The following is a 144,179-nucleotide window of genomic DNA, read 5'->3' as shown; positions in this document are numbered from 1 at the left end:
GTATGTTTAGATAGATACTTATATCATTTTCTTACTTTTATTATTGCATCTTATATAGTGCGATGGTTTTGGTATCCGCCCCCGTCGGCCCTCGTCCTGTCTATGATTCGGATGTGGTATATATTATCTTTATAACTATTGGTTCATTTATTGTTTATGAAAATTATGCCGACCAATGTGACATAGATTTTATTTATCTAGGAGGTATGTGAACCGGAAATTCCAACCGACCCTATTGTTGAGAGGTTAAATTTAGTTGAAGAAGAAAATAATTTCTTGAAGGAAAAAATAAAAAAATGAGGAGGAGAAGATGATATTGGAGTTGCATGTTGTGGATGTCGTCGATGATCACAAGATCAAGATGGATACAATGCGCTTGAAGATTAGAAAGATTAGAAAATATGCCGTTCATACCGAGGCTTGGTATCATTATGCCGTTGGATCAATTGTTACCTTGGTTGCGATTATAATCGCATTTGTTTTCGCATTGAAATGTTTTACATAGTTTCAATGTACGGTTTAATTAATTAGATGCTCTGGAGAGCTATATGTTGTTAGATGAGAACTATGTATGTACTTTGGTTTTAATGTGATGATGAACTTATATTAATTTGGTCACTTAATTATCTATTCATGATGTTCTGTAATGGTTTTTGAAACACTTAATTATATATAACGCACGCAGATGAACCGGCAATGGATGTACGGTGACAGACACACCTCCGAGTACATTAAGGGCATGCATGAATTTCTCGAAGCGGCTGAGGCAAACAAGCAGAATGGTTTTATGTGTTGTCCATGCCCTAATTGTGGGAATACGAAGTCTTACTCTGACCGGAAAATCCTTCACACCCACCTGCTTTACAAGGGTTTCATGCCACACTATAATGTTTGGACAAGGCACGGAGAAATAGGGGTTATGATGGAATACGGCGAAGAAGAAGAGTACGATGACAACTATGTGCCCCCTGAATACGGTGATGCTGCAACGGGGGGAGCTGGTGAAGATCAAGAGGAACCAGACGATATGCCCAATGATGCTGCAACGGGTGAAGCTGCTGAAGATCAAGAGGAACCAGACGATGTGCCCGATGATGATGATCTCTGCCGGTTCATTGTCGATGCAAGGACGCAATGCGAAAGTCAAAAGGAAAAGCTGAAGTTCGATCGCATGTTAGAGGATCACAAAAAAGGGGTTGTACCCCAATTGCGAAGATGGCAACACAAAGCTCGGTACCGTACTGGAATTGCTGCAGTGGAAGGCAGAGAATGATGTGCCTAACAAAGGATTTGAGAAGCTACTGAAAATATTGAAGAAGAAGCTTCCAAAGGATAACGAATTTCCCGACAGTACATACGCAGCAAAGAAGGTCGTATGCCCTCTAGGATTGGAGGTGCAGAAGATACATGCATGCCCTATTGACTGCATCCTCTACCGCGGTGCATACAAGGATCTGAACGCATGCCCGGTATGCGGTGCATTGCGGTATAAGATCAGACGAGATGACCCTGGTGATGTTGACGATGAGCCCCCCAGGAAGAGGGTTCCTGCGAAGGTGATGTGGTATGCTCCTATAATACCACGGTTGAAACGTCTGTTCAGAAACGGAGAGCATGCCAAGTTGATGCGATGGCACAGTGAGGACCGTAAGAAAGACAGGAAGTTGAGAGCACCCGCTGACGGGTCACAGTGGAGAAAAATCGAGAGAAAGTACTGGGATGAGTTTGCAAAGGACCCAAGGAACGTATGGTTTGCTTTAAGCGCGGATGGTATTAATCCTTTCGGGGAGCAGAGCAGCAATCACAGCACCTGGCCCGTGACTCTATGTATGTATAACCTTCCTCCTTGGATGTGCATGAAGCGGAAGTTCATTATGATGCCAGTTCTTATCCAAGGCCCTAAGCAACCCGGCAACGACATTGATGTGTACCTAAGGCCATTAGTTGAAGAACTTTTACAGCTGTGGAATGGAAACTGTGTACGTACGTGGGATGAGCACAATAAAGAGGAATTTAACCTAAAGGCGTTTCTGTTCGTGACCATAAACGATTGGCCCGCTCTCAGTAACCTTTCAAGACAGACAAACAAGGGATACCATGCATGCACGCACTGTTTGGATGACACCGAAAGTATATACCTGGACAGATGCAGGAAGAATGTGTACGTGGCCATCGTCGATTTCTCCCGACCAACCATCAATGTTAAAAGAAAGGCAAGCATTTCAAAGGCGAGGCAGATCACCGGAAGAAGCCCGCCATGCGTACCGGTGATCACGTACTTGCTATGGTCAATGATTTACACGTAATCTTTGGAAAGGGTCCCGGCGGACTAGCTGTTCCGAATGACGCTGAGGGACACGCACCCATGTGGAAGAAGAAATCTATATTCTTCGACCTACCCTACTGGAAAGAGCTAGAGGTCCGCTCTTCAATCGATGTGATGCACGTGACGAAGAACCTTTGCGTGAACCTGTTAGGCTTCTTGGGCGTGTATGGGAAGACAAAAGATACACCTGAGGCACGGGAGGACCTGCAACGTTTGCATGAAAAATACGGCATGCCTTCGAAGCAGTATGAAGGTCCTGCCAGCTACGCTCTTATGAAAGAAGAGAAAGAAATTTTCTTTGAATGCCTACTTAGTATGAAGGTCCCGACTGGCTTCTCGTCGAATATAAAGGGAATAATAAATATGCTAGAGAAAAAGTTCCAGAACCTAAAGTCTCATGACTGCCACGTGATTATGACGCAACTGCTTCCGGTTGCATTGAGGGGGCTTCTACCGGAAAACGTCTGATTAGCCATTGTGAAGCTATGTGCATTCCTCAATGCAATCTCTCAGAAGGTGATCGATCCAGAAATCATACCAAGGCTAAGGAGTGATGTGGCGCAATGTCTTGTCAGTTTTGAGCTGGTGTTCCCACCATCCTTCTTCAATATCATGATGCACGTCCTAGTTCATCTAGTCGACGAGATTGTCATTCTGGGGCCCGTATTTCTACACAATATGTTCCCCTTTGAGAGGTTCATGGGAGTCCTAAAGAAATATGTCTGTAACCGCCCTAGGCCAGAAGGAAGCATCTCCATGGGCCATCAAACAGAGGATGTCATCGGGTTTTGTGTTGACTTCATTCCTGGCCTTACGAAGATAGGTCTCCCTAAATCGCGGTATGAGGGGAGACTAACTGGAAAAGGCACGCTAGGAGAGGACTCAATAATATGTAGGGACGGGCATTCTTGGTCTAATGCACACTACACAGTTTTACAGAACTCTACCTTGGTGACCCCATATGTCGATGAACACAAGAATAGTCTGCGCTCCAAACAGCCGGAGCAGTGCGACGACTGGATTACATGTGAACACATCAGGACTTTCAGCAGTTGGTTGGAAACACGTCTCAGAGGTGACAACATTGTTTGTGATGAGCTGTACTTGTTGTCCACGGGACCATCTTTGACTGTATTGATTTACAAAGGATACGAGATAAATGGGAATACATTTTACACGATTGAACAAGATCAAAAGAGCACCAACCAAAACAGCGGTGTCCGCTTTGATGCAACAACCGAGAAGGGAAAGGACACATATTATGGTTACATAGTGGACATATGGGAACTTGACTACGGACATGATTTTAAGGTCCCTTTGTTTAAGTGCAAATGGGTCAATCTGTTAGGCGGCGGGGTACAGGTAGACTCACAGTACGGAATGACAACAGTGGATCTGAAAAATCTTGGGTACACTGACGAACCGTTCGTCCTAGCCAATGATGTGGCACAGGTTATCTATGTGAAGGACATGTCTACCAGACCGAGAAAAAGAAAAGATAAGGAAGCGAATACATCATACGATGAGCCAAAGCGCCACATAGTTCTTTCAGGAAAAATGGACATCGTGGGAGTGGAGGGCAAGACAGACATGTCTGAAGATTATGAAAAGTTTCATGAAATTCCTCCCTTCAAAGTCAAGGCTGATCCAAGCATCCTGATAAACGATGAAGATTATCCATGGTTACGGCGCAATAAGCAAATGACACAAGCGAAAAAGTGAAGACTTTCTCCTGCAACTATTATGATGATACCATGCCAACTTTGTAACAGACAAGTATGATACCATTCTCCGTTTTGTACATGCACATGCTATGCCAACTTTTTCAGAGTTCATTTCAAATGCTTTAATGTCTTATGGTTTGGCCCTCGTAATACCATTAATCCCGGTTCACTCCTTGTCAACAATGTTCTCACCAAGAACACTCTCAAGAGGGCAACAAACTTGTGATTCACACAAATTTCAAAGAATTCAAATTTTAACTATTCTAATTTGAAAACTAATGGCACTAACAGAAAGTTTATAATTTTTCTAAAACTAAAAGCAAAAAGAATTAAAAAATAAAGCAACAAACAAAAGAAAATAAATAATGCAGAAAACAAAACAAAAAAACTGAAATAAAAATAAAAATAGCAACAATAAGTATTTTTTTGTAAGTAGAAACAAAATAAAATAAATAAAGCAACAAAGAAAACAAAAAAAGTATTTTCAAATTTGAAAACTAATGGCAATAACAAAAAGTTTATAATTTTTCTAAAACTAAAAGCATAAGGAATTAAAAAATAAAGCAAAAAAACAAAAGAAAAGAAAATAAATAAAGCAACAAAAAAACAAAAAAAGTGCCACCTACTGGGCCCCCACAGCCTGAATACGACTATAAACCCATCCATGGGCCAGGATTCAGGCCCGCAGGAGGCCCAGTAGGCCCACAGGCATAGCAGTGACAATTAGGCCCGTAAGCCTGCAATGGAGAGAAGCTCGAGAGGGGTGCGGCAGTGGGGCTTATAAACCACTACGCACCCCTCTCAACTAGCGAGGTGGGACTAAACTTTCGACGCGGGCGCAGCAGCACAAGGCCTTTGGTCCCGGTTGGTGGCACCAACCGGGACTAAAGGTGGGCATTGGTCCCGATTGGTGCCACGAACCGGTACCAATGACCCCCTTTAGTCCCGGTTGGTGCCACCAACCGGGACCAAAGGCCGCCGCTTCCCGCCCTTTGGGCTGCTGAAAAGTGGCCTTTGGTCCCGGTTGGTGGCACCAACCGGGACTAATGCCCACCTTTAGTCCCGGTTGCTGCGATGAACCGGGACTAAAGGCTCTGCTATATAAGTCCACACTTAGGAAATTTTCACTCTCATCTTGCAGTTGCCGCCCCTGACGACGCCGACGCCGCCAGGCTGCCCCGACGCCGCCCGTCCCCGTCGTCGCCGTCGCCCGCGCCCCTGCCCCGGCCCGCCCCCGTCGCCGTCGCCCGCGTCCCTGCCCCGGCGCGCGCCGCCCCGGCCCGCCCTCGCCGTCGCCCGCGTCGGCCCCTTCCCCGACGCGCGCCGCCCCGGCCCGCCGTCGCCGTTGCCCGCGCCCCCTACCCCGAGCGCGCGCCCACTGCCCCGTCGCCATCCTCGCCGCCGACCCCGCGGCCCTCCTGGTCCGGCCGGCGCCCTCCCTAGCTAGCATTTTTTTCATATATATGCTTTCTTTTCATATATATGCTTGTTATATATATATATATATGTTCTCTGTGTATATATATGTTCATGTATATATGCAAAAGATAGTTTTTTAGAAAAAAATAGGATTTTTTTCTGTTCAGAGATTTTTTTGGTGATATTAATTATTGTAAATATGCAAATGTTTGTATATTCATATGAACAATGAATTAGGCAATACTACTTCATGTATTTTTAAGAAGGAAGAAGAAGAAAAAGAATGAGAGGAAAAAGGAAATAAGAAGAGGAAGAAAGGAGAAGAAGAGGGGAGAGGAAGAAGAGGAGAAATAAATAAGAAGAAGAAAAAAGAAGAAAAAGAAGAGGAGAAGAAGAAAGGAATATTTTCTCTTCTTCTCCTCTATTCCTTTCTTCTTCTCCTCTTTTTTTTCTTCTTTTTTTTCTTCGATCTTCTCCTCTTTTTATTTCTTCTTCGTTTTCTTATGTTTTATCGGGTCTGTCATCGTCGATATACCTCTCCCGATAACTTGAACACGCGGGGGGGGGGGGGGGGTCGATATACCCCCTCCCCGATAACATCATTTTCCCGTGTATGTATCTCATCGTTGTCGATATTACCCCCTCCCGGTAACTTCAACACGAGGGGGGTCGATATATATACCCCCTCCCCGATAATATTATTTTCCCATGTACGTATATCATCATTGTCGATATAAATATACCCCTCCCGATAACTTCAACACGTGGGGGGGGTCGATATACCCCCTCCCCGATAATATTATTTTCCCATGTACGTATATCGTCGTTGTCGATATAAATGTACCCCCTCCCCGATAACATTATTTCCCCGTGTATGTATCTCATCATTGTCGATATTACCCCCTCCCGGATAACTTCGACAGTGAAAACTCTCGAGGAGTACACCCAAACTAATATATCCACGTGTTGTCATGCTTGTGTAATAATTGCCATGTTGTAATATATATTTGCAGAAACAATGGAGCACGGACGAGACGAGGAAGCAGAAGAGAGGTTGCGGGACATAATCTTAGACGGAGGTGATGTCATGCCGTGTTTTCTTAATGGCAATGATGGTCTGGAAGAACAGCAAGGTGAAGAAGCAGGTCCGGAAGAACAGCAAGGTGAAGAAGCAGGTCCGGAAGAACAGGGTGACGGCTCCGGTGACCGAACAGAGTCCGGCCAGGTAAATATATTAGTTAAGCCTGTGCTGAGACTAGCTAATTGATGCATTCATTGTTTTGGTACGTACACATATTAATTAACTCTCGTCTTTCTTATTTTTTCTAGCCCTCCGGATCGAGCACAACTTCGGTAAAGAGACGAGGCCCGAAGAAGAAGTTGCGCGAGGATGAAAGGTTTGAGATCACAGCAATCGCGTGCTACGGCCTACCGATTGAACCCATCCGGACGAAGGATGCATTTACTGCTCAGTGCGGGGTTCTTGTTAGGGACAAGATCCCAATCAGCATCCACCAATGGTTTAAGCCGGCTACAGAAGACCCTGAGGTGTCTTATATCAATGATATGCAGAAAGATGATCTTTGGAAGGAGCTGAAGGCAAATTTCACCCTACCGCCAGAGGAGGATCCGGAGAAGCCGGTTATAGAGCAATTAATTAAGTCTGCTGCTCTTAAGAACATGGCAGAGCTATTTAGGAGGTGGAAGAATGAGCTGAAAAGGTTTGTCGACAAAGAAGAGACACCAGAATTCAAGGGCAAATATGAGAAGATCAGAGATTTATGGCCCGCATTTGTGGCCCACAAGACATCGGATAAGAGTAAGAAGATGTCGGAGACAAACAAGAAAAATGTTGCGAAGAAGATGCTTCACCATCGCACGGGGTCAGGTGGCTACCTCAAAGGCCGGCCTAAGTGGGCAAAGGCTGAGACTGATCTGCTTGATAAAGGGATCGAACCAGAGACAATGAACTGGCCAGACCGTTGCCGGACTTGGTTCTTCGGGACTGGCGGATCCTTGGACCCTGTAACAGGGAAGTGCATTTGGACGGACGAGCAACTTGACATACCCTTGAAGAAGCTTCAGTACTATATCGATGCAGCGCAGAAAGGGACATTCCTTCCAGACAGAGAGAACGACGAGCTCACAAAGGCCCTCAGAAATCCTGAGCACCCTGGACGGACACGAGGCACGCCAGGCTCCATTCCATGGAAGGCTGGGTTTCCGGATGCAGGCGGTTACAAAAGCCACGGGAGGAGGAAGAAAGTGCAGCAGGCCGAACTGCAGGCGCTGCACGCAAGGGTAGCCGCGATAGAGGAACGAGAAGCAAATCACAGCAAACGACTTGCCGAAGCTTCCCCTGAAGCTACCCCGCCATCTCAGCGGAGAAGCAGCGTGGCTTCCACCGAGCTGCTTCAGCCGGAGCATGTCTTGACGGCTCCTGCCAGCTATCCCGTGGATGCTATCACGGAGTCTCAAAATTGCCACCTTATGACGCAATGGATTAATATGAAGGTCAAGGCGGCTGTTGGCTCTGTTTTTCCTAATGAACCCGGCGCAACTTTTCACTACCGGCCGATTCCAGAAGGATATGCTAAGTTGATGGTGGATGAAATAACGGAGGGATTTGAGGACCTCCCGCTTGACCACCCTACCGGAGAAGGGGAGACTCGGCTGGGTTCTTCTCTGAAGACTCCATGCCTATGGCGGAAGGAGCTCATCAACCTTCCGAACTGGATGCCTCCGCCTCCTCCTCCTCCTCTGGCGAGTCAAGGCACTCCGCCCCCTCCACCGCCTCCTCCTCCGGCGAGTGACGATCAGGGCCCTCGGCCGGCTCCTTCTCCAGCGCGTGGCGGCACTCCGCCTCCTTCTCCGCCTGCGCCGGCGCGCCCGAGCAGCCAGCCTCCTCCTTCTCCGCCTCGTCAGCAAGGGCGGAAGAGACCCGCCGCCGCTCCGGCAGCTGCTCTCCTCTGCCTCGTAAGCAAGTAAAGAAGACAGTCGCTCCGTCAGCTCGGCCGGCGTCTAGCAGTACAGCCAGAGGCGGGAGGACATACAGTTTCGGTCCTTCTCTGAAGACTCCAGAGAAGTTACCATACGAGAGGACCCAGGAGGAGAACGTGAAGATCGCGCGAACCGAAGTGGATGACTGGTTTCAAGGGTTGAAAGCAAAGAGACATCCACCTCTGGAGGAGAAGGTAGATCCGGTGAAAGCGAAGCGCACTCTGGCTGCCCTGGCAAAACCACCCAAGTCTCCGCCGAAAGGCAACTATGAGCGCATTATTGGAAAGACATGGGCCGAAGCGGAGCGGTCGGGAAGTACAGTCAGTTATCAAAGGATGAAAGAACGACGAGCAGCTGGGAAACAAATTGCCCAGCTCGGCAAACAAGGGAATCAATCGTGCCCCCCGCTCAAGGTGCCTAGCGACATCGTTGATCCGAGGATGGTGCCCGGTTATAGCAATCTTGGAGATTACCTGCCCGACGATGTACATTATGATTTCATGGACGTGTAGATACACAGATACGAGTACGGGAAGCCTCTCGTCAAAGATGAAAGATCTCTATCAACGATGATGCGAAGATTGCATGATTGGTACTTGAAAATCTGCAGAGAGTCTGGGGGGGAGTACTTTGTATGTGAGAGTTAAAAAGGAGCATGACCTCGTTGGAATTGATCTGTTGCCTATTCCATTTGAGGAGTTCTATCAGTTTTTTAATCAATTGGCCCTCGATAAAGCAACGGTCACCTGCTACTGTCTGTAAGTACTACTACTTCTGTCATTAAGTCTCTCTATATAGCTCAGCTCTTTTATTGCATGTATTTATAATTATCCTCACTATATTAATTATGCAGATTGAAGATCGCCGAATTGAAGAAAAAAGACAAGTCGGTGATATTGGGTTCATTAACACATATCTCATAGATGCAACTGAGGTTGAATTTCATGCCGCAGATACCGAGGCCAACTTGCTACGATCATTCAAAATAAATGAAAACAAAGATATAATACTCTTTCCTTACAACTTCAAGTGAGTGTTACTGTCTTGTGCATATTCGGTTTCCCTTATATATTAGTCCAGGTTATAGTAATGTAATTGATGAGTTATGCATGCGTGCGCAGGTACCACTATATTCTCCTAGAGATTAGGCTTGAGCAGGGAGTAGTAACTGTCTTGGACTCTAAACGAAAAGATCCCCAGGAGTATGCGGACATGACTCAAATACTCCATAAGTAAGTTAAATCGATCATTATCCACCATATCAGCAACTTCATTTCTGATATCAAATAATTGTTTTCTTTGTCTGGCAGGGTTTGGAGAAAATTCACCAAAAAAGCTCCGGGACTGCCGAAGGAGCTGCAATTTAGACACCCGAAAATAAGTACTATAGTAGCATGTTCCGCTCATCTCCTAGCTATTGATTCAATCGCTAGTTTCATCAATACCATTTGGCATTCTTGATTATCTGTTTGATTGACCTCTATTTCTTGTAAAGTGGTTGTGGCAGGTCCAAGGGAATGATTTCTGTGGATACTACGTTTGCGAGTCCATCCGCCACACGACCTATGAGCGGGGCTACTCTGCCGAACAATATGAAGTGCGTAAATAACAATATTCACAATTTTATTTTATTATCATCATTTGTGTTGAGTTTCATTCATATATATATATATGTATTGACCCCCTTCTTCAAATTAGATGTTCCGGATGCGGGATGAAGTCCTAGAACCAGATCGCATGCGAGCAATTCAAGAGGAATTGGCGGCATTCTTTCTTGACCACGTGATCGCTGAAGACGGAGAATACTATGTGGACCATGCGTCCGTAATTTAGGAGATTATATTTGTAAGAGATAATTATTGTATATATGTAGCCGGTAGTGTCGGATAGATATACGAGAACTTGTAGTTCGACCAATCTCTCGGAGAAGGAGAGGTGGTCGATATCACTTCTCTATGTATGCATATATGTTCATGACGATCTTCTGTTTCCTTCGTTTGCTTACTAGCTAGCTAGCGTGTCTAGTCCTCTCTATACGTATGTATAGTACGTAGCGTCGACCAAGCACGGACATAAGAGAGGACACTTCTCTCTATTAATTAGCTATCTAACACAATATATACCTAAATTAACCCCCCAAAACCCCCAACCCCCCTTCAAAAAAAACAAAAACCCCAGCCACAGAAATGCTGACGCGTGGATGCCTATTGGTCCCGGTTGGTGCCACCAACCGGGACCAAAGGCCCTCCTGCCTGGGCTCAGCGCGCAGGCCACGTGGAGGCCCATCTGTCCCGATTCTGGTTAGAACCGGGACTAAAGGGTCAGGGCATTAGTAACGACCCTTTAGTCCCGGTTCTGGAACCGGGACAAAAGGCCCTTATGAACCGGGACAATAGGCCCGTTTTCTACTAGTGCTGCCATGGGAGAGGAGAACGTGGGTGTGCGACAGTAAAGGCTACGGCGAGAAGATGAGGTGGAGCGAGGATAGTAAAGGCTACGACGAGGATGCGGGATAGGCATCGTCCACGTCGACGCGGGAATAATTGCTTTAACTAAAAAAATAAACTAGTTCTATTAATTTTCTTGCTAAAAATAAACTACTTCTATAGTAAAATAAACCAGTTTTATTAAATCAACTAGTTCAACTACTAAGCACTTACTATAAATAGAATAATGTAGTACTTACTAAAAATAAACAAGTTTACCTAGTTCTAACTAATTCCATTAAACACTTTCTAAGTAGTACTAATTACTAAAAGTTATCGGGGAGAGGGGTATATCGACAACGACATACCCGATAACAAAAATAAGAAGAGGAAGAAGAAGAAAAAAAGAGGAGAAGAAGAAAGGAATAGAGGAGGAGATCGAAGAAAAAAAAGAAAAAAAGAGGACTCCTCTATTCCTTCTTCTTCTCCTCTTTTTTTTCCTTCTTTTTCATCTTCTTATTTATTTCTCCTGTTATTCCTCTCCTCTTCTTCTTATTTTTCTTCTTCTTCTCCTTCTTCCTCTTCTTATTTTCCTTTTTTCTCTCCTTCTTTTTTTTCTAAATATGAACATATACATAAATGACTTTGATCATACATAATTTTCAGATTCCTACACAATATGAACATATACGTAAATTGACAAAGAAAATTCTATGAACAAAAAAAATCATAAAAATTCTATGAACAAAATTACAACAGAAAAAAATCATAAAAATTCTATGAACAAAATTACAACAGAAAAAAATCATAAAAAATCTATGAACAAAATAAAAATTCTATAAACAAAATTACAACAAAAAAATTCATAAAAATTCTATGAAAAAATTGACATATTCTTTGCATATATATGAACACACAAACTTTTGCATATGCAACAATAATATCACCAAAAAATGTATGAACAGAAAAAAATTCTAACTTTTGCATCTAAACTATACATCTAAATTAACTACAACAACTCAATTAACTATACATCTAAACTACGCATCTAAATTAACTACAACAACTCAATTAACTATACATCCTAAATTACGCATCTAAATTAACTACACATCTAAATTAGGAAATTACGCAACGGGCCGGGGCGGCGATCGACGAGGAGGCCGGCAGGACACGGGGGCGACGGAGAGGGGCGCGGCGACGGCGACGGTGAGAGGCGCGGAGACGGCGACGGTGAGGGGGCGCGGCGCGATGGGCGATGAGGAGGCAAGGGGTGGCGACGGCGACGGTGAGGGGCACGGCGTCGGCGGCGAGTAGGCAGGGGGGCACGGGGCGGCGACGGCGTCTGGGCCGCGCGGGACGGCGTCGGAGGCAGGGCGACGGCGAGGCGCAGATCGAGGGGCAGCCTGGCGGCGTCGTCGGGCGGGGAAGACGAACTAAATGAAAAATTTCACAAGTGCTACTTATATAGACGAACATTGGTTCCGGTTCGTGACAGAAACCGGGACGAATGCGACCTTTAGTCCCGGTTGGTGCCACCAACCGAGACCAAAGGCCACTTTTCGGCAGCCCAAATGGCGGGAAGCGGCGGCCTTTGGTCCCGGTTGGTGCCACCAGCCAGGACTAAAGGGGGGCATTGGTCCCGGTTGGTGCCACGAACCGGGACCAATTCCCCCTTTAGTCTCGGTTGGTGCCACCAACCGGGACCAGTGGCCTTGCGCTGGCGCGGTGGTGAGAGTTTAGTCCCACCTCGCTAGTTGAGAGTGGCCAGCACCTGTTTATAAGATCCGCTGCCTCTTTCCTCTCGAATTCCTCTGAAATGCAGGCTTATGGGCCTAATTGGACACTGCAATGCATGTGGGCCTACTGGGCCTGCTGCGGGCCTGAATCCTGGCCCATGGTTGGGTTTCTAGTCGTATTCAAGCCGTGCTGGCCCAGTAGGTGGCTTTTTTTTTCTTTTTTTCTATTTATTTTTTCGTTTCTACTTAGAACTAAATACTTACAGTTTTTTAGTGATTTCTTTTTTCTTTTAGGTCACAAAAATTATAAACTTTCTGTTAGTGCTATTAGCTTTAAAATTTGAATAGTTTAAATTTGAATTTTTTAAAATTTGTGTGAATCACTAGTTTACTAAATTTGTGTGAAATTTTTTCTTTCTTTTTCTTTCGTGCGAGGACGGGTGGATCGTGGGAGGGGATATTTTTTCACGTACGAGGAGGAGGGTCGGTTAGCGAACGGGGTGGGGGCAAGCGAAGGTTGAACCATCACGACGTTCGATTCTTCTTTAATAATAGAGAAATACAGGAAAAGAACCACCATATATGTGAAGGAGCGAGCTTTTGTGAAATAGAACATCGCTGAGGCAAGTTGGCTAATGCGTTTCAATTAGGATAGGATAGGAGTGACACTTAGTACTTAGAAGCTCTCTTGCTCCTCTTAAGAACTTAAAAGGTCCTTTCTTTTCTTTTCTCGATAATACATGTTGGGAGACCAGCTCATGAACATAAAGCATTCCAGCGAGGATGCACATACTTAATATGGGTTGTACGTGTTAGGAGACCAGCTCATGAACAGAAAGCATTCCAGCGAGGATGCACATACTTAATATGGTTTGGCTCATAACATAGTTGAAATTCGTTGTCTCAATAGTGCTTCACATTAATTTTGGTAGAAACATATTTCACATTAATTTTGGTAGAAACATATTTCACATTAATTTTAATTAAGAGGAGCAGGGGCATTTCCTCAATGAGATGGCAGATGCAAGCAATTGTGATCAGCAGAAAAGGCTAAATCGTTAGGGTGCCGACGACATAGATCAATGGAATAAATGCTCACAAATGAAATGACAGTGAAGGGGATATGAATCTTGACTCTGGGTTGAACAAAGTAAATGGGATAAGCTTACCTTGCCACAGAGACGACTGACGCCCAACTTCAAGAAAAAAGGCGAGTACGCCAAGCAAAATCTGCAAGGGAAATCTTAATTGACATGGTACCACCTGGACATACCAAGACATCATCCGGATGTCTAAAATGCACCTCGCCTGCTGGAATCACCCTCGCCTCAATGAAAGAAATATAGCCCAGTTTGACCCTGAATATGAAGCAAAAAGCATAATGAGACATGCCGAACCTGCAATGAATGAATGAATTGTCTGAACCTACACTGGATAGCTCATGTCTTGACTGTCGCTCACGCTCTTGTCCAGCTTGCTACACCGTGCGCAGTGCTCACTAGCGCTCGCCATCTCCCAGCCGGCGAGCTTTCTTACTAATGCATCAATAACATGTATGAATTTTTCTCCAATTCCACAGATACGAAGAAGGCATTGCAGTGATACAATTTTCCAAACTCATGGCATGATTCGAGACAATATAGAAATGCGGGAAAAATACAGTAGTGAAAAGGGAAGCCGTCTCCATCGCTGGTATAGACTAATGGCCTCTTGAGTGAGTGAACAAATATAAAAAATCCGCAACTGAGGTTGCTTAAATGTAAACATTTTCCCATGTACTCCTAGGCAGATTTGTAATGGGCAATGACACGTAGTGTCTGCAATGTCCAGGAGGAAAATTCCTCTCGACATCTCCTGCCTTGCCATGGCCGGTTGCACCTCGGGGTCGGCAGCTGCCCTCTAACGGAGAAAGGGAGAGATGTAGAAGGAGAGAGAGAGAGAGAGAGAGATGTAGAGAGGGGAGAGAGCCTGACTGAACCTGGGACCACAACGACCTCGTCCGGGTTGAGCTCGTCCTCCCGCGGCTTCCTCACGACGGCAGCTCTCGGCGCCGCTCACCTGCGAGCGCAGCGGCGACGACGGGGACGGCGGATCTGCGAGCGCTATGGCCATGGTCGTCACCTGACCCGCTCGCTCTCCCTCTCCTCTTCCCTTCCCGTCGCCTGACCCGCTCGCTCTCCCTCTTCTCTTCTCTTCCCTTCCCTTCTGAAAACGGGAGGGGGAGGTTGCGGGCGGAGGCTGGCCGGAGGAGACGGGCGCGAGTGGCGGCGGTTGGCCGGGTGGAGGAGACAATGGCGGCGAGGCAGGGAGGCGGGCGCGGTCTAGCTAGTGTTTGGAGAGAGAGAAAGGAGAGGGGTGCGGCGCAAGTGCGGGATGGGCAGTAGGCTAGGTTACCTCCACCGGAGCGGCTGTCCTTTATACGTCTGTATGCAAAATGATGAAAATGCCCTCGGCGGGGCACGGAAATAACAGGCGGTGGCAGCAGCACTGTTCATGGAGAATTAGAGGCGACGTGGCTACCTTCATCCTGCCTATGACTTCTTGAGGGTTTACTAGCAAAAGAGCCCGTGCGTTGCAACGGGAGAGAAAACATAACACACGCTCTTAACTCAACAACCATCACTCAAGACCACAATAGGTCCATCTCCTTTATTTTTGCGAGGCATTATATTTGTGTTGCCGCTTATCCTCCTTCTCACCCTCGCCGGTGATGGCCTTGGTGTTCACACAAAACAACAAAAAACGTGTTTGAATATGGTTAATCCTAAGGCGTCTCTCTCCCTCTCTCCTCCCTTCCTCTCTCTCTCTCACTCGCTATAGTGGGGTGTTTATTTGCAATCGGATCGCCGCCGGTACGAAAGAAAAACGGATCTTGCGCTATAAATTATAAGTTTGCTTCCAAAACAATTTTTTTAAAAATATTTAACAGGTAAAATTAACATCATATTTAGATTCCACACATTTTTTTAATAAAAATTCATATATAATATGTTAAAATCATAGTTACGGTTTAAAAGATACAGATAATTTAGAAAATCATTTGTTTGACTTAAATATATTCCAAAATAATATTTAAAAATACTTAACAGGTAAAAATAATCTCATATTCATATTCTACATATTTTTTAATCAAATTTCATATATAACATGTTCAAATCGGAGTTACGGTTTAAAAGATATGAATGATTTTAAAAAGCATTTGTTTGACTTAAATATGATCCGCGGATGAATTACCTAAAACATCAGGGGCGGTTCGAAAAATGTAAAATAATGGTTCGGGTGTGACTTAAGTCTGGATGACGGGTTGATTTCAAGAAAACACGGGGACTTTTGTGTAAAATATGAAAAAACGATCCGTTTTAACTTAAAACAGGATTGCAGGTTCAATTCTCCGAAATAGAGGGACTTTTCTGAAAAATGCCATGACGGACGACCAAAAACCCAATTTACTTTATTATTACTAGAAAAGGGCACGTGCGTTGCAACGGGAGAAAAAAATATCATAATCTCAAATGTAATTATGTAACACTTTTTTAATTCAATTTTTGCAAACCTAAGAAATAAAGTTACATTGAGTATTTCTTTTTGGACTATGGAATTTGGGCGTATCATAGCAATGTTTGTCATGACCCATTTCAGCTCTCCGATGAAAGAGTCTTTCAATCATTTTTATTTTTGTTGTTAAGAAAAACATGAATATATATTTAATTTAAGAAGGTGTTTTATCTAATTTTTTAGAATATTTTTAAAATGGAATCATTTTTGTGGTGACTAACATTTTTTGGAATATTATGTTTCATTTGTAATAGCTTTTGTGAGAGCATCAAACTATGATGCATCCTAAACATAATTTTAAAAATGATTAACTTGCAAGATAATAGCATATTTAAAATCTACATATTTTTCTGAGAAATTTTCATATATAACATGTTAGATTTGAAGTTAGGATTTGACAGATACCAGTATTTTTAAAATATTTGAATTTGAAAAAAAGAAATTAAACAAAGAGAAAAAAGCAGTTCAGGTCGAGCAGCGGTTACGTGGTGCAACCAAAAGAAAAGAAAGAAAAAATAAGGTGGAGAAGAGATCTAACCCGTGGTGCAGCCAAAAGAAAAAAGAAAAAATAAGGGGGAGAAGGGATCGAACCCGTGGTGCAGCCAAAAGAAAAGAAAGAAAAAAAAATAAGGGGGAGCAAGGATCAAACCCGGGTCTACAGGACGCAAGACACAAGCTCCATCCAGCGGGCTAGGAAAGTATGCTTGCGATATGTGAGAGTGTTGCGCAATATGAACCAAACACAAGGTGGATGCAGCCGTGAAACGTTTTTTCTCACTTACCGGTGGCATAGCGGGTAATTAGTGCGAACTTCAGGGGCAATTTTCCTGACGGACGACCAGAAGCACTATTTGCTTTATTATTATTATTATTATTATTATCATTATCATTATTATTATTATTATTACTAGCAAAAGAGCCCTTGCTTTGTAAGGGGAGAAAAAAACAACACACACTCTTAACGAACAAGCATCACTCAAGACCACAATAGGTCCATCTCCTTTAGTTTAGCGACAGATCATATTTGTGTTGCCGCTTATCCTTCTTCTCACCCTCGCCGGCGGTGGCCTTAGTGTTCACACTAACGAAAACGTGTTTGAATGTGGTTAATCCTAAGACGTCTCTTTGTCCCTCTCTCCTCCCTCTCCCTCTCTCTCTCTCGCTTTCTCTCACACTCGCGATGAGAAATATGTTGTTTTTCCCTGCGACGTATTCAAAGGTATGCATGTGTAGTTCTCGATGTTTTCTTTTCCCTATATGATTATAGTGGGTGTTTATTTGCAATCCGGATCACCGCCTGTACCAAAGAAAAATGGATCGTGCGCTATAGTTATAAGTTTGCTTCCAAAATAATATCTAAAAAATATTTAACAGGTAAAGTGAACATCATATTCAGATTTCACACATTTTTCTAATCAAATTTCATATATAACATGTTAAAATCGGAGTTACGGTTTAAAAGATACGTATAATTCAGAAAACCATTTGTTTGACTTAAATATCTTCTAAAATAATATTTATAAATATTTAACAGGCTAAAATAATCTTATATTCATATTCTACATATTTATCTAATCAAATTTCATATATGACATGTTTAAATCGGGGTTACGCTTTAAAAGACATGGATGGTTTAGAAAAACATTTGTTTGACTTAAATATGATCCGAGGATGGAATACCTAAAAAGTTAGAGGGGGTTTCAAAAAACTATAAAATAACGGTTCGGTGTGACTTAAATCCGGACTGCGGGTTGATTTCATGAAAACGCAGGGACTTTTTTGCAAAAGGGTGCGACGGACGGGCATAAACACTCCGTGCTTTATTATTAGGTAGAGATTATTAAGTAAAGATATGTTCAATGCTCGGCTGTGAGTTCCCATTTTTTTAGCTGTGTAATATTTGGAGAGAGAGAGGAGGCGCAGATAACGTGCAGGTGGGTACTGGGAGGTTATCCCTTCATGGGAGGTGGGAGGTTGAACCCAAACACTACACATACGCTGTCGTTGTTGCTAGACATGTGTTGCTGTATGTGGGTTTTTGTCGTAGTGGCTAGCACATTTCGTCGAGACGCTGTCATCTGCACCGCGCGTCTGCAACTCGAGGCAATGGATCCACCGATCAAGGCGTACCTCGATAAGCTCACAACCACTAGCAACGTGTTCTTAACGACCTCCGCACAACACAACTGCGGGTTGCAAACTGGCGATATCGAGGAACTGGTCAAGTGGCGACGAATTTAGCATTCCGTGGCTAGTCGCAAGCTGCTGTGATCGAGGATCTGCTGAGATGGCATGCCGTGGCTCCGTAGCATCGCGGCCATTGTGCAACCAATCATGTATGAACTCAACTTTGACCGTAAGCCTCCTCGTTCTCCATGGATTTTTCTGTGATGATTTGTCCTATTCTAAACATGGATGTATGGGATGGCTGGCAGCAATGGGGATCTGGTTTTTTTGTTTTTTTTTTTTGCAAAACACATAAGATGATTGTCTGGTTAAATATGCTATTGTGACATACTTGTTGAGAAGGTAAGCTTATCTTCTCCATGTAGCTTCGGAAAGAGTTTTGTTTATTTTCTTTTTGCCGCACTTTCTCAAATACACCCTCCGTCTTAAAATTCTTGTCTTATATTTGTTAGAAACAGATGTATCAAGTCACGTTTTAGTATTAGATACATCCGTATCTAGACAAATGTAAGACAAGAATTTTGGGACGGAGGGAGTACAAGAGAAGGCTCTTGAGATTCTCTCTGCAACTCTTTGCCTAGTTGTTGCCCAGCCACCTGGCCACCTCCTGTCAAGCTTTCATGACATGCTGCATTTATTTGAAGTTTTCTTGACGCCCTGCTTCCTCATCCCTTCATCGGCAATTCTCTACTTCATGCACTTACCTTCACTATTTTCATATTAAACACATGATCAAATTGGCATGGCTAGATTCATCATGATGTCTGCTTTCATCATTTACTAACATACTATCTTTAAAAGTGGTGGCCAAAATATTATTTTGATGTTGTACAGAGTAAAAAAAAAGGAATATATTGTAGAATGCAGGAAGTGTAACTACTAATAAGATAATGTTCTATCCCTTAACTGAGGCTTCTAGTGCATGGATTTATTTTAATTTGACCTATTAGCATGTAGCCCACTCATACATTTCTAAAAAGGTACAATTATAAGCTGAAAACCAGATGTTTCTCCTTTTCTACACCATGAACCTCTCGTACGCCCATGATAACAAAGCATATTTGATAAGCTTGGTTGTTCAGAATTGGCCTCCAATGGAGTTATTTCGACCACCTAGCTTTTAGCCTCCACTAAGATCAAATATAGCCAAAATTTTGATGGTGACAACAGAATTTCTCGGCCTGACACTATTTGACTATTCTCCAAATCACCTATTTCTTCTCTAAGTTCGTATGCTGAGAGGGTCCGGAATTGAAGCTTTTCGTACAGTACTAGTGAAATAGACGTTAACTATTTTATTAGTCGTACAAATATTGTGAGATGTAACTTTAATGGCTTTGTCACGAACGAGCTGTACAAATTGGTTTGACTGATGATGTTGTTTGGTGGACAGGTATCTAGAATTACATTCCGGTGGCTGGGATGCAGAAATGGCATTATCCGGTACGACAAGTTATGCGGCTAGGGGTGGAGCAAAAGAAGCAATGCGACACCTGATAAAGTTATGTATCTAGGGTAGGGTCATGGACCTGTCCTAACTGCCCTACCCAAGGACATCTCTAGAAGAAATCACCTTTCAATCGACTTGAAGGTGTTCCACTCGACGGACTCGAAGACACTCGACCAAGAAGCCAACCACTCGACCAAGATCCAACCACTCGACGGCTAGGAGATCTAAAGCCACTCCGCACGCTAACGGTTCGGTCATTAATTAGCTTTTATGATCATCATAGCACTTTCTTGGTGGCGTTACCAGTAACGCCCGACCTTAATGTACCTTAAACTCTGCATGACTGAGGGCGGGAGGGGCCTGGCGAACTCTATATAAGCAACCCCCCTCTTTAGTGTAAAGGGTTCGCACCCCTGTAATTCATACACACATAATCCAGTCGACCGCCTCCGGGCTCCGAGACGTAGGGCTATTACTTCCTCCGAGAAGGGCCTGAACTCGTAAACCTCGTGTGCTTACAACTACTCCATAGCTAGGATCTTGCCTCTCCATTCCTACCCCCCTACACTACTGTCAGACCTAGAACCACGACAGTTGGCACCCACCGTGGGGCTGGTGTCTTAGCGACTTGTTGGAGAAGTTGTGATTTTTCTGATCCCCTTCATCATGGTTTCGGGCGGAGTTTTGGTGGAGGGACGCGAGATCCGTCTCGGTGCGCTCACGTTCATCGCCGGCGACTCCGCTTGGCTTCAGGAGGCTCCGCTCGACGTCGACGCGCTTCCTGTCCGCGGGGCAACGCACTTTCGCGCGTGCGTCCACGGCGTCCTCTTGCGGCAACCGTCGACCCATTATAGGTCGGCCCCTGTATCGTCCTCCCTCCCTGTTTCCCGCCGGCGCAAGCGCTCCGGACGGTCGAGGCTGCAGCGGTGGGTGAGGCACGCGGTGGCTCGCCAGTCGGCCAACCCCCAAGTCGCGGCGATCGAGCCCGACGAATCTCTCTACGGCCTGTTCGACCTGTCGACTGGCTCCGCAGAGACCGCATCCGAGTGCGACGGCAGTGATCCAGCGGCGGAGGTTCTGATGGTCGATGGACCGCGCAGTCCTCCCGGCTTTCCCCGCACAGACGGAGGCGATGGCAGAGGCGACCCGTCGCATGCCCATGAGGAGTATCTCCCTGAGCCCCTCACTTCGCTGCAGAGAGAAGAACTTCGCCGCCGGAACATGGATGCGCAGCACACTCCTATCGTTGGAGAAACCCCTGAGGTCCGGGCCTTAGAAGACGCGCGCTTGGCCAACTTGGCTGAGCGCACTCGACTGGAGAACCTCCAGCGAGTACTCGACGAGCGTGCGCGACAGCGGGTTCCAGAATCCAGTTGACGTCAGCTCTTTCCGCCCCCGCAGGTATATCGAACCCCGATTCAGAATTTAGCAGCTGCGGCCCGTATAGCAGAGTTGATTCAGTCTTCCCAGTCAGAGGCTGGCAGAGGTTTGTTGCAGATCAGAGCATTGCTTCGGGCAGCAGGAGACCAGAATTCAGTTGTTTCACAGTCGCGGAACAGGATCCACAGCAGATCCGTGGCTGCAGATACAGTCCAGTCGGCTCACACCCAAGATCGCCCCCGAGGCGTGAGGGGCGTGGAGACCGGCGTGATCAGTACAGGAACCATAAGCAGTATGATCACCGATTCGATCGTGATGATCGACGTCGAGTGCCCACCCCTCCCCCGAGGAGTGGATCGTATGTGCCTCGACAGCAGGATGACAGGCGCCCTCACAGTGTTGGGCGAAGGATTCTAGTCGACCCCAGGGAACCAGGCTTTGATGCAAGATCCATTCTCGTTCAAGGTTTGGTCGACAGGAACAGAGCTCACCGAGAAGGTCATGACAGAGATGCACCCACCAGCAGCAGAGTGCATGTTTCAGGGCCAGAATGCTTTAGCAGAGCCATCAGGGCCGCAGTGATTCCTCCCAACTTCAGGTTGGCGACTGGAGTTACTAAGTTCGCCGGTGAGTCCAAGCCTGATACTTGGCTTGAAGACTACCGAGTGGCTGTTCAGATTGGCGGCGGCAATGATGAAGTGGCCATGAAGCACCTGCCTCTCATGTTGGAAGGCTCGGCCAGAGCGTGGCTGAATCAGTTAGCCCAGAGCGTGGCCAATGCGGGACACTGCTCGGATCCTAGCCCAGAATGCAGCAAGAGGATTTTCTGGGATGCTTGGAAGCATCGACTGCATGAATTGGAAATGAAAGAACTGCCCATTTGGTTGGCAGGGGATGTACAAAGGCGCCAAAGACGGTTGCAGTGTGGTGCTTGAGGCGGTAGCCACACAGGACCTCTGGATTTGGCACTCCTTTGATATGCCAGGAACTCACAATGACATCAACGTGCTGCAGTGCTCTTCTGTTTTTGCCAAGCTCGTTGAGGTCCATTCTCCTCCGGTGAACATCGAGATCAATGGGCACTGGACCATGTTCTTTGATGGCTCTAAGATGCTGAATGGTTCCGGTGCTGGGGTAGTGTTAGTCTCCCCCCGAGGAGATAAGCTCAGATATGTTCTCCAAATCCACTTTGATTCCTCCAATAATGAAGCAGAATATGAAGCACTACTGTATGGGTTGCGGATGGCCATTTCACTCGGCGTCCGTCGCCTCATGGTCTATGGCGACTCAGATTTGGTGGTTAATCAAGTGATGAAGGAGTGGGACGTCAGAAGTCCGGCCATGACAGGTTACTGCAATGCAGTGAGAAAGCTAGAGAAGAAATTCGAGGGGTTAGAGCTTTATCATATACCCCGACTGAAAAATCAAGCAGCTGATGATTTGGCAAAAATAGGTTCCAAGAGAGAAGCCATTCCCAGCAATGTGTTCTTGGAACACATCCACACTCCATCAGTTCAAGAGGATCCTTTTACTGAAGAAGCCCCGCAGCCCAAAAGTGCCACGGATCCGACTGAAGTTGATGTTCCAGCAGTGGTCGACCTGATCATGGAAGTTGTGGTCATCACTCCCGACTGGACGGTGCCGTACATCGCGTACATCCTAAGGAAAGAGCTCCCAGAAGACGAGGAAGAGGCTCGACAAATCGTCCGTCGATCCAAGGCCTTTACCGTCATAAAGGGACAGTTGTACAGAGAAAGCGCGACTGGAGTCAGTCAGAAGTGTATAACGCCAGAAGAAGGTCAGATAATTCTTGATGATATCCACTCGGGGATCTATGGTCATCATGCGTCCTCTCGGACCATTGTGGCTAAAGCATACCGAGCGGGATTTTACTGGCCAAGAGCAAATGAAATGGCGAAAGAGATAGTCGACAAGTGTGAAGGATGCCGGTTTTACTCCAATATGTCGCACAAACCCGCATCAGCCCTGAAGACCATTCCACTCGTCTGGCCCTTCACTGTTTGGGGACTGGATATGGTTGGACCACTAAGAACGGGCAGGAGCGATTTCACTCATGTGCTAGTAGCAGTCGACAAGTTCACCAAATGGATTGAAGCTAAGCCTATCAAGAATCTTGATGCTTGCACTGCTATCAGTTTCATCAGAGAGTTGATATTCAGATATGGAGTTCCGCACAGCGTCATCACTGATAATGGGTCAAACTTCGATTCTGACAAGTTCAGAGCTTTTTGCGCCTCTCAAGGCACACGAGTCGACTACGCTTTAGTCGCTCACCCCCAGTCGAATGGACAAGCAGAAAGAGCAAACGGCTTAATTCTCAAAGGACTGAAACCCCGACTGATGCGCGACCTCAAGCACGCGGCGGGTGCATGGGTCGACGAGCTTCCATCAGTCCTTTGGGGATTGAGGACCACCCCTAATCGGTCGACTGGACGAACTCCATTCTTTCTGGTCTATGGAGCTGAAGCAGTTTTGCTGAGTGACTTGCTTCACAATGCACCTCGAGTCGAGCTTTACTCTGAAGATGAAGCAGAACAAGCCCGGCAGGACGCAGTCGACCTTCTGGAAGAGGAAAGAGAGATGGCCATGATCCGATCGACTATCTATCAACAAGATTTACATCGATTCCATACCAGAAATGTCAAGAGTCGAGCCTTTCAAGAAGGAGACTTGGTCCTCCGAGTGGATCAACAGAAACCACACAAGCTCGCTCCTACTTGGGAAGGTCCCTTCATCGTCACCAGAGTTCTCCACAACGGAGCATACCATCTTTACAATGTCGATCGCCAGATTGACAAGCCACGAGCTTGGAATGCGGAGCTGCTCCGCCCCTTTTATACTTGAATTCTCACTCGGATGAGATGTAATAAGAAATACTTTTGTAGTTTATTTATCAAAGACAAGAGCGTTATAATTTTCCCAGTGATTGTTATTGCTTTTGTTTGCGTGAGAAATCCTACCGAGTGGTGAGCCAGCCTCCCACTCGGGGGCTTAGCTGCAGTCCAGTACTCGCCTAAGTGTTTGAAAATCCTACCGAGTGGTGAGCCAGCCTCCCACTCGGAGGCTTAGCTGCAGTCCAGTACTCGCCTAAGTGTCTGAAAATCCTACCGAGTGGTGACCCAGCCTCCCACTCGGAGGCTTAGCTGCAGTCCAGTACTCACCTAAGTGTTTGAAAATCCTACCGAGTGGTGACCCAGCCTCCCACTCAGGGGCTTAGCTGCAGTCCGGTACTCGCCTAAGCGTTTGAAAATCCTACCGACTGGAGAGCAATCCTCCCACTTGGGGGCTTAGCCGCAGTCCAGTACTCGCCTAAGTGTTTGAAAATCCTATCGAGTGGTGACCCAGCCTCCAACTCGGAGGCTTAGCTACAGTCCAGTACACGCCTAAGTGTTTGAAAATCCTACCGAGTGGTGAGCCAGCCTCCCACTCGGAGGCTTAGCTGCAGTCCAGTACTCGCCTAAGTGTTTGAAAATCCTACCGAGTGGTGACCCAGCCTCCCACTCGGGGGCTTAGCTGCAGTCCGGTACTCGCCTAAGCGTTTGAAAATCCTACCGAGTGGAGAGCAATCCTCCCACTCAGGGGCTTAGCTGCAGTCCAGTACTCGCCTAAGTTTGAAAAAAATCCTACCGAGTGGAGAGCAATCCTCCCACTCGGGGGCTTAGCTGCAATCCAGTACTCGCCTAAGTTTGAAAAAAAATCCTACCGAGTGGAGAGCAACCCTCCCACTCAGGGGCTTAGCTGCAGTCCAGTACTCGCCTAAATTTGAAAAAAATCCTACCGAGTGGAGAGCAATCCTCCCACTCGGGGGCTTAGCTGCAGTCCAGTACTCGCCTAAGTTTGAAAAAAATCCTACCGAGTGGAGAGCAATCCTCCCACTCAGGGGCTTAGCTGCAGTCCAGTACTCGCCTAAGTTTGAAACACATCCCGATCCGCAAGGACGACGAGGTGCAGGTCGACTGCTTCCTTCTCCTTCGGAACTACACCGCAAGTACGACGTGCGCTCGGTCCCGATCCACAAGGACGATGAGGTGCAGGTCGTCTGCTTCCTTCTCCTTCAGAACTACGCCGCAAGTACGACGTGCGCTCGGTCCCGATCCGTAAGGACGACGAGGTGCAGGTCGACTGCTTCCTTCTCCTTCGGAACTACACCGCAAGTACGACGTGTGCTCGGTCCCGATCCGTAAGGACGACGAGGTGCAGGTCGACTGCTTCCTCTCCTTCGGAACTGCGTCACAAGTACAAAGTATATTCCAAATGGAGAACAAAATTCACTCGAAGGCAAATGCAAGTATATTCGGAAATAAACCAAGTTCAGATAAATCCTAAAGGTTCCAGACCGCAGATCAAAGTACTCGGGCATTCAGCCCGAAAGAGTTTAACGGTTACAAAAACCACTCGGCATTCCAAGGCAAATTTAAGGTGAGGCATAAAAGTTCGTTCACTCCGCAGGAGGAGGACTGGAAGGCTCGACGAACTCGTCCAAGTCGACGCCGTTGGCGATTCGAGTGGCTGCAGCAATGAAAGTCTCCATGAAAGATCGGAAGTCATGCTTATTGGTGTTGGCGACCTTGATTGCTGCCAGCTTATCTTCTCGCGCCTCCTTGCAGTGGACACGAACCAAAGACAGAGCCACATCAGCACCACACCGGGCAGAAGATTTCTTCCACTCCTGCACTCGACCGGGAATCTCGTTGAGTCGAGCCATCAGAGACTCGAGGTCATTCTGGAGCGTCGCCCCTGGCCAAAGCGTTGTGTTGATCCGTGATATGGCAACTTTCAGTCGAGCCAAATAGTCCACGGCACCGTCGATCCAGGATTCCAGTCGGAGCAGGTTCATAGTAGCTTCGTCTTTCATAGGAGAGTTGATGGGGTCCAAGCTTGGTTCAATTCGCCCGTTCTCCTCCTCGAAGTCTCGACAGAATTCTATGTTCACGACCCGAGAACAAGTCAGTATTGGTGTGCCAAGTCAACAACGATAAACCAGTCGGAACAAAGTACGTACCTTCAATCTTGATGAACAACTTCTTGGCAAGGCTCCTCAGATAGCCTTCCAGATCATCCCTCCTGCGGGCAATGCCTTCGATCTTTTCATTCAGGCTGACCTTGTCCTTCTTCAAGCGGATTACCTCCTTGTTGGATTCATCCAGAGCAGATTTTATCTTGGCGTTCTCTTCTTCCAGTTGGCCGACTGAAGCCAGTTTCTGTTCAGCCAGAGCAGTCTTGTCCTCAGCCTTCTTCTGAGCAGCAGCCAGATCTTGATCCTTCTTCGCCAGAGCTTGGTTCAGTTTTTCTGAAAAGAAATGATGCTTGATTCAGAAAGAGCAGAAAGGAACCCAAGTCTAAGACAAAACCAGTCGACAAAATCGTCATACCATTAGCGTCGTCCTTGGCCTTCTACAGCTCCGTCTTGGCCAACTCCAAGTCAAGGTTGAGCTGGATCTGCTATTTTTCCAAGTCAGCAAAGCGAGCTCCAAGATCACAAGATTTCTGCAATCAGGGAAGAGGAATTATTTTACAGGGAAAACGGCAAAGACAATAAGTACTAAGACTATGGTAGACTGCCCGCAGTCCACCATAGTCTCGGGGGCTACACCCAGTGGGTGCACTTAGCGTGCCCCCACTGGTTCAGTTAACACTCGACGAGAACCTTTTGACGCGAGTGTGTAAAAAACAGGTTGCTCAGACCATAGTCGACTACCAGCAGTCGACCACGGTCTCGGGGACTACACCCAGTGGGTGCACTTAGCGTGCCCCCACTGGCTCAATTAACACTCGACATGGCCAGACCAGACCGAGTAAAGGAGTTCAAAATTCAAGACTACAGTCGACTGCCAGCAGTCCACCATAGTCTCGGGGACTACACCCAGTGGGTGCACTCAGCGTGCCCCCACTAGTCCAAAAATTCAATCAACACACCCAGCGGGTGTACAGATGCAAAGATCTTTAGAAAGAGAGTCTTCAGATAGCAAATCCTAACAGAACAAGCGGTGACCAACTAACCTGAACATTGCTTTGGAGGGTCGAGCTGGCGTCATAGGCGGTCTGACTGGCGTCCCGCACCGTCTTCATCTTCTCCATCATAATGCCTGCCTGGCGTATGGCTTCCTTGGCAGCATTCACTTCGTCCTCTGGGACATGATGGATGGCAAAAACTGAAGGTGGGTCGGCAGGAGCTTGAGTAGTCGACGAAGAAGGCAGGGCACTCGACAATGGTACGGCAAAGGTAACAGAAGCCCAATTGGCATCACCAGCATCCTGAACGACTGGTTCCGCTATCGGTGTCGATTGTGGCACCTTGTCTGCAGGAGCTTTCCTATTTTTCCTCGTCAAAGGTCTCTCAGGCTCTTCATCGTCATCATCGGGGAGGTCAATGATGTTAGGAGCTGTTCAAAGATCAATCACCAAAATTACATCACCCAATGGTATATGTTACAGTCGAGTCGACCAAATGAAGATAGAATGACAGAAATCATACCCAGGTTGGAAGTGACTGCATCCTCCATGGCCTCATCCTCATCCCTGTAAGCTGAAGTCCCAGAAGTAGCAGCGCTGCCAGTTCCAAATTTCATCTGGTTAAATCAAGAAAAAATAAACAACACAAAGCGTCGAGTGAATACAAAGGGAGACACTCACGCAGAAGCGACGGGGATGTCAATCTTAATTTTCGGCAACGCCTTCTGAGGCTTCTGCTCTACAACTTTGGGATGCTTTGACGCTTTTTCAGTCGGGGCTGGTGAAGATGTTCGAGGACGCTTTGAAGACTGACCAGACTGAACAATTGCCTTTTCACGGGCGCTCGGCCATTCCTGGTCAAGCTTGGATCGCCTCTCCCTGCGAGGAGGTGACTCAACTTCTTCTTCGTCACTTGAGTCGTCACTTTCCTCGTCCCCTTCTCCGTCAGAATGCCATTCGCCACTGTCGCCACCGCTCGCCTCTCCTTCCGGATCTTGCTCTTGCTCTCTGTTGGGCATTGAGTACATTTCGATAAGGGCCTGAAAGAAAGCAGGAAGAATAAAGTCAGTTGACGCAGCATAGACCGCTGCGCGAGTGAATTCAGATTATAGTCAAAAACTCAGAATCGAACCTTGTCTGGTTCATGGGACTGGTCGAATGGAGGAACTCTCCTGGCTCCCCTGGGGTTGTCCTTGTTTCCGGTGATGCCCGACAGCCACCCCTCTAGTGTGTCGTCCTCGACCTCCTCCGGGTGAATCCGAGTGGTGTCGTCAAGACCCGAATACATCCACATCGGATGGTCTCGAGCTTGAAGTGGCTGGATGCGTCGCCGAAGGAAAACCTCCAAGAGATCAATACCAGTGACCCCTTCACGAATAAGCTGGACCACTCGTTCGACCAGCACCTTAACCTGCGCCTTCTCCTCCGGGATCACCTTCAAAGAGGAGGGTTTCCTCACTCGGTCCATGGTAAAAGGAGGGAGACCAGTCGACTGCCCTGGCGTCGGCTCGTCTTTGCAGTAAAACCAGGTCGACTGCCATCCGCGGACCTAGTCGGGAAGAATCATGGCCGGAAAGGAACTTTTCCCTCTCATCTGAACACCAAGACCCCCACACATCTGAATCACTTGTGTTCTCTCATCGCTCGGATTGGCCTTTTTCACCCTCTGAGAGCGACAGGTGAAAATGTGCTTGAAAAGGCCCCAGTGAGGCCGACAACCCAAGAAATTTTCGCACAGAGACACGAAAGCAGCGAGATACACGATTGTGTTGGGAGTGAAGTTGTGGACTTGTGCCCCAAAGAAATTTAGAAATCCCCGAAAGAAAGGGTGGGGAGGCAAAGAAAACCCACGGTCGACGTTAGTGGCAAGGAGAACGCGCTCACCCTCCCGAGGTTGCGGCTCGGATTCCTTCCCCGGAAGCCGCGCCGATCTATGGGGGATCAATCCTCCATCGGCCAAGTCGTCGAGGTCTTCTTGGCGGATCCTCGAGCGGATCCAGTCGCCCTGAATCCAGCCCTTCGGCAGGCCGGCCCGCGAGGAAGATCCGCCCCGACTCACTAGTAGAAAACGGGCCTATTGTCTCGGTTCGTAAGGGCCTTTTGTCCCGGTTCCAAAACCGGGACTAAAGGGTCGTTACTAATGCCCTGACCCTTTAGTCCCGGTTCTAACCAGAACCGGGACAGATGGGTCTCCACGTGGCCTGCGTGGTGAGCCTAGGCAGGAGGGCCTTTGGTCCCGGTTGGTGGCACCAACCGGGACCAATAGGCCTCCACGCGTCAGCATTTCTGTGGCTGGGGTTTTTGTTTTTTTAAGGGGCTTGTTTAGGGGTTTTGGGGTTAATTTAGTTTGTTATTAGCTAGCTAATAAAGAGAAGTGTCCTCTCTTATATCTCCATCCTTGGTTTATACCAACGCTATGCTATGCCTAAACATGGCTTAGATTGAAGTGAAGGCAACATATGTGGTGCATGTCGAAATTAATACTAATTAATCCTAACTTGATCAAGTTTGGATTAGTACTACTTTCGAGATGCACCACATGCATGTTGCCTTCACTTCAATCTAATACATGTTCATTTCACCCACTGATATATATATAATAACTCTTCATGCTCACATCATGCATCATCATAATAATAAGTCCTACTAATCATCATGATAGAACTTCTACTCGTTATTATAATAACAAGTCATATGATCATCATCCTCATAGTCATCGAACCCAACCCTACTTAATTGTTCTTAGCACATGATCATCAGTATTAGGTAGGACCTAAATACCCTCTTTAAGGTAAAATAGCATAAAACAGTATAGACCCTGACTCTCCATTATGGAGAATGGAGATCATCCTGTCTCCAATTCTTGCGCCCCGCTTCCTTTTGCGTCCAAGAACCTCTTTACGAGTGTCCATACATTTTTTCCATTCTCTGATTTGCATGTATCCACTTCTTTTAGAAATCCGGTATGGACAGTTGAGATTCGTAGGATGACCTGGATATATGTTCAAAACATCAAGGCGACCATGCTCATACATCAAATGAGGCACACAATCCTCTGGGATTATCTGTTGAAAAACATAGTAATAACTTCATAGTTAGCAATGAAGTACTAGTTTTATATAGAAGTATGCAAAACATGCACGTATGTCGTAATAGTAAAAAATCTTACCAGGGTATCTCCATAGTAGTTACCGTAGTTCAACACGTGCACTAGTGGCACGTATTGACCATAATGTTGAGGAGTTCGATTGTAGATATTGTAATTCTCAAGATCATTACAAAATCCAACCAGATGAGTTTTCTCCTTGTAAGTTAATTCAGAGCCATCGGTGTAGTAAGTTCTATCTACCATCTTCTGCACATTCTTTGATACTTCAAAATAAGCTGTCAATGGAAATAAGTTGTCAACGATTTTGAAATGAACAATATAAATTAGTTAATAATTAACTATGTTTGAGAAACTCACATAGCGGTAGAACTGGAGGCGTATCAACAAGGACCCAAATGTCCATATTGTCTTGCTCGATTTCAGGATCACCAAGATCCATGGAGACAAGCATACCCTCATCAAAACCATACAATTTGCAAAATGCTTCCCAATTTTTGCAACCAAAATGGGTTACGCTCTCAGCATTATACAACTTTACTTCAAAATCCACATCATGATGGGTCCTTAGGTGAATTTTCTTCGTTTCAAAATTTTCATGGTCTTCAAAATCCATCCTCTCCAAGACATAGCGTCTTGCATGGCATGGGATAAACTATACTCGAATTGTAAAAGATGAAAATTACACGTTGAAATAGTTGAAGTCATGCTTAATTATGAAAAAAACACTTGTCATCGTTGCGTACCGTTTCAACTTCGAAGGTCTCCTCGAGCTTAATGCTGAAGCGCCGATCATCATCCAGGTGAGGCCTGTCGCACTGACCTCGATCGTCGTGGCACCAGTCGCACTCCCCCGGGAGACTTCCGTCGTCCGATGATAACATTTCCTATACGTTCATAATTCAAAGATTAAACATGTACAATTAAATATATATATATATATATATGTACTACAAAAACTAAATTAGATCATTATTATTCAACTAATCATATGCATATGCCTTGCATAGTGCTCTCCAATTTGAGCATTCAATAAGAAAAATCAAATCGCAAAATAAAGTAGTATTCAAATTAGGATGCATTCAATTATAAGAAAAACTACATCATCTCCATGTGTCCGCACATCGAATATTATCACTAATACACGTCGAATACTATGATACATATCGCCAGTACAGTTAGAACCGTAGCGCCCGACGGGTATCGGCGCGGGCGGTGGACACCTAAAGGGAAGGAACCATCACATGATCGTAGCCCCAGTGAGATCCTTGGAGAACCTGCCAGGTATTCTTGAACCTGCCCTCCAACGCAACCATGTAGCGACGGACGTGCTCGTCCTCCTCGCTGACACGGTGACGTACCACCTTCGCGGTGTCCGGAAGCCTCGGCACCGTCACTCGCCCACGCGACCGCCACCAAACAAGGATCGGGTCAACGACGGGCTGCCTCCTCACCAAGCTACGCCCCCCCAGAAGGTAGCGCCTCCCAGTACCACCCCGGCGGAGCCCAGTCCCGGACATGGCCCATCTGGTCCAGCAGGTCTCGTCCTCCGCCGACTCGACGACGAGGATGCGGGATAGGCATCGTCCACGTTGACGCGGGAATAATTGCTTTAACTAAAAAAATAAACTAGTTCTATTAATTTTCTTGCTAAAAATAAACTACTTCTATAGTAAAATAAACCAGTTTTATTAAATCAACTAGTTCAACTACTAAGCACTTACTATAAATAGAATAATGTAGTACTTACTAAAAATAAACAAGTTTACCTAGTTCTAACTAATTCCATTAAACACTTTCTAAGTAGTACTAATTACTAAAAGTTATCGGGGAGAGGGGTATATCGACAACAACATACCCGATAACAAAAATAAGAAGAGGAAGAAGAAGAAAAAAAGAGGAGAAGAAGAAAGGAATAGAGGAGGAGATCGAAGAAAAAAAGAAAAAAAGAGGAGAAGAAGAAGGAATAATAGAGGAGAAGAAGAAGAATTCTTCTTCTTCTCCTCTATTCCTTCTTCTTCTCCTCTTTTTTTCCTCTTTTTCATCTTCTTATTTATTTCTCCTGTTATTCCTCTCCTCTTCTTCTTATTTTTCTTCTTCTTCTCCTTCTTCCTCTTCTTATTTTCCTTTTTTCTCTCCTTCTTTTTCTTCTAAATATGAACATATACATAAATGACTTTGATCATACATAATTTTCAGATTCCTACACAATATGAACATATACGTAAATTGACAAAGAAAATTCTATGAACAAAAAAAAATCATAAAAATTCTATGAACAAAATTACAACAGAAAAAAATCATAAAAATTCTATGAACAAAATTACAACAGAAAAAAATCATAAAAAATCTATGAACAAAATAAAAATTCTATAAACAAAATTACAACAAAAAAATTCATAAAAATTCTATGAAAAAATTGACATATTCTTTGCATATATAAGAACACACAAACTTTTGCATATGCAACAATAATATCACCAAAAAATGTATGAACAGAAAAAAATTCTAACTTTTGCATCTAAACTATACATCTAAATTAACTACAACAACTCAATTAACTATACATCTAAACTACGCATCTAAATTAACTACAACAACTCAATTAACTATACATCCTAAATTACGCATCTAAATTAACTACACATCTAAATTAGGAAATTACGCAACGGGCCGGGGCGGCGATCGACGAGGAGGCCGGCAGGACACGGGGGCGACGGAGAGGGGCGCGGCGACGGCGACGGTGAGAGGCGCGGAGACGGCGACGGTGAGGGGGCGCGGCGCGACGGGCGATGAGGAGGCAGGGGGCGGCGACGGCGACGGTGAGGGGCATGGCGTCGGCGGCGAGTAGGCAGGGGGGCACGGGGCGGCGACGGCGTCTGGGCCGCGCGGGACGGCGTCGGAGGCAGGGCGACGGCGAGGCGCAGATCGAGGGGCATCCTGGCGGCGTCGTCGGGCGGGGAAGACGAACTAAATGAAAAATTTCACAAGTGCTACTTATATAGACGAACATTGGTTCCGGTTCGTGACAGAAACCGGGACGAATGCGACCTTTAGTCCCGGTTGGTGCCACCAACCGAGACCAAAGGCCACTTTTCGGCAGCCCAAATGGCGGGAAGCGGCGGCCTTTGGTCCCGGTTGGTGCCACCAGCCGGGACTAAAGGGGGGCATTGGTCCCGGTTGGTGCCACGAACCGGGACCAATTCCCCCTTTAGTCTCGGTTGGTGCCACCAACCGGGACCAGTGGCCTTGCGCTGGCGCGGTGGTGGGAGTTTAGTCCTACCTCGCTAGTTGAGAGTGGCCAGCACCTGTTTATAAGCTCCGCTGCCTCTTTCCTCTCGAACTCCTCTGAAATGCAGGCTTATGGGCCTAATTGGACACTGCAATGCCTGTGGGCCTACTGGGCCTGCTGCGGGCCTGAATCCTGGCCCATGGTTGGTTTCTAGTCGTATTCAAGTCGTGCTGGCCCAGTAGGTGGCATTTTTTTTTCTTTTTTTCTATTTATTTTTTCGTTTCTACTTAGAACTAAATACTTATAGTTTTTTAGTGATTTCTTTTTTCTTTTAGGTCACAAAAATTATAAACTTTCTGTTAGTGCCATTAGCTTTAAAATTTGAATAGTTTAAATTTGAATTTTTTAAAATTTGTGTGAATCACTAGTTTATGAATCACTAGTTTACTAAATTTGTGTGAAAACACTTTGTGTATTATATTTACTATGTACAATCTTTCTGCAGAGAGATACCAAAAATTATAAACTTTTTGTTAGTGCCATTAGTTTTCAAATTAGAATAGTTAAAATTTGAATTATTTGAAATTTGTGTGAATCTCAAGTTTGTGGTTAACTTTACTAGTGCCATTAGTTTTCAAATTAGAATAGTTAAAATTTGAATTCTTTGAAATTTGTGTGAATCTCAAGTTTGTGATAAACTTTACTAGTTCCATTAGTTTTCATTTCTACTTAGAACTAAATACTTATAGTTTTTTAGTGATTTCTTTTTTCTTTTAGGTCACAAAAATTATAAACTTTCTGTTAGTGCCATTAGTTTTAAAATTTGAATAGTTTAAATTTGAATTTTTTAAAATTTGTGTGAATCACTAGTTTACTAAATTTGTGTGAAAACACTTTGTGTATTATATTTACTATGTACAATCTTTCTGCACAGAGATACCAAAAATTATAAACTTTCTGTTACTGCCATTAGTTTTTAAATTAGAATAGTTAAAATTTGAATTCTTTAAAATTTGTGTGAATCTTAAGTTTGTGATTAACTTTACTAGTGCCATTAGTTTTCAAATTAGAATAGTTAAAATTTGAATTCTTTGAAATTTGTGAGAATCTCAAGTTTGTGATTAACTTTACTAGTGCCATTAGTTTTTCATTTCTACTTAGAACTAAATACTTATAGTTTTTTAGTGATTTCTTTTTTCTTTTAGGTCAGAAAAATTATAAACTTTCTGTTAGGGCCATTAGCTTTAAAATTTGAATAGTTTAAATTTGAATTTTTTAAAATTTGTGTGAATCACTAGTTTACTAAATTTGTGTGAAAACACATTGTGTATTATATTTACTATGTACAATCTTTCTGCACAGAGATACCAAAAATTATAAACTTTCTGTTAGTGCCATTAGTTTTCAAATTAGAATAGTTAAAATTTGAATTCTTTGAAATTTGTGTGAATCTCAAGTTTGTGATTAACTTTACTAGTGCCATTAGTTTTCAAATTAGAATAGTTAAAATTTGAATTCTTTGAAATTTGTGTGAATCTCAAGTTTGTGATTAACTTTACTAGTGCCATTAGTTTTCAAATTATAATAGTTAAAATTTGAATTCTTTGAAATTTGTGTGAATCTCAAGTTTGTGATTAAAATTACTAAAAAAATGAACATAGATGCGCCTATAGAGAAAATTCAACCTAAATTCATAATCAATTTCCATGAATTTCAGAGAAATTCATTATGAATTTAGGTCAAATTTCCTGTATAGGGGCATCTATTTTCATTTTGAGAAGAGCTCAACAATGCATAGAGGGACGGGCTTATAAACCAGTGTGGGCGCCCTTCGGTTGGCGAGGTGGGACTAAACTGTGAATCGCAACGAGGACCGACCATTTAGTCCCGGTTCATGGCATGAACCGGGACTAAAGGGGGGCCTTTGGTCCCGGTTCAGGCCACCAACCGGGGCCAATGGTGGTGGGCCAGGAGCCAGGCCCATTGGTCCCGGTTCGTCCCGCCAACCGGGACCAAAAGGTCCAGACGAACCGGGACCAATGGCCCGCGTGGCCCGGCCGGCCCCCTGGGCTCACGAACCGGGTCCAATGCCCCCATTGGTCCCGGTTCTGGACTGAACCGGGACTAATGGGCTGACCCGGCCTGGACCATTGCCCCCTTTTCTACTAGTGACTGGTCGTCTTCCCCTTCGCCTTCGCCGTCGCCTTCTTCGCCCGCTCCAGAGCCACCGTCTTCTCCTTCCCCATCGTCGCCGGCGAGACACGTACGGAGCGGCGGCACAGGGGCGAGAGCGAGCGCGGCAGAGAAGCCTAAGGAGGAGAAGAAGAAATGAGAACGCACTGTTCAAGAAACCCTGGTCCGGTGCCTTATATGAGGTTACTTCCGAGTGGCTGACTGGTAGGCCCGGACGATCCTGTCAAATCCCGCAACAGTCGCGCGCGCGATACGTGGCGAAAAAGGTGGTGCAGAGATCGAGGCGGCTCCGCCCTATCCCATCCGATTACTGCGGCCTCCCCCGTCCCGCGCGCTTCCCAAAATTCGAATTCCGCGAAATCCGCGGGCAGCAGAACAACTTGTCAGACGGAAGATCTCCTACACACCGTCACTCGGAGCTTTTCAAGTAAAGAAACTCACTCGACAAAAAACTAAGAATGGATCAAGGCGACTGAAAAAGAAGTTGGTGTCATCACTCAGGTTCATTGATCCGAAACGAGATATACTCCTGGCATGGAAAATGAGTCGGAGAAGTTCTCCACTCCTTCCCCACTCAAACCTCGATCCATTCGGGGGCTAATGATGAAGCTATGTACCTAGGGTAGGGTCATGGACCTGTCCTAACTGCCCTACCCAAGGACATCTCTAGAAGAAATCACCTTTCAATCGACTTGAAGGTGTTCCACTCGATGGACTCGAAGACACTCGACCAAGAAGCCAACCACTCGACCAAGATCCAACCACTCGACGGCTAGGAGATCTAAAGCCACTCCGCACGCGAACGGTCGGTCATTAATTAGCTTTTATGGTCATCATAGCACTTTATTGGTGGTGTTACCTGTAACGCCCGACCTTAATGTACCTTAAACCCTGCATGACTGAGGGCGGGAGGGGCCTGGCGAACTCTATATAAGCCACCCCCTCTTCAGTGTAAAGGGTTCGCACCCCTGTAATTCATACACACATAATCCAGTCGACCGCCTCCGGGCTCCGAGACGTAGGGCTATTACTTCCTCCGAGAAGGGCCTGAACTCGTAAACCTCGTGTGCTTACAACTACTCCATAGCTAGGATATTGCCTCTCCATTCCTACCCCCCTACACTACTGTCAGACCTAGAACCACGACAACACCCTTGACGCCTACTACCGCGAGCACGACCTCGGCGGTAGACCTAATGGCAGCTCTCCATTCTCTACTTCATGCACTTACCTTCACTATTTTCATATTAAACACATGATCAAATTGGCATGGTTAGATTCATCATGATGTCTGCTTTCATCATTTACTAACATACTATCATTAAAAGTGGTGGCCAAAATATTACTTTGATGTTGTACAGAGTAAAAAAAAAAGGAATATATTGTAGAATGCAGGAAGTGTAACTACTAATAAGATAATGTTCCATCCCTTAACTGAGGCTTCTAGTGCATGGATTTATTTTAATTTGACCTATTAGCAAGTAGCCCACTCATACATTTCTAAAAAGGTACAATTATAAGCTGAAAACCAGATGTTTCTCCTTTTCTACACCATGAACCTCTCGTACGCCCATGATAACAAAGCATATTTGATAAGCTTGGTTGTTCAGAATTGGCCTCCAATGGAGTTATTTCAACCACCTAGCTTTTAGCCTCCACTAAGATCAAATATAGCCAAAATTTTGATGGTGACAACAGAATTTCTCGGCCTGACACTATTTGACTATTCTCCAAATCACCTATTTCTTCTCTAAGTTCGTATGCTGAGAGGGTCCGGAATTGAAGCTTTTCGTACAGTACTAGTGAAATAGACGTTAACTATTTTATTAGTCGTACAAAAATTGTGAGATGTAACTTTAATGGCTTTGTCATGAATGAGCTGTACAAATTGGTTTGACTGATGATGTTGTTTGCTGAACAGGTATCTAGAATTACATTCCGGTGGCTGGGATGCAGAAATGGCATTTTCTTGCCCCAGGTTCTTCCATTTTGTATGGTGTGCATGTGGGGTCTTGTGTAGACACTGTTCAATTGGCATGAAAGCATAGTGACTTTTTTTTTGGAAGAAGGACCTGATTGCATTAACCAAGTATCTTACAGATAAGCCCAGAAAAAAGGAAAATTACATTGAAGTCCATCCGAGCCCTGTCGTCGTCTCCACCGAGCAAGCCGCTACGCCGGCGAAACCCGCCGCTTCTCCTCCATACGCTTGGACTGGGAGGAACCCCCTTGCGACCAGGAAGTCGATGCTCCTCGGTGCCTGAGCACCTCCACCTTGCACAGCAAACGACGACGGCAGCTTGGTCAACTGCAACCACGCCTTCGAAACCTTCAAAAAGCCGGGACCGCCATCACTCGGCCACCGGCACGGGGGCACCGCGCACCGCAGCTCTGCCGAGCCGCAGCCGCGCAAGGGGCAACAGGGCCGCCACGGCGCTCCACCGGAGCAACCAGAGCGGCGGAGAGGGAAGCTGCCCACCAAAAGCTCTCCGACGACGACGCCATCTCCTTCGCGCCGCCATCTCCCTACGCTAAATACATGACGTGATCCGCTGATTCCCCATCCTCCCGCCGCCGGAGCGGCATAGTGACTTGTTCATATTATTAATGATTTCTGTACAGCCTGCAAGGAAATCAAGGGCAATGGCTCAAGTATGAGACACAAATATTCTTCGCAAACCATCGTCAAACTGAGCATAAAGCAGTTGCAAATCTGAAAACTGCCACGTCTTCGCAAGTTTAATTGATTTGATTTGGTATGAAGGCGAATGTAGCTTTCAGCAGCAGCCATCAGTCTATGTTATCCCAATCTCTTTTTTCCTATGGATGAGACGAGCGAATAAATGGAGAATCACTAGCTTGCAACCGGCAAAAGCTCTCCAAATTTTTGTGAGCTGCTGCCCATCTCACCGGGCAAAAATTTGGGAGCCACGTCAGCGATCCGCGCCATCTCTCCCCGGATCGAGATCTCCACCGTCCACTCCGTCCGGATCCAACGGAAGGCCGCACCTCCTCCCTCGTTAAATCCCCTCCCCCCCTTCCGACTCCAGCAGCCACCACCGCCGCCGCTCGCTCCCTCCCCACCATTCCCAATCCCATCTGCTCCGCTCCTCTCGCTCGCAGCTCCTACCAACCATGTCCGGCCGCGGCAAGGGCGGGAAGGGGCTGGGCAAGGGCGGCGCCAAGCGCCACCGGAAGGTGCTGCGGGACAACATCCAGGGCATCACCAAGCCGGCCATCCGGCGGCTGGCGCGCAGGGGCGGCGTGAAGCGCATCTCAGGGCTCATCTACGAGGAGACCCGCGGCGTGCTCAAGATCTTCCTCGAGAACGTCATCCGCGACGCCGTCACCTACACGGAGCACGCCCGCCGCAAGACCGTCACCGCCATGGACGTCGTCTACGCGCTCAAGCGACAGGGCCGCACCCTCTACGGCTTCGGCGGCTAGGCCTCCTGCTCCGTCCAGTCTCTGCCCCCGCTGTTCCATCTGTCCGAGTGCGTGTGTTGTCGTCTTGTCGATCCATCGTTTGGTATGGTCTGTGTAGTTAGTGCAAGGCGATGTGTACGAATGCAATGGAACCAGCGTTGGTATTATCTTGACTGCATCTCTCGATATGTTACTCTGCTGCGTGTTTATTCGATGCTCGTGTGATTCAGTGGCGCTGTATTCGCTTATTCAGTTTTTAGCTGAATGAGCCCCAAAATTTGGGTATGCAGAAACGTTGTCTGAATTTAGATGGGGTTTCTTCAGCAGCCATGCTGATCTGCGTTCTGAAACTCTGGAATTGGTCTGAGTGTTGTTGTTTCATCGGTTGGTTTCGTCTGCGTGGTTAGTGGATGGCGATGATTATGAATGCAATGGAATCAGTGTTCTCGCGATATTATCTTGGTTGCTGCATCTCTCGACATGATTCCATCTCCTTGCCGCTACCAACTTGTTACCTGAATTCAGTACTTGGCTGTGGCTTTGTTCGCTGAATTCACCGACATGGAATTTCGTTCAATACGATATTCTGCTGAATGCAGCGCGTGGAGATCAAAATGACTTGGGGATTTCAGCTCCCCTTCATTGCATTTCTTTTCTATTTGGTTATGCGCAAATGTTAACTGGACTTTGTTTGTTCTTCACACAGAATTGTTGGTTCTTGTGGCTGCATCTGTCGACATGAAAGTAATTTCAGTCTAAAAAAAACAGTGCAACTACGCAGCGCGCGGTAAAAACGGGCAGCGGCGTGCTGATCTATGTGCTATGCTCTGCAGGAAGCAGGAATGTTCTCTAAATCAAGTGTATTCTTCTTTTCTCATCAGTCGTACTGACATGTGTCTGGAAGCTCTGAAGGAAGAATGACTGCAATTAACGAAAAAACATCTCAATTTTAGTTAGACGCATTCAGTCAAATTGTTACTCCCTTCGTCCGAAAAAGCTTGTTCCTCGAATGAATGTATCTAGCACCAAGTTAGTGCTAGATATATCCATTTGAGGTACAAGTTTGAGACAAACTTTTCTGGACGGAGGGAGTATGCAGTAGCTAACTTCTGCTAATCTGAAGAAAAAAAAATCTCACAATCTGACTGTACTTTGTGGAGCACACTTGAAACAATTTTAGAGGATGCTTTTTTACAAAGTATTTAGCAGATGAACTATTTTTTAAGACAATCTTGGAAAGCTTTATTCAAATTGTCACGATGTTTATAGGCATGAACAAAAGATCATCGGGCTGGCCTACCCAAGTTGGCGGCCCACCCCCTTTTATCCTTCGCTTGGCACGTTTACTATTTTTCCTTCTCGTTTGCAAACTGTACGTGCGTGCCAGGTTTCCCGAGCGAATGGTGCATTCCGATTTTAGGAAGCTTCCAGATTCTTGCAGTTTGGTTTTCTTTTGTTCTTTTTCCTTCCGTTATTCTTTTCATTATTCTTTATGTTTTTTTTCATTTCTTGCCTAGATTTTCAAATCGACCATTTTTTTCCAAATTTAAAAACTTTTTACAAATTCATGATTTTCTTTCAAATCAGGGAACCTTTAAATATTTTTGAATTTTTTTAAATGCATGAACTTTTTACAAATTTGTGGAACCTTTTTCAAATTCATGAACTTTGTTGGATCCACAATTTTAAAAAAAATCGTAAACTCTTTTCAAATTCGTACATTTTCCAAATCCATGAATATTTTTCAAATCCGCCAACCTTTTTTCAAATTTGTGAACCTATTCAAATTCACAAAGTTTTGCAAATTCATGATCTTTTACAGATCCCATGTACTTTTTCTAAATCAAATCCACAAATTTTATGAAAACTTGCAATCAATTTCATTTTCACCAACTTATGTAAATGTGCAAGCATTATTGAATTTGTGAAATTTTTTCTAAATTTATCAAACTTTTTTTAAGATTTCTGAATTTGTATAAATTCATGATCAAATCCGTCTCTGCTGGTTTTTTAATTTCTGAACCAACAGATAGATGTTTTATTTTTCACATTTCACAGCAGCGAGCTCGAAAAAAAACAAGAACGACAAAAAAACACCAGGCAACGTATCCGAGCGAGATAGCGACTGGACCTTGGCCCGCGAACGGCAACTTGGTGCTGAAAGCGCCACAAATGGAGTCGTGTGCGTGCAAGCCGAGCAAGCAGCCGGCCCAATATTTTTGGGGCTCATGCATCCATCAATTACGGCGCACGCAGCCACGGGCCGCCGCTCACCACCGGTGCAAGCCTAACCTAAAGGCGCAACCGCACCCGTATGCATCCACCCCAACGCCGCCGCCATGTTGAGGAACGCCGCGCACGTCCTCCGCCGTTTGCCTGTGTGGAGGGGTGCCCTCGCCGCGGCCCGGCCGTGCGCAGCCGGCAAAGCGCCGTGGCCGGCGCCCGATATAGGCCGGAGGTATCTCAACACAGTGGCGGATCCAGGACCCAGGCCGGGGGGGCCTGGGCCTGGGGCGTGGGAAAAAATTACTTCGTTAATTATACCATGTTTGGTACTGTAGCTACACTATAGCGATACTGTAGCAGCATGGGCCTGGGGCTTGGCCTACTCCTTGCTCCGCCCCTGTCTCAACACGCACAAGGTACACGGCCTCTTCATGAACTACATCGACCACGAGCAGCCGCACCTCTTCGCCCGGCCCTCCCCCAACTCCACGATCGATGCCATGTTCGACTTCCTGCCCAGCGACAACCACATGCGCTTTTGGTGGTCGGTCATCGACCACAGCAACGGCCTCCTCCTCAGCGACATGGAAACCGACGAGCTCTTCGTGTGCAACCCCGCGACGCAGCGGTGGACATTCATTCCTTGGCCCTGACGGCCGGTGGGCGGTATATATCTTGCCTTCGATCCAGCCTTGTCGCCCCACTACGAGGTGTTCGTGATCCCTGCCGTACCCGAGCCCGAGAAGCCAGCAAAGAGAGCCGACGAAAAAGGCAGCAATGAGAAGCCATCGTCTCTTGGCCCGCCATATGTGGACGAGGATGATGACACGCGCCGCTTGATGGAATCGGAATGGCCACCGACTCCATGGACGTTGAATGTGTTCTCATCGGAGACTTCAGAGTGGCAGGAGATGACTTTTGTCCGCCAAGGTCAGCCGGCGGGAATAGTTCGAGGAGAGTGGTTTTTCTAAGGTGAGGAGCACTGCACCCAATATCTTGGCCATGCATTTGCCTCGAGATGTGTCCCTGGCACAGGACGTGCCAGAGAGATTAGAGGCCTATGCATATTATTAAGCAAGCGAGGCTATGCTATTCTATAGCTGGCCAAATGGGCCGGTTTTTTCGGGCCAGCCCGTGAGCATGCCGGCATTGTGTGCCTCCCCCCTTCCCCTAGTCCTATTAGGACTAGGAGAGGTGGCCGGCCCCCTCTCTCTCTTTCCCCCCTCAAGGAGTCCTATTCCAACTAGGATTGGGGGGGGGGAATCCTACTCCCAGAGGGAGTAGGACTCTCCTGGCGCACCTCCTGTGGCCGGCCAGCCTCCCCCCTCTAGTCCTTTATATACTGAGGCAGAGGCACCCTAGAACACACAAGTTGATCCACGTGATCTATTCCTTAGCCGTGTGCGGTGCCCCAGCCACCATATTCCTCGATAATACTGTAGCGGAGTTTAGGCGAAGCCCTGCTACTGTAGTGCATCTAGATCATCACCACGCCGTCGTGCTGACAGAACTATTCCCCAACACTTTGCTGGATCGGAGTCCGGGGATCGTCATCGAGCTGAACGTGTGCTCGAACTCGGAGGTACCGTAGTTTCGGTGCTTGATCAGTTGGATCGTGAAGACGTACGACTACTTCCTCTATGTTGTGTCAACGCTTCCGCAGTCGGTCTGCGTGGGTACGTAGACAACACTCTCCCCTCTCGTTGCTATGCATCACCATGATCTTGCGTGTGCGTATGAATTTTTTTGAAATTACTACGAAACCCAATAGTGGTATCAGAGCCTAGGTTATTTATATTGATGTTATATGCACGAGTAGAACACAAGTGAGTTGTGGGCGATATAAGTCATACTGCCTACCAGCATGTCATACTTTGGTTCGGCGGCATTGTTGGACGAGACGACTCGGACCAACATTACGCGTACGCTTAAGCGAGACCGGTTCCCCCGACGTGCTTTGCACATAGGTGGCTTGTGGGCGACTGTCTCTCCAACTTTAGTTGAACCAAGTATGGCTACGCCCTGTCCTTGCGAAGGTTAAAACGGAGTCTATTTGACAAACTACCATTGTGGTTTTGATGCGTAGGTGAGATTGGTTCTTGCTTAAGCCCGTATCAGCCACGTAAAACTTGCAACAACAAAGTAGAGGACGTCTAACTTGTTTTTGCAGGGCATGTTGTGATGTGATATGGTCAAGACTTGATGCTGAATTTTATTGTATGAGATGATCATGTTTTGTAACCGAGTTATCCGCAACTGGCAGGAGCCTTATGGTTGTCGTTTTATTGTATGCAATGCAATCGCGATGTAATGCTTTACTTTATTACTAAGCGGTAGTGATAGTCGTGGAAGCATAAGATTGGCGAGACGACAACAATGCTACGATGGAGATCAAGGTGTCGCGCCGGTGACGATGGTGATCACAACGGTGCTTCGAAGATGGAGATCACAAGCACAAGATGATGATGTCCATATCATATCACTTATATTGATTGCATGTGATGTTTATCTTTTATGCATCTTATCTTGCTTTGATTGACGGTAGCATTATAAGATGATCTCTCACTAAATTATCAAGAAGTGTTCTCCCTGAGTATGCACCGTTGCCAAAGTTCGTCGTGCCCAGACACCACGTGATGATCGGGTGTGATAAGCTCTACGTCCATCTACAACGGGTGCAAGCCAGTTTTTGCACACGCAGAATACTCAGGTTAAACTTGACGAGCCTAGCATATGTAGATATGGCCTCGGAACACGAAGACCGAAAGGTCGAGCGTGAATCATATAGTAGATATGATCAACATAACGATGTTCACCATTGAAAACTACTCCATCTCACGTGATGATCGGTTATGGTTTAGTTGATTTGGATCACGTGATCACTTAGAAGATTAGAGGGATGTCTATCTAAGTGGGAGTTCTTAAGTAATATGATTAATTGAACTTAAATTTATCATGAACTTAGTCCTGGTAGTATTTTGCAAATCATGTTGTAGATCAATAGCCCGCGTTGTTGCTTCCCTGTGTTTATTTTGATATGTTCCTAGAGAAAATTGTGTTGAAAGATGTTAGTAGCAAAGATGCGGATTGGATCCGTGATCTGAGGTTTATCCTCATTGCTGCACAGAAGAATTATGTCCTTGATGCACCGCTAGGTGACGGACCTATTGCAGGAGCAGATGCAGACGTTATGAACGTTTGGCTAGCTCAATATGATGACTACTTGATAGTTTAGTGCACCATGCTTAATGGCTTAGAATCGGGCCTTCAAAGACGTTTTGAACGTCATGGAGCATATGAGATGTTCCAGGAGTTGAAGTTAATATTTCAAGCAAATACCCGAGTTGAGAGATATGAAGTCCCCAACAAGTTCTATAGCTAAAAGATGGAGGAGAATCGCTCAACTAGTGAGCATGTGCCCAGATTGTCGGAGTACTACAATCGCTTGAATCAAGTGGGAGTTAATCTTCCAGATAAGATAGTGATTGACAGAATTCTCTAGTCACCATCACCAAATTAGTAGAACTTCGTGATGAACTATGATATGCAAGGGATAACGGAAACGATTCTCAAGCTCTTCGTAATGCGGAAATTGACGAAGGTAGAAATCGAGAAAAACATCAAGTGTTGATGGTAGACAAGACCACTAGTTTCAAGAAAAGGGCAGAGGGAAGAAGGGGAACTTCAAGAAGAACAGCAAGCAAGTTGCTGCTCAAGTGAAGAAGCCCAAGTCTGGTCCTAAGCCTGAGACTAAGTGTTTCTACTGCAAAGGGACTGGTCACTGAAAGCGGAACTACCCCAAGTGATTGGCAGATAAGAAGGATGACAAAGTGAACATAAGTATATTTGATATACATGTTATTATGTGTACTTTACTAGTGTTTATAGCAACCCCTCAGTATTTGATACTAGTTCAGTTGCTAAGATTAGTAACTCGAAACGGGAGTTGCAGAATAAACAGAGACTAGTTAAGGGTGAAGTGACGATGTGTGTTGGAAGTGGTTCCAAGATTGATATGATCATCATCGCACACTCCCTATACTTTCGGGATTAGTGTTGAACCTGAATAAGTGTTATTTGGTGTTTGCGTTAAGCATGAATATGATTTGATCATGTTTATTGTAATACGGTTATTCATTTAAGTAAGAGAATAAATTGTTGTTCTGTTTACATGAATAAAACCATATATGGTTACACACCCAATGAAAATAGTTCGTTGGATCTCGATCATAGTGATACACATAATCATAATATTGAAACCAAAAGATGCAAAGTTAATAATGATAAGTGCAACTTATTTGTAGCACTGCCGTTTAGGTCATATTGGTGTAAAGCGCATGAAGAAACTCCATACTGATGGGATTTTGGAATCACTTGATTATGAATCACTTGATGCTTGCAAACCATGCCTTTTGGGCAAGATGACTAAAACGTCGTTCTCCGGAACAATGAAGCAAGCAACAGATTTGTTGGAGATCATACATACTGATGTATGTGGTCCGATGAATATTAAGGCTTGCAGCAGGTATCATTATTTTCTGACCTTCACAGATGATTTGAGCAGATATGGGGATATCTACTTGATGAAACATAAGTTTGAAACATTTGAACAGTTCAAAGAATTTCAGAGTGAAGTGGAAAATCATCGTGACAAGAAAATAAAAGTTTTTACGATATGATCGCAGAGGTAAAATATTTGAGTTACGAGTTTGGTCTTCGATTAAAACAATGTGGAATAGTTTCACAAACTCATGCCACATGGAACACCACAGCATAATGGTGTGTCCGAACGTCATAACCGTACTTTATTGGATATAGTGCGATCTATGATGTCTCTTACCGATCTACCACTATCGTTTTGGAGTTATACATTAGAGACAGCTGCATTCACGTTAAATAGGGCACCATCTAAATCCGTTGAGACGACACCATATGAACTATGGTTTGGTAAGAAACCTAAGCTATCGTTTCTTAAAGTTTGGGACTGCGATGCTGATGTGAAAAAAGTTTCAACATGATAAGCTCGAACCCAAATCGGAGAAATATGTCTTCATAGGATACCCAAAGGAGACTGTTGGGTACACCTTCTATCACAAATCCGAAGGCAAGACTTTTGTTGCTAAATTCGGAGTTTTTCTAGAGAAGGAGTTTCTCTCGAAAGAAGTGAGTGGGAGGAAAGTAGAACTTGATAAGGTAATTGTACCTTCTCCCTTATTGTAAAGTAGTTCATCACAGAAATCTGTTCCTGTGGCTACTGCACCAATTAGTGAGGAAGCTAATGATGATGATCATGTAACTTCAGATCAAGTTACTACCAAATCTCGTAGGTAAACCAGAGTGAGATCCGCACCAGAGTGGTACGGTAATCCTGTTCTGGAAGTCATGTTACTAGACCATGACGAACTTGTGAACTATGAGGAAGCGATGATGAGCCCAGATTCCGTGAAATGGTTTGAGGCCATGAAATCTGAGATATGATCCATGTATGAGAACAAAGTATGGACTTTGGTTGACTTGCCCGATGATCGGCAAGCCATAGAAAATAAATAGATATTCAAGAGGAAGACGGACGCTGATAGTAGTGTTACTATCTACAAAGCTAGAATTGTCGCAAAAGGTTTTAGACAAAGTTCAAGGTGTTGACTACGATGAGATTTTCTCACTCGTATCTATGCTTAAGTTTGTCCGAATCATGTTAGCAATTGTCGCGTTTTATGAAATCTGGCAAATGGATAAACAAAACTGCATTCCTTAATGGATTTACTAAAGAAGAGTTGTATATGATGCAACCAGAAGGTTTTGTCAATCCTAATGGTGCTAAAAAATATGCAAACTCCAGCGATCCATCTATGGACTGGTGCAAGCATCTCGGAGTTGGAATATACGCTTTGATAAGTTGATCAAAGCATATAGTTTTATACAGACTTGCGGTGAAGACTGTATTTACAAGAAAGTGAGTGGGAGCACTACAACATTTCTGATAAGTATCTGGAAAGCATAAAGGAATATTTGAAAGGAGTTTTTCAAAGAAAGACCTGGTAAAGCTGCTTACATATTGAGCATCAAGATCTATAGCGATAGATCAAGACGCTTGATAAGTTTTTTCAATGAGTACATACCTTGACAAGATTTTGAAGTAGTTCAAAATGGAACAGTCAAAAAAAGAGTTCTTGCCTGTGTTGCAAGGTGTGAAATTGAGTAAGACTCAAAGCCCGACCACGGCAGAAGATAGAAATAGAATGAAAGTCATTCCCTATGCCTCAGCCATAGGTTCTATAAAGTATGCCATGCTGTGTACCAGATCTATTGTATGCCCTACCACTTAGTTTGGCAAGGGAGTACGATAGTGATCTAGGAGTAGATCACTGGACAGCGGTCAAAATTATCCTTAGTGGAATAAGGATATGTTTCTCGATTATGGAAGTGAAAAAAGGTTCGTCGTAAAGGGTTACGCCGATGCAAGTTTTGACACTAATCTAGATGACTCTAAGTCTCAATCTGGATACATATTGAAAGTGGGAGCAATTAACTAGAGTAGCTCCGTGCAGAGCATTGTAGACATAGAATTTTGCAAAATACATACGGATCTGAATTTGGCAGGCCCGTTGACTAAGATTCTCTCACAAGCAAAACATGATCACACCTTAGTACTCTTTGTGTGTTAATCACATAGCGATGTGAACTAGATTACCGAATCTAGTAAACCCTTTGTGTGTTGGTCACATGATGATGTGAACTATGGGTGTTAATCACATGATGATGTGAACTATCGATGTTAATCACATGGTGATGTGATCTAGATTATTGACTCTAGTGCAAGTGGGAGACTGAAGGAAATATGCCCTAGAGGCAATAATAAAGTTATTATTTATTTCCTTATTTCATGATGAATGTTTATTATTCATGCTAGAATTGTATTAACCAGAAACATAATACATGTGTGAATACATAGACAACCAGAGTGTCACTAGTATGCCTCTACTTGACTAGCTCGTTAATCAAAGATGGTTATGTTTCCTAACCATAGACAAAGGAGTTATTATTTGATTAACGGGATCACATCATTAGTTGAATGATCTGATTGACATGACCCATTCCATTAGCTTAGCACCCGATCGTTTAGTATGTTGCTATTGCTTTCTTCATGACTTATACATGTTCCTATAACTATGAGATTATGCAACTCCCGTTTACCGGAGGAACACTTTGGGTACTACCAAACGTCACAACGTAACTGGGTGATTATAAAGGAGTACTACAGGTGTCTCCAAAGGTACATGTTGGGTTGGCGTATTTCGAGATTAGGTTTTGTCACTCCGATTGTCGGAGAGGTATCTCTGGGCCCTCTCGGTAATGCACATCACATAAGCCTTGCAAGCATTGCAACTAATGAGTTAGTTGCGAGATGATTATTACAGAACGAGTAAAGAGACTTGCCGGTAACGAGATTGAACTAGGTATTGGATACCGACGATCGAATCTCGGGCAAGTAACATACCGATGACAAAGGGAACAACGTATGTTGTTATGCGGTCTGATCGATAAAGATCTTCGTAGAATATGTAGGAGCCAATATGGGCATCCAGGTCCCGCTATTGGTTATTGACCGGAAACGTGTCTTGGTCATGTCTACATTGTTCTCGAACCCGTAGGGTCCGCACGCTTAAGGTTACGATGACAGTTATATTATGAGTTTATGCATTTTGATGTACCGAAGGTTGTTCGGAGTCCCGGATGTGATCACGGACATGACGAGGAGTCTCGAAATGGTCGAGACGTAAAGATTGATATATTGGAAGCCTATGTTTGGATATCGGAAGTGTTCCAGGTGAAATCGGGATTTTACCGGAGTACCGGGAGGTTACCGGAACCCCCTCGGGAGCTATATGGGCCTTAGTGGGCTTTAGTGGAAAGGAGAAAGGGACAGCCCAAGGTGGCTGTGCGCCTCCCCCCTTCCCCTAGTCCTATTAGGACTAGGAGAGGTGGCCGGCCCCCTCTCTCTCTTTCCCCCCTTAAGGAGTCCTATTCCAACTAGGATTGGGGGGGGGGGGAATCCTACTCCCAGAGGGAGTAGGACTCTCCTGGCGCGCCTCCTGTGGCCGGCCAGCCTCCCCCCCTCTAGTCCTTTATATACCGAGGCAGAGGCACCCTAGAACACACAAGTTGATCCACGTGATCTATTCCTTAGCCGTTTGCGGTGCCCCAGCCACCATATTCCTCGATAATACTATAGCGGAGTTTAGGCGAAGCCCTGCTGCTGTAGTGCATCTAGATCGTCACCACGCCGTCGTGCTGACGGAACTCTTCCCCGACACTTTGCTGGATCGGAGTCCGGGGATCGTCATCGAGCTGAACGTGTGCTCGAACTCGGAGGTACCGTAGTTTCGGTGCTTGATCGGTTGGATCGTGAAGACGTACGACTACTTCCTCTACGTTATGTCAACGCTTCCGCAGTCGGTCTGCGTGGGTACGTAGACAACACTCTCCCCTCTCGTTGCTATGCATCACCATGATCTTGCGTGTGCATAGGAAATTTTTTGAAATTACTACGAAACCCAACAGGCACGGACCGCCTTGGGCCAGGCACGGCACGGGCTAAACGGGCCGGGCCAGGCACGCGGCATGCCCTGGGCCTGGAGGCTGGGCACGCGGGCCGGCACGGCACGGCCCGATTAAGTTTTTTTTATTTTTTTATACATCTATATATGGCCCAACATGTAAAAATAGGCTAAAAAACGCTCAGTGCGTCAAATAATAGGCTGAAAATATGCGGCCCACCGTGCTAAACGGGCCAACGTGCCGGCCCGTTTACTAACTGGGCCGTGCCTGGGCCTGGGGGCGCAGCACGCGGGCCGGCACGGCACGGCCCGTATAGTAATCATGCCCTGGCGGGCCGTGCCGGGCCAGGCACGATTACAATGGGCCGTGCCGTGCCGGGCCGGGCCGGCCCGTTTGGCCAGGTATGTGCTATTCAATGAATGGGCCTTTCATAGGTTTATACTGTAGTACTGTTCACCCATCAGCGAGATTCGTCTGACATTGATGTCCAGTCTGTGTCGGCCCGTGAACCAGCCTGCTGCTCGCTCCATCTTCTCTTTCCTCCGCCGCACTCAACCACGTCCCTGTTGCTCGCCCCACTCATCTCCTTCCTTCATCTGCCCTATTGCCCGCCCCACTCATCTCCTTCCTTCATCTGGCCTGTTGCCTGCTGCATCTTCTCCGCCCCTGATCCAATGCTCGAATCCATGGCAGACAAGCCCACCTGGGTCACCAGTCTCCAGATGAGTCATGGCGAACCTGTACCCTTCATCGAGCCCTCTCCCTCTTTCCTTCCCATGATTAAATCTGCAGCACAGCAGCACACCACTGTTGCCATTGCTGCAACGAACCATCGCGAGCCTGCGGTATCTCGCATCCAGTCCGTAGTGGAGCCACAGATTGAAGGGAGATTAGGGGATCTCGATTTGTTCGAGCTAGATAGTTGGCATGGTGGTCAAGACGGCGGTACTGTTGCAGAAACTAGGTATGCATCTTTGTGGATCCATGATTTTTCCTTCTTCAATCAGCAGATCTACGGATTCATCACTAGCACCATCTCACTCGCGCAACGAAAATCTTTTCTTTCCCACACACCAGGATATCCTCTCCAATCTCTGTGGTAGCAGACGCCACTGTCCGTGCCAACGAGGATGCGCTAATCCAGAAGACAGAGCCCATCGTACAGCAACCCACGGCGCGCGTCGGCTGCTGGAAACGGAGGTATGGATGCGATCTCTTATTCGGCATCTTTGATTTCTATCATTCAGATTTATCTCATCTATCTAGGCCGTGTGATTTTCAGGTGTCATTTGTTTTCTAGTTAAAATCGCCTTGCTGAATACTAGTCTGATATCTATCTGCCATCGGAATGTCATGTAATCAGACGCGACACGTTTTGGTGTTATTTTTGTTCTGTCGAGTCAATCCTAGGCAAATTATGAGCTGAGTTTGCAGTTTTGCACGTGGTTCTTCGTTAGTATGCCCACTTAATTATAATTCTGGTAATGGTCAATTTGTATGGTATAGAAATTAAGCTGTTCATGTCATTTCGCTTGCAGCAGCATTGCTGTAGTATATTTTGTCAAACTGAAAAGAGTTCGATAGCTGGATTTTTATACTATCATGTATTTCTGTAGTTATATTATTTTCGTAGTAGCATTCTCATTCACCACAGAAGTCAAAATCACATGCCATGTCTGAGCTGACAGTATGTTTTATGGATGATCAATACAGGAACAAAGGTGTTACAGGCCTGATGCAAGAGTATGCCCGAGCAAGACAAGTTACCTGCAAGATTGTATTGCAAGAGCGACTGACAATCACAGTAAAGACTTATTTGCCCCCATTGAGGGCATATCGTTCGACACCTGCAATGAAGCATATGAGATGTACAATTTGTTTTCATGGGAGAATGGGTTTGGGATTCGGCACTACAAAACAAGGACAAATGGAACAGGGTACAAGGCTATGCACGAGATAGTCTGCCAGTGTCAGGTATAATCAAGCCAATCAAAACATACCCTTAGATATTTTTATATAAAGTTGTGAATGTCATGACCTGAAATTTCACTGAATGATAAGTTGGTTGTTCGGATGGGTGCAGGGCAAGAGTGAGAAAGAGAACTCTGAATCTTGTAGAACAGGATGCAAGGCAGTGGTGCGCCTCCTTCGTACAAAGGACCATGGGTGGTATGTCTCCCTGTTTGTTAATGAGCACAACCACCCGTTGTCGGCTGGATATGAGGAGACGCGGTATTGGAATTCTCACAGTGTCATAGATCCTTTGTTGAAGGGCTTCATTCGGAACCTAAGGGAGAACAATGTCAGCCTGAGCAAGGTTTACAATATTCTTTGTGTGGCACATGGCGATGGTGCATCTGTACCGTTCCGCAAGGAGAATTTGAAGTACTTGTGCTCCCGTATTGCGCAAGAATCCATAAATGAAGACATATACAAAACAGTTGATCTGCTGCAACAAATGAAGACTGCTGACCCAAACCTGGAGGTGTGTGTAAATGTCGACAAGGAAGGATCTGTTCAGACTATTTTATGGTGCACCGGGAAAAACCGTGAAGATTATGCACACTTTGGCGATGTGGTCACATTTGATACAACTTGCAGGACAAATCTTTATAACATGCCATTCGGCATATTTGTTGGTGTGAATAACCACTTTCAGTCCACTATCTTTGGAGGAGTTCTGATGTGACATGAGAACATTAAGGGGTTTGAGTGGACATTTAGAACCTTTGTTGAGACAATGAATGGCAAGCATCCACAGACAATTCTGACAGGTTATTTCCAAAATTCATTATTATGTTTCCAATAAATCATGTTGTCATATGTTGTTATAACCCTGTAGCTTATATGCCCTATGTGCAGACCAATGCAAGGCGATGGAAGGAGCCATAAAGAGTACATTGCCTAACACCCAGCATAGGTGGTGTAAGTGGCATGTATTGAGGTGTGCAAAGGAGAAGCTTGGGCCTGTTTACAGCAAGAACAGTGACTTCAAAAGGGAGTTCCATGCAATAATAAATGAAATTATATGCGTTAAGGAGTTTGAGTGCAAGTGGTCTGAACTTTTACAAAAATTCAATTTGGCGGATAACCCGTACCTAGAAAATTTATATAGCAAGCGACATATGTGGGCAAAACCATATTTCTCTGGTGTCTTTTGTGCTGGAATGACAAGTACCCAACGTAGCGAGAGCGCGAATCACATGTTGAAGCGGTACATACCCAGATCATCGCCCATGCATCTATTCGTCAAGCAATACAACAAGCTTCTTCAATCGCGTTCAGCTGATGAGAGTAGGCAGCAACACACCACAAAGATGGTAATATACCAATTCCATTCTCTTATAGAATTGAAATACGCATCATTAGTTATGAACAATTAGCATTATTATCAATCATGCTTGCAGTAGTAGAAAAGGGGGCCATGGTCCAGGCCGGGACGGCCCATTAGTCCCGGTTCAGTCTAGAACCGGGACCAATGGGCCTGGCTCCTGGCCCACCACCATTGGTCTCGGTTGGTGGCCTGAACTGGGACCAAAGGGCCCCCTTTAGTCCCGGCTTATGCCACGAACCGGGACTAAATGGTCGGTCCTCGTTGCGATTCACAGTTTAGTCCCACCTCGCCAACCGAAGGGCGCCCACACTGGTTTATAAGCCCGTCCCTCTATGCATTGTTGAGCTCCTCTCAAAATGAAAATAGATGCCCCTATACAGGAAATTTGACCTAAATTCATAATCAATTTATCTGAAATTCATGGAAATTGATTATGAATTTAGGTTGAATTTTCTCTATAGGCGCATCTATGTTCATTTTTTTAGTAATTTTAATCACAAACTTGAGATTCACACAAATTTGAAAGAATTCAAATTTTAACTATTTTAATTTGAAAACTAGAATCACTAACAGAAAGTTTATAATTTTTGGTATCTCTGTACAGAAAGATTGTACATAGTAAATATAATACACAAAGTGTTTTCACACAAATTTAGTAAACTAGTGATTCACATAAATTTTAAAAAATTCAAATTTAAACTATTCAAATTTTAAAGCTAATGGCACTAATCGAGAAGTTTTTATTTTTTGTGACCTAAAAGAAAAAAGAAATCACTAAAAAACTATAAGTATTTAGTTCTAAATAGAAATGAAAAAAATAAATAGCAAAAAAGAAAAAAATGCCTATAATGTTTGTTATGACTAACAAAATTACCAAATTGAGTAAAGTTATTCATAAACTAGTGATTCACACAAATTTTAAAAAATTCAAATTTAAACTATTCAAATTTTAAAACTAATGGCACTCACAGAAAGTTTATAATTTTTATGACCTAAAATAAAAAAGAAATCACTACAAAACAAAAAAACAAAAAAGTGCCACCTACTATTAAATAGCAGGAAAAAGATTGACTCAAAAATCAATTTTAACTATTCTACAAAGTGTTTTCACACAAATTTAGTAACTAGTGATTCACACAAATTTAAAAAAATTCAAATTTAAACTATTCAAATTTTAAAGCTAATGGCACTAACAGAAAGTTTATAATTTTTGTGACCTAAAAGAAAAAAGAAATCACTAAAAAACTATAAGTATTTAGTTCTAAGTAGAAATGAAAAAATAAATAGAAAAAAAGAAAAAAATGCCACCCACTGGGCCAGCACGGCCTGAATACGACTAGAAACCCTACCACGGGCCAGGATTCAGGCCCGCAGCAGGCCCAGTAGGCCCACAGGCATTGCAATGTCCAATTAGGCCCATAAGCCTGCATTTCAGAGGAGTTCGAGAGGGAAGAGGCAGCGGAGCTTATAAACAGGTGCTGGTCACTCTCAACTAGCGAGGTGGGACTAAACTCCCACCACCGCGCCAGCGCAAGGCCATTGGTCCCGGTTGGTGGCCCCAACCGGGACTAAAGGTGGGCATTGGTCCCGGTTCCTGACAGAAACCGGGACGAATGCCCCCTTTAGTCCCGATTGGTTCCACCAACCGGGACTAAAGGCCGCCGCTTCCCGCCCTTTGGGCTGCCGAAAAGTGGCCTTTGGTCCCGGTTGGTGCCACCAACCGGGACTAAAGGAGGCATTCGTTTCGGTTTCTGTCACGAACCGGGACCGATGCTTCGTCTATATAAGTAGCACTTGTGAAATTTTTCATTCAGTTCGTTCTTCCCCGCCCGACGACGCCGCCAGGCTGCGCCTCGCCGTTGCCCCTGCCTCCGACGCCGTCCCGCGCGGCCGTAGACGCCTTCGCCGCCCCGTGCGCCCTTGCCTCCTCGCCGCCGATGCCGTGCCCCTCACTGTCGCTGTCGCCGCCCCCTGCCTCCTCATCGCCCGTCGCGCCGCGCCCCCTCACCGTAACCGGCCGTCTCCGCGCCTCTCACCGTCGCCGTCGCCGCGCCCCTCACCGTCGCTGGCCTCCTCGTCGATCGCCGCCCCGGCCCGTTGCGTAATTTCCTAATTTAGATGTGTAGTTAATTTAGATGCGTAATTTAGGATGTAGAGTTAATTGAGTTGTTGTAGTTAATTTAGATGCGTAGTTTAGATGTATAGTTAATTGAATTGTTGTAGTTAATTTAGATGTATAGTTTAGATGCAAAAGTTAGAATTTTTTACTGTTCATACATTTTTTGGTGATATTATTGTTGCATATGCAAAAGTTTGTGTGTTTATATATATGCAAAGAATATGTCAATTTTTTCATAGAATTTTTATGAATTTTTTTTGTTGTAATTTTCTTCATAGAATTTTTATTTTGTTCATAGATTTTTTATGATTTTTTTCTGTTGTAATTTTGTTCATAGATTTTTTATGATTTTTTTCTGTTGTAATTTTGTTCATAGAATTTTTATGATTTTTTTTGTTCATAGAATTATCTTTGTCAATTTACGTATATGTTCATATTTAGAAGAAAAAGAAGGAGAGAAAAAAGGAAAATAAGAAGAGGAAGAAGGAGAAGAAGAAGAAGAATAAGAAGAAGAGGAGAGGAATAACAGGAGAAATAAATAAGAAGATGAAAAAGAAGAAAAAAGAGGAGAAGAAGAAGGAATAGAGGAGTTTTTTTCTTCTTCTTCCTCTTCTTATTTTTGTTATCGGGTATGTCGTTGTCGATATACCCCCCCTCCCCGATAACTTTTAATAATTAGTACTACTTAGAAAGTGTTTAATGAAATTAGTTAGAACTAGGTAAACTTGTTTATTTTTAGTAAGTACTACATTATTCTATTTATAGTAAGTGCTTAGTAGTTGAACTAGTTGACTTATTAAAACTGGTTTATTTTACTATAGAAGTAGTTTATTTTTAGCAAGAAAATTAATAGAACTAGTTTATTTTTTTAATTAAAGCAATTATTCCCGCATCGACGTGGACGATGCCTATCCCGCATCCTCGTCGTCGAGTCGGCAGAGGACGACACCTGCTTGACAGATGGGCCATGTCCGGGACTGGGCTCCGCCGGGGTGGTACTGGGAGGCGCTACCTTCCGGGGGGGCGTAGCTTGGTGAGGAGCCAGCCCATCGTTGACCCGATCCTTGTTTGGTGGGGGTCGCGTGGGCCAGTGACGGTGCCGAGGCTTCCGGACACCGCGGAGGTGGTACGTCACCGTGTCAGCGAGGAGGACGAGCACGTCCGTCGCTACATGGTTGCGTTGGAGGGCAGGTTCGAGAATACCTGGCAGGTTCTTCAGGGATCTCACTAGAGCTATGATTCTGTGATGGTTCCTTCCCTTTGGGTGTCCACCGCCCGCGCCGATACCCGTCGGGCGCTACGGTTCTAGCTGTATTGGCGATATGTATGATATATAGTATTCGACGTGTATTAGTGATAATATTCGATGTACGGACACATGGAGATGATGTAGTTTTTCTTATAATTTAAGGCATCCTAATTTGAATACTACTTTATTTTGCGATTTGATTTTTCTTATTGAATGCTCAAACTGGAGAGCACTATGCAAGGCATATGCATATGATTAGTTGAATAATAATGATCTAATTTAGTCTTTGAATTATGAACGTATAGGAAATGTCATCATCGGAGGACGAAAGTCTCCCGGGGGAGTGCGACTGGTGCCATGACGATCGAGGTGAGTGCGACAGGCCTCACCTGGACGATGGTCGGCGCTTCAGCATTAAACTCAAGGAGACCTTCGAAGTTGAAACGGTACGCAACGACGACAAGTGTGGTTTTTTCATAATTAAGCATGACTTCAACTATTTCAACGTGTAATTTTCATCTTTTACAATTCGAGTATAGTTTATCACATGCCATGCAAGACGCTATGTCTTGGAGAGGATGGATTTTGAAGACCATGAAAATTTTGAAACGAAGAAAATTCACCTAAGGACCCATCATGATGTGGATTTTGAAGTAAAGTTGTATAATGCTGAGAGCGTAACCCATTTTGGTTGCAAAAATTGGGAAGCATTTTGCAAATTGTATGGTTTTGATGAGGGTATGCTTGTCTCCATGGATCTTGGTGATCCTGAAATCGAGCAAGACAATATGGACATTTGGGTCCTTGTTGATACTCCTCCAGTTCTACCGCTATGTGAGTTTCTCAAACATAGTTAATTATTAATAGAACTTATATTGTTCATTTCAAAATAGTTGACAGCTTATTTCCATTGACAGCTTATTTTGAAGTATCAAAGAATGTGCAGAAGATGGTAGATAGAACTTACTACACCGATGGCTCTGAGTTAACTTACAAGGAGAAAACTCATCTGGTTGGATTTTGTAATGATATTGAGAATTACAATATCTACAATCGAACTCCTCAACATTATGGTCAATACGTGCCACTAGTGCACGTGTTGAACTACGGTAACTACCATGGAGATACCCTGGTAAGTTTTTTACTATTATGACATCCGTGCATCTTTTTGCATACTTCTAAAACTAGTACATCATTGCTAACTACGAAGTTATTACTATGTTTTTCAACAGAGAATCCCAGAGGATTGTGTGCCTCATTTGATGTATCAGAATGGCGGCAGCCTTCGTGTTTTGAACATATATCCAGGTCATCCTACGAATCTCAATTGTCCATACCGGATTTCTAAAACAAGTGGAGACATGACAATCAAAGGATGGAAAAAATGTATGGACAGTCGTAAGGAGCTTCTTGGAAGCAAAAGGAAGCGAGGCGCAAGAATTGGAGACAGGATGATCTCCATTCTTCATAATGGAGAGTCAGGGTCTATATTGTTTTATACTATTTTACCTTAAGTGTGTTTAGGTCCGATCCTACCTGATATTGATGATCATGTGCTAAGAACAATTATGTAGGGTTGGGTTCGATGACTATGAGGATGATGATCGTATGACTTATTATTAATAACGAGTAGAAGTTGTATGATGATGCTTGATTAATTAGCTAGTAGGACTTGTTATTATATATGATGATGTATGATGCGAGCATGCATGAGTTATTATATATATATCTGCGGGTGAAATGAACATAGCAGTAGCGTAGGTAAACCAAGGACTACATATAAGAGAGGACACTTCTCTCTATTAGCTAGCTAATAACAACCTAAAAATAACCCCCTAAACCCCTAAAACAGCCATTTTTTTAAAAAAAAAGAAAAACCTCCTGCTGACGCGTGGAAGCCTTTTGGTCCCGGTTTATGTCATCAACCGGGACCAAAGGCCCCCCTGCCTGGGCTGCCGGCAGCGGCCACGTGGAGGCCCATCTGTCCCGGTTCTGGTTTGAACCGGGACTAAAGGGTGAGGGTATTAGTAATGACCCTTTAGTCCCGGTTCAGAAACCGGAACTAAAGGCCCTTATGAACCGGGACAAAAGGTCGGTTTTCCACTAGTGTTGATGTTCATGGCGGGTGTGATGGTGTACTGTGAATATAGGACACATGACTATTTTTTGACCATGCCACCAATTAATTTGTACTTCCTTATTTCCTGGTCCTAGGTGTCATGCTATATATGATGATTTCTTACAGATTTGAATATGTCACAGAAACGCCGCAAGTTAAACGGAGGATTTCCTATAGAAGCAGAAGCAGCCAAGATATACACGAGCGGAGTGTTTAGAAAATTTGAAGAGGAACTCTATGAAAATGCATAAGTGGCAAAATGCATAAGTGACACTGAGTTTGTGGTAACCCGTGCACGATCGGATTATCATGCTGACTATGAGATGAGGTCATACAAGGTCACATTCAGGGAAGGCCGCGAATTCATAGACTGTGAATCACTAGTAGAAAAATGGGGTTTTGTCCTGGTTGGTAAGTCCCTTTAGTCCCGGTTTTCGAACCAGGACTAAAGGGTCCACGTGGAGCTCCACCTTTAGTCCCGGTTGGTAACACCACCCCTCATCACTGCTCAATTTATCCTCTAACCACCCTCATCATTCGAAATCATCTAACTTTCCGAACGATCACCCATCCTCCCACTCCCCCAGCCTGAGCAAGCTTAACTTTCGGGTTCTATTCTCCCTCGTTTCCAAGTCTGCACTTGTTGTTTTACTGACAATAGTAAGATGTCAATCCTATTAACCTTCAGGAATTTTGCTTGAGCATGAAGTGACACATTTCACTGTTTGAGTTTGAAACTATTGTTTTAAAGAACAATAATTATTTAGTAACACTAATATTTCTTGAATAATTAGTTTGACCACAGTTTGACAGAAGTTTGACCACAGTTTGACCATATTTGACCAAAATTCGAAATAACTGAAATAATTATTTAGTAACACTAATATTCTAGAATAATTAGTTTGACCATTGTTTGACCACAGTTTGACCACTGTTTGACCAGATTTGACCACAATTTTTCCAAAAAAAATTGAAACTATTTTTTTTCTGTTACTAGTGGCGCACCTGTGGTCAAATTTCGACTTTGACCACAGTTTGACCAGATTTGACCACAATTTTTCTGTTGCTAGGTGCGCCACTAGTAAGTTTGAAATTGTTTCGATTTTTTCCACTCCAGATCTTAAAAGCCCCGTATCTTTTTTTCTGTTAGGTTTTTGAGGATTTTGAAAATGTTTAACGGGGTTCCCCCCCGTTAAATTCGGATGTAACTTTTCGAGTAGATGCTTTTTCATATAAAAAACTTTTTAATCCGAGTTCATATGCAAAAGTTATGCCCATTTTTACAAATTCGAGAGAGATTTTTTTAATAAAGTCGAAATTCATATTTGTAAATTTTCCAAACAACTAGACCACATATCACATGGGAAACTTATTTTATTTTAGTTTTTTGACATTTCCATCATTTTCTTTTGTTTTTTCTAAAACTGAAAAGGCGGTCCGGGGGGGAGTTTGAAAATGGGACCTTTAGTACCGGTTCGTGCCATGAACCGGTACTGCCATTAGTACCGGTTGGTGCCACCAACCGGGACTAATGGGCATCGCACCCTTTAGTACCGGTTGGTGGCACCAACCGGGACTAAAGGTCTAACCTTTAGTACCGGTTGGTGCTGCCACCAACCGGGACTAATGGGCATCGCACCCTTTAGTCCTAGTTGATGGCACGAACCGGGACTAAAGGGCCCAGGTGAACCGGGATTAATGCCTTAGCCGCACGAACCGGGATAAATGCACCCATTGATCTCGGTTCTGGACTGAACCGGGACTAATGGGCTTACCCGCCTGGACCAAAGCCCCCTTTTCTACTAGTGAATGTGGATACTTCGACCACATTGGGATGCTCTGCCGTCACTCAATCAAGGTTTGACTCGATTTCAACATGATATAATGTTGTGCTGTAATTTGTTTGTATCTCCGATTCCCTTGACATCTTTTTTTATTCTATTTTCTTGCTTGATATTTATAATGACCGACGATGTCTCGCAATTGGCTACCCAGGTGCTGATACGCAATGATGTGTTGAAGATACCACCTAAGAATATTGTGAAGCGTTGGACCAAATGGGCAAAGGACGTGCAGCCTTGCAACCTTCCTGTGCCACTTCCATTTGACCAGCAGGATGATCTGTCATACCGGCAGAATATTCTGTACATCGCCGCTCTTGAGACAGTCAAGGAGACATCTTGTTGCAAGAGCATGCTTGGCAAGACGCTGAGAGTTTTACAGGATCTCAAGACTGAGGCTATAAGTATGTGTTTGTCAGAGGAAGAAAGCCTTGCTGATTTGTCTGGAGGCTGTCTTGATGCAGACAATTTCATTACCATCACATCCTGTGATGATTTGAGGCCGCCTAAACGAGTGAAGTGCAAAGGCAGGCCAGCCACTGTAAGACCAAAATCCAGAATGGATTACGTATCGCTGTTCAAGCAGAAGAGCAAGGAGGTGAACAGATTGTATAGTGAGGAAAACGTACTGAAGGAGTCTGCAGTTAACACAGTGGCTGGTGACCTTGAGATTGATCCAAACACTCCCAGAAGGCAGGCGATAAAATGTGGTAAATGCAAGGGTGGAGGCCATAATAGGGCGTCATGCAAGAAGCGTGGCTTAGAACTTTAGATGATAGTCAGTGTAGGATAATGATGTAACTGATCATTTGTGCCTCGTAGCAGAACGTTCCTCGCGTTCTTAAGAACAAATAGCTGACGGTTGTATTTTGGTGGTGTTATGATCCATATCTAATCTATGATACTTTATCTAGTGTCCATAAGAATATGGCAGGTCAAACTATTTTAGAGATTGTTCAAATATTGGTATCAGCTATTCGTACATACATGTGGTTTGTGTAATCAACCAGGCAAGCACCTGGTGATGAGGAAGTGTTGATTATGCCAGCATCAATAGGTGTGTACACGTTAGTACTTGTTGCATGTTTCTTTCTTTGCTACTAGTGGCGGAGCTTAAAAGAAAAAGTTGGACAGGCCGGACTAAAAACGAGCACTTTTTTTTTTGAAATTCTGAACCACAACCAAAATATAGGTCAACCATGAACCACTATTAATAAGTTAGCTAATACAAAATCATTGAGACATTAGACATGGACTTACTCACATCCTATTGCTATTACTTATCACTAGATGTAAGGAACTAAGAAAAATCAGAAAGTCATGTTCCGCTCATGAGCTCACGATGAACATTAAATTCATAAATAAAAAAACAGGGGAAACATTTCCCAGTCCCCCACGTCGGCCCCCTCTAGCGACACGGAGGAAGCCCCGCTAGCCCCTCCCTTTCCCTCTCCTCTGCGTCGCCACCGCCGGAGGACTTGCAAGAGAATCTCCTGCGAGGCCCAGGGAAGGTGGCGGCGGGGCATCCCGGTCGGTAAAGTGCGGTGCGGTAGCCGCGGCCTCCTGGTGGCGTGGGGTGCGCCTAGATCCGGGGCAGAGTCCTTGGATGTGGCGGCGGGAGAGGTCCTCGGCATTGTCGGGCTCACCTGGTAGGGCGCGCGACGGTGATCGTACGTCGATGCCCGTGAGGTGGTGGCCGGGGGCGCGTGGGCTCGATCTGGGCCCTCGCTGGCCTGCAGCGGGCGCGCCGCGGTGGTAGCTCGGCCGGCGAACTGGTGGTGGGAGGCTCGTCCCTGCCAGATGTATTGCGTCCTATAAGCCCCTTTGCTGTGTTTCTCCTACCTATTGCCCATTTCAAATAAACAAATAAATTAAATAAAAAATTGAAGGGAGGTGTTTCTTTATAAGGAATGTTTCGACCGGCGAGGTCGGACCGGCCGTTAACAATCGTTACACGTGCCATCTCCGTGGGGTCACGCGGGACCCATCATGTACTTGCGTTGCATGTGGAGAGAGGTAATATCAGTGGCAGTCATAGAACTTGCATCAAATGTTCAATTTGGTGCTAAAAGTTGTAAAATACGTCATTGTGGTCACATAACTTGTCTATGCGTGCAGATACGGTCACTTCTTTCGTATCCAGTCGTATCTTGTCCTCACGTGTCGTGTCAGCATGAATAAGGCCCACATGTCAGTTGCTGTGAGTGGTGAAGCCTTGGTGAGCCACACATTATCTTTCTTTTGCAAAAAACACACTTGATTTTTATTTAATTACGCACATGTCGGTACAGTGTCTTTCAAGAAAGAGGAATAAAAAATAGCACCAGGGGACTTGAACGGACGTCCTACAAATTAAGAGATAACCGCACTAACCACTCGACCTAGAATAAATTGATGTCAAACTCACTAACAAAATTTTCTATAATACAATGTTCGCTCAGCCAACAAAAAAAAACGCTGATTTGCCTGAAAGAAATTCACGTACATTTATTCTGCAACATATCTTCTTTTATCTAGATTTTTATATTTGTAATTATTCGAATTCACAAAAACTAGTTCATTTGTCTGAAAATTTTACATACAAGCATTTTGACCTATATGTTCCTTTATCTATATTTAAAAACTTAAATTATTTGAATTCGGACACAATCAATTTCCATTGATTTGTCCAAAAAAATACGTGCATTCATTCTGCACTAGATTTTTTAATTAAAATTATTCGAATTTAAACAAAAATTAGTTGATTTGTCTAAAAAATATTATGTTCACTCATTCTGCACTATATTTCTTTTATCTAGATTTTTCAAATTTAATATTATTCGAATTCAAACAAAAGTTTAGTCATTTGTCCAAAAAGTTTATCTAGAATATAAGTTATTTTCCTATGTAGAGAAAAGAAAGAAGAATACAGAAGATAAATTGTGTATGTCTCTTTAATTGCACGTGCGGCGAGCTAGCCAGGAGGTCATAGGTTTGAATCGGGGTATCCTTTTTTGCACAGCTTTTCCCGTTTTAATTTCTACTTTCTTCGTACTGTACATATTATATGCGGCTAACTGTGCGTACTAATCGCCAAACATCAGGTTGGTCGAGTAGTTTGAATTCCAGCATGTACCCACGTTTTCAATTTCATTTGAGAATTTTCCGTGTAAATAAAATGCAAGGGTTAAAAAAAGTTTGGTTTAATTTTATTTGAGAATTTTCTGCATAAATAATAAAATACAAGGGTTAAAAAAAAGCTCGCGGATAACCCTCAGCCACTGACAGTGGGCCCCCACAACGTTGGCATGCCACATGTGCGTGGGATACGGCCGAATACGATAGAAAGCACCGTATATAAATAAGAGGACAAGTTAGATGACCAGAAATACGTATTTTACAAATTTATGCACCAAATTGAACGTCGCGTGCAAGTTCTATGACTCCGGGTGTATTTACTTCATGTGGGGAAGGGAACTATGGCGAGCGAGCTGGCCGAAAGTTCGGCCGGCTGACCGGCTACAATCATTTACCTTTTTAAAACGAGCAGTTGCCTTGATAAATTTTATAGAACATGGCGCAAAGATAATAGTACTAGGTTCCCGTCCCATTGATGGTATTTTTTAAAATAAAAAATATATAATTTTTTTAAGAAAAGGAGGTTAAATCATCTGCCTCTGCATCAATCGATGCATGCAGCCATCTTTATTAATTATTCCATAAAGGTCTGATAGAAACATACACCGATCCACCCGAAGCCACCACTCACACCTATAAACTCGATAATGTGGAGCGCTCTCACTTCCCATATCCAAAACCGGTATCGTCGCTGATCCATCCACATAACTTATCGGGACCAGCAACCGGTGCATCCTACCTAAAGCGCACACCACATGTATACGTTTTAGAAGCTGTCATTATCATCGGACCACTGACCCATCTTTAGGAGAGAGATCCGCATCATCCTTGCTATTCCGGACATCCGTCGACGCTACAACGGCGCCCAACGGCACCACCGCCTTGCGCTCGTCACGCGAAGATTCTGGAAGATCCATCGTGCATAGCACTTGCCAACCAGGCATGACTCAGCGTAGCACCTGTCGGCTAGGCTTGAATCGGCGTAGCAACTATGTCTCCCCGACTCGTAGCCGGGACTAGACGACGAATCTCAAGATCCGACCACCCAGCCGCAGGCCGGCCACCTCTGACAGAAGAGATGATCACCACCGCCGGGTGCACCGGTCGGAACAGATCTAACTGGAGGTGCCTCCGACGCCGCCGCGCCACGGCCATCGTCATCGCCAACACTGCCACCACAACCGCCATTAGGACATCGGCCGCCCGCCACACCGCCGTAGTCCAGATCTTGGTCGTCATGAACCAGATCGGCGCCGCCGCAGTCCAGATCGGGGTCACAGCCTCAAGCCAGGGCGCCCCGCGTCACCCTATGACCTGCGAGTCACCCCATGACCCACGAGAGGGATGAGTGCCTCTGCCGACGCTATCGAACGCACAGGCTATGCCCGGCGCCGACCGTGGATGGCGATGGAGGGAAGGGAAAGGAAGGAGTGGTGACCCAGCGGCTAGGGTTGGAGCCCCTATATATATATATATATATATATATATATATATATATATATATATAGGGAAAATAGATACTACCACCTAGTGGTAGTTACCACCTAAGAATCCACCGTTCATCTCATGCCCCTAGATCGAGCGTGCTATTTTTTTGAGAATGCCTAACGGGCTAGATGAGGTTCCACCCGATCCATTTAGAATAGTCATTAATTATTTTGATTAGTTTATTTGGTAGTTATCCACGTCGATCTGGCCGTGAGCTTATCCCAATTTTTGAATGCCAATTTTATCTAGTCGTCTCACATCCTTATCCGCTTACTAACCAACCTACCATTTCTCTCTACGTAAAAATAGTATTGTTTCTATCTTCTCTTTAACAACAACAAATAGAGCTGTTAACTCTACGTTTTGCCGAGGCGACACTTTCATCGCCGGCTGTAGACAAAGGATCAGCGTCCTCGCGAGTATTCTTCTGCCGCCAGCGAGACGGTGAAGTAATAGCTGGCCGTTGTCGTTCTGAGTACCACACAAGCCAGGTATCATAGTCTGATCAGATTTTCAACTCTAAAGAATTCATGCTTCCTCATTGACCTTACCATCTGCTACGGTTCTTTCATGTCAGCGGCACCATGATTTTGAAGATGCCGAAGCGACCACATGAGCAAGGCGTTCGGTGAGGCAACCGGAGGAAGACCAACGACGTCTTCTCGGAGCGTACGCAAGGCGTACCTCTGTGGAGCTGTCGCCGGTGACAGCGCATCCATCCGCTCCGGATTTGATTGGCAACTTCCTCCACTGGTGTGTGGTTTTACACTGGATGTACCATGGGTGCAACTAGCCGTCGGCGACGAGCTGACTACTCCTGCATCGACCCCAAGCATCGATGGAAACAAGACTATATTGTGTATATCAAAAGTTCAGTATCATGTAGAGATGTAGAAATTATGGACGAACAGTTTGTACTGGTCTACTCTACACGTACAGATGTCTACAGTATAGCATACAATATACTACCTTTTTGTCATATACTCCTTTTCTTCTAATCTACATACTAGATGTACGTTAGGTGACTGAGAAATTACATGTACACACTATGACCGTTCCTATACGCTTGTTTAGTTCCATTGACATACTACTTCTGATTAGATAATACTCCATACTACCATACTACCTCTTTTATGATACTCCATACTACTTTTGTCATATACTCCTTTCTTCTAATCTACATACTACATGCAAGCACGTCAGGTGCTTGAGAAATTTCATGGCTGTCATCCACATAGTAATATTACTATTAAATACCCTCTTGATTAGTTCCATTGACATATTCCTTCCCTTATACTCCATACTCGATAAGTACATACTCCATGTAACATGCCTCTCCATCGACTGTACAAGACATACATCATACTCTTCATGACTATATAGTATACATAGTATATATTCTTTGATTTTGTAGTATATAGTATGTGGGAAATATAGCATATATACTATAAAAATTGGAGCATACCGAAATTTTCCTGAAAAATAGAATATATGTCCTATGATAATTTTGGAAGTATGAAGTAGAAGAAAAAGAGTATGTACGCCAAGATTTGTTTTCCTTTGCAAGTGCATGCGGTCAGGATATTATTTGGCTATTCAACTAACCTGCGCAACTAACTAGACGGTGGGACATTAATGGATTTTTTTGTTCGCTAACCCGCTTGGCTTGGCTGCCTGAGATGACACATGGCAGACAGAGAGCTAGGAGGTAACTACCATTGCTTGTAGATAAAATTTGTCATATATATATATATATATATATATATATATATATATCTATATCTCCCAGTGTGGAAAAATTGTCCATCAGCCGTCGTCCGTCTCTTTGTGTCCTGATCTTCTATGCTAAATAGATTCTCTGCAACCTACCTGTAGACATGACTGTTAAAGACGGTAGCGCAGCGCTTCGTCGCCTGCCCGATACACGCAATGTTTAAAATTGAAAAATGGTCATGTCGCCTCCTAAAGATTCCATACGGCGACCCATAAAAAAAAACCGAGGGGGCATAGAGCTAGGATAGCCGCACCATGCAACCAATAGACGCTGCTGATATCTTTTTTTTACCATCCGTGCCTAGTCTAGAGGCAGCTGGTCACGAGTGAAAATGTGTAATCCCTTTGCGTTGGGACTCTAAGTTCTGTCACGGGGCACCGAGACTTCTCGTAGACGGCATGCAGACATTTCAGGACCCTGCATGCTTTACACAGGGTAAGAGCATGGCTAAGAGAAGAGCCTGGCTGTATATAGGTGCCACATCATCCAAAGGCTTGATAAAAAACTACTAGTATAATAGGCTGGCTGTAGGCTGGCTATTAGATGGACTATACTATTCAATGTTTGCATGTAAAGAAGGTCAAACAGGCTCACATGATTGGCAGGAAAGACAGAGCTCTTGCGTTTAGCACTCACGCCGGCTGCATGCTGGCTGTATTGCATCGAAGATTGAGCTGCAGCCGGGCGATACACGGAGTGCCGGCTCTTCTCTCTCTCTTCGTTTCTCACTCCTCCAGCAAGGATTTTTGCTGACATGTAAAACCTTATAGCCAGCTGACTAGGCTTATTATACTTGCTCTAAGATTCCTATTCCTGACAGATACTTGATATAATTATTTAAACAACAAGAGCAATACAAACGCCACATCCAGTCGGCCGCCAGCATTGAGTTCGAATGATCTATGCTACAAACCAGAAATGCTGTGAACGGGGGAAAATACTCTCGACAGTGTTTGGTCTAATTAAAAGCGCGCCCTATTTACACCAAAAGTCTGGAAACAAAAAATGGTCAAATGCCATTCAAGACGTCCAGTTCCCTGCACCTCATATGGCGCGGCTAACAATAAATAAGTCTACTGGGTCATAGGGGACGCATTGTGCTGGCTGCGCCGCCCATAGCACGTATAACAGAAAGCCACATGGCATGGCGCCACGCCGTGTGCCTGGAACGGGATGCCACGTCATTGTGAAGGCCGTTTGAGGCACACGTTCGTGACGCACATTGAACATCTTCGGTGACGTCTGTACCTCGTACAGGTACTATGCAGGTCCTGGTGTTTGTACCTGGTACAGGTACTATGCAGGTCTTGGAACATCTTTGGTGACGTTTGTACCTGGTACATGTACTATTGTAGTTCCTGGAACACCTTTCGTGATATCTGTACCTGATACAGGTTGTAGTTCGTGGAACACCTTCCGTGATGTCCGAACCTGGTGCTAGCGGCGTCGAAGGCAACGTCTACGAGTTTAGCATCCGGTACCCGTAATTGGCTTTTTTTATTTAGTTTAAACTTGTTAAATATTGACAGGTTTGCATGTAAATATATTAAACTTGCTTAATTCATTTGGTGTCCATGAAGTTCGATTGTTTGGTGAAATGTTTGCTTGACATGTGAGGGGACAGTTCAAATGACAGTTGGATTGCCGGCTCTCCAAAATGTGTCTGTAGATGTGTCCACGAACATTTGGTGTGTCGATATGAGATACAACATTGGAGTTGTCTCCGTTTTAGAAGTTCATTATTGAATCCTTTATATCGTCAGGAGCCAAGTGCAAAGTCAATTGGAAGACGGTTTGTAGACCAATAAGTTTGGTGGTCTAGGCGTTCTCAACACCGACAAGTTTGAGCATGCTCTGCGTCTTTGGTGGCTTTCTCTTTTGCTGGTGCTGCCGTTCCAGCACCACGGCCGCCCCGCCCCAGCCTTACTTGAAGTTCGCAACTTCGTCACCTACACCAATACACTCAAGATCCACGATGCTTCTCATCCTCTGTCGGTCCAGACCACTCCTCCATCCACCGCAAAGGTACCGTTCGCCCACACGATAATCACCATGGCCGGCGAGTGTTAGTTGGATTGCTCCTACTAAATTTTGTTGTCCCTTCCTCTTTGAAACAATGTATTAATATATGAAGTAAATATACAAGCACTATGTCGAGTCGTCTGATGATTCTTCCGGCGAGGAGAGGACTACTCGAATGAGATGCACTATTTCGGCCAGTAATATTGGTTGTTACTCATAACTTGTACCTGGTACATTAACCCATCATAAACATACATATACCTAGCATAATCAATGCACAGTAATTGGACTTCATACGTTCGACCGCCACATGGATACTCTTGTACATGGTACATTAAGTGAAGAACCTTATACTTGTACTTGGTACATGTAGACATACTTGTACCCGGTACATTAACTGGGCAACTGTATACTTGTACCTGGTACAGACAGGCGTAATTATATCCGGTTCATTAAGTGAACAACTGTATACTTGTATGTGGTACATTCATGCATACTTGTATATGATACATTTAAGTGACCCCACCAAACAACATCCAACAAAATAAGAGTACTGATAAAATGGAGAACACTTCTTTCTGTGAGCATCATGCAACTAATGCGGCCGATGTACCTCCTTCGTACATTTCCCGAAGAACATTCAAGAGCTTCTCGTCGGAGCTGTTATTCATCATGCGTATGACTCTGACACACCCGGTCGTTTCTCCTCCGCCCCCCGTGCTTAAGGCCTGTGCTTAAAAGCACACCCTGACCCCACGTGTCGATTAATACAACTCTATCTGCATTTGTTTTCTCTTTTCTCGGCATTACCATTCCAGCACCACGGTCGCGCCGCCCCAGCCTTACTTGAAGTCCGCAACTTCGTCACCCACGCCGATACACCCGAGATTCACGACGCTTCTCATCCTCCATCGGTCCAGACAACTCCTGCATCCACCGCAAAGGTACCGTTCGCCCATACGGTAGTCACCATGGCCGGCGAGTGTTAGTTGGATTGCTCATACTAAATTTTGTTGTCCCTTCCTCTTTGAAACAATGGATTTGTATATGAAGTAAATATACAAGCACTCTGTCGAGTCGTCTGATGATTCTTCCGGTGAGGAGAGGACTACTCGGATGAGATGCACTATTTCGGGCAATAATATTGGTTGTTACTCATAACTTGTACCTAGTGCATTTACCCATCATAAACATACATGAACCTGGTAGAATCTGCGCAGAATAATTGGTTTTGGTACGTTTGGCTGCCACATGGATACTCTTATACATGGTACATTAAGTGGACAACAATATACTTATACTCGGTACATGTAGGCATACTTGTACACGGCACATTAAGTGGACAACTGTATACTTGTACTTGATACATTCAAGTATATTTATATCCGGTACATTAAGTGGACAACTGTATAGTTGTATATGATACATTCAAGCATACTTGTACCTGGTACATTTAGGTGACCACACCAAAACAACACCCAACATGATAATAGTACTAACATGATAAATAAAAAATGAGAACACTTTTTTTCTGTAAGCATCGTGCAACTCATGCTGTCGCGGTAGCTGCTTCGGACCCTTCCCCAGAATATTCACGACCTTCTTGCATCCGTCCACGTCGAACACAGACAACTCCCATTGTGCACCCCCATATGTTGCGAACACAAGCTTGTTTCCTTCAATGACATAGAGATAAGCACCTAACGGGTAATGGAGCCACGAGATTGATACTCCTACGGCGATATTGTGAATATCATCACAGTGGTCAGAGCTGCTATTCATCATGCATACGACAACCGCATAGGACTCCGACACCCCAGTTGTTGCTCCTCCGGCCCCGTGCTTAAAAGCGCACCCCCCCCCCCCCTCCCCCCCTCCCACACACACACCCCGGGATTGCCTTCTCATGTGCAAACTAGACGCCAAGGATGTTTGACCAAAAAAGGTCAGATTCAAAAATCTTCTTAAAATATGGTAAATTCATGATTAAGTTTGAAAAAGGATCAAAATAATGATTTTGCCCGATAGTGAAGAAGATTGTTTTATTGTCCAGCTTCGTATATAACAAAAATTGAGAAAAAAAGGATGTGAATTATTCTCATAAAATAGTAAGGATACAATTTTTTCCCTCAATCTTCCTCACGACCTGTCTAGGTTCTCTACGTTAGGCCAACTCCAATGCGCGACCACATCCTATCCGCTCGCGTCCGTTTAAGGCAAAACACGGCCTTGCACGCGTTGGGCGCGGATGCTCCGAGCGATGGTTCCCCCCCGGACGCCGCCCGAATCACATCCCAAACGGACAAAAACGGATGTCCGTTTTGGGGTCTGCGTTGGAGTTGGCCTTAGGGCATCTCCAGCCGCGCCCCCAACAGGCCCTCCCAGGCCACTTTTTCGGCGCCGGCGCCGAAAAAAGGCCCAGTCGCGTCTCCAGGACGCCGAAAATCGCCGGTTCGGACCTTTTTTCCGTCCGGCGGTCACAGGCCGAACCCGACGCGCTGGGGAGCCGTTGGGGGCTCCGGCGCTAGGGAAAAGCACGCCTGGCCCACACCGCCAGGGGAAAAGTCAAGGTTTTCTTCCCCGACTCGCCTCGCACCCCCCGCGCCCTCGGCCACCACTAGCTGTATCCCGGCGACGGCCGCCGCCCGACTCCGGTAGATAGCCATTCCCCGCCTGAAAATAGCAGCGCTTCACCGCGGCAGCCCCTCCCGCAACAGCTGGGCATTTCCGGTCGCAGTTTCCGGCCGCGGAGGCGCGGTTTAACGGCGGGTTCACGGCCACCGAGCGCAAGGTGTTCGGCGATTTGCCCGTCTCGGTGATGGACTCGGATGAGGAGGAAGAGCTCGCCGCGCTGCTGGAGGAGGAAGCCGCGGCCGACGTTCAGGAAGAAGAGCATCTGATGGTGCTCGCCGCCCTCGCCCAGCTGCTGGCGAGCAGTGAAAAGCCGCGGCGAGGTGGCTCGGCGCCGGGGCGGGTGAAAGCAAAGAACCGGCATCGTCTGCAAGGCTACTGCATGCTCTACTCCGACTACTTCGCCGATGCTCCACTTCATGGCGAGAGAACATTTTGGCGCCGTTATCGGATGAGCCGAAAGCTCTTTCTCAGGATTGTGAATTCCATCCGGGAGTTCGACAACTACTTCAAGTGCAAGATGGATTGCACTGGCGCTCTTGGATTCACCTCCATCCAGAAGTGCACGACAGCGATGAGGATGCTTGCATATGGAGCTCCCAGTGATTCACTCGACGACTACGGGCGCATGGCCGAGTCCACCAGCATAGAGTGTTTCTACAAGTTCTGTCGGGCAGTGGTGGCAGTGTTTGGGCCACAATACTTGAAAACACCCAATGCGGGACACTGCTCGGATCCTAGCCCAGAATGCAGCAAGAGGATTTTCTGGGATGCTTGGAAGCATCGACTGCATGCATTGGAAATGGAAGAACTGCCCATTTGGTTGGCAGGGGATGTACAAAGGCGCCAAAGACGGTTGCAGTGTGGTGCTTGAGGCGGTAGCCACACAGGACCTCTGGATTTGGCACTCCTTCTTTGGTATGCCAGGAACTCACAATGACATCAACGTGCTGCAGTGCTCTCCTGTTTTTGCCAAGCTCGTTGAGGGCCATTCTCCTCCGGTGAACTTTGAGATCAATGGGCACCAATGCAACAAGGGGTACTATCTAGCTGATGACATCTATCCGAGATGGTCGACATTTGTGAAGACGATCTCAAACCCTGTGGCAGGAGGCAAGAACGCCTGGTTTGCGAAGCTTCAGGAGGCTTGCAGGAAGGATGTCGAGCGGGCATTTGGTGTGCTCCAATCTCGATTCGCTGTTGTTCGGTACCCCACTCAGACCTGGTCGAAAGATCAAATGTGGGAGATCATGACTTGTTGTGTCATCTTGCACAACATGATCATCGAGAGCGAGCAAGAAGATCCAGTGTTTGACACTGAACCATACTACAGGCAGGGTCCTCTAGCCGAAGTTGATCACCAGCTACCGGCAACTTGGACTGCCTATCTCAGTATGCGTCAGGAGATCCGAGACCCACAGGTGCATCATCAACTGCAGAAAGATCTGATTGAGCACCTATGGAGGCTCAAGGGGGACGCCTCGTGATGAAATACGAGTTTTTATTTGTTGAACAATATAATTTGTACTGAACTATTTGTTGTTGTAGTATTTTGTTGAAGTATTTGATTTTTCTGTGATGAAATATGTGATAAGAAATAATTGTGTTGATAATTGAACGCTGAGACACGGCGAAACCACGCCGAATATGGGCCTATTCTCGCCCATATGGGCCGTTTATTCGCCGAAATTGGGCTGCAAAGTGGGCCAATTTCGACGCCTGGGGGTGACGACTGGGCGCAAAACCGCCCCAGCGCCGAGTGCATCGCCGGCTCGCCCCCAAAGGGCGATTTTTATGCGTCCTGGGGGCCAACGGCTGGAGATGCCCTTAGTAGCACTTATATACACCTAAAAAAAGTCATATATTTAATTACTCGTCGTGCGTTCCCGAGCCACGCGGACCAGCGCCTCCACCCACCCGTGCAGGGAGCACGTACATGTGCCAGGGACAAGAAAGAGTAGGGGCAAATGTGCTTGGCACATGTCCAACACTGGTTGATGGATGTACGCGTGGGTGGCCCACATGAGGAAACAACTTCTGCCAAGTAAAAGAAAAATTCCGTCCGTAACAGTGCGGAGACATGGGCGAGAACCGCGTCAGCACCATCACAATCTTCTTGCACGTTTGCACATCGATTCAAAATTTCCACAGGTCCCTCTGAGTCACAAACAACTCAAGCATATGTGGATACGCGTAAGATCAAAAACTTTTCCTTGTGGCAAAATCTATTACTCAACATATCAGGTTCAGCAAAAAAAGGACGTCGATACATCGCCCAGTTTGTTTGCCGCGGCGATGCTGGCCATGTCAATCGCCATCCACATCCCTACTCCCTCCTTGTCACTTGTCATGGTCACCGTTGAAACTCCAGCGAAAACGAGTAGTGAGATACATAAATGATAAAACCCGTTTTATAATTTTTATCGTATCATTTAGCACGAAAGTAGCTCGAGCTCGACTCGAGATTGTTCATGGATGAGGCAAATCTTATGTCTCCATTTTGAAGAAAAAAAATTCAAAAGCCAATAACACCTTTCATAAATAAAATCAATAACTGTCAGTGGGCTTCATTGCCAAAAAAGAAGAGAAAAACCGGTCGACTAGGCTATGTGCACCATGCTGATCTGTTCTGGACTAGACCACAACAGTGGTGCATGTGACTAGACAGGACAAGCAAACCCATTTTTTAGCAAAGCCTAGTACTCCTACCTAGGAACCTATAGCCTAGCATGCTGCATGCCTATGCTGCTACAACGAGACAAAACTGCTAAGGCTGGTTGTAACGGGGAGTATCATATACTAGTATCATGCATATGATACTAGTGTATGATACTACCTCTCTAATGCATAGTATTATATATTAGTATCATGTAGTACTCTATTTATTGTCATGCATGACACAAAGTAGCATAACATTTAATATGATACGGTATCATGATATGATACTACACCCTCTCTTTCTTCATTTAATGCTATGACACATCATCAAAATTGCCTAGTCGGCATGCATGATACTAGCTATGAGGCTAGTCATAGTGGAAGTAACTTAACTAGTAACATAACGCACTTCGAGAAAATTCTGCTTATGTGGCAAGTAATTAATAAGAGGTGGTAACATAATATGTTACTGTAACGTAGCACTTTCCAAGACAAGATGAGTCTACGAGCGAATAAATGAAGCCATCTATGATACTACTATTATATTATTTTGCATTATGAAGGTAATAACTTAGACTAGTGTCATATGCATAACACTAGTCTAAGGCCAACTCCACCGCGCGACCCTATCCTGTCCGGCCCCGTCCGTTTGGGGTAAAACGGACAAAGGAGGCGGCCCAGCGCGCGACGGCCCGGACCCATCTTGTCCGTTTTGTGTCCGGGCCGACCCATTTCGAGCGCAAACTTGCGCCGGATTTGGGTCGCGGCGGACACCAAACGGACGCGCGCTCGTCCGCGTCGGGGACGCGTGGCAGGCGGCCGCCCACCTCCCACCCACCGACTTCAATGCGCACGAGCGGGCGGCCCCACCTGTCATCCGCACGTCGAGCGGTCGCCGTCCTTCTTTAAGTGGGAAGCGTGGACGGGTCGTCGTCCACACTGCCCCACGCCACCCAGTGGCCTCCTCGAACCCCGACAGCGCAGAAATCCTAGCCCGACTCCTCCTCGAGCTCGCCGGCCGCCCACCTCGCCATGGGCTTCTGGAACGGCAAGGGGAAGCACGACCGCGAGGCCGGCGCCTCCTCGGGGCGCTGCCGTGGCTCCGTGAAGAAGGAGGAGCCCGCGTCTCCGCCGCGCTCCTCCCGTCGGGCCCCCGCGCCACCGCCGCACTCCTCCCGTTGAGCCCCCGCGCCGGCCCCCTTCACCATTGCCCCTAGGCCCTCCGGCGAGCGCGACCGGCAGTACATCTGCGCAGACGTGTGCCGGAGGTACTGGGAGACGAGGACGCCGGTCCCGTGGAGCGACGCCCACCTCCCCAACGGGTGGCATCTCTCCGCGAACCGGGTGCCCATCCCGCCAGTGCCGGCGACCGGCCGTGCACGGCGCGATGAGATCAACCGCCGCCGCCGCCTCCTCCCCGACGACCTGTACTACGACCACAGGTATGCCCCCGACTCGCCGCTTTGGGACACATGGCTCCAGGACGAGCACGACGTGCGGCGCGCGACCTACTTCCCCGGCACCGTGTCGGGGCCGCGGAGGCCACGTGCAGAGCCGCGCGGGCGTACGCGGGTGCGTGGCCTGACGCCCAAGCCGTCGCCTTCCCCGTCTCCATCGCCCCCTTCCCCTCCTCGCATGACAGCGGAGGAGGAGGCCCGTCTCCTGCAGCGTGTCATGGACGATTCCATGAACACGCACGACGAGCGGCAGTGGGACGGTCTGGAGGAGGCCATGGCCCTCTCTGCCGCCGGGGACGTCGCCTTCCCCGTCGAGGAGGAGAGGAGGGACGATCCGCCGGCCGCGTTCCAGCAGTTGCTGGGCCAGGAGTGGGGCTGGTCCTGCACTGCTCCGGGGATGGCCGCCGACGTGGGCGTGAACTGGTGCCCCACTCCGCCGCGGTCACCGGAGCGGGAGGCCTCGCCACGGGAGGAGGTGGTGCAGGCACCTCCGGCCGTCCAGCCGGCCCCCGTCCACCACGCACCTCCGGCCCACCTCTGGACGCCGCCGGACTACGTCGACCTCGTCAGCGACGACGACGACACCGGCGGCCAGTGAAGACGGCACCGACGGGCGCGGCAGGAGCGCGCGGGAGGCGGAGGTGTTTTTTTATTTTGTTTTATATGTTAATTATGAAAAATTGGCCTTTTAAGTGGCCGTGGAAACTGGGCCGTTTTGTGGCCGCCCCCTATATATATTTTATGTTTTTTTAAAATGTGTTTATTTAGTTTTTTAGTTATTTCATTTTAGTTTTAATATTTTTTTTATTCACGTCCACCCCGGACACGATTTGGGGTGCGGCCGCGCGGTGCGTGCACGCACGATCCATCTGACAAAGGCGGACACGGGCAAACCCATCGGCGCCCCAAAGGGACAAAATCCGGCCAATCCGGACGTCCGTTTGGGGTCGCACGGTGGAGTTGGCCTAAGTTACTCCCCACTATGACCAGCCTGATACTATCATTACGACCAGCCTAATTACCCCGCATGAGCCCAAAAGGCTGTGTCAGTAGCACGAATCTTGGAGGTATTGAACGGGCTGGATAACAGGGCGCAGTGCGCTCTAGCGCAGCTACAACTTTCCCTAGTTCGAGACATGCTGGTGGATCGCGTTGAGCCAACTTTCGGGGGGCCACGCCAGTGCTATGCAGTGTACCAGCAGGGAGTGCTTTACGTGCATTGCCGAGATTCTTTTGCTTTGAGGTATGTATATATATGCACTAATCTAATTATTTTTGCATTTTTTCTTTTGAACTCATGCCTATGAATCTGTTCTTTTAATGAAAGTATCTATTATTTTGTATTGGTTGATTTTTCTTACACACATAAAAAAGCAAATTAGCTATGAGACTGCCTAAACATCAGGCGACTATTTTTGACTGTTTTTCTCTAAATTCAGTTGAGCATCATCTTCTACCTCTATCTCAGGCACACTGTTCATCTTCTTCCTCTCATATTCTTCCGCTGTCGCCCTACAATCCAAGCCGAACCGCCTGCCGCTCCCTAGGTCTAGCGGTGTTGCCACGCCTCTCCGGCTTGCCTGAGCTATACGTTTTGCCATGACCGCTCAATCATCCCTTTAGACCCCTATCTTTCCGGCATCAATAGCCAACGCGAACCTGCACCCTAACCTGTGTGAACCATCTTCCTCCTCTATGGTTGTGACGGCAGGCGGTTTTAGAATATTTAGGAAAATTGGCACTAACTCTAATTTTTATCAAGGCATGTCAGCAAGCTAATTGGGTACTGTATTCAGTAAGATATTAAGGAAGATATATGGGACGCGGATTTCATGAACATGGTTCTACGTGCAACTCTTATGAATAATAAATTAAAAAAACGAAAAATCTGATTTTTTTTTTTTGCAACACACATAGTCGACCAGTATACCTGTGTATGAGTTTCATAAAGAAATGACATCCGTGGTATTTAGATTCTAAGTTTACCAAAGGCATGCCAATAAGTTAATTATGCACTTCATTCAAAAAGAAATTAAAGAACACACTTGGATATATAATATGGTGATATTCCTTTATGAGAAAATAATGCACTAATTTCTTGTCGTGACATGTACCAAAATTAGAGACAACAATTAATTATATTTTCGTCTGTTAGCATCATCCAACCACAGATTTAGTTAGCTAATGCTTTATATGAGTTCCCGTGGATGTAAAATTAAATATATTTAATTATTTTGCTATCTGATCACTACAATTGTAAATGAATATAATATTATTTACTTTACATAAAGATATCATTTGGGATTTTTTTCCAGGCTTTCGTTCTGGAATGGTATGTACCAAGTCATCAAAGCACCAACATACAATGAGGAGAAGAGACAAGTAATACCTTATCTAGGGATATAAAAAAAGGGGTGTACTTTGGAGTAATTGAAGGGGCGTCCCGACTTCTGGTGTGGATCCTCACTGAATATTCAAGTGGACAGATGGAGACATTGTGGCCAACACATAAGAAAATGTTTTAGCAATACGGACACACCCTGGATGGTACACGATGTGCCTGACACTGGTCATGAAGATGTCGATGCTGCTACAACTCTACCCAAAGAGAGATTGGAGTGGGATTCTGACAATGATGATTTTTTTTTTTACAATTAGATTCGGTGCTGATAGCGATTGGGTACACTTTGCGATTCTTGGATTTCATCCTTACAAGGAAGTTGTCTATCTGTCTGCTGATATGTTTGACTTGGTGGCCTACCATTTGAGTGACTCAAAGATTCAATATCTTGGCTACTCACGCCCAAAAAGCTACTACCGTAACTTGACAAATGGCATATATGAGTCATTTGTCTATACTCCGCGAATAATAGGCTAACTCGAGGAAGAATGTGTTGTAGCTTGTGTTGAAGATTAGCATTGATCAGGTACAATGCATGCAACTAAATAATAGGATATCTTCGTCTCCGCAGTATTCGGTTAACCCTAAACCCTAGCTCGTTTTTGTTTTATTGTCCCATGTAAAACCGAGATTACGATGGTCTGATCTTTGCCTCGGCAGGCGACCCATTCCTCTTTTAGGTCGACGAACTGATTTTCTTTTTGTAGCGCCCCTCCCTTAGATATGATGGAGCCCGTGATGCAGCCCAAAACATTTTATGTTTTGGGTAAGCTAGCATAACAAGTTGTTCTAAAAAAACTAGCATATCAAGTTATGCTTAATTAGAGTCAACAAAGTAGTCGATTCGAGCTAAAACAGGATGTGGGCCACGAATAGCTCCGCACTTTTATTGTTGTTTCATCTTTGAACAATATCCCTTATGATAGCAATGTTTTAATGGCTCAGTAATATGCTTGCCATGTTGTTCGTCAACCATGTCTAGATTCTAGATCACTAATATTTGGATGGTTGATATCTCTGAATCTGGATCCATGATGCCCTGAATTTTCTCTGGCATAACACTCTCGTGGTCTCTTTTGCTGGATGTATAGAGCTGAGGCACACCCTCTTTCTTAAATTATTTAGATTATATTTATTGGCTGTCAATTTTTTTAGTAATGTTCATTACCATGTTGCATCTTGGTAATCTACAATGTCGAGCGATCTTTTGCCCTAAACAATCTGCATAAAAATAGCTAGAATGAATGCACATGCACATTATTTGGTTGGAATTCTCGAGTTTGATTTGGAGAGGCACAACCTAGCCATGATAGGTTTGCTGACACATTTGGATGCTGGGAGTGGGAGCGACTACCGGTACTCGATTATCCAAACAGATGACGGTGGGCTGGGTTTCCTCTTTCTGTCAGGATCAAGTGCCCATATATGGAACAGGAAGACCCAACATAACTAGACAAAGCTACTGCAACTCCCACCGAATCTACAGGAGGGAGGCCATTTATTATAGTGGCAGGGTTTGCTGAGGACAGTAATATGCTGTTCTTGCGGACAATGATTGGCATCTTCACGATCCATCTCGACTCGTTGCAGTTCAAGAAACTTTCCGGGCCTAGCAACATTCATTGTTGTTATCCATTCAAATATGAGACCATCAGCCGCCATGCCGCCCGGCTAGCAGGATGGGCCCATGATGGCAAGCAAGAGAACATGTGGCGATGATAGGCAACATGTTATTGTGGGACTTATCGTCGCGCCTGTTTTTAGCCGTTGTTGCATGACATGTCGCTACCACATAGAGAGATTCGGTGGCAGTGATGACGAGGACGACTTGAACAACCTCATCAAATCGATGCATCATTCGTCCATTGTGAGATTGTATGCAATGTGGAGTTCCTCGATGTTGCTTATGACTCATTCTTCACCCACCCCGATGTTGTGCCAGATGAACGTGCTTAGGCCATAATGGGAAATCCTAAGGCTACGTTCGGTTATCCCCACCCCCGCCGGGATCGGATCGAAACCCCGCCGATCCCCGTGGGTTTCTCCCCGGCTGGGGTCAGATCCCAGTCTGGCTTATAATAGCCTTCGGTTAGACCCGGCCGGGATTAGTTCCCTCCGAAACCCCGTGGAAATCGCCGGGAAACGACCTACGCGTCCCGCCTCGTGGAAACAAACCCTGTCTCTGTCTCGCTTTCTCTCGCCTGACCTTCCTCATGTCGTGGCGGCGCCGGCGGCAGCGCCGTACAAGGAAGGCAGCAGCAGCAGTGCTACTGGAGGAGACTGCGATGGCGTGCTCCTCACCCCCCCTCCCCCCGCGCTCTCCTCCCTCTCCCCTGTCCAACCGGCGCCACCGCATCTAGTTGCAGCGGCTCAAGCTCGGCGGCGACCCGGACCAAACTGACGGCGGCGACCCGGACAAGCCTTCTAGATCTGGCGGGTGGCGGCCCTCTCCCTCCGACCTCCTTTGGTTCCAGGACGCAGAGGTCCCTCCGCTGCCTCCGTCAGTCGTGCGTGTACGGCCCTGCCTTCCGGCTGCAGTTTCGGCGTCCGCAGTGGCGCACTTCAGTGGGCATCGGAGACGCTACCGGAGCAGATAGCGATGGCGCGGTTCCTCCTTCCCCTTCTCCCCTTTTCAACCGTCGGCACAACAAGGAAGCGGCACGAGCTCGGCGGCTACCTAGACAGCCATGGAGCCCGGCTGAAACTCTAGCTGGACTTCGACCAATCTCCCCCGCCGCCTCACGTCGGAGAAGAGGAGGTCGCCGGCGGCAAGACCTTCAGGTTGGCTCTCTCTTTATCTCTCTCTCTCTCTCTCTCTGTGCTTCTCCCCTGTCTACTTTCCGTGCTCTATCTACAGCAAGGGATTAACCGAATGCGTAACAATTGACATGGATTGCATGGTGACATGTATTTGTTCCCCCAAGGGGATTTGGTGCAGAGTGGGGGATCACCCAATCCTCTAGAGGATTAAATCCACCGGAGGATTAAACACTCCTGAACCGAACAAGGCCTAAGTGAGAACTACAAACTCTAACGTTCAAAATCAATTGGAAATTAAGAAAGTAGAATCTCATTTAAGTCACAATGCGAGAAAAATAACCATGGATCGGAGAAAATAAACAAAGAATTGGAGGTTTGGGATGATTTAGATGAAGTTTTTTTTGGGGGGGGGGGGGGTATTGAGTGCATTGAGCCTTTGCCCCGTCGTCGGCTCCTTGTGGGCCAAATTTGACGCGCCATGAGCGGGAGCGCTTGTACTGCACGCCTTCTTGTGTGAAAACTTCAAATTCTGGTTCGGAATACCTAGTGCAAGGGTTGCTATTGCACCCCGTCTTCTCCTATTGAGTTGATGAAGGTTTTCGGCATCGGTTTGGTACGAGTTGGACTTCTTATATTGGACACCGTCTTCCACTTTGGACTTGATGAAGGGTTCGGCGCTACTCAGGTACGATCACTGGACCCACCGTCTTCCGCTAGCTTCCTATAGAAGATTTCCAGTGCAAATCTTCCTTTCACTCCTCTATCAATTACACACCATTGAAGGCTCCCTACGGTGTCGATCCCAACCTTGGGGAAATGGCGCTCTCGAACGTCAAGTCAGCGCCCGTCTTCGACATCAAACAATGTGTGTGTGTGGGGCGGGGGGGGGGGGGGGGGGGGGGGGATTGACATCAGACTGAGCGCTCCTTTGCGACAGAGAACTCTGTCTCGATCAAGCTCTAGCCTTACGCACAGTCCTCCGTCGCCAACCGCCCATGCGCGAAGCTCACCTAAAATTCTTTGATCCCTTTAAGATCGACGACAAGATCGACTCCCTCGCCTACAAGATCAAGTTGCCGCCGGACAGCCACATCTACCCTGTCTTCCATGTGTCGCAGCTCAAGCCGTTCACCCCAACTACACTCCAGTCTTCTCCAAGCTGCCACGGCCGTCGGTACTCTCGGGCCACGATGACAAACCTGAAGAAGTCGTGGAAAGGCGCATGGACAAGTGCACTGACAACACCAACATTCAACTCAAGGTGTGTTGGCTCTCGTCATCAATGGATGCCACTATACCTTGGAGGACTACGCTACACTATGGCGGCGCTTCCCCATAGCAACAATCGTGCAAGGCGCGTCAACCACTGCAGATGGAGCTCCTTCCGCAGTGTCACACCTGCATCCTCTCGCGAAGCAGTGGACTAGAGTTGGGTTGGGCCATCAGGACATGTGAATGTGGGGCCCGTGTGTAAGGCCTGGAGTGTGTGCTATTTAGGTGTGCGTCTCTGGGAGGAGATGCATGCGTTTTGTGTGATCTCTTAACCTCGCCTGCTCTTTCCTTGCGAGGCCAACTCTAACCGATACCTTAAAGGTTAACGGAGTAAAAGGCTTAGTGAAGTATATATACTTCACTAAGTTTTGATCGGACCTAGACGATCCCCTAAATTTAGCAGAGTAATTTTTTTCATTTGCATTTTAATTTTGTCCATCGAAACACATTTCTTTGCTTCTTTGTTTCATTCAACGACATTGGATTACATAATAATTTACCGTTTCTATGCTAAAAGAGTAAGACCAAAGAAAACAAGAAGCACAATTAGACATTTTAGAAGATATTCAACTTGCATAACTGCTCCCACTAGTTGGTTTAATATCTTCTCGATGCCTTCATTGTTGATATGCGGATTCTCAATCTTGCATACTTTATTCTTCTTCTTTGATTTCAAAGAAGTAGACGTTGCTTCCCCTCTAATTTCTTCTCTAATGTCACATCTAGTGTCATGTTTAGCCTCAATTCTAGCAACGAGTGCATGAACATCTACTAATTTTTGTGCTATCAATAGATCGATGTATTCTTCTTCCCAATACTAAAACGAGCATCCATCATCCTACATACATAGATGAGTATCAACGAGCTACCGAAATTGAACTGAATCTGGTGAAAAACCGAATCAAAACAAGCACATACCCCATCATTTGTGCATTCGAAGAACACCCATCTAGGATGTTGTGGCGTGGTAGAAACTCGGCGCACCACTTGACGTGTGCAGTCGTCGCACTGTATGAGCGACAGGTGCAAGCTGGTGAGCCGCTGCGCGAGCGCTGAGCCTGGGCGACTGGCAGTCGTGTATTTGCCGGCGAACCAACAACGAGAGCGATTAGAGTGGTTAGAGGAAGAGCCGGTACCTGCATGTGGCGCGGAGGCTTTATCGGGGCTGTGTGGGCCGCTTCCCAGCCAATCCATGGCAAGGCGTAGCCGCCGGTGGCCGGAAACGCCAAATCCGGGGATGGCGACAATAGCCGCAGATCCCCTCTATTTTTGGCCGGCGGCGGGACGAGGAGGTGGTAGAGGACAACGGCGGCGGCCTACAAGGCTCGGCGGCCGGGCGGTGCCGACAAGGAGGGGAGGGGGGGGGGGGTTGAATGGGCGGCCGGGGCGAAGATGCGGAGCGAGAGGGGAGGGAGAGGCAGCAGAGGAGAGCCGCGCCGTTTTACTCGAAGAAGTAAAGAGGGAGTAAAAATAGGGAAAAAAATATAAAGAAAGGAGTAAAATTATACTCCGTTAGGTCAAATTGGGGATCGGCTAGGTGCCAGTTAGTGGAGTAAAAAACTAAATATACTCCACTAACCGGTTGTAGAGGATCAGTTAGTAATGCCCTAATCGCACCTCTTTCTTCCCATGCAACTCTATCTCACCCACTCCTCCTCCAATCCCCCCTTGTATGGTTTGTTCCTCCAGATCCGGTCTTTTTTAACACATTACAGACGCAAGCGCATATATATACGTAAATACACTCACCCCTATGAACGCACACAGGCACATGCTATCCCTATGAGCACCTTCGAAAGACCAAGCCGGCATATCATCTTGAGATTTTACAAAGTCACTGTATACACCTCGTAGTCGACGGAAATGTCTCCTCCAACTAAACACGCATCACCAGAAATTCTGAAATAAATCCAAGATAAATACAAGCACCAGGACTTGAAGCCTATTGGGCTGTGAATACCACTGTTCACCTAACCATCCAACCACACGTTGGTTCGTAGATCGGGTCGTTACATGGTTCTATACCAGTATATAACCTTTTTTCAATTGAGTATATCTATTTTTAGAAGAGTTTTTTAGTCTATTTTTTAAAGAGCTGTATATTGATTTTTTAGGTTAAAACGTTCTGGGCTTTATTCCAACTATAAATAAACATTTTGGGCTTCAGTCTCATTTCCGGTGTAAGTTTGGGCCGATCCACTTCATTCGTTCCACTGCCTGCTGCTTCGAGTCCACCACGCACCGCACCACATCCCGCATGAACTGTGACGAGGAGAGCCCGATGACGGCGAGCCTCCCCTTGCCGGCGGCGCTGCCGCTGGAAGACGAGGACCTGCTAACCGAGATCCTCCTCCGCCTTCCCCCGCTGCTGTCCTCACTCCCCCACGCCTCTGCCATCTGCACGCGCTGGTGCCGCCTCGTCTCCGACCCCAAATTCTTCCGCCGCTTCCGCTTCCGCCACCGCCGCAACCCTCCCCTCATCGGTTTCCTCCTCATGGAAGAGGGCATGTGTCGTGTCTCCTTCGAACATACTCTGGAGGCCCCCAATCGTGTCCCCACGGAGCGCTTCTCCATGAAGTACGACGACGGCGACCAGATCGCCAACTGCCGCCATGGCCTCGTGCTCATCTTCCCTCGGGATGGGGACCAGGTCCTGGTGTGGGACCCTGTCACGGGCGACAAGCACCGCATTGCCGTTCCCTCATTGCTTGATATGGAGGAGACCCCAACCAAGGGGGCGGTGCTTCGCACTGCCGGAGTCGATCGCCACTTCCAGGTTGTACTAGTAGCCATAGATGGTGCACGAGCCATCACCTACGTGTACTCATCGGAGACCGGCATATGGAGCAATCTCTTGGAAGCACCTCTTCCATACAAGCCTGGGGATTCCCTCCTCTCATCGGAGACGGTGACCGGCCTATGGAGTTTCCTCGCCTCATCTCCGGTGTTCTTTACTAGTAGGCCAGCTGTGCTGGTTGGGGATTCCCTTTATTGGCTACTTTCCAATGGCATCCTTGAGTTTGATCTAGATAGGCAGAGCCTAGCTATGATATCTGTGAGAGAGGACATGCGTGTCAAAAGCTACACCGACATCTCGATTATGGAGGCAGATGGTGGTGGGCTTGGTGTACTCACTCTCTCAGGCTTCCATGCCCAATTATGGAAGAGAGAGGCCAGTTCTGATGGTGCTGCTTCATGGATCATGGGAAGAACTTTTGAACTTGACAAGCTGATTTCCCTGGATTCAGAGAAGAAGATGGGGCGCGTATTGGTACCAGGGTTTGCAGAGTACAATAATATGGTGCTCCTGTGTACACCTATTGGACTCTTCATTGTCCAGCTTCAGTCATTGGAATTCAAGAAACTCTCTGAAACCCGCGTCCCCTTGAACTATCATCCATTTGAAAGTGTTTACCCTGCAGGTAATGGCATGCCTTTACACTTCGGGTATGACAAAGTGAAGTTAAATTTTTGAAAATTGGTTGACGGAATCCCGCTCACTTGTTTATTTTCCTGCTTCCTGATCTCTTCAACATATAGCATTTTTTTTGTAGTGTTTCTATTCCAATGTTTACGTGTTGGTGTTTTATGTGATGCTTGTGATCTGATTCACATCTCGTACTGATAGCCAGCGTCTGTTTTATATGCATGTCACCAGTCCAGCTTCCATATCCAGGTGATGGATGTCATCAATGTGTTGTATTATCAAACAAATATGTAGGAATGTTCTTGTAATATTATGATATTAACACCATTGAACTGTAGTGCAAGTCAGAGCTAGCAAACTTTCTTTAACAGTTTGTTATATGAATATCATATCATTAAATAATAAACACCAAGATTGGCAGATTCTTTCTGTAATGGTTGAGCTAAATTACAAGTTGCCTGCATCTTGGCATATGCAAGAATTCTTATAAGGGCACATAATTTCAGTGCAGTTTTTCTCAAGATATGATAGCTAGCTTGAATAAGCTGAAATTTCAAGTAGGCAACTCAATAGGTACATTTGGAAGCTTAAAGCTAGATCAGTTTCTTTTTATTCAATATTACTATCTCTGTTAATGTTGATAATAATCTGAAATCGATAATGAAGAATTTGTCCGAAATTTATGATTTTTTATTCAGTCGCTTTTAAGTTGCAAGTGAAAAGTCCGTTTGTGTGAGGGAGAACTAAAGAATTGAGTTCATTTCTTTTTTTAGGCTAAGTTTATTTGAAGTAATGAAATCTGAATATTCATGCATGATCCCTTTTTTGCTAGGATTTATTTGTATGATCCTTTTGCGGTTTTTCCTTTTCTGACTGGTTAATAGTCTGGGTGCGCATGCTCTTCGTTTTCTATCATATTCATTTTTACTTATCATTTTCGGAATATTCTTTAAATTTGACAGTAGATGTGGTTTATTTATCTATTCGTCATGTTCTATCAAAACTGTCATTTTTTAAACTACGGCTGTGAGTTTATCTAAACATGTATTTGAATTATCCTCTTATCTATTTGACTTTTTCTTGGAATGCCATTGGTTGTTTGACTTCTTATACTTACAGAGACATGCATTGGTGGTGGACATGATGCAGCTGATCTTCCACCCGATACATAAGATGAATCCTATCAGATTATCATGATGTACTGGCTGAGCAGGTAAGCTTATGTTCTGCTTGATGTATGTTAGCTATTGGAACTGTTGCTTAAGAAAATGTACTGTTTTTCATTTTACTCCCATGTCTGAAGTGCCAAGTTGCAAGAGAGGACTCTTAAGATGTTCTCTACACTCCAATGCTTGCTTGGCAGGTTGTGTCTTGAATATTTGCTCCAAGTGCTGCTTCGTCATCCCTTCCTGCGCAGCTCTCTTCCTCATGCCTTCACCCACCTGCCCTCTGCTTTATTTTCTGGTGTTTCACCAGCCCTCTCTACTGGATCTGTTCTTTCCCTTTCCCAATCGTTCCATCCAGCTGCCTTGTTTTTTACCCCCTCAGTACTCCCTCAGTTGCTTCTGGTAGTGTGAGTTCTTCCCCCTCTAGCTTCTCCGATAACTAGTGAACAAGGACCCTTCCACATTCTCCGTTTGTGCATATCCTCGTGCCTGCTTAGAGATGAGAATGCTATCATGCTAAGTAGTAGCAAATGAACCACGTACACTTCACTGTGCTTCTGGGAGACATTTTTGTTCAACTAATACTTGCTGTTACATTGGCTTTGAAGTTTGAACTATTTTCTCAGGGAAAGCCTTTAACTCTTATTATGTTGTTGTTAAAGATCTACTAAGTCACAGTGTAACTTGCATGTTGGTGCCGTCTATGCAAGTAATTGATAAGTAGCAGAACGTGAGCATTTGTTTACAAATTTCCTTCATTCATAGACTTATAGGTTTGCCATTTACAGTCCTACTTATTGTGGATCATTGGGATACCTAGTGAAGAAACCATTATCACAATACTTGAAGAGTACTTCTGGAAGTATCCCAACGAGGCCATGAACTAGTCATATGTTTATACTTTAGTACTCCATGAGTTCCTCATATGCTGATATGCCCACTATTCTTCGGCCTCTACTCGGACTAGTGTAGCCAAATAATTCTAATATTTGAAGTTAAAAGTACACTACCACACTACAAATTACCTATCGATGTTCTATGTTTGGGATGTTGGTTTTGTCTAGTAATGTTGAGATGGCTTTTGGCACAATTTCCACCCTAACATTTTCTGTTTGAGCCATACAACACCAATAGCTTTTCCTGAATGGTAGTACAAGTTTCATTGACCGGTGATATTTGCTCTGCAGGTATCTACTTTTATTCAGGCGGTTGAGATGCAGAAGTGGGCTTTTGGGTGCAATTCCTTTCGTTCCTATGCTCGATGTGGAGTGCACTTGTAGGAATCAATATATTGCTTCATTAGCTAACTTCTGCCTGTTATCTAATTTCCGTAGACATTCAACTGGCGCGAATGTTATGGCACTTGCCTTGTGGTGGATGCACTGCTGATTGGCCTTGCTTGCTGTTATTTTGTGCGCATGTGTGGGCGTGTTTGACTATCTTTCATGTTGTCTCAAACATGTTGATTTCGACATCAGGTTTCTGCTTACTTTGTTGCATGATGCCCCATTTTATGTGCTTTTCTGTGGAGTTTCTATCTGGTTCCGAGCTAGATATTTGGAGGCTTAGTACTAACTATTCCCTCCATTTCTAAATATAAGTCCTTTTGGAGATTTCAATACAGACTACATATAGATTGACATAGACATATTTTAGAGTGTAAATTCACTCATTTTGCTCAGTATGTAGACCATATTGGAATCTCTAAAAGGTCTAATATTTAGGAACGGAGGGAGTAATAATGAATGTCGAATTGCATACCTGGTAGTTGGTAAGGAGCTCTCTGTATGTTGAATTGCACCTGTATTAGCCTGCGGCTCTACATAAACAATTGGCGATTAAATCAGCTAATTTGCATTGCTCTTTTGCTTTCTTTGTGATGTTGGATTGCTGGGGATGCCTAGATGGGTTGACTAACGTTTTGATGAGTTTTGAAGAGGCGAAAGTATCACTTCTTGCTCACAACAAGAGAAGGTTGAACAATCTAGTTGTGACCAAGAGAGGTAAACCAAAGGCAAGACAATCTTAGCACCTCTTACACATCGATGACTGCATATTTGCTTTAAGAGTAGCAAACTTTGACTTGAGCGATGTGATGAAGCAAGATACAGTGCATTTGATACCTAATGCTACCCGCTTAACATCCTAATCCTATAGTCTAACAAAGCATTCCAAATCTGACATTGTATACTGCGGCCAGGAAGTCATGCTAAGGTCCAACTGGACCATGCCTTGAGAATAAGCCGCCATCGTAGAAGCCTTGCGTAGGTCGGAGATCCCAGAGCCAAACGATCTCCATAACAAACTTCAGTCGGCTTCCCACAACAATAGAGAACGGAAAGCACAAAACCACCAATGGAAAATCTATCGCTCGGGGAGACACAATGGGAGAATAAAGGCCATAGTGTCATTGCTAATCCAAAGGTTGTGGGAACAAAGCAAAAAAAACCAAGGGCCCGCCTGCTGCCGTCGAAGCTGTTGGTTGTCCACAACACCACCAACGCGAAGACCAGCATGTAGAGATCTACTACCTTGACACTAGCACAAAAACATACGAAGCGCCCGCCAAGATACGAAGGACCGAAGGCAGTGTCGACATTGCTTCCGAGATTCATAAACTATTAAACACCACATTGCATATGTGCATTCAAATTTCAATACCGTGGCCTCGTCTGCGTGTGTGACTTTCGATGGCAGCCTTGGTGGCCAAGTGCTCATCAAGCTCTTCTCTTCCACTTCCAATAGCTCGGATTTGGGGACTATGACATCATTGTTGTCATCGCATCCATCTCATCGGGCTCTTGTTCGTAATCGAAAGTGGAGCAGGAGGGCGGTAGGAGGGCCGCTATGGGCGTGACATCGAAGAGGGGCACAGAGAAGGCGCTCACAACTCCATCAACCACCCGAGAGATCATTGTGGTTGTCGAAGCGACATATGGAAGGAGTAGGCAGATGTGGCTAGGGGAGATGGAGAATCAAAACTGAGGCATGAGTTTGGGCACTAGGGATCGGGATTCGAGGGCATGACTTAATTAGTTGGAGGGGAGGTAAGCAGGCGGTGTGATGGCCGACGTTGGTGGCACCATTGGATGAGACGATGGACAGTTGGCCATTGCATCATTGCATGCTCTTGAAACCAGAAAAGAGAGTGGGATGGGAACGTTTAGGGGGTTGGAGTTGGATCTGCTCATATAGCCACACTCCCCCCATGAAGGCAATGTCGGCGTCTTGAAAACTGAAACATGAGTCGTTGAATCTAGAACTCGGGATGCAGATCAAAGCCCGACTTTTTACATAAAAGCACCCGTATGTCTGGTTAAAAGAGAAGGCTCAATACTTTCCGGTCCCCAACAAAAACAAATCAGCGTTACGGTAAAGAGAGCCGAGGCAAACGGACCATTCGGCAATAGATCATATTCCACACGTACTGCGTTGGATGTGAACCAATCGCATACCCCTGGAGCTGTCGCCCGCTACATGGGTAGACCCATTTTATGCTCTTACATCTGTGTATTCTGCACCGGTTTTAGGAAGGTTCTAGAACCTTCCTTTAGTAGTTTTTTGTGTGTGTTTCTTTTATCAATTTTTTCATTTTTTATGTTCCGTTTTCCATGAACAACTTTTGAAATTCAGGAATATTTATGTGAACATATTTTTAATTTAGAGGGAACGTTTATAAAAAATCATGTATATTTCTGAGATTCGTGAACATTTTTTGAATTTGGGAACATTTAGTTCGCGAACATATTTGAAATTCAAGCATTTCTACAATTTGGGAACACATTTTTTAAAATATTGAATATTAAATTTGCAAATTTTTAAACTCATAACATTTTCGAAATCATGATTTGTTTTGCAAACTTGTGACTGTTTTTAATTTAGAAAAAAACCGGCACCTAAAAAAACCAGTTGAAGTATAATCGAATGAATCTTCGGCAGCGTATTGGGCGGAGTTTTTCCTCATGGAATGGCTAGTGTTCGGTAGTCGTCTGCCGGGTAACGCGCGGTATAGTGTTTAGGTTAGTCTTTTTTTTTCATGTCCATCGTGTAAGCCTGTTCTTGTGCGTGCCTAGCCTGCAGCCAACCGCCGCTTCGGGAACTATTGTGTTTAGTGGTATATGTTCTGCAGTGGGCTCAAGTTATAGCTTTGTGCTTGACAGAGAAATTTGATTTGTTTTCGAGTCTCCGATCTTGATTTCATTTATAAGAAACCAATAAACACGGCACTGATTTGGTACAACTCAGACCACACACACACACCGCCTGGCATAGCCAGATACCAAATTTCCGACAGCCAACCCTCACCTAAGAGCTAAGTTCGCCAGAAATTTGATTTGTATTGATATCCAGACCGCCTGTTAATTAATAGTAATTGTCTATTCTGACAGCATTCTTCAGTTTCCACAACCGAAAGCGTTACTAATCTGAACCAAGCAGATTTAGCATTTTTCCATTCTGTTGCAGTTGCCTCCCGCTATATGATTGTAATACCGTTTATACATTAACAAAGCTGAACCAAACCCGGTCTCAAAATTTTCAAACCAAACACGGTAATCTGAATTGCTAGTCGCCTAGTCCGAGTGTCGGTCTAGAGGGCAGTCCACCTCAACACATTGCATTTAAAGATCACTAGGAATGGGACATCATGCATAATCCCGTTTCGAACTAAATCATACACCTTATTCACGTGTCCGACCCCTCCCGCGAGCGACCAGGGGGGCTAACCATAGCGTCGCCGGGCCGCGACCTCCCTCTCCTTCCCCTCCCCTCGCCGCCACCCAGGTGCGCCGCCGGGTAAAGCCCGGTCGGCGGCGGCGGGGGCGGCGAGGTCTCTCTCCCCCCGATTCGTGGCTGGCTGGCGTGGGCCACGGGCTTCGGTTGGTGGCGGTGCACGTGCGCAGTGTGCGTCGGCGGCGTGGCGGGCGCCTGACGGCGGGGTCGTGGGTCAGGCTGGACACGGTCCGGGCTGGTCCGGTCTTTGACCGAGCCGTGCTTTGGACCGGCCGCGGCCAGTCCGGACCGAACCGGACCGAGCTGCCGAGCGGTCCGCTTTCTCAAGACCGGACCGGCAGTACCCCAGCTCGGTCAGGCCCGAGAGGACCGAATGGACCGAGTGCTGGATCTGTCATTTGTAGCAGTATGTGATGCTAGCACAGTAGCAGGCAGCTGGATCGATTCATTTTCATGCAGTACGTGCAAGCTAGCACACTAGCTAGCAGCTGGATCGATTGATTTGAGTACGTGCAAGCTAGCAGGGAGCTGGATCGATTGATTTGAGTACGTGCAAGCTAGCAGGTAGGCAGCTCGATCGATTCATCTGAATCAGTGCATGCAAGCTAGCTAAAGAAGACGATGGGTTGATTTATTTGTAGCAGAACAAGCAGTCAACTTGAGAAACAACTTATGAATTTCCTTTGGACCGGTTGTTGCCTCGCGTAGTGAGCATTTTGCCACTGTAGGCATCTCTTTTAATTTGTAAAGAAAATGGATACACCAAAAATTTGTATAACAGTTCATTGAATTTTGGACATCAAAACACAGAATTTTAACAGCAACAAACAGCATGTATCACATCCACAAGTCAAACATGAGTTCATATCATCATTGAACGACATGATTACAAACTTGCAATGGCATTTCATAGTTCATAACAATTGCAAGTTCCAACATAACACAAATGAGTGGTTTCAAACATACACGAATGAATGGTTCATCTTCAAACTTGCAATGACAATATGCAAGTCCAGCATTAACACAAATGCAAAAGTAGCATCCACATGAGAAGATCTCTTTGACATCCATCTCCAAAATAGCAAGAGCAACATCCACATGTCTACAATCAAGAAAAGAGACGTCCACATAAACATATTGGGTATCATATGACAAGTATGGTGAAACATGTAGGGATAGTAGTTACCAGTTGTTCATCTTGCCACACTTTAGGAGGGTAGCTTTATGGTCTCAACATCCTCATCCTCATCCTCCCTCGGCTACATAGCCAAATTTTCACATCACATATGACAAACAAAATACAAAGAAAATTTAAAGAGAAAATAGCAAACATACCAACACATTCAAGTCGATGTGTGAACCCTTGATATAACTTGCACTACAAACCAAGGCCTCCACCGTAGAGGGTTTCAGAGAACTCCTATAGTCATCTAATACAACACAAGTTGAAAAATGTTAGTTCGAGTGTGAGAAGTTGACAATTTCATATCCAAAGTTTAAAAGGATAAGTTGACATACCTAAAATCCTTCCGGTAGTGCTAAAGGTTGATTCCGATGAGACAGAGGTAGCCGGGATAGTGAGGAACTTTTTTGCTATCTTTGCCATCATTGGGTACCTAGGAGCATGTACCTTCCACCAGCCAAGAAGATCAAGAGGAACTGTGGGAGGCTCACATTTATCCTCTAGATAATTTCTAAGCTCACTCTTTGATATTTGTGTTGAACGGGCCGATAAGAAGGACTCATACCCAGCTTGAATTGGAATGCTGGATGCACTTACTTCTGCTCCACCTCTATTATCTTGGGCCACACATTTGTCATACAAGGTCTCCAACTCTTCCATTACAAGGTCGAACTCATGTTTACATCTCATCGGTCCATAAAGTTCTCCAAAGGCCCACTCTATGTAATTCATCTTGTACCTTGTATCAAAGATGGTAGCAAGCATATGAGTTAACAGCAAGCATATGTTCAAATTCTCATGTATATTCAACTTCTATATGAGCATAGGAGTAAAAACAGCAAGCATTTGTTCAAAAACAGCAAGCATATGTTCAAATTCTCATCTATATTCAACTTCTATATGAGCATAGGAGTAAAAACAGCAAGCATTTGTTGAAAAACAGAAAGCATATGTACCTTGGATCAAACACGGTAGCAATCACCATGGCGTTGTTCTTTTCTTCCCAATATTTGTCAAACTTCTCCAACATTTCTTCGGCCATTACCCTATAGTGTTCACTTGTACTTTTCATTGCCTCTTTGATTGCAACCTTGACGCCAACAATGTGTAAGTAGAAGATGTTTGAAGTAGGATATAAGCTGCCTGAAAATGCGGTCGTCACCACAGCCAAACTCTTAAGCAATGGAGCAATAAGGTCATACATATCCCACTCTGCTTCTAATGGCGCCCAAGCATAGTTGGCATCGGAACCCGCATGAGAGGTCTGTTGGGGAACGTAGCAATAATTCAAAATTTTCCTACGTGTCACCAAGATCAATCTATGGAGTCATCTAGCAAAGAGGGAGGAGTGGATCTACATACCCTTGTAGATCGCGCGCGGAAGCGTTCAAGAGAACGGGGTTGATGGAGTCGTACTCGTCGTGATCCAATTCACGATGATCCTAGCGCCGAACGGACGGCACCTCCGCGTTCAACACACGTACGGAGCAGCGACGTCTCCTCCTTCTTGATCCAGCAAGGGGGAAGGAGAGGTTTATGGAAGATGGCTCCAACAGCAGCACGACGGCGTGGTGGTGGTGGAGCTGCAGTACTCCGGCAGGGCTTCGCCAAGCACTATGGAGGAGGAGGAGGTGTTGGAGAGGGAGAGGGAGGCACCAAAGGCAAGGGTGAGAGGTCCTCCCTTCCCCCCACTATATATAGGGGGCCTAGGGAGGGGGGGGGGGGGCGCCGGCCCTAGGAGATCCAATCTCCTAGGGGGGGCGGCGGCCAAGGGAGGAATCCCTCCTCCCCAAGGCACCTAGGAGGTGCCTTCCCCTTCTAGGACTCTTCCTTTAGGGTTTCCCCCACCCTAGGCGCATGGGCCCTAGGGGGAAGTGGCGCCCCAGCCCACTTTGGGCTGGATCCCTTCCCACTTCAGCCCATGGGGCCCTCCGGGATAGGTGGCCCCACCCGGTGGACCCCCGGGACCCTTTCGGTGGTCCCGGTACAATACCGGTGACCCCGAAACTTGTCCCGATGGCCGAAATAGCACTTCCTATATATAATTCTTTACCTCCGGACCATTCCGGAACTCCTCGTGACGTCCGGGATCTCATCCGGGACTCCGAACAACATTCGGGTTACTGCATATACATATCCCTACAACCCTAGCGTCACCAAACCTTAAGTGTGTAGACCCTACGGGTTTGGGAACCATGTAGACATGACCGAGACGTTCTCCGGTCAATAACCAACAGCGGGATCTGGATACCCATGTTGGCTCCCACATGTTCCACGATGATCTTATCGGATGAACCATGATGTCAAGGACTTAATCAATCCCGTATGCAATTCCCTTTGTCTATCGGTACGATACTTGCCCGAGATTCGATCGTTGGTATCCTGATACCTTGTTCAATCTCGTTACCGGCAAGTCTCTTTACTCGTTCCGTAACACATCATCCCGTGATCAAATCCTTGATCACATTGTGCACATTATGATGATGTCCTACCGAGTGGGCCCAGAGATACCTCTCCGTTTACACGGAGTGACAAATCCCAGTCTCGATTCGTGCCAACCCAACAGACACTTTCGGAGATACCTGTAGTGTACCTTTATAGCCACCCAGTTACGTTGTGACGTTTGGCACACCCAAAGCACTCCTACGGTATCCTGGAGTTGCACAATCTCATGGTCTAAGGAAATGATACTTGACATTAGAAAAGCTTTAGCATACGAACTACATGATCTTGTGCTAGGCTTAGGATTGGGTCTTCGTCCATCACATCATTCTCCTAATGATGTGATCCCGTTATCAATGACATCCAATGTCCATGGTCAGGAAACCGTAACCATCTATTGATCAACGAGCTAGTCAACTAGAGGCTTACTAGGGACATGGTGTTGTCTATGTATCCACACATGTATCTGAGTTTCCTATCAATACAATTCTAGCATGGATAATAAACGATTATCATGAACAAGGAAATATAATAATAACTAATTTATTATTGCCTCTAGGGCATATTTCCAACAGTCTCCCACTTGCACTAGAGTCAATAATCCAGTTCACATCAATATGTGATTAACACTCAAGGTCACATCCCCATGTGACTAACACCCAAAGAGTTTACTAGAGTCAATAATCTAATTCACATTACCATGTGATTAACACTCGATGAGTTCTGGGTTTGATCATGTTATGCTTGTGAGAGATGTTATAGTCAACGGGTCTGAATCTTTCAGATCCGTATGTACTTCACAAATTTCTATGTCATCTTGTAGATGCAACTACTACGCTACATTTGGAGCTATTCCAAATAACTGTTCTACTATACGAATCCAGTTTACTACTCAGAATAATCTGGATTAGTGTCAAAGTTTGCATCGGCGTAACCCTTTATGACGAACTCTTTTACCACCTCCATAACCAAGAAACATATCCTTATTCCTCTAAGGATAATTTAGACCGCTATCTGGTGATCTACTCCTAGATTACCTTTGTACCCTCTTGCCAGATATGTGGCAAGGCACACATCAGGTGCGGTACTCAGCATGGCATACCGTATAGAGCCTATGACAAAAGCATAGGGGACGACCTTCGTCCTTCCTCTTTCTTCTGCCGTGGTCGAGCTTTAAGTCTTAACTTCATACCTTACAACTCAGGCAAGAACTCCTTCTTTGACTGATCCATCTTGAACACCTTCAAGATCATGTCAAGGTATGTGCTCATTTGAAAGTACCATTAAGCGTTTTGATCTATCCTTATAGATCTTGATGCTCAATGTTCAAGTAGCTTAATCCAGGCTTTCCATTGAAAAATACTTTCCAAATAACCCTATATGCTTTCCAGAAATTGTACGTCATTTCTGATCAACAATATGTACTCATCAGAAATTCTATAGTGCTCCCACTCACTTCTTTGGAAATACAAGTTTCTCATAAACTTTGTATAAACTCAAAATCTTTGATCATCTCATCAAAGCGTACATTCCAACTCCGAGATGCTTACTCCAGTCCTTAGAAGGATTGCTGGAGCTGCATACTTATTAGCATCTTTCAGGATTGACAAAACCTTCCGGTTGTATCACATACAACCTTTCCTCAAGAAAAATCGTCGAGGAAACAATGTTTTGACATCCTATCTGCAAGATTTCATAAATAATGCAGTAATCGCTAATATAATTCCAACAGACTCTTAGCATCGCTACGAGTGAGAAAGTCTCATCGTAGTCAACTCCTTGAACTTGTCGGAAAACATCTTAATGACAAGTCGAGCTTTCTTAATGGTGATACTTACCATCATTGTCCGTCTTCCTTTTAAAATCCATATGTACCTAACAGCCTTACGACCATCAAGTGGTTCTTCCAAAGTCTACACTTTGTTTTCATACATGGATCCTCTCTCGGATTATATGGCCTCGAGCCATTTTGGAATCCAGGCCCACGACCGCTTCTCCATAGCTCGTAGGTTCATTGTTGTCTAGCAACATGACTTCCAAGACAGGATTACGTACCACTCTGAAGTAGTACGCATCCTTGTCATCCCACGAGGTTTGGTAGTGACTTGATCTGAAGTTTCATGATCACTATCATAAGCTTCCACTTCAATTGGTGTAGGTGCCACAGGAACAACTTCCTGTGCCCTGCCACACACTAGTTGAAGAGACGGTTCAATAACCTCATCAAGTCTCCACCATCCTCCCACTCAATTCTTTCGAGAGAAACTTTTTCTCGAGAAAGGACCCGATTCTAGAAACAATCCCTTATTGCTTTCGGATCTGAGACAGAAGGTATACCCAACTGTTTTGGGTGTCCTATGAAGATGCATTTATCCGCTTTGGGTTCGAGCTTATCAGCCTGAAACTTTTTCACATAAGCGTCGCAGCCCCAAACTTTTAATAAATGACAGCTTAGGTTTCCCTAAACCATAGTTCATACGGTGTCATCTCATCGGAATTACGTGGTGCCCCTTTTAAAGTGAATGTGGTTGTCTCTAATGCCTAACCCATAAACTATTGTGGTAATTTGATAAGAGACATCATGGTATGCATCATATCCAATAGGGTGCAGTTATGATGTTCGGACACACCATCACACTATGGTGTTCCAGGCTGTATTAGTTGTGAAACAATTTCCACAATGTCTTAATTCTGTGCCAAACTCGTAATTCAGATATTCATCTCTATGATCATATCATAGATCTTTTATCCTCTTGTCACGACAATCTTTCAACTTCACCCTGAAATTACTTGAACCTTTCAATAATTCAGACTCGTGATTCATCAAGTAAATATACTCAACATCTACTCAAATCATTTGTGAAGTAAGAACATAACAATATCCACTACACGCCTCAGCACTCATTGGACTGCACACATCAAAATGTATTACTTCCAACAAGTTGCTTTCTAGTTCCATTTTACTGAAAACGAGGCTTTCAGTCATCTTGCCCATGTGGTATGATTTGCATGTCTCAAGTGATTCAAAATCAAGTGAGTCCAAACGATCCATCTGTATAGAGTTTCTTCATGCATATCTACCAACAAACATGGTTCGCATGTCTCAATCCTTTCAAAAATGAGTGAGTCCAAAGATCCATCAACATGGAACTTCTTCATGCATTTTATACCGATATGACTTAAGTGGTAGTGCCACAAGTAGGTGGTACTATCATTACTATCTTATATCTTTTGGCATGAACATGTGTATCACTATGATCAAGATTCAATGAACCATTCATTTTAGGTGCAAGACCATTGAAGGTATTATTCAAATAAACAGAGTAACCGTTATTCTCCTTAAATGAATAGCCGTATTGCGATAGACATAATCCAATCATGTCTATGCTCAATGCAAACACCAATCTCGATGGTAGAGGGAGCGTGCGATGCTTGATCATATCAACATTGGAAACACTTCCAACACATATCGTCAGCTCACCTTTAGCTAGTCTCCGTTTATTCCATAGCTTTTATTTCGAGTTACTAACACTTAGCAACCGAACCGGTATCTAAGACCCTGGTGCTACAAGGAGTACTAGTAAAGTACACATCAACACAATGTATATCCAATATACTTCTATCGACCTTGCCAGCCTTCTCATCTACCAAGTATCTAGGGTAATTCTGCTCCAATGGATGTTTCCCTTATTACAGAAGCACTTAGTCTCGGGTTTGGGTTCAACCTTGGGTTTCTTCACTAGAGCAGCAGCTGAATTGCCGTTTCATGAAGTATCCCTTCTTGCCCTTGCCCTTCTTGAAACTAGTGGTTTCACCAACCATCAACAATTGATGCTCCTTCTTGATTTCTACTTTTGTGGTGTCAAACATCGCGAATATCTCAAGGATCATCATATATGTCCCTGATATATCATAGTTCATCACGAAGCTCTAGCAGCTTGGTGGTAATGACTTCAGAGAACCATCACTATTTCATCTGGAAGATCAACTCCCACTCGATTCAAGCGATTGTTGTACTCAGACAATCTGAGCACAAGTTCAAAAATTGAGCTTTTCTCCCTTAGTTTGCAGGCTAAGAAAATCGTCGGAGGTCTTATACCTCTTGACGTGGGCACGAGCCTGAAATCCCAATTTCAGCCCTCGAAACATCTCATATGTTTCGCGACGTTTCAAAACGTCTTCGGTGCCTCAACTCTAAGCCGTTTAACTGAACTATCACGTAGTTATCAAAATGTGTATGTCAGATGTTCGCAACATCCATAGACAACCTTCGAGGTTCAGCACACTGAGCGGTGCATTAAGGACATAAGCCTTCTATGAAGCAATGAGGACAAACCTCAGTTTACGGACCTAGTCCGCATAATTACTACTATCAACTTTCAACTAAATTTTCTCTAGGAACATATCTAAACAGTAGAACTGAAGCGCGAGCTACGACATAATTTGCGAAGACCTTTTGACTATGTTCAGGATAATTAAGTTCATCTTGTGAACTCCCACTCAGATAGACATCCCTCTAGTCATCTAAGTGATTACATGATCCGAGTCAACTAGGCCGTGTCCGATCATCACGTGAGACAGACTAGTCAACATCGGTGAACATCTTCATGTTGATCGTATCTACCATACGACTCATGCTCGACCTTTCGGTCTCTTGTGTTCCGAGGCCATGTCTGTACATGCTAGGCTCGTCAAGTCAACCTAAGTGTTTCACGTGTGTAAATCTGTCTTACACCCGTTGTATGTGAACGTTAGAATCTATCACACCCGATCATCACGTGGTGCTTCGAAACAACGAACTGTCGCAACGGTGCACAGTTAGGGGGAACACTTTCTTGAAATTATTATGAGGGATCATCTTATTTACTACCGTCGTTCTAAGCAAATAAGAAGTATAAACATGATAAACATCACATGCAATCAAATAGTGACATGATATGGCCATCATCACTTTGCTCCTCTTGATCTCCATCTTCGGGGCTCCATGATCATCATCGTCACCGGCATGACACCATGATCTCCATCATCATGATCTCCATCATCGTGTCTTCATGAAGTTGTCTCGTCAACTATTACTTCTACTACTACAGCTAACGGTTAGCAATAAAGTAAAGTAATTACATGACGTTTATGTTGACATGCAGGTCATAAATAAATTAAGACAACTCCTATGGCTCCTGCCGGTTGTCATACTCATCGACATGCAAGTCGTTTCCTATTACAAGAACATGATCAATCTCATACATCACATATATCATTCATCACATCCTTTTGGCCATATCACATCACATAGCATACCCTGCAAAAACAAGTTAGACGTCCTCTAATTGTTGTTTGCATGTTTTACGTGGCTACTATGGGTTTCTAGCAAGAACGTTTCTTACCTACGCAAAAACCACAACGTGATATGCCAATTGCTATTTACCCTTCATAAGGACCCTTTTCATCGAATCTGATCCGACTAAAGTGGGAGAGACAGACACCCGCTAGCCACCTTATGCAACTAGTGCATGCCAGTCGGTGGAACCAGTCTCATGTAAGAGTACGTGTAAGGTCGGTCCGGGCCGCTTCATCCCACAATGCCACCGAATCAAGATTGGACTAGTAACGGCAAGCATATTGAACAAAATCAATGCCCACAACTACTTTGTGTTCTACTCGTGCATAGAAACTACGCATAGACCTAGCTCATGATGCCACTGTTGGGGAACGTAGCAATAATTCAAAATTTTCCTACGTGTCACCAAGATCAATCTATGGAGTCATCTAGCAACGAGGGAGGAGTGGATCTACATATGCTTGTAGATCGCGCGCGGAAGCGTTCAAGAGAACGGGGTTGATGGAGTCGTACTCTTCGTGATCCAATTCACCGATGATCCTAGCGCCAAACGGACGGCACCTCCGCGTTCAACACACGTATGGAGCAGCGACGTCTCCTCCTTCTTGATCCAGCAAGGGGGAAGGAGAGGTTTATGGAAGATGGCTCCAACAGCAGCACGACGGCGTGGTGGTGGTGGAGCTGCAGTACTCCGGCAAGGCTTCGCCAAGCACTATGGAGGAGGAGGAGGTGTTGGAGAGGGAGAGGGAGGCACCAAAGGCAAGGGTGAGAGGTCCTCCCTTCCCCCCACTATATATAGGGGGCCTAGGGGGGGCGCCGGCCCTAGGAGATCCAATCTCCTAGGGAGGGCGGCGGCCAAGGGAGGAATCCCTCCTCCCCAAGGCACCTAGGAGGTGCCTTCCCCTTCTAGGACTCTTCCTTTAGGGTTTCCCCCACCCTAGGCGCATGGGCCCTAGGGGGAAGTGGCGCCCCAGCCCACTTTGGGCTGGATCCCTTCCCACTTCAGCCCATGGGGCCCTCCGGGATAGGTGGCCCCACCCGGTGGACCCCCGGGACCCTTTCGGTGGTCCCGGTACAATACCGGTGACCCCGAAACTTGTCCCGATGGCCGAAATAGCACTTCCTATATATAATTCTTTACCTCCGGACCATTCCGGAACTCCTCGTGACGTCCGGGATCTCATCCGGGACTCCGAACAACATTCGGGTTACTGCATATACATATCCCTACAACCCTAGCGTCACCAAACCTTAAGTGTGTAGACCCTACGGGTTCGGGAACCATGTAGACATGACCGAGACTTTCTCCGGTCAATAACCAACAACGGGATCTGGATACCCATGTTGGCTCCCACATGTTCCACGATGATCTTATCGGATGAACCACGATGTCAAGGACTTAATCAATCCCGTATGCAATTCCCTTTGTCTATCGGTACGATACTTGCCCGAGATTCGATCGTTGGTATCCCGATACCTTGTTCAATCTCGTTACCGGCAAGTCTCTTTACTCATTCTGTAACACATCATCCCGTGATCAACTCCTTGATCACATTGTGCACATTATGATGATGTCCTACCGAGTGGGCCCAGAGATACCTCTCCGTTTACACGGAGTGACAAATCCCAGTCTCGATTCGTGCCAACCCAACAAACACTTTCGGAGATACCTGTAGTGTACCTTTATAGCCACCCAGTTACGTTGTGACGTTTGGCACACCCAAAGCACTCCTACGGTATCCGGGAGTTGCACAATCTCATGGTCTAAGGAAATGATACTTGACATTAGAAAAGCTTTAGCATACGAACTACATGATCTTGTGCTAGGCTTAGGATTGGGTTTTCGTCCATCACATCATTCTCCTAATGATGTGATCCCGTTATCAATGACATCCAATGTCCATGGTCAGGAAACCGTAACCATCTATTGATCAACGAGCTAGTCAACTAGAGGCTTACTAGGGACATGGTGTTGTCTATGTATCCACACATGTATCTGAGTTTCCTATCAATACAATTCTAGCATGGATAATAAACGATTATCATGAACAAGGAAATATAATAATAACTAATTTATTATTGCCTCTAGGGCATATTTCCAACAAGGTCAAGGCTCCTTTGTATTTACGGGCAGTTTTAATCATCTTATAGGTTGAACTCCATCTTGTTTTGCAATGTAGGTGCAAACGCTTACCAACCGTGACACCTAAGCTTTTGCAAGTGTCAACAAATGCTTTGAGACGAGAAGGTGACCTCTTGAAATATTTCACCGTCTGTCTCAAGCTCTTTATCAAAGGGTCCAAGACCTCTGTCCCATCTTGCACCACCAAATTGAGGATGTGTGCACAACAACGGACGTGGAAATATTAGGCATCGAAGTCCGCACCTGCAAAAGAATAGGAGCATACAAGTTAAAAACAGCAAGCATACCTCTCATATGAGCATACAAGTCAAAAACAGCAAGCATATGTTCAACTCCACAAGCATATGTTCAAAAACAACAAGCATATGTTCAACTCCACAAGCATATGTTCAAAACAACAAGCATATGTTCAACTCCTTATCTATATTCAACTTCTATATGAGCATACAAGTCGAAAACAGCAAGCATATGTTGAAAAACAGCAAGCATACCTCTACGAACCAAGAACTTTGCCTTCAAAGCATCAACGGCACAATCATTGTTAGAAGCATTGTGAGTGTGACGGACGTGATTTTGTTCTCAATCTTCCATTCGGTCACACAAACATAGAGAGCATCAGCAATGACATTTCCAGAGTGAGGAGGATCCAACTCTATGAAAGCAAGCACACGAGTTTGCATCTTCCAATCCTCATCTATATAATGTGCAACCACACACATGTAAGATATGGTCTGATTACTTGTCCACAAATCCGTAGTTAAGCTAATGGAGTCCACACCCTTTAGGAGGGATTTAAGCACCTCTTTTTCTCTATGGAAAACCTGCATGCACTCACTTTTTATTACCTTCCTTCCAATGGGTTGATAATTTGGATTCATGCTCTTCATTAGAATATTGAACCACTTATGTTCAACCATTCTGAATGAATACTCATGCAGACATATCATCTTCGCAACAAGCTCTTTGATTATTCCTTGGTCATACTCAATGGAATGGTCCATTGTTGGAGCATTGGTTCTTCGGAAGAAAAGATTTGCTTGGATGGCTTCCTTAGCTTTCTTGTTCTTGTAATTCTTACACACTTTGTGATGCCTTCTAAGAGTTGAGGTGCTACCACCTTGTTTATATGCATATTCAGACTCACAATAATTGCAACATGCCTTCAACACAAGCTTTCCATGGTGCTTCTTTGATGGCCTCTTATCCTTATGAAAATGGACCCAAACTTTTGACGACGTCCTAACAGGAGCATTGGCTCTTGGCCTCTTGGTCTTTTTCTTGTTCCTTTCTCTTGCCTCCTCATCACTGGAAATAACATGCACAATTTCTTCATCGAACATATCATCACCTCCTTTGGCTTCTAGTTCAGCAGCTGATTCCTTGTACCCATCCGACGTATCCTCGTCGAAATCCGACATATAATAACCTCCAGGCGGGACAACAAATTCCTCGTATTCCTCATCGTCCTTGTCCTCCTCCTCCTGAATGCCCTCGTCCTCGTCCTCGTCCTCCTCCTCCTCTTCCTCCTCTGACACCTAACACACATGAGCACACAAATAAGAAAAAACAGTACCTATATGGATATATGTGAATATGGCTACATCCATCATCAAGTAAAACAATCATACCATAGTAGATGCATGAGCCATCTCGGAGTTGGTTGCGGAGCCGGAGGCAGCAGCTTCCGCAGCACGCACGCCAGCGCCGGTGCGGTTGGGGAGACGTGGAGGCGGCGGAGGGTGATTTTTTTACCCTACAAATCAAATCTGCGATTGGGGCATTGGTATAGTCTTTCGCCTTCTTAATCAGCTTCGGCGGCTTGCCCTTCTTCCGAACCGGCGGAGGCAGCGGCGATTCTTGCCTAATTAAGTAACTTAAGCTCTTCTCCTTTGCCTTCATCTTGCCCTTCTCCTTCTCCTTCCCAATCGCATTTTCCTTCTCATTCCCCTTCCCCTTCACCATTCTCTACAAAAAGAAGCACATTGTCATAAAAATAGCAACATCTATCTCTGCCTGATTCAGCCTATAACTCATCATTTCATCTGTAAGTGTAGATCTATCAACAATAAAGCAGCAACCTAAACATCTACCTCTACCTCATCACTTCATCGGTACAAGCAAGTGTACATCAATCATGAAATAAACAACAACCTATACCTAAAACAGAGGACAAACTACAGAGGATGAGATAGTCGAGGACGAGGTTACCTTAGTCCCTTCCTCTTCGTGGCGCTCGGCAAGGAACCAGGGGAGGCGGGACCGACGGCGTGCAGGTTGCGTCCCTGCTGCTTGATCTGCGTCACCAGCGTACTCGTGCTCCTCCAGCTTGGACAAGAGCAAGGTGACAATGGCGCGGTAGGAGAGATCAAGGTGGCGATGGAGATTGGAGAGGGACGGCCGGATGGGGCGAGGTCCGACGGCGCCGTCGCCTTTGACCTGGAGGTGGCGGCTCTGTCTTTGGTGTGCGGCGTGGGACTGGGAGGATACAATGGATCGACTGGGGGTGCGCCGTGCCCTAGCAATGAACAGGAGTTGGACTGTGGGGCGCCTGGGCCTTGGGCCGCCTCTCGGTCCGCTCGGTCAGCCCGGTTAAAAACGGGACCGGACCGGATGTGTTATCGGGCCGATATTCAGAGCTCGGACCGACCGAATTTTGTAGCGGTCCTGGACCATACGGTCCGGTCCTTAACGGGCCACGAGCAGGCCGAAAAGCCCGCTCGGCACGTCCAGGCTGAGTCGCGGGCGTGTGGCCAGACGTGGAGGGACTGCGAGGAGGTGATGCCCGTCGCGGCTGCGGCGGCACGAACTGGCTCGGGCTCGACCGGATCCTGGTCGTGGCGGGTTGTGGCACGGTGGATGTGCCTGCTGGAGTAACCCCATTCGTGCCGTCGAACTGATCAACTGTGGTAACCATGCAACAAATGGCAGTTCTACTGAATAAGCATTGAACTTGTAAGAAATCCATTAAATGTTTCACTACCGCTCACGCTGAATCATCCAGTAAAGAAATGAACTTGTACAAAGAAATCCATTAAACGTTGTAGACAGATACTCCTGGGTCTCCAACTTAACATTGTCTGAAACTAGTTCCCAGGCTATAGATAAACGGCAGTGGAGAAGGACTTGGAGATGATCTGCAGCAGTAGTTAGGCTTGGAGAAGATCGCAGCAATGGAGAGGCTTGGATGTCACATTAACAAAGTTGAACCAAACACGGTCTCAAACTTTTCCATCCAAACACGATAATCTGACATTGCTAGTCGGAATGTCACATTCCACCAAAAGGCATTCCCACATTTAACGATTACCAGGGATGCAACATTCATATATCCATCTAATTTTCTTGAACCCAAACACGAACGGCATGGATGCAACATGCATTAAAGCGTTTGCTTATTTTCTTTGTGATGTAAACACAGAGGAGTACATTTTCTAAAAATAATCCAATAGAAGTGATAAACCCAAACACTGAAATAAAAACTGCCGCCTTTCCATTGACAACAGACTATATTTCTGGACTCTACTAACTGGAGGTAAACATGATAAACTTAAGAGCCTTAGGACTGCTGCAGTCGATATACTGATGAATTAATATCCGAATTACAACGGTAAACTTAGGAAGTTAAATTGCAAGCGATAGATGTGTGCATATGAGAAACACACACGCTTGGATGAGGCATGAGAAAGTGTTGACCCATGAATCAATGGCACAGCTAGCTGAGATTGACTAACAGGAAGAGACAGCACCAGGTGACATAAGTGCCTGCTCGTCAGAGCAAATAGTGCCATATGCACCCTGGTGGCTCTGTCTTTCAGTTATAGCAGGCAACTCTATGCCATCCTCCAGGTATTTCATTGCATCCTTCATGTAAGGACGTTGTTGCCCAACTGGGTGGGAGCACCCGAGTCCCAGGAAAATCAGGCGCTGCATCTCTGTCCTATTGTAGTCTCCATTTAATTTGTCATCAGCGACATTCTCCACAAACTGGGCTTCAGTTCCGGTGCTCCTCAGCTCCTCCAGCTGGATTTGCTCCCTGGGCTTCTTTCCACATGCAATCTCTAGTAGAACAATTCCGAAGCTGTAGACGTCGGACCTACAGTTGTACTCTACTTCCCCATCTTTAATGCATTGTGGATCCATGTACCCCAACGTCCCGATAGCAGTTGTCATCAGCATGGTACTATCCTTGCCAGTGATCCTCGATAGCCCGAAGTCACCAAGCTTGGGGTTGAACTCATCGTCCAAGAGTATGTTGCTTGGCTTGATATCTCTGTGCAAGATGCACCTCTTGCATCCGTGGTGGAGATAAGTTGTGGCAGAACCTATCCCCTTCGCTATTTTGTACCTGTTAAATTAATATAACTAAAAGTATAAAGCAACGTTTTTAACCCAATGTGCTCCTTACATATGTTAACATGTGGAGTACAAGAAGCTGAAATATATTGTTATATCATAACTATGGTTAAAGCCATAGACCATAGAGTGTCACTCTATACCAGGTAATATAGAATGATTACTCTTGGTAGCAATTCATTTTAGCTGCTCCAAATTAAGGTGCATGTTCTACAAGTTCGAGGAGAAAAAAGAAAAGGTACGAACAATACATGCATACCTCTTCTCCCATGGTAGAACATTCTTCAGGTGGTACTCCAGGTCGCCATTAGGTACCAATTCATATACAAGCAAACGTTTAACCTTTTGCCGACAACCGCAACAGCAGAAACCGATACAGGCTGAGTTGTCTCGGCTGCAGCACCAACCTTTCAGCTCGACTAGATTCATGTGCCTCGTTGCACTAATCGTCTTGAGTTCGCCGCTGAAATCCCTTCCTTCAGTCTGCTTTATTTTTTTCACAGCAACTTCTAATTGCCTGCCTTCCTTGTCCTTGTAACACCCCTTATATACAGCACCAAAGGCACCGACTCCAAGCTTGCTTTTCTCCGAGAAATCGTTCGTTGCCCTGGCCAACTCGCTGTGCTCAAATCGCCCAAGGCCGGTTGTTCCCAACACGAAGGAATCGCTTTTGAATCTCCACCTACGATGTGAAAAACCTGACATTGCGCACCAAAGCAGGGCTACCAAGTACAGAACAGATAGTATACTCCATGTGATGACATACTCTCCGCTACCTGTTCAAGGATGGACCATGCTGGTTAAATATTGTTGAAGTTACTCTCCTCAAGGTGCACATCTTCAAAGCAATACATCAATTCGCAAAAAAAAAACAATAAATCAAATTTGCACTGAATTTCCTGGAGTCATGGCACTGTGTTGTTTTTTTCGAGAAGGAGGTTAAACCCCCAGCCTCTGCATCAATGTGATGCACACAACCATTTTTATTAATTATTAAGCAGAGCAGAGTACAAACAAAAGACAAGCACTGTCCGAGCCATTACAACGAGAGTTATGGTTAGTGAGGGCCTCTTTATTTAGAGAGAATTTCAACACTTTTTCGAAAATGAAGGAACATTAATTGCAGGACTGTAAATTTAGAAATCTTCATCTACATGAGCCTTTCTGTTGAGTTTATGGGATGTCAATGCATACGACTCTTCTTTAACGATTTCTGTTCAGTTTCATAGGAAAATATTCACTAATTGGATATCCTTAAAAGTAATTTAAACCTATTGAAAGCCTTTTTTGTGTGCGGCGTGGGCGCAGATTTCCTGTAGACTGTGCCAGACAACTTCTTTTGCTTGCTCTTGTGTTTTAAAATTCCTAAGCAAAGTGACCATAAAAGGCCATCTATAAGGTAACAAGAATACGTGACCCTTTTCGGTCCACAAAAATATGATGATTTGGGACACAAAACGGTCTCCAACTTACAACTCTGACCATTATTTAACGTTATAATATGATTATAGAACTAAATAAAATTGTGATATCATGGATCTACTGCTTAGGGAAAAATATACACATTTGAATGTAAGTACGTCAAAACATATTGATAGTCAAAAGTTTCAAAGTTGTTTTACACATTGAATTGATAGTCAAGTTTTAAAAGTTTGATTAGACCCGTTTCAAATGCACCAACGTTTTTGGACTCGAGGGAGTAATTAATAACTAAATAACTCGATCAAGATCCACTTCTGCCATCCCTATCCACAAGTACTACTCTGACGCGCATCCCTTGCCCTTTCCCAACCTAAGTCATACCAGTCCAACATCCACGGCCAAGCCATTACCATCAACCGCAACTAGAATTTACACATGATCTTTGAGAATTTTAGAGTGTGCCAAGACAAAGCTGAGCACAAAATACAAGGTCTTGACAACACCTGGATGCAGCACAATTACATAACCTAAATGTTTCCATGTCCTCCATGCAAAACGGCAGCACAAACCTGCAGGTCTTCATCAAGCAAGTCCTCTTTGCTTCTTCTAAAGTTTCACATATTCTCTAGAATATCTTACCATATATTATGATTATTGTATGCAGCATGGCATGGTCTAGCCAGCATTTTGTCATGGTATTTTTTTTGGCGGAGCTAAATGTTGTTGGTATTTGCCGACTTAAGCATTATAATCCTACTAAATTATCAAAAAGCAATGGGCACTTTCAGTGTTAAATGCAATAGTAAGGCCATGACTAACGGACATTATCAAATTATTGGAAAAATCATTTTCTATGCTATACAGAAATATAGCAATTGACATTTAAATCAAAGTGTATCGTTATTGTAATTGAAAACAATATTCATGCAAAAAAATTGTAGGATCACGAGCATATGGGGTTTTCTACCTGATCCGCCAGTGCCTCCTGATCCCTTATTGTCGCCTGATCCGCCAGTGCCCCCTGATCCCTTATTGTCCACTGATCCACCAGTGCCCCCTGATCCCTTATTGTCCACTGATCCGCCAGTGCCCCCTGACCCCTTATTGTCCACTGGTCCGCTAGTGTCACCTGATCCGCTAGTGTCCCTTGATCCGCTAGTGTCCCCAAATCCACTATTGTCCACAGATCCGCTAGTGCCCCCTGGTCCGCTAGTGCCCCCTGGTCCGCTATTGTCCCCTGATCCGCTAGTGTTCCCTGATCCACTATTGTCCCCTGATCCACTAGTGTCCCCTGATCCACTAGTGTCCCCTGATCCGCTATTTTCCCCTGATTCGCTATTTTCCCCTGATCCACTAGTGTCCCCTGATCCGCTATCGTCCACTGATCCGCTAGTGGGGACTGACTCCTTGGTCACTCGGCTTAGCTTTATTTGTGTTGCTAGTGGGCCAATACCTATATATACAAGAAAAGGCCAAATAAAGTAATAAATTATAAATGCTAAATTCATACTAATAGCATAAATATTTAAACACTCTATGAAATGTCTTGATTTTGAGAACTTAAGAATTATCACTCATATTGGAGTCTGGCCATCAGGCCATGGGGATCATTGAAAAATAAATAGGCAAGTTAAGGAACGTGACTGACTTAGATGTGAGATTTATACGAGAGATGGTAGGCTGTTGAAAATTTTGGCTGGAGCAAAAATTCATGTTATTTGGTGGGCAATGGAGGTATTTTAGTAAACTTTACTAGTGAGATGTAAGATGTACATGACAGAGGTCTAAACTCCACTACCTTTTTTTTTTACAAAAGAGTTACACCATGACAACTTGGACATCCTATTTCTAATTTTTGACAGTTTGAACCACAATTGATCTGAATACTCTACTTTGAAGCACATTTCATATTTAGGGAGACCTGGTGATACAAATAGTGAATATTCCACATCTACTGAATGTTGAGAAATAATCCTACTCCGTTTTAGAAACATTCCACATTTGAACTGAATATGTGAGTTAAATTTGGTTCAAAGTGGAATATTCAGTTTGAAATGTGGTTCAAACTGTCAAATTTAGAAATATTCATCCATGTTATCAATTTAACAAATAGCTGGTCCAAAATATAATTTACCTAGCCAAAATAACAATCTTTTTGTTCCTTTTCTTTAATAATAAAAAAATATTTTCACTCCTTTTCCAAAATAGGTTTTGACATGGCCTATGAGATGTGTCGCTTTTATTGCTATTTTTCCTAAATATGCTGAAGAAAAATTGCGAGACAATGACCATGAAACTACTTCACGATGAATCTAATTTTTTTTATGTATATTCATGATCAAAGTTAGAAAAAAATCAAACACTTATTATGTCAATCCATTTTGGGACTTTTTTGGAAAAGGGGAAGACACCGGCAATCCATTTTGGGAGTATATATTAGTATCATTTTTTCTGCCAGATAATTCTTTCAAGTATTCTGAATTAGAAAATTAGGGCGTTGCATACAGATATACCTGCGTGAGTTGCAAGAGTTGAGTTGAAGGACCATGACAGTATCTGATGGAGCTGGAAGGATTCACCGGTGGCCGCAGAAAACCCAATTGCCACCTCCGACGGTAGCAAGGACGTGACGGGATCTGGCAACATGGTGCTTACCTCAACAGGGCCGACAGAAGGACGGTCATCAAACTGCAGGGAGGCGACAAGCATCTTGGTATTGCTGTCAAAGGTGATGGACGCCGTCATAGACCCGTTCAAGCTGAAGGTGGGCAAGCCTGTCGTGTTAACCGACTGACTAACAGTGTTGATGTCGATGCCGATATGGTCCTGGGTGCCCCTTGGATCCCAGGTGTTGCTCAATGTGTCGAACTCAACGGCGATGAACCGGTCTGTGCCATAGGCTTGGCTCAGGCCGTCATTACCAGGGAGACCAAGGTTGCCCCCACTGCCGCTTGAGTCCGGCGGCAATCTTGAAGGGTAGCTGGAGAGGAAGAAAGCCATGCCACCCTCGTTGCCGCCAGCGGAGTTGAGCCCCATCGCGAAGGTGAACTGCGTGGTGAAGTTCGACACCTCACCGGTGATACTGTCATAGAAGGGCACCGGGTGAGCGTACACCATCCGCCCCGTGCAGTCGCCGTAGGGGTTTCTCTGCGTGAGGGAGTAGCAGGTCAGGTCGACTAGCTTCCCGTGCTGGGCCGCATCGCCCTCGAGTTGGAGGTCTTCTAAGCGGGAGGTGGATATGGTGGAGAAGTCGAAGCTGAAGGAGAACGGCGAGTTGGCAGCTGCTGCGACATGCCAAGGAGCATTACTCGACATGACAAGGAGGACGCAGCCAGCGTAAAGGAATAGGAGAAGCTGCGGCGTGCTGCTTCTTGCAGCAGAGACCATCAACATAGTGGAACTTGGAAGTGATAGTCCCGCCAGGGCCGGCCCTGGGCCATGGCGACGAGTGCGACGGCCTAGGGCCCAGCCTCAGCAGGGGCCCATATATCTCAAGAAAAATAGACTACTAGTACACAAGAGAAGCAGGCCTGACCCATAAAGAAGGAAACAAGTCACGCACGAACAGCAAATCTTTATCCTCAACTCAAAAAAAAGAAGCAAATCTTTATCCTTCGCTGGCTCCTTGAATCACACCCTCGTTCATCTCCCATTCTCCATCTTCTTTCCCAATTAATTGCCCCAAGTTCCTAAGAGGCCAGGCCCCAATTCCCAAAGCTAATCAATGAATTTCTTTGGTTCCTCGCGTCCTATAAACAGCCCCAAGAAACCCGGCGGACGGAGGCCAGCCGGCGACACACTCTAGTCCTGGGCCCCTGGGAAGAACGCGAGAGCAGTTTGGCCGTCCTTCGTCAGTTAGCTGTGGTCAGTGTGTGAGGGCAAGCAATGCAGACGTGAAGTCCAGGCACTGTTGAAGCGAAGCAACAAAGCCATTGCTGATTCAGGTAATTTTTAGATCATAATTCCTTGATCTTTGTCTACTTATTTCTGTTATGATCAGTTGAGATAATAATCAAAATTCATGAGATGAACCATTGCTGATGTTTAACCTACTCAATTCCTCTTTTTTGTACAAATTGCAGTCATGTAAACTCTGCAGGTTGTGTCGTTGCATGAATTTTGATTATTGGATAGATGGAGCATAGAATTTCTTCTAATTTACGCCAAAACCAAGATTCAAGAATCAGGTGCTCTCTCCTTTTTTTTTGTACGAATGTTTCAAAAATGCAATTATCATCTGGTTGTGAGAAAAGTAAAAGTAGCTAACATGTAAATCAATTAACTGAATCTGAAAACGGTGCTACGTCCTTTACTGAAAGAAAAATTGAGTCCATTATAAGGGCCCATTATATGAAGCTCGCACAAGGGCCTCTAAGATGATAGGGCCGGCCCTGAGTCCCGCTTATCAATGGCTAGCGTGTTGTGAGACCTTAAATAGCCGAGCAGACTAGTGTATCCGAAAGCGTATAGTGACAGCTCGTGTTGTACCTATCTCGTAGTAGAGTAAGTAAGACAAACATCGCTGATCTGTGTTGTAAGCATCGAGCTTCGCCCGGAAGACCTAAATTGCAACTTTGCAAGTCGCCTTTTTTCCTTTGAAGAGAAGTGGCAGAAGGGAAATTATATCTCTATCTCTGACGGTATCATTTTACTACGTTACTACATGCAACTTGTATGCACTAATGGTCCATCGTAAACTGGTCCATCCACATGTCATTTCCACAAATGCCACTTGCCTTAACTGGTCAGTAGCGCCACCCACATGCTATTTCCACAAATGACACTTGTCTTAAGTCTTAACTCGTCAGACTGATCAGAAAGTTAAGTGTTTGGGATGCGGGCGTGGATGTGATCGACATCGGAAGATTTTTTTTTAGAACGGAGACGCTGGGCACGTCCGGCTTCAAATTAATAAAGCCCACAACTAGGCAGCGTGACTGACAGGATCTGAGATTACAAACACGAGCACGGAGGCTCCGGCCAAAGATAGCGCAAAGTCTGAAGAGTTATCGGGCAGGCCAAAAGCAGCACTGAGCAAGCATAGATGATTACATGGCTCGCAGCCTGAGCTTAGAGCACGCAAACTCGCTCGTGCGCCATCCAAAAGGGCCACTTCAAGTCGAAGAAGAGGCGGGTGGCTCCCTAGCCATCATGTAGACTTGACGAAGACGTTCTTGTGCATGTTGAAGTTTATCAGCATCCTTGCGCCTCGCCAACGGACTCCACTGCTGCAGGAAAAGGTTGCATTTGTAGATGATATTAGCAGGGTGGGATGGGAAGATTCCCTCGATCGCAAGTTTGTTCCTCGTGAGCCAGAGGGCCCAGGCCAGCGCGCCCACACAGCTCCAAAGAACGCGTTTGTTGCCACCATGAACCGAGTCTACAATGGCCACGAGATCGGCGGTCGAGCCCGGGTTCCATGTGGTGTTGGCTGCGGTGCGAACCGCACTCCAAGCAAAACGAGCTAACGGACAACGAAAAAACACGTGGTTCGCGTCTTCCGAGACGTTGCAAATTGCACAAAGGCCGGACGACGGGCCATTGCGTTTAGCAACATTGGTCGAGGTGGGCAATCTGTTACGAAACAGTTGCCAAAAAACACCTTAATTTTAAGCGGGAGCCGCGCATTCCATAAGCCTTTCGGCACTTGGGAGGACTGGCCCTGGCAGATTGACCGCCAGGCTGTAGAGGTCCTGGAAGTCTTGCCATAGAGGTCGGGTTCCTACCCAATGGTCTAACCAAAAACGGGCCGAACGCCCATTGCCAATGCCGAACTTGGCCCCCATAGCGAAAGCCGGCCGGACCGCTTGCAGGTCGTTCCAGAAAGGAGAGCCCCTCGCCACTCCTTCGAAAAAATTCCCGGAGGGGAAGTACTTTGCACGCAGCAGGTCTACCCACAGACCCGTCGACCCCTGCGGGAGTTTCCAAATCCACTTACACATCAACGCGATGTTGAGGATTCTAGTATTCGTGATCCCTAGCCCTCCCTGGGCTTTGGGACAGCAAACCGCGTCCCACCTAACCATGTGGTACTTGCGCTTGGGTCCCGATCCTTCCCAAAAGAAACGGGACCGGGGTGTATCCATCTTGGCATGCACCCCTTCGGCCAAAAGGAAAAGTCCCATGGCAAATTGCGGGAGCGAGGAGAGGCTCGCATTCGTGAGCACCAGCCTAGCGGCAGAGGACATAAACTTACCCCTCCACGGGCAAACCCGCCCGCCCACCTTAGTCCAGAGCGGAGCCCACCCCTCTATCGAGATGCGCTTGGCATCCAACGGGAGGCCCAAATATGTAAACGGGAGTTTGCCTAGTTTACAGTTCAGTAGATCTGCGATGCGTCTACCTTCCTGCTCGTCCATGCACATGGGCATCACTTCACACTTGTGAAAATTGATTTTAAGGCCCAACATGAGTTCGAAGCTTATAAGCAGGGCTTTAACTGTGGCCACGCTGTGGAGGTTCGGCTAAAATAGCAATAGCGTATCGTCCGCATATTGCAAATGTGATATCCCCCCTGGGATGAGGTGTCCCAACACCCCTTTGATGTGCCCGGCTTCCACCGCTTTCCGCAGCATTGCTGCCAGCGCATCCGCGAAAAAGTTGAACAAGATCGGTGACATGGGATCACCTTGGCGTAAGCCACGCTTGTTCCTGAAGAAGTTCCCTACTTCTCCATTTACCGAGACCGCAGTTTGGCCCCCCGAAACCAATTGCATGACTCGATGCACCCACGCCGACGAGAAGCCTCGGCTATTAAGGATTTGTCGGAGAAAATCCCAATTAATGCGGTTGTAAGCCTTCTCGAAATCTAACTTGAGAAGGATCGCAGGTTCTTGCGTGCGTTTGAGCTCGTGGAGGGTCTCTTGTAAGGCTAACGGTCCCTCCAAAATATTCCTACCGCGGATGAATGCCGATTGCGCACGACTAATGGTACGATGGGCGATCGGCGTGAGTCGAGTAGCGCAGCCTTTAGCACATATTTTGAAAGGTACGTTAATGAGCGCAATGGGTCTGTACTGGCGAATGTTGTCCGCACCAGGTACTTTTGGAATTAGCGACAGCACACCGAAATTGAGCCGCGCTATGTCGACAAAACCTCGCATGAAACCATTGCACACCTCGAAAATGGGTTCACGCAGCAAAGGCTAGAAATGTTTGAACATTGACACCGGCCACCCGTCCGGCCCCGGGGCCGTGTCGGATTTCATGCCCTGGAGTGCGTTGTCAATCTCCTCCGGTAGGAAAGCGAGCTCCAGCCCCTCGTTTTCGCTATCGAGCACCCGTTGAGAAGGAAGCCAAACATCCGCACGCAAACGTGCTCGCTGGGCCTCCTCCGTCCCCATCAGACCTATATAAAAGTCGTAGATGTGACAGGAAATCTCCGATTGTTGAAGAAGGAGCCCCTGCTCCGTCTGCAACCTGAGAATCGAACATATCCTGCGCCGGCCATTCGCGTACGCGTGGAAGTACTTCATGTTCGCATCACCCTTGAGCGTCCACTTGAGGCCTCCCCTACGCCTCTAGTATTCCTCCTCGGCACGAAGCAGAGCTTCGACTTACCCCTCTAGGGCATATCGCCACGCCCATTCTTGCTCAGAGAAAGGGCGTGTGTCCGCCTGACCGTCGAGATGAGCTATCTCTTCAATGAGCCTTACCCTCAGGATCTTATCGTCGCGACCCTGGTTCGCGCCCCACCCCTTAAGGCTTGCACGCAGGCGGCCCCCTACCGCAGTCCAGAACTCCAAAGGGCCTTGTTGCTGGCCTGTGAGTTCGACACATCTCTGCCACCTCTCCCTGAAGATGGTGTCAAAATTCGGTACCTCGAACCATGCTGTTTCAAAGTAGAAACGCGGGCTGCGACGCACTCTATCCTCCGCAGAAGACAAGATTAGCGGAACATGGTCCGACCCAATCCTTGTTTCAGCAAGGAGTGAGCACAAGGGGAACAGAACTTCCCAGTCCGGAGACATGAAAGCTCGATCCAGCACGGATCGGACTGGGGCTAGTTGCTTGTTAGTCCAAGTGTATCTTGCCTCCGATCTAGTCACTTCCCTAAGTGCCATAGATGCGATCGAATTGTTGAACATGGCCACCCTTGGCCAGTTGATGTTGTCGTTGTTTTTGTCCGCCCCCGAACGGATTAGATTGAAATCACCCCCCACCATTAGCGGGATCTGAGCAGCCGAAAAGGCCATCACCTTGGCTTCAAGTTCTCCTAGGAACTCAGCCGAACGTGAATGATCTGCAGGTCTGTAGACTTGCATGATCGCGAGTTCGCGAAGAGACGCTCGCACGCGGAACTTGGCCGCAATGAAAAAGGTGCCACTCTCCCAGTGCAGCACCTCGTACGTGGCAGTGCATAGGCCAAGCAACATGCCACCCGAGTCGCCATTGGCCGGACTATGATGCCAAGCAAAACGCTTTAAGGGATCAATCACTAAGATATCTTGATGTCTGAACTCAGACTTGATCGTTTCCTGGAGCCCTACGATATCTATCGTTTCTTTCCTAATGTACTCCCTTAGTTGGGTGCACCGACCCGAGTGGCCGAAGCCACGAATATTCCATAGGAGTGCCCGCATCTATACGACACGATTGCACAGGCGCACCCCCTGGATGTGATCGCCTTGGCCACACGTCTCGCCCTGCCGCGGCGAGGCGAGGGAGGAGCAGCAACCCCTGTTGCTGTCTCCTCGTCGGGCCGGGTCATTAACGCTGTCGAGGCCTCAGCCTCCAGTGCCAAACGATCCGCGTGTTGCACAATCGCCACTGCTAGCACCGCTTGCGCCAATTCCCTTTGCGCGAATCAACGAGATAAGCTCACTCATCTCACCTCCTTCCGTTGGTTCCACCGCACTCTCCCCCAAAACCTCGCTCAAATGCTCGCCCGAAAAGGAGTCAAGAATCATAAAGCGGGGCATGGGATTACCTGAGATTTCCAGATTTTTCTATGCTTGGAGGAGTTGGGCGCGTTGAAGCGACGGCAAGTTGCCCTTGGCGCCCTTAGCATGCGCACTGGCCCGCATGGGGGCCGCCTGCCCGTCCACCACCGCCTTGGAGCGCTTGGCCTTCGGGACGGGCGCCGTCATGGGCGTCTCCAGCGCGACCGTGGCGGAGGTAGGCATGACCAGCGCCATCACTGCCTGACACGGCATCGCCGGCGCCCCCAAACTCTCCGCTGCACGCCCAGCCTCCACGGTCACCTTGCGCATCGCCACCTTCTTGATCTGCTTCGTCGCGCCAATCTTGCTGCCGCTGCGACCACCTTGGGAAGGAGAACGCGAGGGGGGAGTCAAGAGCTTCGGGTCCGCAGACGCCGTAGGGGAATTGCCCGTCGGCTCCGCCAGCAGCAAAGAATCCACCGCTGCCTCCATCCGCACCGGAGGAGAAGTGACCGAGCCCAGATTGGAGCCGTACTGGTTCGGGGTGGAGAGCTCCTTCTCCGACGACCCTTTCGCCAGAGAATTCTCCACCTGGGGCTGCAGCTCGCAAGCCCGCGCCCCGCCGATGTCAGTGATGCCCAGCTTATCCCACGCCGCCGTGTCGATGGATTCGTCCTCCATGCTTGCGTCAGGCTCCTTGTCGCCGTCCTTGTCGCCGTCGCGGCCCTTTCCGTCCGGGCCCTTACCGTGAGTGGGAGGGGGTGGTGGGGGGAGGGCGGGCGCCGCGGGCTACTCCGAGGGGATCTCCGGGTCGACGGAAATGTTGTAGCCTTCATTGTTGAACCAGATCTGGACCGACCCGTGAAGCTTGCGAGGATTGCGGCAAGCAAAGCACATGCGGACCGGCCCTGGGCGGAGCAGAGATTCCTCATCGACCAGTAGAGGGCGGCCGAGCATGATGGTCGCCGCCATGAGCCTTTCTGAGCATCGATGCTTGGGGGGAATCCCACCTAACTTGACCCACACCTCTGGCATCTCCATCCCCTTGGGCGCGACGAGGACCGCGTCGCGTATGTCCATCATGAGATTGTTGAGGGACAGGAAGAGCTTGCCGCTCCTAGTGGCCATCCGAAGCATTGCTGGATATGGGAAGACCACCGAGAAGGCCCCGCCTTCGAGAGGGGAGATTTGCCAATCCCACTCGCCCTCAAAGAGATGCTGCAGCTCCGCCTCAAGGATCTGATGGGAGAGCGCTCCGGAAGGCATGGAGAGCACCGCTGTGTTGGCCCCCAGCTGGACCAAGGCCTCCTCCTGCGCGTCGACCGGAAACTGGAGGCAGAAGAATCCCTCGCCGGCAATGGCGTGGCCCATGGTCTGGAGAAGTAGAGGCTTGCCGCGGGATGGGCACTGCGCTGAGGTGTGCCCCTCCTTGCTGCACACCACGCAAAGCGGCTGGAAGGTGCACAGGCTCTGGAAATGGCCTGTGCGGCCGCACTTGAAGCACTCTGGGCCGCCCGCATCTTCGACTGGGATCGGCTCCTCCTGCGTGCCCTTGGACGAGCCCGGCGCCTCAGATCTGGGCGGGAGGGGAGGCTTGGTAGCCGCCGCCCCGCAGGCTTGGACTTCTGCTTCTTCGCGAGCGAGTCGCCGGCGCGGTCGCCGCCCTGAGCTGCCAACTGCCCCTTGCGCTTGAGCTCGAGGCCTTTCTTCCTGTATTCTTCCTTTTTCTTCTTCTTCTTCTGTTCCTGCTCCTTGAGCCACCATGCGGGCGGCGGCCCCCAACCGCCCTCGTCGTCGGCGCGCCCACGGGTGCGGTCCCGTGGCGGCTCCATGGGTGGTTTCTCCCCTCGACGGTCGGGCGTGGAGCCCATGGACACCACTTCGGTGAAGGAACGAAGCAAGGGTGGGGGAGGTGGAGTGGGGTGGAGGAAGCGAGCGGAGTGACCGAATCGCCGCACCTCCGAATTGGAGGCAGGAAACCCTAGTGTGATGTCTAGGGTTCCATGGGGGAGCCAAAGCCATTTATATGGCTGCACGGTGTGGGCCGGCGTTGGCAGGCCTTGCACTCCCGGGCCGGACTGGGCCACGGGCGCGGGCGAGGCCCCCTGCGACCCTGGCACATACGTACCCCTTAGCTGGGCCAGCAGACGTGGCGACACCTCAGTAGGCCGGCCCAGCCCACCACTTGGCGCTTCGTCCCCAACCCTAGAGAGAGGCGACCCCGAACCCGTCGACGTCGCCGCCTCCGCGCCGCCGCCGCCGCCACCGCAGGGCATGGGCGGCGAAGGTCTGAGGGACATCCCCGCGGCGTCCGCACTAGGCAACCACGCCCTTCGCGCGTCGGAGAGGCGCGCGGCGCTCTTGCCGCAGCCAGAGAGAGCCGCCGTGAGCCACGACCACCGGGCGCAAAAGCACGCCGGCGCCCGGCCTTGAAAGAGCCCCCGAGCTCCTCCGCGCGCGCCACAAACTCCCCAATGGAGCAGGCCGCACGCATGCCTGCCGCAGGATCCGGCTCAGCGCACACCTCATCTTCCTCCTCGTCGTTGGAAATCTCCTCTGCCAGAGCCCAAAAGCGGCTCCCCAACCCCCGGGCCGCTCTCAGGAAGATGCCGGCCGTCCTCCTGAACTCCGCCGGAGCCACCACCGCTCCGTCCCGCTCCGGGGCCTGAGCAACGCCGCCAGGGCCGCCGGAGGCAGAGACAAGCGCGGAATCGCCGCCCCCGTCACCCGAGACTGCTGGCCGTACAGGAGCCGTTGGGTCGCCCATCCACCCCTGCAGAGTATAATTTAAGTTCGTGTAGCCCGACACTGGAAGATGAGCTGAACTAGCTTTAATTGTTCAGCAGATCTTTCTGTTAGCCGGTCAATGCTATAACTGATGACAGTGACACCTACTAGTGACACTGCGGCGCGTGCTGCTTCTTGCAGCTAATAAAGCCGTCAGAATGCTGGAACTTGGAACTGATAACTCTGCTTATGAATTGGCTAGCGTCTTGTGCTGTGAGACCTTAAATAGCCGAGCAGAATAGTGTATCTGGAATTGTAAGGTGTCAGCTCTAAAAAACATTACGTGTTGTAAGAGGTGGAATAAAACTAGTGCGTTAGATTTTTGTAAAACTAATACGTAAGGATAACAACAACCGCTGTGTGACATAAGCATCGAGCTTTGCATGCAGGGAAGACCTAAATGTAAGTCAAAATGGCCGTTGTTTGGGTGGAGCGAGCCTATTTAACCCTAGATTTTTGGTGAACTATATTTTGGGGGTTCTTGTAGATTCTTGTAGACTATTTAGATCCTAGTTGCTGGACAAGTGGATGGGCCACATGTTGAGCCGATGACCAAGTCAGCCATCCCTTAACCTCTTAACGAGCTTCTATCTTATCTTATCCTTATCTTCCCCAGCCGGAAGGGCTATGGCCACTCCTCATCTTATACTGAATCTACTAGATGACCCGTTGCATCTTTGGCGTAAAGTCCAACTGCAACAAAAAACTTGTATGAAATAGTCATTGAGGTCAAGGGTGGACACGGTCTGGGCCGGTCTGGTCCCGGTCCGAGCCGTCATTTGGACCGGCCGCCAGCGGTCCGGTCCGGTCCGGACCGAGCTGTCCAACGAGCTGCTTTTCTGGGACCGGACCGTTTGGGGGTCAGCTCGGTCAAGCCCGAGAGGACCGACCAGTGATGTTGCGTGGCAAGCTGTTTTTTGCTGCGTTTAGGTTCTATTTAGCTGCAGATAGCTGCCGGTCGCACAAGAGAAAGAGAGGGAGAGGATTTACTGAATCTAGCTAACCATCTAGCTTGATGTTTAGGTCCTGCGAGTGAAACTAGCTAACCATCTAACTGAATCTACTGACAGACTAGCTAACTGAACTACTGACCGTACTGACGAAACTGAATTTTGATGAAACTGACGAAACTGACAGCGGGCCGCCGTCGTATGTGGACACGCTCATCGCCCTCTGTGTCCTGGAAGACCACAACGGTAGCAATTGAAGGCGGCAGCGTTGGCTCGCCGACGGAGAAATCATGGGCTTGTGCGCCGAGTTCGTCGGTGCATGAACTGAAACAGTGGCCTCGGAGCTGCAGTACATCATGGCGAACCTGGTGAAGCGCCCACACATGCAAGAGGCCGTCCAGTTCATCCTGGTGGCGCCGGCGAGGCGTTCGCCTACCTGGGCTAGCTGGTGGCCAGTGTGCGAGCTGCGCTCAAACGACAGCCATGGCCATGGTCGAGAACTCCAGATTGGCGGCGGTGCAAGCACGGCAGCTATGGCGAGTGGCAGCAAGAGGCTATGGCGCATGGGGAGGAGAGGAAGGAAGAATAGGGGAAGCTCGGGGACATGATGGTTCACCTAGGGACTGCCGGTGGCCGCGACGACGAGGAGCGGCGGCGGCGGTGACTACGTTTTCTTGGTCCGCTCGGTTAAAGCCCGGACCGGACCGAAGCTTTGTCGGGCCTGATTCTTGAGCTCGGACCGACTGATTTTTTGAGCGGGCTAGGCCCGAGCTGGCCAGGACCAAGCGGGCCACGAGCCGGTCCGAAAGACCGCTCGTGTCGTCCACCCTGACTTTGAGGAATGCAACTTGAAAGCTAAGTGAATTATTAGAAAGAGGCTCTAAAGGAATCATATGAAAATACAATGTTAACTTATGATATGACATGCCCAACATGATGCTTTTTTTAGTTCGGTTGAGTTGGTTTTAGACGGTCAAATGCAACCCATAATTAAAACAAGGTACATGTTTCCTTTATTTGCATTGTCCATGACTACTTCGTTCAGACACAATCAATTCATACATAAAAAGCATTTTCGACCCCCCGCCCCATGACCGTCATACACGTACGCATAATCACATTGATATGCTATAATTACAACATTAGCAGACATTACCCAAAAGCATTAGAAACGGCACAGAAACATACACAAAATCATTGTCATTACATTAATACATAACAAGACGCATGGCCACACTTCTATCCAAGCACGGTTGCTCAGGGTTCACAAACTAACGAACAACGATCACAAGTCCTTGATCATGACAAGTGATGGGTCGTGCTCGCCGCATTTAATCACCACCCCAACGTCAGAAAGGTCAAAGATCATCACCCTGAAACTAACTTTAGTCAAGACCTTGAAGGTGAGTAAGTAACCGATCTCCACACTATGACCTATGGCGAAGCCGTCCCACCCTTGATCCATGGAAAGCTTCACATTGACATCCTGAAACTTGACACTCCATAACATGGCTATGCGGCGAAAACAACGAAGCGTCGAAGTTACGGAGCCCCCCCCTCCCCCCGCGTCGTCTCCTCCGAGGCGACCCGGGGGCCAACCCTAGCCGCCACACTTTAGCCCCCTCCCCCCCTCCCCCCCCCCTCCGCCGCCGCCAGAGGAGCTCCTCGGCGAGCCCGCGCGGCTCTGATGATGGTGGCGGCGGGGATCTCGGCGGCTTCACCCTGTGTGGAGGGCCTCGACTTCCGGGGCGGCGGCCCCTGACGGCGGCGCGCGACGTGGCCTGTGCGGCGGGTGGCGTCGGCGGCTGCAGGTGGGCCGCCTCCCTGGCCGTGAGGGCGGCGCGGAGGCGGCGGGCGGCGGCTGCTGCGGCGACTCCTTGCCCGTCGTTTGCACCCTGGAGAAGTGGCGTTTTCAACCTCGATCCACTCCGATTCGCGCTGATCTCGGCCTCTGGCGGCTCTGGTCGTTGGATCTCGGCGTCGGGTGCACGGATCTGGTGCGTGGGGGCGGATCCGGGGGAAACCCCTGGCCGGCGCGGCGGCCATACCGAAGGCGGCGCCTTTGTGCGTCGTTTACCTTGTTGGAGGCTTCGGTGGGACTCCTCCTCCTCCCATCCCGTCCAAGAGCTCAGGTGAAAGCCTCAGGTCCCCTTGTTCTGGCGACAACGGCATTTTGGTGGCGTGTTCCTTCCTGAGGGTGTCGTCCGGGGATGGCTCGAGTGGTGGTGGAGTTGGGTGTGGTGCGAGGGCGGCAAATGGTGGCCAGTTTTCATCAACGGCATCCTTCTCTGGTCCAGGTGCGGAGGGTTCCAGCCGCAGGTTCGAGGGGATTGGGGTCCCTGCCTCCATGCCGGCGGTAGGCCTTCGGCGTGGCGATTCCTATCCTTGACCAGGGACATGGTGTCGCATCCTTTTGGCCTTCTCTGAGGTTTCAGCGGCTGCGTCCGATAACTCTCGTCCGGTGTTTTGCCTTGCTGCTGCCGACGATGGTGTTTTGGTGGTCGGTCCTCCGTTTCTTGTGGGTCTGTCTCTGGTACCTTTCCTTGGGCAGCCGGGGCACTCTGATTTGGATTCTAGGGTGAATCACTTCGTCGGCCGCCGGTACGGCACCGTCGAACCCGGGTGGTAGGGTAGGGACCCTTTGCGGCGGCGGAGTCAGATCATGTTTGACCTGTTTGATCCCTTTGGTGGCAGCCAACGACACAAATCTTGAATGGTGGTGCCCTCCTCCTGGCGTCTCCGTAGGTTAGCTAGTTTTGGCTTTGCGTCGTTCGATGGCAAGAGTGGTGTGTGCTCTTTGCCTTCGAGTTGTTCTGCTGAGCACATTGTATCTTTTTCTTTCCGCTTTCCTCTTTCTTGTTGTATGTCGCAGTCTTGTACGCCTGGCCGGTTGATGGCTTTGTTAATTCAAAGCCGGGCTCTTCTTAAGCCTTCGTTCTAAAAAAAAACTTGACACTCCATGTTCACGCGCACACACGTCACCGTGTACCCCACTCGCTATTTTCACAAATGACACTTGTCTTAACTGGTCAGTAGCGCCACCCACATGCTATTACCACAAATGACACTTGTCTTAACTTGTCAATAGCGCCACCCACATGCTATTACCACAAATGACACTTGTCTTAACTGGTCAGTAGCGCCAGACTGATTAGAAAGTCAAGTGCTTGGGATACATGCATGCATGTGATCGACACGAGCTGAACTAGCTTTAATTGTTCAGCAGATCGCTCTGTTAGCCGGTCAATGCTATAACTGATGACACCTACTCGTGACACTGCCGCGTGCTGCAAATTGAGCGTAACTCAAATGGTTAGGGTTTTTTTTTATGCTCGCATTTTTCTAGATTTATTTCAGTATTTTCGGTGATGCTCGTTGGGTGAGAAAAGATGTTTTCGCCGACCACAGGGCGCCACATGTCTCACAAAAATATTTGCATGCTGCGAGAGGTGGAATATATAAAAACTAGTCATAAGATTTTGATAGAACTGGTACCTAAGGATAACATCGATCCCTCTATGACATAATTAATCATCGATCGAGTTTTTGCATGCAGGGAAGACAAAGTGGCCGTTGTTTGGGTGGCCTGGATTCTTGTAGAACCATTTAGATTCCAGTTGCTAGACAAGTGAATGGGCCACAAGTCAAAGTGGCCGTTGTTTGGCTGGAGCCTATTTAACCCTAGATTCTTGTAGAACCATTTAGATTCTAGTTGCTCGACAAGTAGATGGGCCACGTGTTGAGTGATGACCAAGTCAGCCATCCCTTAACCTCTTAGAGCAAGTATAATAGAATGATGTAATATTGTATTGTTGCCTAGTTGGAAGAGAGAGAAGAAGAGAGAGAAGGGAAGCGGGTTGTAGATTTACAGCCAGCTGTAGCACGAGCTCTAAAATGTTTTGTGAGTGAAAGATGGATCATATGTTGACAAAGTAGTACTTTCTTATAGCCAACTATTATACGTGTTAGCTATTACATTGGCTATAAATGACATGGTAACATGTTATAGCCAGCAGCTGGCTATATTATTAATCATGCTTTTAGGGCATCTCCAACGGCGACCTATAAATTTTCTTCCGCATCCGTCCGCAGACAAGGGACCAGTCCACGGCACGAATGTGGAGGGGGGGGGCATCCAACCGTAGCGATAATCAATCTTTTCTTATGATACTGATACGATGCAAACGGTACATACATTTCAAACACTTTTTCAGCAAACCGGATGAAATTCATGCAACACGACCAAATTTCATATAAGCATGACATATTTCATATAAATCGGACAAAAACGGTTACATTTTGAACATATTTTAACAAAAAGGTAAAACTATGTGCACGTACGATCGTACGGAGCTCCACACCCACAACACAGATATACTGCACTAGTCTACGGCTGACTGCGGCGGATCGCTTTGTCTTCCCCATGTCCGGCAGCACGCTAACCGGACTGCCGAGAGTCCCGGACTGACTAGTGAATGCTTAATCAGTAGTCTGAACGGGAATTGGGAAGAAGTTCCTGTAAGTTGAATTGAACTACATTTGCTTTTGTCTGGTGCTATTCGTTACTGCTTCTGGGAAAAATATTTAATTTCTCACTTGGTCCTGGAACAAAAACACACACACACACACAAAAGGTTCCACTTGCCTTTGAAGAAATGATTTGGTTCTTCTTCTTACTAGAAGATAGGTAAATCAAAGCCAAAGCAATATTATCCTTGATCAAAGCTGGTGCCGCCTTTTCAAGTTCACTTTTGCTTCGGCACACCCCTCCTAAGCACATTGACAGCTGAGATCTCTCTATACCTCTTTATGATAAAGAAAAGGTAGGATATTCTTCTCACCCGTGCCGATACATGGCCTACGTACTATACATGGCACCCTCAGCTGTTTTTCAACTTCTTTTAAAAAAAGTGCAAGTAACATGAATCAAACGCAAGACCTCTTGGTCAAAGGAGGACCACACTAACCAATTAAGACATCTTAATGCTTGTGCATATTATTCCAGTTTGCGGCTGGGCTGGCCCATTGTTGCATTTGTCCTTTTATCGCTATTTCCTTTTTGTTTTCTTCTTTCCCTTTTTTGTTTCTTTTTTCTTTTTCAAAAAATGCACACCCTTGTAAAATTCCGTTCACAATTTTAGAAACAGTTTGCTTTTAAAATTTTGTTCATAAAGTACAAATATTTGCATTTTAAAAAAATTATACATATATGTCAAAAATTGTTCGTGTGTTTCAAAAAAATTCAAAATTTCATAACACAAACATATTTTAGAAAGAGATAACACAATCTTGAACACAAACATCTATTGAAAAACACTACGAAATTTGACACTTCAAGCAAAAATCAGAAAACATGAAAAAAAATGAAAACAATTTATTTTGAACTTCCACAAGCATTTTTTGTATTTGTGTAGAAAAAATTTGAATACATGATTATTTTCTAAATTCCAAAGAAATTTTGAAAGCATGAACATTATTTGAAAACCCAGAATTGTCGAAATCCTAAAAACTTAGCATGGTGCCTTGGAATGGTGATACAAGGCCCTAGAAAAAATATGGTCCATTTGAATGATGTCGAAAAAAGATACTCTGAGGCGGAAGCTTCCGCCCAACCCAAACTTTTTTCCATTTAAATCCGTGAACATTTTCTTAAATTCCCAAACTTTGTTTTCAAATTCATGAACTTTTTCCATATCCAGGAACTCTTTCCTACTTACAAATGTTTTATAAAAGCTGTAATTTTTTCAAATTAATAAACATTCTTTTTCAAAATTGATGAAATTTATCCAAATCAGCGAATGTTTGGCCCAGCCCAAGAGGCACCCGACGGAAGTGATGCTGTCACCTGGTTGGGCAACTCCTGAGTGTATTTTTTTTTCTATTCCATTTTTTCCTTAATTTTATTTTTCCCTTTTTTAAATTTATTATTCATTTTTAAACCTGTTTTAAAATTTGAAATATTTTTGGAATACTAAAAAATGTTATTGTCTTCAAATATTTTTTACAAATTATAAAAATGTCCTGGAGTTTTTGATTTTTTTTGTTCATAAATTTAATAAATGTTTGTTTTAAAAAAATATTGATAAAGTTTTTTAAAAAGGTATGTGGTTTGCAATTTGTGTATAACATCAATATTTGGGAATTTACTAACAATTTTGGAAAGGTGTTCATGTTTATAAAATTTTCGTACACAATTTTAAATTCTAAAATTGTTGACAAATTTGAAGAAATAGTTCGGATATAACAAAATGTTCTTGTTGATTGATAATGACAAAAATTAGAAATAACAAAAGCCTTGCCCGACCGGCCTATCCGAACCACCACCTTTGAACATGATGTGCTTCTTGACATACATGAAATGACACCAAATTTTGCCAGCATGTGGTCATGCTCAAGGGCAGGCCTCCATGCAAAATTTGAAGGAATTCGGACACTAAAAGCACCCCGCGGCTAGTGTTTTTGGTCTTTCACCAGGAAAACCCTAAAAAATGCATAAAATGTCACAACTTAGTGAAACTTATCATGGATGCTTGATACGTCTCCAACGTATCTATAATTTATGAGTATTCATGCTATTATATTATCTGTTTTGGATGTTTATGGGCTTTACTAAACACTTTTATATTATTTTTGGGACTAACCTATTAACCGGAGGCCTAGCCCAAATTGTGGTTTTCTTGCCTATTTCGGTGTTCCGAAGAAAAGGAATATCAAACGGAGTCCAAATGGAATGAAACCTTCGGGAGAGTTATTTTTGGAACGAAAGTAATCAAGAAGACTTGGAGTAGACGTCAGGGAAGCTTTGAGGAAGCCACGAGGCAGAGAGGCGCGCCCTACCCCCCTGGGCGCGCCCCACCCTCGTGGGCCCCTCATGGCTCCCCTGACCGACTTCTTTCGCCTATATATGTCCATATACCCTAAAAACATTGGAGAACAGAATAGATCGGGAGTTCCACTGCCAGAAGCCTCCGTAGCCACCGAAAACCAATCTAGACCCGTTTCGACACCCTGCCGGAGGGGGGAGTCCCTCTTCGGTGGCCATCTTCATCATCCCGGCGCTCTCCATGACGAGGAGGGACTAGTTCACCCTCGGTGTTGAGGGTATGTACCAGTATCTATGTGTTTGATCTCTCTCTCTCTCTCTCTCTCTCTCTCTCTCTCTCGTGTTCTTGATTCGCATGATCTTGATGTATCGCGAGATTTTCTATTATAGTTGGATCTTATGATGTTTCTCCCCCTCTACTCTCTTGTAGTGGATTGAGTTTTCCCTTTGAAGTTATCTTATCGGATTGAGTCTTTAAGGATTTGAGAACACTTGATGTATGTCTTGCACGTGCTTATCTGTGGTAACAATGGGATATCATGTGATCCACTTGATGTATGTTTTGGTGATCAACTTATGAGTTCCGTGACCTCGTGAACTTATGCATAGGGGTTGGCACACCTTTTCGTCTTGACTGTCCGGTAGAAACTTTGGGGCACTCTTTGAAGTTCTTTGTGTTGGTTGAATATATGAATCTGAGATTGTGTGACGCATATCGTATAATCATACCCACGGATACATGAGGTGACATTGGAGTATCTAGGTGACATTAGAGTTTTGGTTGATTTGTGTCTTAAGGTGTTATTCTAGTACGAACTCTTGAATAGATCGATCCGAAAGAATAACTTTGAGGTGGTTTCATACCCTACAATCATGTCTTCGTTTGTTTTCCGCTATTAGAGACTTTGGAGTGACTCTTTGTTGCATGTTGAGGGATAGTTATATGATCCAATTATGTTATTATTGTTGAGAGAACTTGCACTAGTGAAAGTGTGAACCCTAAGCCTTGTTTCAACGCATTGCAATACCGTTTGTGCTCACTTTTATCATTAGTTACCTTGCTGTTTTTATATTTTCAGATTACAAAAACTTATATCTACCATCCATATTGCACTTGTATCACCATCTCTTCGCCGAACTAGTGCACCTATACAATTTACCATTGTATTGGGTGTGTTGGGGACACAAGAGACTCTTTGTTATTTGGTTGCAGGGTTGTTTGAGAGAGACCATCTTCAACCTACGCCTCCCACGGATTGATAAACCTTAGGTCATCCACTTGAGGGAAATTTGCTACTGTCCTACAAACCTCTGCACTTGGAGGCCCAACAACGTCTACAAGAAGAAGGTTGTGTAGTAGACATCAAGCTCTTTTCTGGCGTCGTTGCCGAGGAGGTGAGTGCTTGAAGGTATATATTTAGATATTGCAATCAAATCTTTTAGTTTCTTGTTTTATCACTAGTTTAGTTTATAAAAGAAAACTACAAAAAAATGGAATTGAGTTTGCCTCATACGCTTCATCTTTTTAATACTTTTCGTGAGAATGATGGAAAGGAAAATTGTGCTCAAGCGCTAGAAGAAGAAGTCTATAAAATGGTTGGCACTAAATCTTTGAATGATGAGCATGATTGCAATGTTGTTAGTATGAACTCCTTGAATATCCATAGTACTAATGATGATTGCACTAGTCATAATGAAAATGTCTCTTATAAGCATATCAATTTTTGTGGAGTGCATAGAGTTTGCAAGTACACACCAAATAGGGAAGATAGATTTTGCAAGAGGCATAAGTATTTGGAAACTAAATGGTTGCAAGAAAGGCTAGATGTTTGTGCTGAAAATTTAAAATTTCTTCGCCATACTTGTGAACTTTGCAATGAACATGGTCATCTAAATCTCCAATGCAAATTGTTTCATGATCGAATCGTGTCCAAAAATTGTGATGACTTGATTTCCCTTGCACATCATAATGCACTTAGTTTGCTTTTGGGTTATGAAGAAATGAAACGTATAACTGAGCATATTCCAGAATATAACCTTGAGAAATTCCTCAATATTGATCTAGAAGAAATGTTTATGTATTGTGTGGTGAATTGCATTGAAAATCCTTATATTGCCAATTACATAAAGAAAAGAAAACAAATAGAAGATGAAGAGAATACTAACGAAAGGGAAGAGACTTCCCAATACCCTCCTATTATTTCTTATGATGAATCAAGTAACGAGGAGGAGCCTTCTATTCAATCAATCTCATTAATAAGGATCTCCAAAAAGAGGATTGAACCCACACATAATGAGAAGAAGAAAAAAAAGAAAAGACGGAGAAACAAAGGTAAAAAGGTATCTCTCCCAAATGATATTGCTCCTATTACTCATTGTGATGATGATAATTGTTATACTTTTGGTGCTATCCATACTATTAATGATGAGAGTGATTATGCTTATGATATGAAAAGGCCCAAGCTTGGGGATGCTATGTTTGATGAGAATGACATGTTTGAAAATGTATTTGCTGCAATTAATGTTAGTCCCAAGCTTGGGGATGTTATGTTTAATGAAGATGATATTTGTAGTCTCCCAAGTTTTGATATGCAAATTTATTATGATGATAGCATGCCTCCTACTTATGATGATTATATTGACGAAAGTGGGTTCGGAAGAGTGTCAACTTTAGGAAGTAATGATCCCACTATTTTGGAGGGTGTTGAATCTTATTGTGACAATTATGAAAGTGGATTTGGAGAGGTCATGACTTTATTTAGTAATGATTCCACTATCTTGGAAGAGGTTTCAATTGATTATGATGAGAACAAAGTTGCTACTTATGATGATTATTGTGATGACACATATGCTATAAAAAGTAGTGATGATTATATTCAAACTTGTAATGCATTATTATGATTACCCTTTTCCTGAATATTACTCTTTTAATGTGGAAACAATTTGTAGTATTCGAGTTTCCTGTGATACTCCCACTATTCCGAATGAGAAGAATTTTGCCTATGTGGAGAGTAGTAAATTTTCTATGCTTGTAGATCATGAAAAGAATGCTTTAGGTGCTGGTTATATTGTTGAATTCATTCATGATGCTACTGAAAATTACTATGAGGGAGGAACATATGCTTGTAGGAATTGCAATAATATCAAGTTTCCTCTCTATGTGCTTAAAGTTTTGAAGTTATGCTTGTTTTGCCTCCTATGCTAGTTGATTATTGTTCCCATAAGTTGTTTGCTCATAAAATCCCTATGCATAGGAAGTGGGTTAGACCTAAATGTGCTAGTCATATTCTTCATGATGCTCTCTTTATGTTTCAACTCTTATCTTTTATGTGAGCATCATTGAAATCATCATGCCTACCTAGGGGCGTTAAACGTTAGCGCTTGTTGGGAGGCAACCCAATTTTATTTTTGTTCCTTGCTTATTTTCTCTTGTTTAGAAATAAATAATCTATCTAGCCTCTGTTTAGATGTGGTTTTATGTTTTAATTAGAATTTGTGCCAAGTAGAACCTTTGGGAAGACTTGGATGAAGTCTTTGCGATCTTGCTGTAAAAAATAGAAACTTTAGCGCTCACGAGATTTGCTGCCATTTTTTACTGGAGAGTGCTATTTAGTTAATTCTTTTTGCAGATGATTAATATATAAATTCCTCACGTCCAGAAATTTCTTTTAGAATTTTTGGGGTTCCATAAGTATTCGAAACCTACAGATTACTATAGACTGTTCTGTTTTTGACAGATTCTGTTTTTCGTGTGTTGTTTCCTTATTTTGATGAATCTATGGCTAGTAATAGAGTTTATGAACCATAGAAAAGTTTGAATACAGTAGGTTTAACACCAATATAAATAAATAATGAGTTCATTACAGTACCTTGAAGTGGTGGTTTGTTTTCTTTTACTAACGGAGCTCACGAGTTTTCTGTTAAGTTTTGTGTTGTGAAGTTTTCAAGTTTTTGGTAAAGATTCGATGGACTATGGAATAAGGAGTGGAAAGAGCCTAATCTTGTGGATTCCCAAGGCACCCCAAGGTAATATTCAAGGACAACCAAGAGCCTAAGCTTGGGGATGCCCCGGAAGGCATCCCCTCTTCTGTCTTCATTCATCGGTAACTTTACTTGGAGCTATATTTTTATTCACCACATGATATGTCTTTTGCTTGGAGCGTCAATTTATTTTGTTAGGATTTGCTTGCTGTTATTTAGAACAATTTTTTTCATCTTTTATTTCAATAAAAGTGGCATTGATAGCCTTTACAATGCCTATTTTACAAGTCTACATGTTGCTGTTTGAAAACAGAAAGTTTACCGCTGTTGCAACAATTCCCTAGAAAAGTCAGAATGCGATAAAATGTTGAAACCTTTTGCATAATAAGATCTGATAAATTTACTACAGTGGGAATTTTGTTTCATAATTTTTGGAGCTAGGGAAGTATGGATCTTGCTGCATTCTTTACAGACTGTCCTGTTTAGGAAGATTGCTGTTATGTTTGCATTGTTTGCATATGTTTGCTTCTTTAATGATTCTATTTGAGGATAGGACTATTAAATATACAGAGGCATTTAGTATGAAATGTTGAATAATAATTTTAGTGATTTTCTACAGTAGAGTATGATAAGGTTTTTGCATTGGTTTATACTAACTTATCTCACGAGTCCTTGTTGAGTTTTGTGTGGATGAAGCTTTTGAGATTTAGGGAGACCGTGATATGAGTGGAATTAAGGAGACACAAAATCTCAAGCTTGGGGATGCCCAAGGAATCCCAAGATAATATTTCAAGAAGTCTCAAGCATCTGAGCTTGGGGATGCCCCGGTTGGCATCCCACCTTTCTTCTTCTACAACTATCGGTTAGTATCGGTTGATCCTAAGTTTTTGCTTCTGCACATGATGTTTTCTATTCTTAGAATGTCATTTTATTTTGTTTTGCTTGCTGTTTGAATAAAATATCAAGATCTGAAATTATTAAATGGAGAGTCTTCACATAGCTAAATAATTATTTAACTACTCATTGATCTTGACTTATATCTTTTTGGAGTAGTTTGTCATTTACTCGTGTGCTTCACTTATATTCTATGAGTAAATAGTTGAATGGATTGAATATAATAAATCTGAAATTATATATGTTTCACATGCTTATCCCATGGGGAGTAATGACTTCACATATAAGAAGTAGAGGTGGTGAATTTATTGAAGGTTAGCAAACGTTGTATTGGTCACTTGAACAATTCATGAAAGAATATTGAAGGAAGAGAGATTTCACATATAAATATACTATCTTGAACATCTTTTGTAATTGTGAGCACTCATTAAAATATGACATGTTAAAAGGTTTATGTTGGACAAGGAAGACAACGTAATGGGTTATGTTTTCTTATATCTGAAATAAAGTATATTGTCATGGATCATTCAACATGCTGAGCTTGCCTTTCCCCCTCATGCTAGCCAAATTCTTTGCACCAAGTAGATATACTACTTGTGCTTCCAAACATCCCTTAAACCATTATTGCCATGAGAGTCCACCATACCTACCGATGGATTGAGTAAGATCCTTCAAGTAAGTTGTCATCGGTGCATGCAATAAAAATTGCTCTCCAAATATGTATGATCTATTAGTGTGAAGAAAATAAGCTTTATACGATCTTGTGATGTGGAAGCAATAAAAGCGACGGACTGCATAATAAAGGTCCCTATCACAAGTGGCAATATAAAGTGACGTTCTTTCGCATTAAGATTTTGTGCATCCAACTATAAAAGCGCATGACAACCTCTGCTTCCCTCTGCGAAGGGCCTATCTTTTATTATTGTCTTATACCTTATGCAAGAGTCATGGTGATCTTCACCTTTCCTTTTTACGTTTTATCCTTTGGCAAGCACATTGTGTTGGAAAGATCCTGATATATATATCCAATTGGATGTAAGGCATCATGAACTATTATTGTTGACATTACCCTTGAGGTAAAAGGTTGGGAGGCGAATCTATAAGCCCCTATCTTTCTCTGTGTCTGATTAAAACTTTGAACCCATAAATATCACGTGAGTGTTAGCAATTGTGAAAGACTAAATGATAGTTGAGTATGTGAAGTTTGCTGAATCAAAGCTCTGACATAGACCCTTCCTGAAAATAAGATGAATTGTAATTGATTGATGACTAATAACACGGTTTGTTAGTTTTCAAGAAAGTTTATGATCTATACTTTAACATGTGAATAGCTTGTTACTTGATCATGAGAAGTCCTATGAGTTGAGCTACTGTGATGATATATAATGATGCTTGAAAAGGTGATTGAAATTATCATTGATCAAACTTGTGCACCTGCTAGCATTCACACTTCATAAATTCTTTCTTTTATCATTTACCTACTCGAGGACAAGCATGAATTAAGCTTGGGGATGCTGATACATCTCCAACGTATTGATGTCTACTACACAACCTTCTTCTTGTAGACGTTGTTGGGCCTCCAAGTGCAGAGGTTTGTAGGACAGTAGCAAATTTCCCTCAAGTGGATGACCTAAGGTTTATCAATCCGTAGGAGGCGTAGGATGAAGATGGTCTCTCTCAAGCAACCCTGCAACCAAATAACAAAGAGTCTCTTGTGTCCCCAACACACCCAATACAATGGTAAATTGTATAGGTGCACTAGTTCAGCGAAGAGATGGTGATACAAGTGGTATATGGATAGTAATAAAGGTAATTGTAATCTGAAAATATAAAAACAGCAAGGTAGCAAGTGATAAAAGTGAGCGCAAACGGTATTGCAATGCGTTGAAACAAGGCCTAGGGTTCATACTTTTGCTAGTGTAAGTTCCCTCAACAATAATAACATAATTGGATCACATAACTATCCCTCAACATGCAACAAAGAGTCACTCCAAAGTCACTAATAGCAGAGAACAAACGAAGAGATTATGGTAGGGTACGAAACCACCTCAAAGTTATTCTTTTCAATCAATCCGTTGGGCTATTCCTATAAGTGTCACGAACAGCCCTAGAGTTCGTACTAGAATAACACCTTAAGACACAAATCAACCAAAACCCTAATGTCACCTAGATACTCCAATGTCACCTCAAGTATCCGTGGGTATGATTATACGATATGCGTCACACAATCTCAGATTCATCTATTCAACCAACACATAGAACCTCAAAGAGTGCCCCGAAGTTCCTACCGGAGAATCACGACGAAAACGTGTGCCAACCCCTATGCATAGGTTCATGGGCGGAACCCGCAAGTTGATCACCAAAACATACATCAAGTGGATCAATAGAATACCCCATTGTTACCACGGGTATCCCACGCAAGACATACATCAAGTGTTCTCAAATCTTTAAAGACTCAGTCCGATAAGATAACTCCAAAGGGGAAACTCAATTCATTACAAGAGAGTAGAGGGGGAGGAGAAACATAGGATCCAACTATAATAGCAAAGCTCACGATACATCAAGATCGTATCACCTCAAGAAAACGAGAGAGAGAGAGAGAGAGATCAAACACATAGCTACTGGTACATACCCTCAGCCGCGAGGGAGAACTACTCCCTCCTCGTCATGGAAAGCACCGGGATGATGAAGATGGCCACCGGAGAGGGATTGCCCCCTCCGACAGGGTGCCGGAACGGGTCTAGATTGGTTTTTGGTGGCTACGGAGGCTTCTGGCGGCGGAACTCCCGATCTATTGTGTTCACAGATGTTTTTAGGGTATATGGAGATATATAGGCGGAAGAAGTACGTTAGGGGGGCCACGAGGGGCTCACGAGGGTGGAGGGCGGGCCCAGGGGGGGTGGGCGCGCCCCCTGCCTCATGACCTCCTCGCAGATCCCCCGACGTGCACTCCAAGTCTTCTGGGCTTCTTTCCTTCCAAAAATGAGTTTCGTGAAGTTTCAGGTCAATTGGACTCCGTTTGATTTTCCTTTTCTTCGAAACCCTAAAACAGGGTAAAAACAGAACTGGCATTGGGCTATGGGTTAATAGGTTAGTCCCAAAAAATGATATAAAAGTGTATAATAAAGCCCATAAACATTCAAAACAGTAAATAATATAGCATGGAGCAATCAAAAATTATAGATACGTTGGAGACGTATCAGCATCCCCAAGCTTAATTCCTGCTCGTCCTCGAGTAGGTAAATGATAAAAACAGAATTTTTGATGCGGAGTGCTACTTGGCATAATTTCAATGTGATTCTTATTAATTGTGGTATGAATATTCAGATCCATAAGATTCAAGACAAAAGTTCATATTGACATAAAAATGATAATACTTCAAGCATACTAACTAAGCAATTATGTCTTCTCAAAATAACATGGCCAAAGAAAGTTCATCCCTACAAAATCATATAGTTTAGTCATGTTTCATTTTCGTCACACAAGAATGCTATCATCATGCACAACCCCGATGACAAGCCAAGCAATTGTTTCATACCTTAATAATCAAACTCATAAACTTTCACACAATACATGAGCGTGAGCCATGGATATAGCACTATGGGTGGAATAGAATATAATGATGGGGGTTATGTGGAGAAGACAAAAAGGAGAAAGTCTCACATCAATGAGGCTAATAAATGGGCTATGGAGATGCCCATCGATTGATGTTAATGCAAGGAGTAGGGATTGCCATGCAACGGATGCACTAGAGCTATAAATGTATGAAAGCTCAACAAAAGAAACTAAGTGGGTGTGCATCCAACTTGCTTGCTCACGAAGACCTAGGGCACTTGAGGAGGCCCATTGTTGGAATATACAAGCCAAGTTCTATAATGAAAAATTCCCACTAGTATATGAAAGTGACAAAACAGGAGACTCTCTATCATGAAGATTTTGAAGCACAAGTGTGGAAAAAAGGATAGTAGCATTGCCCCTTTTTATTTATTTTCTTTTTGTGGGCCTTCTTTTTTTTCTTTGGCCTTTCTCCTTTTTTCTCTTTTTTGGGACAATGCTCTATTGAATGATGATCATCACACTTCTATTTATTTACAACTCAATGATTACAACTCGATACTAGGACAAAGTATGACTCTATATGGATGCCTCCGGCGGTGTACCGGGGTATGCAATGAATCAAGAGTGACAAGTATGAAAGAATTATGAATGGTGGCTTTGCCACAAATACTATGTCAACTACATGATCATGCTAGCAATATGACAATGATGAATGTGTCATGATGAACGGAATGATGGAAAGTTGCATGGCAATATATCTCGGAATGGCTATGGAAATGCCATAATAGGTAGGTATGGTGGCTGTTTTGAGGAAGATATAAGGAGGTTTATGTGTGATAGAGCGTATCATATCACGGGGTTTGGATGCACCGGCGAAGTTTGCACCAACTCTCAATGTGAGAAAGGGCAATCCACGGTACCGAAGAGGCTAGCAATGATGGAAGTGTGAGAGTGCGTATAATCCATGGACTCAACATTAGTCATAAAGAACTCACATACTTACTGCAAAAATCCACAAGTCATCAAAAACCTCGGTACTACGCGCATGCTCCTAGGGGGATAGATTGGTAGGAAAAGACCATCGCTCGTCCCCGACCGCCACTCATAAGGAGGACAATCAAATAACACCTCATGTTTCAAATTTGTTACACAAAGTTTACCATACGTGCGTGCTACGGGACTTGCAAACTTCAACAAAAGCATTTGTCAAATTCACAACTATTCAACTAGCATGACTTTGATATTATTACCTCAATATCTCAAAACAATCATCAAGCATCAAACTTCTCTTAGTATTCAATACTCTATATGAAAGTTTTTACTATTCTTGGATGCCTAGCATATTAGGATTATTTAAGAAAATTACCATGCTATTTAAGACTCTCAAAATAATCTAAGTGAAGCATGAGAGTTCATCTATTTATTCAAAATAAAACTACCACCATGCTCTAAAAAATATAAGTGAAGCACTAGAGCAAATGACAAACTACTTTGAAAGATATAAGTGAAGATCAATGAGTAGTCGAATAATTATGCAACTATGTGAAGACTCTCTAACATTAAAGAATTTCAGATCTTGGTATTTTATTCAAACAGCAAGCAAAACTAAATTAAATGATATTCTAAGGATGACAAACATCATGTGAAGAAGCAAAAACTTAGGATCAACCGAAACTAACCGATAGTTGTTGAAGAAGAAAGGTGGGATGCCAACCGGGGTATCCCCAAGCTTAGATGCTTGAGACTTCTTGAAATATTATCTTGGGGTGCCTTGGGCATCCCCAAGCTTGAGCTTTTGTGTCTCCTTAATTCCTCTCATATCACGGTCTCCCTAAATCTCAAAAGCTTCATCCACACAAAACTCAACAAGGACTCGTGAGATAAGTTAGTATAAACCATTGCCAAAAACCTTATCATACTCTACTGTAGAAAATCACTAAAATTATTATTCAACATTGCATACTAAATGCCTCTGCATATTTAATAGTCCTATCCTCAAATAGAATCATTAAAGAAGCAAACATATGCAAACAATGCAAACATAACAGTAATCTGCCTAAACAGGATAGTCTGTAAAGAATGCTGCAACATCCATACTTCCCTAGCTCCAAAAATTATTAAAGAAAATTCCCACTGTATTAAATTTATCAGAGCTTAATATTCAAAAGGTTTCAACATTTTATCACATTCTGACTTTTCTAGGGAATTATTGCAACAGCGGTAAACTTTCTGTTTTCAAACAGCAACATGTATACTTGTAACATAGGCATAGTAAAGGCTATCAATGCCACTTTTATTGAAATAAAATATGCAAAACATTGTTCTAAATAACAGCAAGCAAATCCTAACAAAATAAATTGACGCTCCAAGCAAAACACATACCATGTGGTGAATAAAAATATAGCCCCAAGTAAAGTTACCGATGAACGAAGACGAAAGAGGGGATGCCTTCCGGAGGGGAGGGGGGCAAACCCTAGGGAAGATGGGCCTTAAGACCCACCCTAGGTGCGCCTCCCCTCTCTCCCCCCTTGGCCGCAACCCTAGATGGGTTTTGGGGCTGCCGCCACCCCTAGGGAGGGAACCCTAGATGGGGGCGCAGCCCTTCCCCTTCCCCTATATATACTTGAGGTATTGGGGGCTGCAACATACACGAGATCATCTCCCTCTTGGCGCAGCCCTACCTCTCTCCCTCCTCGTCTCTCGCAGTGCTTGGCGAAGCCCTGCTGGAGTTCCGCGCTCCTCCACCACCACCACGCCGTCGTGCTTTTGCTGGACGGAGTCTTCCCCAACCTTTCCTTCTCCCCTTGCTGGATCAAGGCGTAGGAGACGTCACCGGGCTGCACGTGTGTTGAACGCGGAGGCGCCGTTGTTCGGCGCTTAGATCGGAATCAACCGCGATCTGAATCGTTGCAAGTATGACTCCTTCATCCGCGTTCTTGCAACGCTTCCGCTTAGCGATCTACAAGGGTATGTAGATGCACTCCCCTTCCCCTCATTGCTAGATTACTCCATAGATTGATCTTGGTGATGCGTAGAAAATTTTAAATTTCTGCTACGATCCCCAACAGTGGCATCATGAGCTAGGTCTATGCGTAGTTTCTCTGCACGAGTAGAACACAAAGCAGTTGTGGGCATCGATTTTGTCAATCTACTTGCCGTTACTAGTCTTATCTTGATTCGGCGGCATCGTGGGATGAAGCGGCCCGGACCGACCTTACATGTACTCTTACATGAGACTGGTTCCACCGACTGACATGCACTAGTTGCATAAGGTGGCTAGCGGGTGTCTGTCTCTCCCACTTTAGTCGGATCGAATTCGATGAAAAGGGTCCTTATGAAGGGTAAATAGAAATTGGCATATCACGTTGTGGTTTTCGCGTAGGTAAGAAACGTTCTTGCTAGAAACCTATAGAAGCCACGTAAAAACTTGCAACAACAATTAGAGGATGTCTAACTTGTTTTTGCAGCATATGCCTTGTGATGTGATATGGACAAAAGGATGTGATGAATGATGTATGTGATGTATGAGATTGATCATGTTCTTGTAATAGGAATCACAACTTGCATGTCGATGAGTATGACAACCGGCAGGAGTCATAGGAGTTGTCTTAATTTATTTATGACCTGCGTGTCAACATAAACGTCATGTAATTACTTTAATTTATTGCTAAAGCGTTAGCCATAGTAGTAGAAGTAATAGATGACGAGACAACTTCAAGAAGACACGATGATGGAGATCATGATGTGGAGATCATGGTGTCATGCCGGTGACAACGATGATCATGGAGCCCCGAAGATGGAGATCAAAAGGAGCAAAATGATATTGGCCATATCATGTCACTATTTGATTGCATGTGATGTTTATCATGTTTTACATATTATTTGCTTAGAACGACGGTAGCTTAAATAAGATGACCCCTCACTAAAATTTCAAGAAAAGCGTCCCCCTAACTGTGCACCGTTGCGAAGGTTCGTTGTTTCGAAGCACCACGTGATGATCGGGTGTGATAGAGTCTAACATTCGAATACAACGGGTGTTGACGAGCCTAGCATGTACAGACATGGCCTCGGGACACATGCGAAACACTTAGGTTGACTTGACGAGCCTAGCATGTACAGACATGGCCTCGGAACATGGAAGACCGAAAGGTCGAACATGAGTCGTATAGAAGATACGATCAACATGAGATGTTCACCGTTGATGACTAGTCCGTCTCACGTGATGATCGGACACGGCCTAGTCGATTCGGATCATGTTTCACATAGATGACTAGAGGGATGTCTATCTGAGTGGGAGTTCATTAAATAATTTGATTAGATGAACTCAATTATCATGAACATAGTCTAAATTGTCTTTGAAAATATGTTGTAGATAAATAGCTCACATTGTAGCTCCCTGTTTTAATACGTTCCTAGAGAAAGATTAAGTTGAAAGATATTGTAAGCAATGATGCGGACTAGGTCCGTAGTCCGAGGAGTGTCCTCACTGCTACACAGAAGGCTTACGTCTTTGATGCACCGCTCGATGTGCAAACCCCTACAACGTCGTCTGTGGATGTTGTGAACACTTGACAGACACATTCTGATGACTACTTGATAGTTTAGTGCACCATACTTTACGGCTCAGAATTGGGATTCCAATGACGTTTTGAACGCCATAGAACATATGAGATGTTCCAAGAGCTGAAATTGGGATTTCAGGCTCATGCCCATGTTGAGACGTGTGAGACCTCTGACAAGTTCTTTTGCCAACAAGATGGAGGAGAATAGCTCAGCTAGTGAGCATGTGCTCAGAATGTCTGGGTGCTACAATCACTTAAATCAAGTGGGAGTTAAACTTCCAGATAAGATAGTGATTGATAGAGTTCTCTAGCCACTATCACTAAGCTACTAGATCTTCGTGATGAACTATGACATGCAAGGGATGGAGTTGATCCCGGAGCTGTTCGCGGTGCTTAAGACCGCAAAAGGTAGAAATCAAGAAGGAGCGTCAAGTGTTGATGGTTTAACAAGACCACTAGTTTCAAGAACGGCAAGGGCTAGAAGAGAAACTTCATGGATGGCAAACCAGTTGCCGCTCCAGTGAAGGAACCCAAGGTTGAACCCAAACCCGAGACTAAATGCTTCTATTGTAAGGGGAACGGTCACTGGTAGCGGAATTACCCCAAATGCATGGTAGATAAGAAGGCTGGCAACTTCAAAGTATATACGTGTTATTAATGTGTACCTCACTAGTACTCCTGGTAGCACATGGGTATTGGATACCGGTTCAGTTACTATTATTGGTGACTTGAAGCAAAAGCTACGGACTAAACGGAGACTGGCTAAGGGCGAGGTGACGATGTGTGTTGGAAGTGTTTCCAAAGTTGATGAGATCACCATCGCACGCTCCATCTGCCTTTGGGATTAGTATTGAACCTAGATAAATGTTATCAGGTGTCTACGTTGAGCATGAATATGATTAGATCATGTTCATTGCAATATGGTTATTCATTTAAATTAGAGAATAATGGTTATTCTGTTTACATGAATAATAACTTTCATGGTCGTGCACCCTATGTGAATGGTTCATTGAATCTCGGTCGTGGTAATACACATGTTCACGCCAAAAGATGTAGAGTTAATAATGATAGTACCACTTTCTTGTGGCATTGCCGCTTAGGTCATATTGGCGTGAGATGCATGAAGAAACTCCATGTCGATGGATGTTTGGAGTCACTTGATTTTGAATCGCTTGACACATGCGAGCCATGCCTCATGGGCAGGATGACTAAGACCCCGTTTTCAGGTACAATGAAACGGGCAAGTGACTTCTTGGAAATCATACATGCTGATGCGTGTGATCCAATGAGAATTGAAGCGTGCGGTGGATATCGCTATTTTCTCATCTTCACTGACGATTTGAGTAGATAAAGGTATATTTACTTATTGAAGCACAAGTCTGAAATGTTTGAAAGGTTCAAGCGATTTCAGAGTGAAGTTAAGAACCATCATAACAAGAAGATCAAATTCCTACGATCTGATCGATGAGAATTTCTGAGTTATGAGTTTGGAAATCACTTAAGACATTGTGGAATTGTTTCACAGTTGAAGCCACCTGGAACACCACTGGGTTATGGTGTGTCCGGACGTCGTAAGATATGGTGCGATCTATGATGTCTCTTACCGATCTACCGTTCCATTTTGAGGTTATGCGTTAGAGACAGCTGCATTCACTTTAGATAGGACACCATCTAAGTTCGTTGAGACGACGCCGTATGAACATTGGTTTGGCAAGAAACCAAAGTTGTCGTTTCTTAATGTTTGGGGCTGCGATGCTTAAGGCTTCAGCCGGAGAAGCTCGAACCCAAAGCGGACAAACACATCTTCATAGGATACCCAAAGGTGACAGTTGGGTATACCTTCTATCTCAGATCCGAGGGCAGATTGTTTGTCGCTAAGAAAGGGTCCTTTATCGAGAAGGAGTTTCTCTCGAAAGAATTGAGTGGGAGGAAGATAGAACTTGATGAGGTTGTCGAACCCCTACTTCAACCAGAGAGTGATGCAACACAGAAAGATGTTTTCTGTGGCACCTACGTCTGTTGAAGAGGAAGTTAATGAAAGTGATCATGAAGCTTCGGATCAAGTTGCTATCGAACCTCATAGGTCGACAAGGATATGTACTACTCCTGAGTGGTACGGTAATCCTGTCTTAGATATCATGTTGTTAGACAACAATGAACCTACGAGCTATGGAGAAGCGATGGTGGGCCCGTATTCCGACAAATGGTTAGAAGCCATGAAATCTGAGATAGGATCCATGTATCAGAACAAAGTATGGACTTTGGTGGACTTGCCCGATGATCGGCAAGCCATTGAGATAGGTGGATCTTTAAGAAGAAGACGGACGTGGGCGGTAATGTTACCGTCTATGAAGCTCGACTTGTGGGAAAGAGTCTTTTCACAAGTTCAAGGAGTTGACTACGATGAGAATTTCTCACCCGTAGCCATGCTTGAGTCCATCAGAATCATGTTAGCATTAGCTGTATTTTTCGATTATGAAATCTGACAGATGAATGTCAAAACAAGTTTTCTTACCAGTTTTCGTAAGAAAAAGTTGTATGTGATACAGTAAAAGGTTTTGTTGATCCTAAGGATGCTAAAAGGTATGCTGGCTCCAGCAATCCTTCTATGGACTAGAGCAAGCATCTCGGAATTGGAATATATGTTTTGATGGAGAGATCAAAGCTTTTAGGTTTATACAATGTTTGTTAGAAACTTGTATTTACAAGAAAGTGAGTGGGAGCACTACAACATTTCTGATAAGTATATGTGGATGACATATTGTTGATCCGAAATAATGTAGAATTTCTGGAAAGCATAAACGGGTGTTTGAAGAGTGTTTTCAAAGGAAGACCTGGATAAAGCTGCTTACATATTGGGCATCAAGATCTATAGAGATAGATCAAGACGCCTGATGGTACTTTAAAAGAATGCACACCTTGACATGTTTTTGAAGGAGTTCAAAATAGATCAGTCAAAGAAGGGGTTCTTACCTGAGTTGTAAGGTGTGAAGTTGAGTAAGACTCAAAGCTTGACCACGGCAGAAGAAAGAGGAAGGACGAAGGTCGTCCCCTATGCTTTTGTCATAGGCTCTATACGGTATGCCATGCTGAAGAACCGCACCTGATGTGTGCCTTGCCACATGTCTGGCAAGAGGGTACAAAGGTGATCTAGGAGTGGATCACCAGATAGCGGTCAAAATTATCCTTAGAGGAATAAGGAAATGTTTCTCGGTTATGGAGGTGATAAAGAGTTCGACGTAAAGAGTTATGTCGATGCAAGCTTAACACCTATCCGGATAGCTCTGAGTAGAGATACCGGATATGTATAATGGAGCAACAATTTGGAATAGCTCTAAGTGGAACATGGTAGCAGCATCTACGATAGGACATAA

At 45.4% G+C, this 144,179-nt stretch overlaps 4 protein-coding genes and 2 pseudogenes across 4 annotated transcripts; 4 read left to right on the top strand and 2 right to left on the bottom strand.

Annotated features, from left to right (window-relative positions):
• The first annotated feature begins 38,747 nt into the window (after window positions 1-38,747).
• On the top strand, window positions 38,748-39,303 carry LOC125514395 (histone H4). Its single transcript, XM_048679707.2, has one exon. It carries the CDS (start codon window positions 38,846-38,848, stop codon window positions 39,155-39,157), a length of 312 nt encoding a protein of 103 aa, XP_048535664.1. The 5' UTR covers window positions 38,748-38,845; the 3' UTR covers window positions 39,158-39,303.
• An 11,137-nt stretch (window positions 39,304-50,440) lies between these two features.
• On the top strand, window positions 50,441-53,063 carry LOC125516457 (protein FAR1-RELATED SEQUENCE 5). Its single transcript, XM_048681895.2, has 5 exons — window positions 50,441-50,885; window positions 50,999-51,121; window positions 51,635-51,895; window positions 52,005-52,695; window positions 52,784-53,063. The coding sequence occupies exons 3-4, from the start codon at window positions 51,788-51,790 to the stop codon at window positions 52,608-52,610; spliced, it is 714 nt and encodes a 237-aa protein (XP_048537852.2). The 5' UTR covers window positions 50,441-50,885; window positions 50,999-51,121; window positions 51,635-51,787; the 3' UTR covers window positions 52,611-52,695; window positions 52,784-53,063.
• Window positions 53,064-75,305: 22,242 nt separating this feature from the next.
• On the top strand, window positions 75,306-76,328 carry LOC147963658 (uncharacterized; annotated as a pseudogene).
• An 8,116-nt stretch (window positions 76,329-84,444) lies between these two features.
• Window positions 84,445-88,255, top strand: LOC147963657 (uncharacterized). Its single transcript, XM_087529655.1, has 3 exons — window positions 84,445-85,585; window positions 86,710-86,803; window positions 87,944-88,255. The coding sequence occupies exons 1-2, from the start codon at window positions 84,445-84,447 to the stop codon at window positions 86,760-86,762; spliced, it is 1,194 nt and encodes a 397-aa protein (XP_087385781.1). The 3' UTR covers window positions 86,763-86,803; window positions 87,944-88,255.
• Window positions 88,256-92,680: 4,425 nt separating this feature from the next.
• On the bottom strand, window positions 92,681-104,110 carry LOC125516456 (zinc finger BED domain-containing protein RICESLEEPER 2-like; annotated as a pseudogene).
• A 92-nt stretch (window positions 104,111-104,202) lies between these two features.
• On the bottom strand, window positions 104,203-111,761 carry LOC125516349 (L-type lectin-domain containing receptor kinase IX.2-like). The gene is made up of 8 exons (XM_087529654.1): window positions 110,886-111,761; window positions 110,503-110,534; window positions 107,206-107,694; window positions 106,325-106,938; window positions 105,401-105,494; window positions 104,802-105,090; window positions 104,391-104,558; window positions 104,203-104,346 (listed from the first exon to the last, which is right to left on the bottom strand). The coding sequence occupies exons 1-8, from the start codon at window positions 111,759-111,761 to the stop codon at window positions 104,203-104,205; spliced, it is 2,706 nt and encodes a 901-aa protein (XP_087385780.1).
• Between the last annotated feature and the right edge of the window lie 32,418 nt (window positions 111,762-144,179).

Source organism: Triticum urartu, chromosome 6A (genome assembly GCF_056163025.1).
Source record: "Triticum urartu cultivar PI428250 chromosome 6A, HENAU_Tu73, whole genome shotgun sequence".
NCBI classification, from domain to species: domain Eukaryota; kingdom Viridiplantae; phylum Streptophyta; class Magnoliopsida; order Poales; family Poaceae; genus Triticum; species Triticum urartu.
Note: the sequence above shows the minus strand (reverse complement) of the source record. Positions and strands in the feature narration are given on the sequence as shown.

What these genes read in the sequence shown, in the direction of transcription:
- LOC125516349 (XM_087529654.1), bottom strand. Translation starts at nt 111,761, where the DNA reads ATGTTGATGGTCTCTGCTGCAAGAAGCAGCACGCCGCAGCTTCTCCTA. An exon ending in GTTCTACCATGGGAGAAGAG is followed by an intron (nt 106,939 to 107,205) that starts GTATGCATGTAT and finishes TTAATTTAACAG; the next exon opens with GTACAAAATAGCGAAGGGGA. An exon ending in ATCCGGTCGAGCCCGAGCCA is followed by an intron (nt 105,091 to 105,400) that starts GTTCGTGCCGCC and finishes GCGCACCCCCAG; the next exon opens with TCGATCCATTGTATCCTCCC.
- LOC125514395 (XM_048679707.2), top strand. Translation starts at nt 38,846, where the DNA reads ATGTCCGGCCGCGGCAAGGGCGGGAAGGGGCTGGGCAAGGGCGGCGCC.
- LOC147963657 (XM_087529655.1), top strand. Translation starts at nt 84,445, where the DNA reads ATGACGGCGAGCCTCCCCTTGCCGGCGGCGCTGCCGCTGGAAGACGAG. An exon ending in TGAAAGTGTTTACCCTGCAG is followed by an intron (nt 85,586 to 86,709) that starts GTAATGGCATGC and finishes TTATACTTACAG; the next exon opens with AGACATGCATTGGTGGTGGA.
- LOC125516457 (XM_048681895.2), top strand. Translation starts at nt 51,788, where the DNA reads ATGTACAATTTGTTTTCATGGGAGAATGGGTTTGGGATTCGGCACTAC. An exon ending in AGATAGTCTGCCAGTGTCAG is followed by an intron (nt 51,896 to 52,004) that starts GTATAATCAAGC and finishes GGATGGGTGCAG; the next exon opens with GGCAAGAGTGAGAAAGAGAA.